Raw genomic sequence first — 144179 nt, 5'->3', positions numbered from 1 at the left:
TTAATGTACTGATGATGGCGCATGCATCACATTCATTTGGATACTGAAACAGCATGAGGTACAAAACTACGCCCAGCAAATCCCATGAGAAAGGCGGTCTCTCAGCATCACTGTCTGACATAAAAGAGGTAATGTGCAAACCAAGGCTTGTAAGGGTTAAACTATGAGCCAAAACAAAATGCTTTTTCATGTGAAGCAGCAAGAGAAAAGGCTTCTGGAGACGGCAAGATTCATCCCAGGAAAATCTCTAGGAATGGACTGTGGAGGCGTCAAAGGCGTGGGGGAAATGATCTTGTACAAAAAGGAAGGGATTTTAAATTCCAATGAGCCCCAGTGGATGACAAATGGCCTTCTTGGAGGAAATCATAAAGTATTGTTCGTTGTACAGGAAAGCATTTTCCTCTGAGGCTTCCCCATAGGATGTGAGTAATGCCACGAAGTTTGCAAGTTCAATGAAGGAAAAGCTCCTGGACCCGTCAGCAATGATGCCATCACCTGTATTTAGATGTCTCCCAGGGCACTTACTAGGTTCCAATATTCAGAAAGGGTTCTCTTTCTTTTCCTTGGACTTCGCATCTCAGGTTGGCCCATCAGTCTTGACCATGATACGACCCAACTGGAAAATCATGGTAGTTCATAAAGAAAGTTTATGGCTATCATTTCCTGATTAAACTCATGCACAGCGATGATAACAATTCAGTTGCAGCTTTCCAAACCATAGGCAGATGCTATCTTTAATGGATTTGGGCTCTAAAAACACACAAAGATGGAACAAAGAAGGATGCGTGCGCACACGCACACATATGCCATTGTCACTTCTCTTGCATTCTCTGTAATAAGTCTGGGTCTAAAGGTGAACATTATTTTCTTCCAGCTGATCAGATCTGGGTGAGGCGGCTTTTATTTGGCTCTTATCAGGAATTCCCTTCTGTTGTGCAGCTTCCGTTCTTGACAAGGATAGCCTCCAGGCTTACAGATTTTGGATCATAATTGGCTGAAGGGATTTATTTCTTTGTTTCCAGCGGAATATGGAGTGGGAAAATATCCACTTATCAATGTGAAGTTGGAGGCTTACATGGCCGGCATCCATAATTTTTGTGGGTTTTTCGGATTATGTGGCCATCTTCTAGAAGAGTCTATTCCTGACATTTCGCCAGCATCTGTGGTTGGCATCTTCAGAGAGAGCTTCTCTGAAGATGCCAGCCACAGATACTGGCGGGAATAAACTCTTCTAAAACATGACCACATAGCCTGAAAAACCCACAAAACACTATCCACTAATCATCCAAACATCCTCAGAAATGCTATGCTTAAGCGATCAGTGGATTATATATCTTGGGAAGGGTGTAGCAACACAATTGTCATGGTGGGAACAGTGACAAAAATTGAGGGGCCGAAGGATTGGGGCATCCGTCACTGTAAAAGATGGAAACCTCTCCATTGTTGTTGTGTGCCTTCAAGTCATTTCCATCTTATAGTGATCCTAAGACAAACCCATCACTGGGTTTCATTGGCAAGATTTGTTCAGAGGGGGGCTGCCTTTACGCTCCTCTAAGGCTGAGAGTGTGTGACTTTCCTCCCATCGGTTGCTTGTTGGGGGCAATTAGCTTACATTTTGTAAAGCGCTTAGGGAGTGTTTAATTGCACCAATAAGTGGTATAGAAATTGCTATTTCTACTTGCTATTGCTGTTGCTATAGTCACTAGCAGCATAAAAAAGAGGGTGGGAGAGGGAGAATAAATAAATAAATATGGCAGTACGTTTAAGTACCATTATTATTATTATTATTATTATTATTATTATTACCTGAGCTTTTGTGGATACAAACCCACTCCTTCAGATGCAGTAGTTCTCATAATACAGGTAGTCTTAAAAGCAAAGAGCTACCCAGGAACAGTCTGAGTGTGTCCTTGCAGAACAGTCTCCATCAATCCCATGGAGGGCTATATCAATTTTTCAGGAGAGGTGACTGGAATACTGAAATGGTGGTCTGGATCATGAATTTTAAGCAGCCTTTGCAGCAATCCTTGGAGAGGGGCTGCAATCTGTATCCAAGAAAAAAAAACTGTGAAGTATACCTATTTGTTGTGAAATCTCTGGGGAAAGAAAGCGGTTGTTTCAACTCCTGTTTCAAAGTCATCTTCTACTTGCAAACAATGCTTCATAACTGCAGCATCCCTTTCCACAACATCATAAAAGCAAAAAGAGCCAACCCCAAATGATCCGATCTAATCAATCATTCCGTCTCATTTTTGTTCGTTTTTATGATCTTTAGACTTCAAGACGCTCTGATATTTGCACCAATATATTCAAAGGCAAATGCTGGAACATGTGACTCATCAAAGGGAGAAATTCAAAGACCACCAAAATAAAAAAAAAGGCAATGTGAAGTATTTCAAATGAAGACAGAGAGAGAAGAAGACCATTTTTGTGAAATCTTACCTGCCTTGGTTCTCTCTGTGACATCCATACTTTTTTAAAAGCCCAGGGAAACCTGTAAAGATACATAAAACAGAAAAGGTTAAAAAGGAATTAATGTGAGAAATGAATGGAGCAGAGAGAGAAGAGGTCTGAGAACATTATGACACAAGCCCCATTCTTGCAGAAATCGTGTCGGTTTTTTAAACAATGGAAACATACCAGTTTCAGAGCAGCCATTATTGCACATCTTTGCAATTCTGCAACTGGGGCTGCCGCCGCCATTGCGCTCTCTTCCAGACTCCCCTTTAAACCCACCTCTTTATCTTATGCCCTACCCAACATGCCTTTCAATATTTTTTATTTCATTTGCACTTTTTCATGCAGTTTTGGAGTTCAGCTAATGTGATTTAAGTTTTTTCAAAAGAAAAGAAATAGAAAAAAAATTAAGGATAGTGAGGGGGAGAGGGAACAAGGGAAGAGATGGGGATGCTGAGACTATGCGACTGCCAATATTGCGACACAGACAGCAATGTTTTGCACCTGGGGACTAGTGTGACTGAGAGCTCATTGATGGGTTTCCCCATCAGTGAAAAGGGATGCCCTAACCATGCTTCAGTGACATAGCAGCTACGGAGGCATCGTCTTGCTATAAGTATTGCCAAAGCTGCTTTTTCCTAACTCTAACCATCATTTCAAAGCCAAGTGTAGTAATATCCTGAGAAGAAATGTAATGGAAATGCAAAAGATGTTGGTGTGGTGATAGGTATTGGGATGAAACCTCTCCCCATCTTGGCCCCACAGCTCCTGGAGGTCTCTCATTCATAAGGCTGTCATAAGTCAAAGTTGACTTGACAGCAAGAAACCATCTCCTTTTCTTGGAACGTCTAAACTGTATTTCCAAACCCACATGTTTCCTATGCATGTTGATTTCACTGTGCCCTTTAGTTTACGCTTGCAATCCTTGTCCCAAATTGCAACTTAGCTTTAAATACAAATCACAGCTTCTCCCTGCTTACCTGATCCTCCATTCCTCTTCTATCTGTTTTCCCTCTCTCTATTTCATATTGAAACAAGACCCAAAATCACTGGGTGGCTTCATAAGGACCAAGTACAATTCCACAACTGTAGGCAAGCTTGTGAGTCATCCAGAGCTCTTCATCGTTGGGCTGAGTATTCAAGCACTTCTTTTCCTCATGGGAACTTTTTACAGATACATACTCTCAGATCTAAAATCAACAGGATCTCACCTCTCCTTCCTGCCATGTTTTTTTAATAATTGACTTGGAACTCGGTTTTAAAGGACTTTCCCAGCTAATGGTCATGGATCTGACTTTACTGGCTATTGCAGGATTATGAGGTTCCTTCTGGGTCAAGTGGATGATCCCAAAATAAAAGGAAGGAAGATCTGTTATAGCCATGCTGGAAATTCTCCAGAACTAACCCTGGGAAAGATTCTTCAGATTCCTGGGTGGGAAAACTTGCATGGATAAACCTTTCTTGTCTTTCCGTTACTTGCTTGTTCTTCATCCCTTCATTACAGACATTCCCTTTTGCTATGACTCTGCTGAATTACCATAAAGCCCATGGGCTAAAACACGGCATTTTAAAGGAAATTCTTTAGTTAAGGAATCCTAAATATCCTGAAGAAAACAAGTGAACCCCTATATTGTACCTTGAAGAATGTCTTCTTATAGGACCTGGTTAAGGTAATAGAATCATAGAATCATAGAATCATAGAGTTGGAAGAGACCGCAAGGGCATCCAGTCCAACCCCCTGCCATGCAGGAAATCCAGATCAAAGCATCCCCGACAGATGGCCATCCAGCCTCCATTTGAAGACCTCCAAGGAGGAAGACTCCACTACACTCCTAGGAAGTGTGTTCCACTGTCGAACAGTGATGGGGTGCTGGAGCAAACAGGGCCCCCTTAGTTGTGCATGCGCATGTTATTCTAGAATGAATTTATAAGTTTAATGTTGCATGTATGCATTTTATTATTGTTTTATTATTGTAAATGTTTTACTGTTGTAGCCCACCTTGATCCATTGGAGAGGTGGGATAAAAATAAAAATTATTATTATTATTATTATTATTATTATTATTATCATTATCATTATCATTATCATTATTATTATTAGAAACAATGGCCCATGAATTAAATAATATAATAGACATCAATACAAACACCTTCATATGTGAAATCATTTTCAGCTTTGTAGCTTCAAAGGAAGGCAAAATCAAACCCCCTTGGTAAAAATCTTGCCAAGAAAACCCCATGAGACATCACAAGTCACCTTATGGTCACCACAAGTCAGCAGTGGCTTGAAGGCACACAACAACAACCTCGATAGGTTATGGTTAGTGCTATCAACTCGACTTCGGCTCATGGTGACCCTATGAATGAGAGAGAGATCCAAGAGCCCCGGACATCAGCTGTCTTACTCAGGTCCTGCAAACTCTGGGCAGCCATGGCTTCCTTGATTGAATCACTCTACCCATTGTGTGGCATCACTTGGGTTGGTGTCACCTAGTGCAGTAACTCATGGTGTCAGCCCCATGGATCTCCTTGAATAGGAGTTTAGATGGGGAGAAGAGCCTCACCATGGGGGACCTTGGCATCATTAGGTGGATGCAGGGGATGCGGACTGCACCAAGTGACACCCTAAGGAGCGGTGACTCCACTGAACTTCCAACATCTATATTTTGGTGAAATCAGGCTGTGGCATTCGTTTGTTTCTGTTTAAAAGGCTTTAAGAGACAGTGGGAGTGGGGTGAAGCTCAGTGAGAGGAGAAAGGAGAGCCCCCCAAAAAATTTCAAATTTCAAAATTTCAAATTTTGTTTAAAATGAAATTTTGACATTTTAAATTTCTTTTTAGGTTTCCTTTTTTTAAATCACATTTTAACCAAATCTTCACTATGTATATATAAATATAAATGCATTTAGATTGTGTGCATGATATTGTAATTCGAAGGTATAATTTTAACTTGGCTAGTTGTTTATGTCATGACTACCAGCACTGCATTCAGTGGTATATGGGAATTACAACTTATGAGTAACATTGGAGCAAAAAAAGCGCTGCTAATGATTATGTATGGTGTGAAATGGGAGGAATTCAAGGGGAAGGTGGCACCGTGAGTTACCGCACCTATCTCTTAGGTTTTGGACTTGAAATCCCAGGGCCTGAGATAGTCCTGACCTGGCAAGCCATTGTTCAGCTAGAGTAATCTCTTCAACCTTGGGCTTTCTTCAGCCGAAGGGATTCCAGGTCAGATTCAAAGGCTTCGCCAGCCTGCCTTGAGCCAGACATGATGCTTTTCATTTTTGAATTAAGCGCTGGGACAAATTCCAAGGGAAATATATCCCGGTGTTTCCTCTGCTCTCATTATTCTTGAGCTCGGCTTTGTTTTTGAAACATCCCTTATTGACTGAAACGCAGCCTGTGAATGTTTGAAAGAAATCCAGATAAAAGTGTTGTCTCATTTGCTCCGGTTTCCTTTTTTTCCAAATCCTACATCTCAATATGGCAGCTTCTGAAATCCTGAAAGTAAAAAGATGTGCACTAATGCTTCTTTGTGACCTCTTTAATGGAGGGTTTTGTGCAACGTCACATGATATCATTTTGCGTAATTACATGATTTTTCTGGTATATTCATGGGATCACAATATCCATATGAGACCCTATGATCAAGAGACCTCCAAGTCATCCATCTGTAACGGATTTAGTCAAGGAAGCCAGGGCTGCCCTGAGTTTGCAAGACCTGAGTTGGATTGTTGATGGCAGGAGGGCTCTTATCCATAAAGTCAAAGATGGCTAGACAGCAATTAACAACAACTAGCTCACACTCATATCCTACATACTTCCCCCCTCTTCCCCTTTTTATCTTTCTCTTTTCCCCACTCCTTGTATTCATATTCTTAAGATAAAATAGATTCCAAGCGGTGTCTGAGCCAGGTCCCTGAGGAGAGGAACCTCAGCGGCACTGTTTGATCAGGCCTTGATCCATGTCTGGTGCCCGCCGGAGCAACCAGCGGGGGGTCATGGATCATGCAGTCCTCTGATTGACAGTGACGTCCCATCCTCTTGCCATCCTGGGTCCTGACATCCCCCCATTCCTGAAAGACATGGCCTCCCAAACCCAGCCAGCCACACGGGCCTCCCACCTGACATATGCCCCAGGAGGATGGACTTGATTGCCAGCTTGCTTTACTGTGATTAATTAGTTCATTAGCACAAGAAGGGGCATCATCGGCAGCTGCTCTCTTGCCCCCAGCCTTACTTTCTGACACCGCTTGGCTGGCTTGCATAAGCTGGGCCTTTGTAGGGAAGCAGTGTTTCACTCGTCCCTCTGGACCCAGGGACAATGGAGGCTTTTTGGATCATAGTTGTAATACAGGAGGGAGTGAACGCAAGAGGCTCCCTTCTCCAAGACCCGTGGAGCTTAAAAACAGAGGTTTAGGCGCTCCTTTTGGCTGTTGTATATGCCATCCCCAAAAGGCAGGATCAGTTCCCTGCTCTCCTGACTTGAATGTTTCCCCAGTGCCAACACAATGACCTAGTGCATATCTGTGTAAAGCTTTAATCTAAAATCCAAAATATTGCAAGAACTCACATTTCTTTTGACCAATTTGGAAGAGCCCTCCCACAAAACAGAGAAGTAATTCCAGAGTCTTGGCTTTTTAAGACATGGAACTGGTGCTAAACACACTCTTAAGATCACCATCCTTCAGGGTCCCTCTCTTTCTGCCCCCCTTACCCTCCTCCGTCCCATATGTTGAGCCCTGGCAGGAGAAGCACACAGGCTTTGTGAGACGTTGTTTATTCAGGAGGGAATGAATGACAGGCAGGACCATTTGTGTGAACAGATGCTGCCGGCTGCTCTGGAAACTAAAACGGGTGCGTGCTGTAGTCAAGAGACATTGCCAACGGGCAGCTGGTTACCCAGGGGCATCACATGCTGCTTATGGGATAGAAAAGAGATTAATCAACATGGCAAGATATCATAACTGAGGAAAAGCGGAAGATCACAGGTTAGATATGCCCACATCAGTTGTTTTTCATGAGGTGTGGCTCCTAAGATAACATTGTTTTAGTTCTGTTTTGGTTCAGAGACAATATGACATGCTGCTTAGAGTATCCAACTAGAATTGAGAACACTTAGGGCATGTCTCTTGTTGTCTGACTTCGAGAGGTTTCTGACTTCTGGCAATGCTAAGATGACCCTATCAAGGGGTTTTCTTACAACCCTTTTTCAGAGGGGGTTTGCCATTGCCATCCTTTGAAGCTGAGAGAGTACGACTTTCCCATTCAAACCCCGGTCTCCAGAGTCATAGTCGAACACTCAAACCAGTATATCACACTGCTTTCACAAAGGGCATGTCTACATGGGTTTCCATCTAAACTCACCCTGACCTGTCTCCACACCGCAGGGCCAAATCTCCCATTTGAGTGTGGATGGTCTTCACACAGGAAGGCCAGTTCCACACCAAATTTGCCCCCCCAGAGGAAGGCAATGTCAACCCATCTCACAAGAAATCTTGCCAAGCAAACCCCGTGAGAGGTTTGGCTTAGGATAGCCATAAGTCAACCACTCATCATCCTTGTAAAAGGACTAGGGCCAACCTCTTGTGACATCTTAAGTAGTTTCTTGCAGGTCACCAGTTTTGGCCCTGAAATTTCTGGTCTATCACTGGGATAGTCCTGACTTGGCAGTCCCATACTGTCCAGCATTCACAGACATAAACTGGCTCACATGTGGCCAAGCAGATTGCAAAGGTAATCGATGAGGAAGGGCACACAATCTAGGCCGCCACAGATTACTTTTGCGTGAGCCTCCTGGGAAGGAAAAGATTCCATCTCCTCCTCTCTTCTTGTCTTCTGGTAATGGAGAGCAAAGTACTTTTGCATTTTGGAGCTCAGTTTGCAGCCACTGAAGTAAGCTAGAGGGGGAAAGTAGGAGAAGGAAAAAGAAACTGGGATGTTTGAAAAAGTGGGATGGCAAATGGGATTAATGGGAAACTGTTCCAGGGAAATCTGGAAAAGTGGGCGCATACGCCACCCAACACTTGAAACAACAGGATCCTGCAGAACCTATCCTTGCAGAATCTGGAAGCCTATGCCAGACCTGGCTGCTTTGTCAATCTATTTTACTCTGACCACACAATAATACCTTCCTTCCAACCAATCTGTCTCCGCAGCCCCCTTAATTCATCGCTCTGGGGAAATGCTTAAAGTTCAGCCTTGTTTCAGAGCTTCCCACCAGGAAGGTGGGTCTGGCAAGTTCAAACAGCACATTTATTGTCCCACACCCCTCATTTAGAGAAGGTGGGGTGTGAGGAAGGAAGGATGGTTACTGTATATCGCTGCAAGGTGAGCCAGCTTTCGAAAGGTGACAACCTTGTGCTAACTGAACCTGAAAATCCAGGTGTGTTTTATTTTAAACTCGGTCCTTCCCTCTTCCTCCTCCTCCTCTTCCACTACTCTGTTTTTTTCCTTCTTCCTTTCTCAGGCTCAGTTTCTCCCACCATTTCTCTCCTGCTGTATGAAAATAGCTATTTTAGCCATATTTTATTCTTTGCAAAGAAATCAACAAGGAAGAAGGGGAGATGGAGAAAATATAACCTCACAGTAGCATGCGAGAAATCTTTATGTCTGTATTAATGGCTGTCTAGTTGGCTTCAATTTAACACTGACCATATGAATGAGAAAACATATCCAGGGTAACCATGTTGGCTGTATAGCAAAGTACAATAACATCCCAAATCCACAAGGCAACAATACCTTTACTGGACCAACCAAACTGCACAAAATACTGTAAGCTTTCAAAACTCCGCTGGCTTCTTCATCAGGCACAGGTGTTAAAAATCATATAGGAGAATTACAATGTCAGTACAGTCCTGCATTTTGACAAGATGCTGTTGGTGTTATTCTGTATTAAGATGGACTAAGATGGTTAATTTTGGATTTTGTTGTATTTTGTTGCACGGCCAACACAGCTACTCCTGAATATATTTCCTAGGTTTTTATAATCTCTTTCCCCCAGCCGTAAAAATACAACAGATTGGTTGTAATTCCTTTTTAAAATAAGAATGGTGTAACTAAATCATGTCATTCCTTTTGTGGTATAACTAGGTTTTAGTTACTTTTTGCAACGTTCTGCACATCTGTGGTCTTTTGGAGGAGAAATATTACATGGCTAAAGTACAATCCTATATGCTCTGTCGGTTTCCATTTTTGTTGGCTTTCTTTTTAAAAACAAAAATGGTTGGGTGCCACCCTTGTGCAATGCTGGGATTCTTACATTTGTGCAAAGAACAAACTTTTTAAAAAGTTTTAGGAGAAAACAACTAGCAGGCAGGTGAAATAACCTGGCTTCTCATCAAAGTGGTCCAGATTTCAGCAAAGTAAACTATGCAGATATACAGGCTGTCAAATGAGTAAAACACGAATAAAGAGGCGCAAAGAAAATAGACAGCAAGGGTGTTTACACTAAAGCTTCCTTCAAAGCTTTCCGAGTTTACCAAGTGTTTAAGGAGAGGCACGAAAAAATTCACCTTGATTTTCTTCCAACTGCTGTAAACAGTCGCCTAAAAACAGGTGTCATTTTCCAAGCGCAGATGGGCAAGGAGAGTGAAAAGTGCCATTTTAATCTCAGGTTTTGTCCACATCTCTGCAAAAGCCTGGTAACACCATGGAAACCAGATGTTATCCAAACCCAGCCAGATGTCTCCTCTCTCTTCACATTCTTCCCACACGGTGCATGTGTTTTAAACAGCCTTAATACAGAGTGTGGGAGCAAGAGGGGGGAAAACATACTGTATAGTGTTTTCCCCAAAAAAAGAAATAATAAACACAATCATGCCTTCTGATCCTATATCCTCCAATGCTTCACAGATGAAAACTGGGGCACATGTAGCCAAGCAATATCAGAGTAGCAAATACAGTTAATGAGGAGGACCAGACAAGGGAAAAGAGGCTGCAGCAGTTTGCTTTCACCTGAGCTGACTGGGAAGGACAAGATTTTGCTCTCTCCTCTGATTTCCCTTCTTCTGATTTAACTCATACTTTTGGACTTTGAACTCAGTTTGCAGCAACTGAATTAAGCTGAAGGCAAAGGGAGGAAATGGAAGTGGGAGAAAGAAACTGGGACATTTTAGAAGCACATGAAAAGTGGGACGACAGAGGATTCATCAGGACTGTCCCTCCCAAATTGGGATAGTTCAAACATATGTGATCCCCAATAGGTTTGTATTGAACCTAAGACAGGATATACTTTTGCTGTGTGTGGCATAGGGTTTTGAGTGTTGGACTATGTCTCTGGAGACCAGGGTTCGAATCCCTGCTTGGGCATGAAACCCACTAGGTGACCTTGGGCAAGTCACACTTTCTCAGCCTCAGGCAATGACAAACCACCTCTGAATAAATGCTGCCAAGAAAACCCCATAATAGGTGGCTTTAGGGTAGCCATAAGTCAGAAACAACTTCAAGGCACAAAAGCAACAGCAACAACATCAACAAAGGTAGAGCTACAGCCAGGAGCATTGCCTAAACATTTATAACACTACAGCTTTTTATACTTCTTTTGCAGCTATACAACATTAGAAGCTGTGCCAACATTTTTGTTTTCATGCTGCTCCCCTACCGGTTGCAAAAATGTAGTTTCGTGTGGTTGGGAGGAATTTGGGAAGGGGCTTTCCTCCAAATAATTCTTCACCATCCCATTACAGGTTGATTCTCCTTTATCCAAAATACCTGGAACCAGATGTGTTTTGGATTTTAATAGATTTTGGAATATTTACATATACACAAGGAGATATTCTGGAGATAGTGCCCAAGTCTAAACATGAAATTCATTTATGTTTCATATGCACCTTATAAACTTACCCTGAAGGTCATTTTATATATAATGTTTTAAATCATTTTGTGCATGAAACAAACTTTGTGTACTCTGAACCATCAGAAAGCAAAGGTGTCCCTATCTCCGCCACGCATGTGAACAATTTTGGATTTGGGGGTATTTCAGATTTTGGAATTCCAGATCAGGGAGACTCAACAAGTACATTTCGTCTTCTTCTCACCTTCTGCTTATAGACTGGAGTTACATGCATTCTTATGTGCGATGTTAACGTTTTGTTTTTTGACAAATACGCCGGCCAAGATTTTAAAACATCTGAGCCAAACTTACCCAGAGTTTAGGTCTGTGCGGATCAAGGCCTGTCTCCTTTATTTAAACTTGTTAAGCCTTACAATAACAATGCATGTTTTTCAAAAGAGTTGGCTCTCGGATACATTGAGGCACTGTGAACACTCCTTTGTTATTCTTCTTATGTGCCTTCAAGTTGACTGTGACTTACTGTGGGTTTTTCTTGACAATATTTCTTCAGAGGTTTCTTCTTTGACATTGCCTTCCTCTGAGGCTGAGAGAGTATGACTTTGCCCAAGCTTACCCAGTGTGTTGTTGTTGTTGTTGTTGTTGTTATGTTTATTTATATCCCGCCTTCCTCCCAGTACAAGGACCCAAGGCGGCTTACAAATCTAAAAGCAGTCCAAGTTAAAAGGCAAAATACAAGTTTAAAAAACAATTAAATAGTTCAAACAATTAAAAACATTGCATTATTAAAATTTAAAGTTTAAAACTCTTTAAAAGAAAATATTACTATTAATAATGTTTCCATGGCTAAGCAGAGATTTGAAACTCCATCTCCCGACCCAGAGTCCTCATCCAACATTCAGACTACTACTCCACTCTAGCTCTAAAGAACTGAGATTTGCAGGACCTGATATGATCAATGGAGGACATCTTGGTTGCATATATACATGTTGAAAGGGAACCCTGAAAGTGAAGTATGAGAGACACAGAGATACAACTGACAGAGCATACATTCAAATAGCACTATAATATATTATATACCATGATGCACTGATTAGGACATCATGCCTTCTACTCTGATCGGAGCATGAACACTGGGACAAGCCAAAGGGAAACTGGTGGCAAAAATCCTGACAAACTGCACTCTTCTAGGGAGCCTTGCCTTGAGCTGTTTTAAATCCTTGCACTCCAAACTTTTCTCTTTCCATTTTTGACTCCAATTAGGAAAACAGAAAGAGTGTACAGGTTCAGATAGCAACATCAACTGCTGGGGCTAAAGGAAGAAAGAAGCGACGAGAATAAATCCAGTAGCTAAGCATTTGCTACTCTTTCATGAGACTCGGGACTGGGTTTTTATCCAAAAGGTTGTCACCGCCAAAGATCAGATTACCAAAAGGTCAGTTGGTGCAATTGCTGGGGGGGGGGGGGGGGGGGTCCTTGTTGACACTGCTAGATTAATCCCAGTTAAGGGATGAAAACAGAATCAGATCTAGCTCTTTGCAATGTACAGTATGTATGTATTGCATTATTAATTGCCTTTCTACACCACTCTGCCAGAATGGCTCACCCATGTGCCCTAAAGTGATCCCTGTTTTTGGAACCACTACGCTTTAATACAGCCTTACTTGTCCCATTGTATCAACCGCAGTGCGGTTGAGTAGCCACTTGCAGAACCAGGAGGCTATGACTGATGGGACTTAGGTTTGGTTTGGCAAGGCAAATCTTTATGATCCACTACCCAGGATGTCCAGATACCCTTCAGTATCAGTTTCACTTTTTCTTGAGTTGTGCAGTGATGGCAAGTGTGGACAAATAAAAACCAACCACCTATTTCTCCATAGCCTTCCTTCCTCTGCGACAACTTCACGCATCACATTTTCCCTCCTTTAACTATTACCTATGCCACTGTTTGTTCAAGGATGTTAATATTCAACTATTGTGTCCTCGCGTGCGAGGATTAATTATTTCCATGGCTTTCTCTCCACTGCAGAGATAATGAAAATTTCTACACAGGTTTTTTTGCTTAATATTCAATATATCCCAAAGCGTTGGTAGGCATCATGCTGAACTGAAAAACACACAAAGGTTTTTGTGTGAAAATTGTGGGCTTTTGGGCAAAATGCCCCCAAACAAAAAAGCTTACCTTCAAAACAGCCACATTTGCTTTTTGTGCAAGACTGCTGTTTTCTATGCAAAATGAAAGAGAGCTTGCAGGACAAAATCTTGCACAACAAAAATCTTGCACAACCCAAATCTCAACAAAACCATGTGGCTAATTCTTTGCAGCCCTAGGCCTTGTCTGCACTAGCCAGGATACTTCAGGGGCGGCCCAGAATATCCTGGTCCCATAGCTACCCTGTTCTGCCCCCATTACCCTAGTCTCTATTTCTGCATGGCGGTGGCTATCTGTATGGCTATTCCACTGGACAGCCTCACACATTTATGCCATTGTGGGTCACTCACTTCTGTGGTCTGAACAAGTCACTCAGTGAGAATCAGCAATGGAAGGTCAGAAGCAACCATCTCATCTGTCAGCTGTGATAACTAGACAGTTATGAAAGAGGACAGGAAGAGAATTAATTCATTTGAGATGTAGTGCTGGAGAAGATTGCTGAGGATATCATGGACAGCCAAAAATGACAAACAAATGGGTCTTAGAGCAGATCAAGCCAGAAATCTCTCTGGAAGACAAAATGACTAAACTGAGGCTGGCATACTTTGACCACATCAGGAGAAGGCACAGTTCATTGGAAAAAACAATAATGTTAGGAAAAGTGGAGGGAAGCGGAAAGAGAGGAACACCGCATGCAAGATGGATGGACTCTGTTAAGGAGGCCATAGGTAGCAATTTGCAGGAACTGAACAGAGAAGTAGAGGACAGGGAGTCTTGGAGATGGCTCATCTACAGGGTCACTATGGGACAAGATCAACTTGAGAGTGTGAAGTCAAAGGCTTTCATGGCCAGCATCCATAGTTTTTTGTGGTTTTTTCGGGCTATGTGACCATGTTCTAGAAGAGTTTATTTCTGATGTTTTTTCTGGCATCTGTGGCTGGCATCCTCAGAGAAACAGATGATTTCTCTGAAGATGCCCACCACAGATGCTGCTAAAACATCAGGAATAAACTCTTCTAGAGCACGGCCACATAGCCTGAAAAACCCACAAAAAACTATAAACTTGAGGGTGGTTAACAACAACAAACAACCTTGTTATGCTCCACTTCTGGTGTGGGATATGCTGGACATGGTCCAGACTGGCTGCACCAGAACTAAGGCTTGGGTTATGCATCATCCAAATAGGATGATGCCAGAAATTAGGGGGAGACAACAGGCCATTTGACCTGTTTCCATGATCCTAACTATTGTTTACAACCTCCACCATCTCACCTGCCAGACTGCCCTTCCAGTCCTATAGAAACCATCCCCAATTGGCTTTTCCAGACAGACACACCTTTCCTAGTCTCAACCTTGGGAAGACTGGCTGTCCTCCAAAGATGCCGATCTGGATTGAACTTTTGATCCCCAGTTGTCTGAAAGGGAATGAAACTGGCTGATCTTCTTCGGACCCTTAATCAGCTGTTTGTTTTGACAGCAAATTGCTGGGCTTAAGTCAATGACACCAAAAAATGTTATTTATTTATTTTAAGGCAAGAGATAAAGGCAACAGAGACACAGAATAAAGGTCACTCTGTCAGGTTTACTTTTTTTTTTCCCTTGTACTGTGTGGAAAACTTCGTAGCGTCAGACTTTGGTGAGCCTGTAAGATCTGCAATCCATTGGACCTGTTACTGTCATCATAAAATCTGTTTTGGGCTATAATTAGATTACAACATGAACCGGTGGATTCCAATCACAAGAAAAGAAATTCCGCCTAAACATTAGGAAAAACTTTTCTATTGTAAGAGCAGTTCCTCGGTGGAAGACATTGCCTTGGAGGGCGATGGACTACTCTTCTTTGGAGGTCTTTGAACAGAGATTGGAAGGCCATATTTCTTTACTTATGTCTTCCTCCATCCCAATTCTGATTTCATAATTTGATTATGATAGAAGAGGGAGAGGTACCAGGGTTGCCAGGTCTGACACTTCTCAAGCCCTCTGTTTCACAGCCCAAATCTGAGATGGAGGGATATGACACATTATGCATCATCCACACTTGTTCAGCGCATGCAATTTAGATAATACAGACAATGGCTGCAGTCCAACATTCCTCAGCTTCGTGTAAATGTCTGCATGGGGAGATAACACCATCATCTCTGACCACTGCCGATGCTGGTCATGAGCTGCAAACTAAGAGATAGGGAGGGCTTTTCACCACAGTGCAAAAAGGATGCTATTGATCATATGGATAAGGCCGCATACAGGGTTGACTTTGCCTTGTATAATTTCCAGTGACCAGTACCATCTTCATTCACACGTGACTCCAACAAAGCCTCATACAACAAAGTTGCACCACTCTTTTGTGGCTGCACTGTCCTTTCATGGTTTGCTGTCTCAGGGCAATATCACAACTTGCAAAACCTGTACTTGATGCAATGGTCCATGCCGTTCTCCCCTCTATCTGCCTTGCACTGCAGGCTGCGAGAATCATGCTGCAGTCAGCCGAGCAATAAATAACCATCTGAGTGACACAGAACTCTTCTTCAAGAAAAGAGAAGGAGCCAATCCATTATGGGAAGCAGGGTTGGAGTTGCTTGGGGAATCATTTTTAAATCCTGGCATTCTGCGGCAATAACGTGACCACCTCTGCATCCATTTGTACCAAGAGGTATCTGGACTGCTGTCATCACCTGGCAGTGTTGTGCTAGGCTGGTTCATTCATCCTCTTGCCTTTGGCAAGGAAATCTCAGAAGGCTCCTGCATTCCTAGAACAGCACTTTGCATTAAAAATATTGCTTTTCCCTTCCATCCATGGGTTTCCGTTAAATACCTTCCCTTCTCCTTGTTGGGGGGGTGGGGAGAAACCAGTTGCTGCTGGCTTGGACTCCACTTTCTACTTCTGCAGCAGTCTCTCTCTCTCTCTCTCTCTCTCTCTCTCTCTCTCTCTCCCAAAGGAACATTCTGGTGCCCAGAATCTTATCTCACCCCAATGATGCCATTTTAAGAAGCTAATCTCATTTGCAGGGGGAAATTAATCATTTCTGATGAATCATCTGAACTTAGTCCACTCCAAAGAGACCGGCAGCGGACAGCCTGGTGACGCTTCAGAAAAAAGAAGGGATGGCAAGCATGGGGTCCCTGAAGCCTTTTTTCTGGGGCCCTCGAAGCTTTTCAATTGCCTCTTTTCTGCTCAGAAAAGGAGCTGAATTCCCTCTTTTAGAAGCTTCCAAGAGTGGCAATGTCATTGTTAATAATTTAATTGTATTTTATTGTGGGTGGGAAGGTTGGGAGGTTTTGGGATACAATGGACAATGAGACATTTATTGTATGCTTATTGTATTTTAGGGATGTTTCATTGTTAGCTGCTTCGATCTTTTTGGAGACATGGGATACAAATAAATATCATCATCATCATCATCATCATCATCATCATCATCATCATCATCATCTTCCAGCTGTCCCAGTTTTGGCAAAGACATTCCTTATTAATCCTCTGTCACCCCAATTTTTCAACTGCTGTTAAAAGATCTCAGTTTCTCTCTCCTCTTTTCATTCCCTCCATTTCCCCCAGCATACATAAATTGCTGCAAAATGAGTTCAAAGTGCAATAGTAGTTTGCCTTCAATTAATACATCAAGAAGGAGAGAAGCGGGCAGAATCATGCCCTTCCCAGTGGGCTCAGGCCAAAGCAAACTGCTGCAGTGTCTCCTCCTAGCTTGTGTTTTCATCCTCATTAATAAATTCTTGCCTTTTTAACCATACTGTGATTTGGCTTGGCCTATTAAGCCCCTCGTTTTCATCTCTGATGGATTGGAAGTGTGCAGTTTTTAAAATCAGCTGCAGGACTCCCTTTCGCTGTTTCCCACCACACAATACCTGTTCTCCAAAAGCAAAAGTGGACTTCAGTACTTTCTGGTGTTTGTATGTGGCCTTCAAAGGATCTCAGTGGGTGAAGAACAGACCCCAGACCTGCTACCATTGCCCATCCCAGAACGACAAGGAACACACGTCCCACTGAAACCTGCTCTTTGGCTTGGAGGATGATTAAAAGTGACCTTTGCATGTCTGGAGCAGGACTTTCATTGTAAGGTGCAGCTAAAGTCTCTAGAGGATCTAGAGGTGACCTCCAAAGAAGGCTTATCTGCTCTTTCGTCTCAGGTATTTGGGGAGCTGACTCACATGCATTCGCAAGAGACGAGACAGAGGTGTCAGTTTTGCAAGGCCAATCCTCAGCGGATCTTTTGGCTTAGCAAAACCAGCTCCCCTTTTGTTTCTACAAGAGTCCATTCTGCAATAAATAGCCAGCTGGTCAAATAAGTCGGGAAGGCCTTTGATTAGCTCCGGCTGTATCGCAGAAATAATCCGGTTTGACCCCACTTTAACTGCCATGGCTCAATGATATGGGATTCTAGGAACGGTAGTTTGTTGTGGCACCAGAATTAACGCAGTTTGACACCACTTTAATTACCATATAGCTCAATGCTGTCATATTCTGGGATTTGTAGTTTTGAGAGCTATTTAGCCTTCTCTCTCAAAGAGAGAGGCAAACTAGCTTACACTGCTCAGAGACTGAAGCAGTATAGAAATGTTAATGCTATTGCTATAAACTACAACAAATGACAGTTCCCAGAATTCCAGAGCATTGAGCCATGGCAGTTAAAGTGGGGTCAAACCAGATTATTTCTACAGTGCAGAAGCCACCAAGTGCCCTTCACTTACTTTGAGTAATATACATCTAAGTGTATTATGCAACCTGCTGTGGATTTTCACACATTTGTATCAATGCTTAATTATCTTCACATCCCTGAGCAAATTTGTATCTATTCCTGACTTATGGCAACCCAATCCTGGGGTTTTCTTGGCAAGGTTTGTTCAGAGGTTTGCCATTACCTCCCCCTGAGGCTGAGAGATTGTGACTTGCTCAAGGTCATCCATCCAGAGTCGTAGCCCAATGTTCAAACCACTATGCAACACTGGCTCTTAAAATAGGATGTTACTTGCAAACTATTTCTGCAGCCATCAGGGCAAGAAACTTGATTTTTTTAAATTTTGCAAAAATGCTGAACAGTGCATTGCAGATCTCCATGTTTTCCTGTGTGCAGAATATACACAGGCCTTGCTACGATGTCACTGTGACACTATGGGACCTTACAGCCCTGCAAATGCCATGGCGTGGGTCGATGAATTTCGTCATGAGCGTGCAACCCTACATTCACAAGGACCCTCTTGTCTTCTCTCTCCTTCTCATCTCCCAGAGGGGATCTTTCTGGGTTTGGCACTGCCTGGGCACAATAGCTCAGCGGTAAGAGAGAGGGAAACTTTGCATGGTGCCTTCCTTCACCTTCCAGTGTGAAATCAGGCATGGCACGAAATGCTTCCCTCCCCACACATAGCCAGCCCTAGTCCCCGCAGCTGTTAGGTCAAGCATAACAAGGGAAAGTTGTTATTTGTCCCATATAGCTATGGTGGGGGAGGTTTGGAAGAGCGGAGCAGCAACGGCTGGTGTTTCTGATGGGGGCTGTGAGACTTAAGACAAGGCTCCCACTGTCCAGGGTTGAGCATCTCAGGGGCCGCCTCTTCAGCCAGGCTTTGAAAACCCAGCTCATTCCATGCCTAGCGTGGGTGGGATTGTCCTACATCCATTTCATGGATTAAAACTGGGACATGAGTGGCCAGGGAACCTCGGAGTGAGGCCCAAATGGAAAAAAGATATTAAGGGAAAAGAACACACAAACTAGGAGAGACTGCAGTGGTTTGCTTTTGCCTTGGCTTGCTGGGAAATGGTGGACCCCATGTTTTCCTTGCCTCCCGAATGAGTAAATTGACTGATGGTGGTGGTGCATGCCTTTGTTTCCAACTTACGGAGACCCTAAGGTGAACCTATCATAGGGTTTCCTTGGCAAGAAGGAGGTTTGCCATTGCCTTCCCCTGAGGCTGAGAGTGTGTGACTTGCCCAAGGTCACTCATTGGGTTTCATGGATGAGCTGGAACTTGAACCCTGGTCTCCAGAGTCCTAGTCCAATACTCAAACCGCTACATCACATTGGCTCTACCATTACTAACAATCCATAAAATGCATTAGATTCCAATGTAATTTATGTTGCAGTATAGCTAGTATATGAACTGGGCGTTTGTTTGGTGCAGAACATTTACTGGATGTGGTTTGGTTTCCCTTTTGTTGTTGTTGATAATAATAATAATAATAATAATAATAATAAATGAAACCCAACTCTGGTCATAGCTTTTCCCATGTGCCACGTGCATTGAATGAACTTTGCTGGAAAAGCTGGTTATATTAGTTGGGTGATAATCTGCTCTAAGATTTATTCTGAACTTTAAAGTTGCTGATGTTCAGCCAAGGTACTGAACTTATTTGGGGAGTAGTTTCTTGAAATTTCTTTCAAGATGTTGACACTGTGTTGATAATGTCTTGTTGGCTCTCCGTACATGTTCATTCCTGTCTGCTTTCCCCCTTTACCCATCATGTGTCAGTACATTGGAGGTTAAAGCCAGCTAAATGGGTATTTATCTCCAATTAACAGACCGGGTAAACAGGCTGGCATGAGATAACTGCCTAGTGATATTTACCGGATAAAGTGTTTTTCTTGCTTGGTGTTCAATAGTGCAAGGAAAGTCCTGTTCAAGGAACAACAACAACAACCAGGAGCTCGACTCGCAGAAAGAGAACAGGAGAAGCAAAATAACATTATCTCCCTCTGCGGATACTGTCTGCAAGGAAAATATTCCATGTGCATATGTAATGTCAGGCCATCTCTCTGCTACGTGGGCATTAGAGAGCAAGGAGGGAGCTAAATGAAACAAATTGAATGTTCCAGCGTCCAGGCCAGCATTTCCTCTGGAGTTACAAAAGCTTTTTTATGATGCTGAAGAATAAATGTGATGGTGTCTCATAAGTGTGTTTCATCAGGTCCTGGGAGAGGAGGAGAATAGACAAGGTTAGATGACAGAGGATAGGGGGCCCTGGAGCCTTTCCAAAAATGGGACCCCCTTTTGCACAGGTGGAAAGCGGCAGCACAGAAAAGAAAACATAAGATCTAGTGAAATCAGTATAAGAACCCATTTCTATCTGCGCACCTTCAGTCCACCTAACCTGCTCTTTTTGCTCACTTGCTTTAAGAATACACAAAATAGTTATATCAGAGGCACTGAGAGATTCAAAAAGGGGATGAAGAGGAAAGGGAACAAAACAACCCCGCTTTCCTCCGCCTTCAGCATCAGACCCTTAGCCTGCAAAGCTATGTTGCATTGTGTGTGTGTTGCATGCCTTTAAGTTGAGATGCTACGATGAACCTATTGTGGGATTTTCTTGGCAAGATTTGTTTGGAGGAGGTTTGCCATTGCTGTCCCCAGAGGCTGAGAGAGTGTGACTTGCCCAATGTCACCCAGTGGGTTTCGCAGCAAAGCAGGGAATCAAATCCTGATCTCCAGAGTGGCACTCCAACACTCAAACTACTATGCCATGCTGGTGTCCATTATATAAAATGGCAAAAGCAAGGTTTGCTGATTGGAGTATGTATGTATGTATGTATGTATGTATGTATGTTGTGGATGGTTGAATCTGTGGATAAATAAATTCTACTGTATTAAAGTCTTATAATTTTGCTATGTGAAAGAGGCCCTGGAGTTCTCTGAATACTTTCAAGAAAATCGAAGTTGCATCAAGGCTAAAAAAAACTTGAGCTGAAAACCAGGTAACCTGGTTCTTAGTATGAATCCATCATGAGCTACTGGAACAAATGTTTTGTGAATGCATGAAGAGCACATTTGTTCCTGCCATGCCATGCCATGCCAGCATACTTTCTTGGAAAAATTAGGAAAAATCCCATACTGTTCCCTCCAAAGATATCTCAGAACACCTTAAAGGCACATTTTTCTTGGCATACCTTTTCAAATACAGCAGCGTCCGTCATCAAATGCCACCTGAAATGTGCTGCGGTGCACTAAAAGCTTATGCCAAATAAAATTTAATTAAGTTTTTAACGGCTTTTGTTGTTTTTGCTGCAACAGCTACTTCCCTGGAAATCTGTATAATAGGCTCTGGGTGTTTTGGGGACCTCTGGAAGAAAGCTGTGGTCAAGAAAAAGCAGGTTGCCGATTTGCACAGAACTGACCTCTCCCGCACAAGGACTTCAGATAAAGTCTGGAGATAAAATAAAGACTCCAGACTTTATTTTGAACACATGGAGGTCTTGTCGTGCATAATCCATCCCCCTCCCACCCCTCTGCGTGCTCATAAAATGTCTGAGAAGGGCTTATTTAGGATTGTTGTTGTTGTTATTGTGTGCCTTCAAGTCGTTTTCGACTTACGGTGACCCTAAGGCAACCTATTCTGGGTTGTTGTTGGTTTTTTTTGGGGGGGGGGGGGTCAAGGTTCAGAGGTTTGATATTACCTTTCTCTGAGGCTGAGAGAGTGTGACTTGCCCCAAGGTCACCCAGTGGGTTTCATGGCTGAGCAGGGATTTGAACTCTGGTCTCCAGAGTCACAGTCTAACATTTAAACCATTACACCACGCTGGCTCATGCTGGTCTTTAGACTATTTAAGGTTTTTCTCTGTATTGGGATTAAATGGGATACAAATGAATAAACAGTGATCCTACATGTGTCTTTTGCCTTCTTAATGGGCATGCTTTTAACGCTCCTGTTGGTTTAAGTCTATTTAAACCTTTGCACAATGTGTGCTTATGGATCCATCTGTATCAACTTTGTTGGTCACCTTGAGTCCCAGGGTTGGAGAAAAGCAAAGTAAAGTGGGAAGTCAAACAATAAAGTCATAAACAACAACAGCAACAACAAACAAAGAGTTGAGAGTGGAATTCACTATCTTCCAAGCCGGCCGGACAGTAAAAGGTCAGCCAGAATAACCCCACCTTGGTCTCTTTCGCATGATCTGGGATTCCCTGAAGCATTTTGCAGTGTGAGAGGTCAAGCCAGAAAACTGTAGGTCGATTTTTACACATTTGCAAACAGGGGAAGGTGCAACGTCTCTGGAATATAAACCAGAGACATGCAGAGAGTTGGAGAAGCAGCGGACATAAAACTCACAAGGGCCAACTGAAACAAACAGCAATAACAATACAATAAAAAGTAGGAGAGCTGGGTTTGATTCCAACCCCACCATGAAGCCCACTGGTGACCTTGGGCAAGTCACACTCTCTCAGCCTCAGGGGAAGGCAATAACAAACCTCCTCTGTACAAACCTTGCCATGAACAGCTCTTAGGATGCCATAAATCGGAAATTATTTGGAGGCACACAACAAACAACAAAAACAGCAGGCATGGTATAGCGGTTCAAGGATCAGAGTATGTCTGCGTCTGCACTGCAGTACTGATGCAGTTTGACACCACTTTCACTATCATGGCCAGGGTGACCAGATGTCCTAACCGCAAAGGAGGGCGAGGCACTGTAGAACGTGAGACACTGAAGAAAAATGTAGGACGTGACCAAATAAAAGCTTTTAAAAAGTCTAATATGAATATAAATTCATGTTTCAGAGCCTTGCTCCAAATGGAAGGCATTTTGGACTTTCTCCAGGACAGAAGGATGAAAAGTAGGACACATCCTGGAAAAGCAGGTCATCTGGTCACTTTGGCCGTGCCTCCATCCTATCCTGGGATCTGCAGTTTGTTGTGGCACCAGAGCTCTCCAGCATTTATGTTGTTGTGTAGCTCCAAGCTGACCCTAAAAACCTGCGAGGGCCACTGGCATAGTGGTCTGAGCGTTGGACTACGAGATCAGGGTTCGAATCACCGCTTGGCCATGAAAACCCACTGGGTGACCTTGGGCAAGTCACAGTCTCTCAGCCTTAGAGGATGGCAAGGGCAAAACCCCTCTGAAGAAACTTGCAAGGAAAACCCCGACAGGGTTGTCATAAGCTGGGAATGAAAGCAACAAGGAGAACCCATCATGGGGTTTTCCTGGCAGATTTGTTCAGAAGAGGCTTGCCATTGCCTTCCTTGGAGGCTGAGAGAGTGTGGCTTGCCCAAGGTCACCCAGTGGGTTTCATGGCTGTGCTGGGAACCAAACTCTGGTCTCCGGAGTCACAGTCCAACGCTAAAACCACTAAACCATGGTGGCTCTCTCTTAGCCATGTTTATTATTCTGTGCAGATAAAGTGAAGAGGGGGAAAAAACCAAAGAAATCTGAATTAAAGAGAAGGCAAACCTCTCTAGTGGAAGATATAATCAACATCAATGCAAACAGATAATTTAATAGAAGTAATTTGTTTTTTAAAGTAAGAGTACTGACAGTGCAGTGGTTTGTACAAGTGTATGCTTTGAGGAGTGGATAAAAGGAAGCTGTCTCAGAATATGACTTGCTGTATTTGTTTGTATTATTATATGGTATGTTTTGCCAAAAAAAACCAAAACCCAAAAAGTGGGTCAGTGTGGCATAATGGTTTGAGTGGGACTCTGGAGACCAGGGTTCAAATCCATGCTTCATCCATAAAAACCCACTGGGTGACCTTGGGCCAGTCACACACTCTCAGCCTCAGGAGAAAACACCTCTGAACAAACCTTGCCAAGAGAAAACCCCAGGATAGGTTCAACTTAGGGTTGTTACAAGTCGGAAACAACTGGAAGGCTGAGGACAACAACTGTAAAAAATGAATAAATATATTTAAATATATATATTTAAAAAGAGAAACAATAAAATAAACAAAGAAAAGGCAAGTCTCTAAAACCCTTGACCAAAAGCTTAGCCAAAATGGTTACAAAAATTACACAAAGACACACATGCAAAAGAGAGAGATTTGGGTTTTCTTTCCTTCCCTCTTTCTTTCTCCTTTGGCTTTGCAGCCACTTGAAGACCAAGCAGTCTAGCCTTGGGGTGCCTTGGTTGCAATGGTGGGGGTCTCCACGGTGTGCCCCAACTCAGTAAAAAGTGGGGGGGTCTCTCTTTGGATGCACAGCCCTCTTCTTTTGAAAGCAATCCCTCCATGATCCCTCCTTCCTTGGAGTATGGCACACACAGGGAGGAACTGGTTGCAAAAGAAAGAAATTTGAATTATTTTCTTTCTTTTCTTTTCTTTTCTTTTCTTTTCTTTCTCCTTCTGCTTTGCAGTCATTTGAAGACCAAGCAGTCCAGCCTTGGGGTCCCTTGCAATGGTGGGGGTCTCCATGGGGTGCTCCCAACCCAGTAAAGGGTGTGAATGGGGGGTCTCCCTTTGGATGCACAGCCCTCTATCTTTTGCAAGCAATGCCTTTAGGGACCTGTAGCCCTCCTTCCTTGGGGTCTGGCTTTGCAATGCCTGGGAGGGGGACTGGGGCTTTCCTAGGGGGCTCAGCCTTCCCTCTCCACCCCCTCCTTGCAATGCCCTCCCCCTCCCTCTGACGTCACCCTTGGGGGGGTTTCTCCCTCCTCTCAGCCTCCTCTGCCTCTAGTTGGATTTGGAGCTGAGAGACTCACTAGGAACAATGGGTTTCCCTCGCCTGCTGCTCGCCCTGGGCTGCCTTTTGCTGACCATCCTTTGCATCCAAGGTGAGGACCACTTGGGAGGGAGGCATGCAAGACCCCCCCCCCAGACCTACCTCCCCATTGCAAAAAGGGAGGCTGGGTTTTGCAAACCCAGGACCCCTTTCACCTTTTAAAGAAGGCTTCCAACGCCTTCTTCATTTTCCAAAACTCATTCCTTCCAAAACTCCTTTCCCCCCCTTCCTTTGTATTCCTTCCTTTGCATTTCCTAGGTGCCTTTCTTTCTCATACTGGGCAGTTTTCTTCTTTGCCCACCTCTCCAAATCTGCAAGGTTTTTTTTTTAATAAGGATTCCTAGAGTGGGAGGGTCTTGGAAGAATGTCTTTGTATGTTTGCATTTTGTTTTGTTTGTTTAAAAACACAAAATGTTTTGCATTTTTGTTTTGTAAAATGCTTTGATGTTTGCATTTCCCTCCCCTGAGTTTTCAGAGGTTGCAACCTGCGCAGGCAGATCCTCCTCCTTGTTGCAGAAGGGGATTTGGAAAGTGGGGTTGGGTCGGTGGGCTTTTGTTTAAGGAGGAGAGCTGGTATGTTTGCAGGCAGCCCAGATTTATTTCTATTCGCAAAATCACACACCCACTTTTATCCCCTCCTTCTCACACTACTCTAGTGTATAGTAGCTACTGTAAGGCTTTTGCAACTGGTGGGAAAGGAAAAAGAACGAAAAGGAGGCTGTTTGGAGAGGGTGGCTGTGCGCAAAGGAAGCTAAGCAGGTTGGGGAGCTTTGGTGGAGGGTGGCTGGGTCAGATCTGTCTTAAAAATGAAAATTTGAAGACCTCAGAGTATATTACACTATCTATCCAAGACTACACACACAATGGTGGAGGGTGGGTCAGCCCTGTCCTTTTAAAAATGAAAATTTGGACACCTTAGAGTAGGTTACACTTGCTTTGCAAGACTACAAATGGTGGGTGTGGGTCACACATTTTGGAGACCTTGGGAGTATCTTTGCAAAAAGACACACTCTGCTTCTGTCTCTCCTCATTGGTTTGTTTTCTGTAATATTGGAGGGATCCAAACTGACTCCCCTCTTTTGTAAAGGGTGATGTATTTATTTATTCTTGTTGGAAAAAGAATATATATTGAGGTTGGGTGGGAGAAGCAATCCATTTTGTGTTTTAGGAAAGGGGTACCCACCCAAGGCCCCCAATTCTCAGGCATCTGTGATGTTTATTCTGGAATAGAGGTAAAACCTAGTGGAGAATTGGGGTGCACTGGTGCCTTTTGCTATATTAAAGTACTGTATATTAAAATGCACATTTTTTCCAGGGGTGTATTTTTGAATCCTTATAAACAGATTTGGGATCCCTCCATGTATCCTGCCTTCACCTTAAAAGTAGACCTTGCAGAAACCAAGGAGCTAATAATATATCCCATGATGATTCTTTTGAGAGTAGACCCATTGAACCAAAGGGATTTACACAAATGTTGACTTGCCTCTTGATTTCCAGTATTTATCCCCTTTAAAGGGCAAGTGTTTCAGGGTTAAAACAGACAATAAAAGAGTAACTAAAAAGGATCCACAAATAAAAGAAAGAAAAGCCACAATGGGTTGAGTAGGTCAAAAGGAATGGGCTTAAGGCTTAAGTTTTCTTATTATGACAACCATGATCATCTGGGGCTACAATGAAAACGCACACAAATACACATACACACCTTCTTGCCAATGGGGCTGAATCAGACTAAGCCACCCATCCCATGCCTGAAGTCTTTATGGGGTTATTTCTTGCAAATTTGCAAGAGAAAATATGGGTGAAATGGGGATTCCTGTAATTTTGCACAATTTGTACAAACAAAAAGATGTGTGTAGTTGTAATGGGCAGAGTTCTTGGAAATGAGTGCCCACCCTTCAAAACGGGAAAGAAAGGGGGACCCTCTGCACCCTACTTTAGCTGGTTTGGGGGCAGCCAACTTGGATTGGGGTATTAGAGGGATATATCTTGGTTTGTTGATGGCTGGTTGCTTGCAAATCCCTTTTGTGTTGACAGGTGGATGGGTTTTTGCCTCCCCTCCCCGCACACTGAAATGAGGACAGTGGGGTTTCAGGTCACACAAACACCCACACACACACTTCTGTCTGGAACAGGACACATTGTCTGAGATGGAGATGAAGGAGTGCACAGAGGTTTCGATGACTGTGTTCTGGGTTGGGCACTGAACAATGAGAAACTGTGGATACAGGAATGGTGCTTTGCAGTCCACTGAGGGTACCTTTGCTGCCACCACCTTGAGACAAAAAGCGTTTTCCTACCTGGTGCTGCCCAATTGTCCATTATGTTTGAAGGGATCCTGAAGGTCATCTATCTCATCCCTATTTGCTCCCTTCTTGTAGTGTCTTGATTGGTCCTAATAAAGGTGTTTTCCCCAAATTGCGAACGGTGCCATGCGCATGGACCAACAGGTCAATTTTTCATCAAAGCTTGATCATGGACTTTCCTTTTTTAAAACTGCAACATTCAGAATCCTCTAGGTAGCATGGCTGTTCCCAGAATCCCCCAGCCAACCTGGCTGTTCCCAGAACACTTTTCCTATTATTACTATTATTATTAGAGTTTTATTTATACTGTATAGCACCGTTGAGTTTTACAAGATAAAACCTACAATCTGAAATCACAAAGCATGCAAATTTTAAAAATGGACAATTACACAAATTAACATCAAGTAGCTCTAGAACATATAAACGATGGAGTGCCAATATACCATGGAACCGTCTTATCCACTGGGGTTTGGTTCCAGGATCCCCCATAGATAACAAAATCAAGTCCCATTAAATATAATGGTAGAACAAAATGGTCTCCCTTATATAAAATGGAAAATCAAGGTTTGCTATTTGGAATTTATAGTTTTTTTTTGGAATATTTTCAATCCGTGGATGCTTGAATCTGTGTCTAAAAAATCCGTGGATAAGGAGGGTCCACTGTACTCTCAATCTGACCTGTCCTAGCTCTGATGTTTGCATGTGTATGCGTTTTCTTTTAATTTTTCACTCTAATCTGTTGTGGTTGTTGTGTGCCTTCAAGTTGTTTCTGATTTATGATGACCCTTCCATGGGGTTTCCTTGGAAGAATTTGTCCAGAGTAGGTTTGCCTTTGGTTCCCTCTGAGGCTGAGTGTGACTTGTCTAAGATTGCACATTTCCATGGCAGAGCAGGGATTTGAACCCTGGTCTCCTAGAGTCCTGGTCCAATACTCAAAGCACTGCACCATGCTGGCTCTTAACAAATGTTTTTCTTGGCACATGGTAGGGCAGAAAGCCTAGATTCGTAGAAACCTGTTGTTGGAGGGGATCCTAGAGCTCATCTAGTGCATCCCTTACAATGCAGCCTCTGACTACGTCACACCTGGCAGGTGGCCATCCATCTCACCATCTGCCCAGGAAGATCATCCCACCTGCCGCTGTTAGGAAGTTGGTCCCACGTTTCAGCCAAAATTTGCTTCCTTGCAATTTCTGTCCTTTGTTGTGTGTTTCCCTTCTGTTTAGCAAACCATCTCCTGTTTTGTATCCCTGCATCATGTTATTTTGAGTAAAGTGAAATGTTTTGTCGATAAGAGGGGACGCCTGTTTTCATTGGTTTATTTATTGCAGATTAAAATATTCATAACCTGCCATTTGTGCCAAAGCTCTCTGGGGAGGCGCTCAAACAAGATGCATTTTTTAAAAAGTCAGAATATTTAAAATAAAATTTTAAAAAAGCACTGATAAAATAACAGTACGATCAGCAGCACTTCCTTCTGCCGAAATCCTAGTAAAGAAGCTTTGAGGACATCTCAGGTCCCAGTAATACTTTAGGTTTCCTCTTTGAATTCTGCTGATAGAGAATCATTGTTCGGGGGCCACCATGAAAAAGACCCTGTTCCAGATAAACCCCTTCCCTAAGTATATTGCAAGAAGAAAAGATCGTAGGTCCAAGGGCAAAAAAGGTGGCACCCAGACCTGCCTCCGTTGCCCACTTTTTGTTGTTGTGTGCTTTCAAGTCCTTTCCGACTTCACAACAACTTTAAGGCTAACCTGTCATGGAGTTTGCTTGGCAGGTTTCTTCAGAGGGGGTTTGCCATTGCCATCCTCTAAGGCTGAGACTGTGTGACTTGCTCAGGGTCACCCAGTGGGTTTCCATGACCAAGCCAGGATTCGAACCCTGGTCTTCAGAGTCGTAGTCCAATGCTGAAACTGCTACATCACACTTGCTCCACCATTGCCCACACCTGACTTAAAATATGGGGAGGTGGGTAGGAGAAGAGGTTCTCTTCATTCCTACAGGTTGATCGCCAGGTTGTATTGTGACTTTTTTGGTGTAATAGACTTACAGAATCGTAAGTTCTTAAGAGTTGGAAGGGGCCAGAGAGGTCATCTTGTTCAAACCCCTGCCACAAAGTAAAGCACTTCTATCCAACTTTGGTTAAAAGACCTCCGGAGAATGAGAGTCCACCACCCTCCAAGGTACAAGTTGAGGCTTTTTTATTCCAAAATCTGGACTACTCCAAAATGGTCCACGTGGGAGGCTGAGATAGTGACCCTTTTGCTTTCTGATAGTTTAGTGTACACAAACCTGGTTTCATACACAAAATTATTTAAAATATTATCCATAAAGTTGCCTCAGGCTATCTATATAAGATGTATTTGTTGCTGTCGTTGTGTGCCTTCAAGTTGTTTCTGACTTACCTATCACGGGTTTTTCTTGGCAAGCTTTGCAAAACGTACATGAATTTCATGTTTAGTCTTGGGTCCCATCTCCAAGATATCTTATTGTGTATATGTAAATATTTCAAAATCTGGAGTGGGGTGGGGAATGCAAAACACATCTGGCCCCAAGCATTTTGGGTAAGAGAGGCTCAACAAGTCTAATCCACTCTCCCACAGATTTTAAAGTCAGTTCTTCCTAATGTTTAGGTGGAATCTAAATTGTAATTTGGATGCATTGGTTTGTGTTCTAGCCTCTGGAGCAGCAGAAAACACACTCACTCCATCTTCTATAAGATGTCTCTTCAAATATTTAAAGGTAGCCATCCTTCCACCTTTCAGTTTCGCTTCTCCAAGGTAAATATCCCCAGCTCCCCTGGTTGTTCTTCATAAGGCTTGGTTTCTAAGCTTTGGGCTGCACCGCACTGCAGAAATAATCCAGTTTGACACCACTTTAACTGCCATAGCTCAGTGCTATGGAATTCTTGGAACTGTAGCTTTGCAAGGCATTTAGTCTTCTCTGTTAGAGAGCTCTGGTGCCACAAGAAACTACAAATCCCAGTATCCCATAGCATTGAGGCAGCATGGTAGTTAAAGTGGTGTCAGACTGGATTATTACTGCAATGTGGATGCAGTCTTGGCTTATCGATGTTTACTTCTCAATGCCCAGAACTGGACACAGGATTCCAGGTGAGCACTGACCAAAGCAGAATTGAGCGGCATTACTACTACTTTCCTCCTCAATCTGGATACAGTACTCTGGTTGATGGAAGCCTTTTGCAAGGTTGCTTTATCAGCAATGGAAGAAACCTCAGGTTGACCCTTGGAAACCTTCCCTGGGGAGATAGCTCCATGAGTCATGCTTCCGTTTTGCATGGCGAAAGAAACACCCGGGTTCAGATCCCAGCACTTCCAGTTTGAAAAAAAACAGGTAAGAGGTGACAGGGCTTTTGCTCCAGATCTTGGAGAAGTTCAGTTTTTGGACTACGGCTCATTCAACCAGTATGACCAGTGGCCTTGCTGGCTGAGGGTATTTTGAAAATAGGATTTTCTCCCCCGACTCTTGTTCTCTCCGCCTGAGCCTCTGTAGCCAATATTGGGCTGGTTGGACAGTGAGCGATATGATTGTCTATAGGGCAGTTTCTTGCAAATGCAGCCGAAGAACCACAATGTGGAAATTTCCAGGTTTACAAGTGGAATAAACAGGTCTTTGAAATGGTGCTTTGTCTTATATTTTCTCATTTGGAGAGTCTGTTGGGTTGAAACCTGTGCAAATGGTCAGGCGAGGCCATTATGAGTTTGGGGAGGATTTGAACTCGTGTCCTTTTATCCGCTGCAACACGCCACCTCTATTATTATTCTCATCACCACCATCATCATTGTTTATATCCTGCCTTTTCCCTAAGGCTGTGACTCAAGGTGGCTTACATGTCGAAAAGATTACTATTTAAAACATACAAAAACTGTACAGCAAAGTATTAATCAATAAATCATAAAGAAATCAACCAATTGAGCTATTAACCACGTTATTAACTGATGACCCTCAGGGACTGGGCAGGCTCATACCGAGAGAGATTTACAGTCAGACCTCCTTATCCACAGGTTCTTGATCCATGGACTCAACCATCCATGTCTTGAAAAATACTTTAAAATACATAAATTCCAAAACGCAAACCTTGGTTTTGCCATTTTATATAAGGGACACCATTTTGTTACACTACTGTATATAATGAGCATCCATGAATACTAAGGGTCTACTGTATTTGCTTTTATTTATTCATTGCACTTATAGCCTGCTTTTCTCCCCAAAACCCCATTATAACCAGAATTGCATCCAGAAACAGACTGGCATCCTTTAACCTCCAGTTGCATCAGCTTCCTTGATTTCATGTATGGAGTTTGGAAAAGTTAACCTTTTTAATCAAAGCTCCCAGAACCCCCCAGCCACCTTGGCTGGCTGGGGGATTCTGGGAGTTGGAGTCCAAAATATATTCCCCCACCTCCAGTGTTTAGCCTCATTGATACTTTGCACGCTAAATTGTCCTGAGTTCAGTTATCCTATCCTATCCTATCCTCCAGTTGCATCAGCTTCCTATATTTCATGAATGGAGTTTGAGAAAGTTAATCTTTTGTATTGCACTTCCCAGAATACCCCAGCTGGCTGGGGGATTCTGGAAGTTGTAGTCCATTCCCCCTCCCCATGCTAGACTATCCTGAGTTCAATTTTCCTGTCCTATCCCAACCTCTAGTTGCACCAGCATCCTTTATTTCATATATGGAGTTAGGAAAAATTAAACTTTTTGATTGCAGCTTCCAGAATCCCCCAACCACCTCGAGATTTCTTTTTCCTTCCAGCTTTGCATGCCAAAATGTCCTGGGTTCAGTTTTCCAATCCTGGCGCATCTGACTGGCATTTCCCAACCTTGGCACGCCTCTCTTTCGGGACCAAATCTGATCCAGACTATGCATCTATTCTGCCCTACCTTCTGCAATAAATAAATAAGAAAGTCTGTGTGCATTTTTAATGCACACCTTTTGAGTTGCAGAACAATAACCTTTTGCAGCTGGGAAGAATTTGCAGTCCTCTATGGCAGCTGCAATCTGGTCATCTCAGAAGCTGTAAAATTCCCCTTGCAAAATATTCTCTGAACTCCTGCATGAACTTTCCTCTTCTCCCCACTGCCCTTTACACCCCTAAATGGGAAAGGCCTGCTCCTGAGAATTCCCTACCTTGGCAAAGCTTCTGTGCTTCTTTGGGAACTTAGTGCAAATGCAAATAGATGAGGGGGTGGGTGGATGTTTCGGTGTACATTATGCACAGGGTAGGGCACATTCCTAGCATTGAAGATTGTTAGGCTATTGGGCCGGCCAGACTCCTGAGACCCCTCCAGCCTTGCATACATTTCATTCATTTTAGAGCTGGAGGAAGAAGAATCTTAAAACATCAAATTCATGTTGACTTTATCTGTCCAAATCAACCTCTTTGCTAACTGGAGTGTTTGGGTGATCCAGGTTTTAACTCCCCACTGAAGCTCACTGTGTGACCTTGGACTAGTAGTCATTCTTTCTCCATCTGCCTGGCCTACCTCCTAGGGTCGTTGTGAAGACGACACCACAGCTTTCAACTCACTGGAGGAAAGGAGTTTGATAGGCGTTTTGTATAAATGCTGAGAGTTTAGAGGGCATCATGGAGCGTCTGGGGGCTGCTCCATATCTCACCTACCCCAGACACTGGATTTTAGGAGAAATGGCTGGCAAATTAAAACTAAGTGCAGAGATGTGTTTTATGTTTTAGCCAAGAATTGCACTCACTGGAGGCTTCTGGAGACACAGACCTTCGTTTTTGTGTGTTTCTACCCTCGAGTCACCTGTCAACTTATGGCAACCCATGAATCTCATAAAGTTTTCTTGGGCCAGTGATTCCCAAACTTTGGTCCTGTTGGTGTTTTGGACTTTAGCTCCCAGAATTCGTGACTTTTGGCCAAGTTGGCTGGAGCATCTGTGAAGTGAAGTCCAAAGTGCCTGGAGCACTGAAGTTTGGGAACCAATGTCTTGGCAGTTGTCAGTTCCTTCCTCTGAAATACAGCCTTGGTATTCTTTGGTGGTCTACCATCCAAGTGCTAACTAGACCTGACCCTACTTAGCTTCCAAGATCAGTCAGGATCTGGTGCCTTCAGGGCATATAAGCCTTCATTCTCCATTTTTACCCTCTCTCCCAATTTAATGATGGAGACCTGGGGGATTCCCAGTGGCAAGGCTCCAGGGGCCACAAGAATAGCTTTGCTGGGCTGAATGTGATCCACTTAGTTCCTACCCCTGGTTTTTAGAACTGAGCATCCTGGGAAAAGCTACTGAACCTGATCCATAGGATACCAACTCATGTTTGCAATACCGAAGTCATTGCAGAGGTTGAAACACACTCCTACCCTTTGCCTTTTTGACCTTTTGTGTGCAATCGTGAGGATGTGAAACTTTGGTTTTTCTTATTTTTGAAAAAAAAAAGCCACATACAGTGGGCCCTTGGTATCCGCTGTTGTGTGGTTTTAGAAACCCCTGTGGGTACCAAAATCCATGGGTGCTCAAGTCCCATTAACACCAGTGACATAGTAAAATGATGTCCTTTATATAAAATGGCAAAATCAAGGTTTGCTTTTGGAATTTACATACTTTTAAAATATTTTCCAAGCTGTGGGAAGTTGAATCCGTGGATAAAGAATGTGTGGATATAGAGGGCTGACTGTAGTTGCACAATTCGGAGTGACGTGGGGGGATGTTTGGCAATGAACTGGCAGCCTTTGTTTTGCAATGCAGTGCAGTGCAGTCCCTGGCAGTGTGTTATCCCTTCTTCCCTCCCCAAAACCATCCTTATTTGAAATGCTTCTGCCTCCAAATCAACAGGAGGAGGTTAAAATTTTGAATATTCTGTCCAAGGAGAGCCAGGAATGTTAAAGACACTATTTTTGAGAATGCAAAAAGCAGGACTCTTTGGTATGATCATAAATTTTTGCACCAACTCTCCCAACAAACTCTCACTGCCGTTTCCCAGCAAAGAACCCCTTCCAGGGTTTATTTGGAGGGAGGCGTTGAGAATATTACAAACACGTCGTCGGATGAATGAAACTATTGTTCCTCCTAGCCAGAGGCCTATAGGTATACCTCAGTTAACATTTCCTGGGCGTTACTTCTTTTTAAGAGAAAAGTTTGGACCCAGCGGCAGAAATAGCATGGAAAGAATAGCGATAAGATTCCTGCACCCCAAAAATGAAGTTCAGTTTCACATCTTTCAGGAAACCTTTTCTTCAGATCTAATACAGGTTGAGTCTCCCTTATCTGGAATTCTGAAATATTCAAAAATTATCCGCATGGATGATCCAGAATTGCACAGGTCTAGGTCCGCCAGCATGATTCTGTAGTATACTTCCACTGGCGGTTGACCATAGAATTGCACTGGAGGACCTAGAGAGGTGTTCTGTGTAGGCAATTCTAGGTCGTCCAGTGCAATTCTTTGGTATGCTTCCACTGGACATTTACCATAGAGCTGTCTTGAAAGACGTAGATATTCCCAGAGAGGTGTTCTCTCTATGCAATTCTAGGTCCTCCAGTGCGATTCCAAGGTATACTTCTGTAAGCAGTCATCTGTTTCAGTAGGGTTTACTATCACCCATGTTTTTGCAATTCCTCGTTAAGTCCAGGAATGTATCCCCCGTGGATATGGGGTTCTTACTGTATTTCTAAGCAGTCAGCTAAAGGTTTAAGTTATTGCAATGCTAGAAATCTGGGGGCTGAAGGAAAAGTTCAGGAGAAGGGGCAGAATTCTTTTTTGGGGTGAAACACCCTCATTTTGCCCTCCAACCATAGCTATACCCATGGAGACTCCATAACTGTCTTATTTACCCAAACTCAGGGTCAGTAAGCTACAAATGCAGAAGGGGAAGAGGACTTGGATCCACTTGGCTTACAAGGAGCAGGAAAACATTAAGGTTTTATAGCAGACTATATTATTATTGTACTTGATTTATATAGTGCTGTAGATTTACACAGCGCTGTGCATACAGTGTATGGACAAACACAGCCTCCCACACAAGGCTTGTAGATGATGTTGACTCAGTAGACTTTTCATTTAACTTAGTGAGCAACTAGTACAGTGTGCCCGCGTCATACACGGTTTTCAGCATATGCTGAAAGCCGCACAGGGAGGTAGGGGCGGCACATCCCATAGGGACAAATGGGGCACGTGTGCACCGCGCCACTGCGTGCACGAAACCCATTCATTTAAATAGGGCTCGAGCATAGGCGGTATTTGTTTTACGCAGGGGAGTCTGGAATGGATCCCCGCGTAAACAAAGGGCGAGAACTGTACTTTCATACAACCTGCATATAAGATATATATAGTCCATGAGCACAGTGTCCTCTCCTTCAGTCTTAGTTACAACATAAATCGGATGTAGTCCTTGTTGCTTTACAGCATACCTTCATAAATGAAAGTTTCAAACAACAGAGTCTTCTTGCATTCCTTCCAGCAATACCTTCCTCCAGCATTCCTCACTGCTGAGCTTTGCTACTTATACATTCCTTCAGCTCTGCACCTTGTACTCTTGTGCTACTCCCCCTACACTGGGTTTGATACATCCCTTTTTTATAGCTGTTTCATGATGTCTCAGCTTTTTGCTCCAATTAACTTAAATCACCTGTTTGTTTCACTTTGTTTTCTGCTTTCTACTCCCTTTTCAGAAAAACCCAATTATTCAGTTGTATTGTTTTGCTATTACTAACAGAAAATGCTCTTCAAGCTACAATATAGGGTTTTAGTAGCTTTCTTCAAGATACTTAGGGTGTCATTCACACATTGAGGATTGTTTGCGTGACTATGTGAATCATCTCACTCACACATTCCAGGTTTGTTGTGCAAACTATGGAACCGCATCGATGCGCATCTCTGCAAGTTTGGATGCTCACACGCGCAAGCGTTCGAATTAAGATGGAGTCGACGATGGGAATGCATTCAGTTATTGAGTGCATTGGGGACGCGTTTGAACAACGAAGATTCAACCCGGGCTTATCCTGGATTATTTTCACAGTGTGAATAACCCCACAGATTCCTTTATTTGCAAAGGATTTCCTAAAAACTGCAGGTTTCAGCTCACAGGCCTTATGGTAACGCAGAGTGTGGGACTTGCCCAAGGCCACTTAATGGTTTTCCATGGCCAAGTGGGCCAAAGTCATAGTCCAGCACTCAAACCTGTGCAGCCCTCTAGCTCTCCAAAGCAATAATATAACCTGTTTATGCCTTCCTCCTGATCCCCATCCTACCAGCACTGATTTTTATATTGCAGACTCCCCAGCGGCTGTGCCTTTCTGCTCAGCGGAGCATTGTGCACGAAAATTGTATGTTATAAATAATCCTTGTAACAGCAAACGGTGGAGTGGCCGTGCTATATATAAATATTCATAGAGACACTGTGCACTACCCATTCTTAATCAAGTCTCCAGGGAGAACATCGTAGCTTTTCCCTTCTATGGACTTTTCCCCCCTCTCCAAAGGGACTTCTCTATCCTTTCCTTTTTTATCCCCTTCCAGATGCTGTTTTTCACCCTTCTGGCACGCGTATTTTTCTGGGCTTTTTCCCATCCACTTTTCAGCTCTCGCCCCACCCTCTGCCTCTTTGCAATCCTGCCTTCTTCCCTTTGTAAAAGAGAATTGTACTGTATTCCCCAACTGATCCAGGCTAAAAGTGTCCTGTGAGTTTTTGTTTTGCTGTCCCTTGCCCAAGCTGGACCAGAGCTTTTCTCCATCTTGGGGATGGGGCCCTTCCCTTTGGATGCTTTTATTTCTCCATTTAGGTCCTTGGAGAGGGCTGGAGGAGCGGAACAACGCACGCTTGGCCGGCTGGCGGGAGGTTTCCCATCCTGACTCCTTCTGAGAAGGCTAAATATGGTGAACTGAAGCCGGGCACCCGTAACAACGTGCCCCTCTCTGTATGAGTCAGACTGCATGCGTCGCCCAAAACGGCGGCCTCTTTGCACAGATGCAACAGAGAAAGTTGTGCATGTCCAGACCCTCTGGAAATCATTTGGAAGAATGATGGACAGAGTGAACAGATGCCCTGACTGCAAAGACGGACAAGCACTGCAAAATGTAGAACTTGCAAGGAAAAACGTTGGCCATTACCAAATGTGAAAAACACTCCTATAAATCCATGCTTCTTAATCAGTGGCAAAATGGAAGATGCTTTGCAATTCCTTCTGGATAGAAGGGTGAAATGTAGCTGTGTCGGAAGTGCAAAGATTAATGATAGCAGATCAGTCTAGCACAATTAGAATAGATAGTAGAATATATAGAAATGTAGTATTACATTGCACTACGAAATCTTTGAAAGGTTTGAGTTTAGCGAAAGAAAGTACAACTCTGGTTATTAGAAGGAAAGTATGATTTTGTTTTACAGTAAGCCCATTTGTTCAATTATGAACTAAAGTTTAAGGTTAGATTTGTGGATGGTAGGGGAAATGAAATGAAGTGTAACAAAGATTGTGTAACAGAAACCAATGTTTATGTAGAACCGGTTTTAATAAAAAAAAGTTTGCTTTTTGAAAGAAAGCAATGTAGGGTTATGTCCTGGAAAAGGAGGATACCTGCTCACTTGGCTGATGGGAGAATCTTGGAAAACCAAGGGCCATGCACCTTGTTATCTTTTTGGCATGTGCCAGAACCGGAATTGCAGCTACTACTTTTGGTCTCGTGACAGAAGTATGGGAGGAGTATAGATGTGCAATTGTGGCAGCTGGAGATTTAACCACTTTTTAAAAGTTTGCTTCTGTTTATAGGGGTGAAAATCACTGCCCAAGCATGCAAGAAGGAATAATTACTGTTGTTTTCTCCTTGCTGGAGGAGAAAAATGAATATTTTCTGCAGTATCCGCCCTGTCTTTGAAAATCCTGAAGTGTCACAGGCTTTAAAATACTCCTCATTCCAATTGAATTGACTGCGATACAGCCAAATGTAGGAATTTAGGCTTTTTGCAGGGAATCGGGTGCAAAAAATGCCAAAAAGACAAAAAAGGATTTGCATTTTTTTACTGTGAAGATGCGCATGATTGAATGTGTGGCTGTCCATGGATTGGCATGGATGGGAAGGCATTTTAGGGTGCATCTATGCTGTAGAAATAATGCAGTTTGGCACCACTTTGAAATATAGCCTACTGCACCTGGTATTCCTACATCTGCCATCCAAATATTATCCAGGGCTGAACATACTTAGCTTCCAAGATCAGGTGGGAGTCTGGTGCCTTTAAGGTATTTAGAAAAGCATTGTTGCTGTTGTATGCCTTCAAGTTGTTTCTGACTTAAGGCAAACCTATCAAGGAGTATTCTCGGCAAGATTTGTTCAGAGGAGGTTTGCCATGGCCTGCCACTGAGGCTGAGAGAGTGTGACTTGCCCAAGGTCACCCGTTAGGTTTGCATGGCCAAGCCAGGATTCGAACCCTAGTCTCAGAGTCTTAGTCCAATGCTCAAACCACTATGTCAAGCTGTCTGTCTTAGGAAAATATACAGTGAAGGAAAGAACTTGCTGCACAAAAGCAAACTTTATCCCGGGAGATTTGTCTTTATAATCCTTCCTTGGAAAAGCCAAAAGCAAACACCATCCTCACCTCTAAGAATTGTTTTAATAAAACTTGAATTCAGTTTACAGAACACTATATTTAACTCAGTGCTGAAAAAAGCGTACGGAAAGTCAAACTGTCGTGGAGTTTAACATTTATGACATTTGTAGCCCTAAACCAGGGGCCCATTCCCTCGACACAATTATATCGCTATTATTTTAATATTTATCTGCCATGGCAGCATCCTACGGAAAAACATTGACAGTCCTGGCATAACAATTGTCTGAGACTCACAATTATATAGCAGAATATGTATAACGCTACTCTGTAATCGTATTAGTAGTGTGATGGTCAGTCTAAATTCCAGTTGTATATAATGAGACATATTAGTAACAGAGGTGCAATAAGACATACAGAAAAAGTGTCAATGTTATGACAAACCTCTGTAAAGGGTCAATATACAAATAGTGCTGGTACCCAATTAATATGCAATGTGCGAAATTCAAAAGCTTATTTTTCACCAGCCCAGGTTTACCTGCCAAAGAAATTTTAGCAACAAAGGGACTGTTTTTTGATAGCTGTCAAACTCTTGAGACTTGTCACCTGGGGAAGACTGGGTTGCAAATGCTGAACAGATGGGGCCCTTTTTGCAAGGGAAGCGAATTGACGAAAACTGCAGAAAACCGCAGACGGTTCCTGTTCCAAACCTGGCACTGCCTCCATCTCCAAAAGACCCCAGATTTTCCTTTTAACAAGTATTTTCTTCTACTGGTAGTAGTTCCATCGGGATTTTTTCCAACATGTTCTCTCTCTTTCCTGTTCGGTTTGCGCTGCAGTTGCTTTCCAGAAAGAAAAGAAAACAGATTATTTTCTGCTGCTGTTTTTTCTGTGCATAATATAGTACAGGGTGAGCATAGATTGGCTCCTGACATTTGAGACACCCAGCTGCCCAGAAAGACGTCAGGGGTGGCACTTTATTTTGGAAAGAAACCTCCTTTTTCAAATCTGCAAGTGGACTTCTGCTTATAAAAAGCATGCTTTGTCATTTTGGGCAGCTCCTGAAGGGTCCCATGAGCAGAAACCCCTGAGTCCTGAATGCATCAGATCTGCCAACCTCAATATACCACTGGTTAATGTTCAGAGAACTTTCTAATCATGGATTGTACTTAGTTTGTGAAGAGATTTCCCATTATTCCCATTGTATAGATTGGGAAAACAGAGGATGGGCATAGTGACTTTTGCCCAAGGTTGCATGCAGGGTGCTAAAGTTGAAGAAGGATTTCTGGCTGCTGAAGCATATCAAGAATAGTTCTCTCATAGGAGTTTATCACACAGAGTTTATCCTGTCAATATCCTGGAAAAATCACGTAACTATGCAAAACAATTTCACACAATGTTGCAAAAACCCACCCATTAAAGTGGTCACAAAGAAGCATTAACACACATCTTTTTACTTTTGGAATTTCAGTGACAGTGCATTTCCGATATCACTTTATTTGCGCAATTGTGTGTGATAAGCATTCGCGCAATTACTCACCATTTCTGCTTTATTTGCGGGATGCTTTAAATGCGCTTTAATCTCTCTTTAATGTCGAAATTAGCCCCAGTGTGATAAATTCCATAGAGTTGACTTACCTGTTGATGTGCTCTTTTATTCAGCTAAATTATGGTTCCTGTTCATACAACTACTTAATGTTGTGGTAGTGATGTTGTTTTGTGCCTTCACATCCTTTCTGACTTAATGGTGACAATAAGGCGAACCTGTCCTGGGGTTTTCTTTGCTGTATTTGTTCACAGGAGGTTTGCCATTGCCTTCCCTGAGGCTGAGAGAGTGTGACTTGCCCAAGGACACCCAGTGGGTTTCCATGTCCAAGCAGGGAATCGAACCCTGGTCTCCAGAGTTGTAGTCCAGCACCAAACCCTTGCACCTAACTGGCTCTGTACCGACAAACATATGGCTCAAACTTGTGCATTCCTCCAGAAGAGCAATTGTTAAAGCAAGGCTAAAAAATTGAACATTTCACAGTGAAATTTTAACGTTCTCCAATCCCAGTTCTTATTTCTACTGTCCAGGCCTTAAATCCTCTTCTTTGGGGATCTTCTGCTATTACGCTCCTTCCCGAATGATTTGATTCAGCTACTTTTGACAGAAATCCCTGAAAACAGCTAAAGCATGAGCAGCCAATTTGGGATAAGAGGCTGGTTTTGTATTTCTGTGCTGGGCTACTTTATTCACTTATCTATTTTCCCCTGCCTGCTTTGGTTTTATTTAATTACCTAAGAGTCTAATGAGTATTAAGGATTCTTTTTCTAGTAACAGAGATGTCTGGATACCCAGATTTTGAGAGAGCAGCAGAAATCTTGAAGGGTGGACTTTGGAGCTAACAAAGGAAATGAATTCCACAAAATCCTTGCAGTGACCACTACTCAGTTTTCTTGTACAAAAACTCTAGGTTTGTTCAGTTGCTGATGTTGTGTTTAGTTTGTGCTTTTTTGCAAAGATTGATACCCATTATATCCTAAACAGAGCTTGGAAAAGTTACTTTGGGGTGAGGCAGGACTATCACTCCCAGGTTCTTCTAGCCAGAGTTCTGGGCATTGTAGTCTAGAAAACAAACTTCCCTGAGTTCTGATCCTTAGAATATTGCAAACAAAGTACAGTCTGTCTTAGGATCAGAGCTTAGAAAAGCTCAGGTCTGTCTTCAGCTGGTGCTGGTTGATAGGTTGAACAATTGATGGAGACTGTATGGCCCAATGGTTAAAGTGCTGGAAAGGGGTTTGAAAATTGCAGTCCTCCCTGAAACCAGCGTCCTCTATTCCCACATAGAATGCACAAGGGATGGATCTCATTGTTGACATTTTACAGGCCTTCTCTCCAAATGTCTCCTATGTGGCGTGTGAAATGTTTAGGTGACAGGTTAATAGAAGAGGTCACCCCAGGTCCTGTGCCTCAGCGGACGATCACAGTTCCTTCTGCACCTCATCCCTTCCTTCCTTGAGGCAGAGAGCTTGGTGGGCGTTTGGAAACGGGAGAGAGATTTTTCATGGAGAATGGACGCTCTGTTCCCAGCTGGTCTTTTTCTGCATCCTTTTTGCCCTGTCTTGGAAAAGTTCCCCGAAGCTCCTCAGGACCTTCTGTGCCTTCAATAAACCCATTGTGTTGGTGGAACCAACCCCTTGCCTTCTCAAAATGAGGAGGGCAGACGCCTCTGAACTTGGGTCCAAGCTTTGGGTCTACCATGCAAGCCCTGTGGGGTTGAGCAAGTGAAGTCCCTCCCAGTGCTAAAGAGGGAACGGTGCCCCCAGTCCAGCGTTTCCAATACTAGAAATACACACAAGGGGCAAACGGGCCTTTTATGCATTCATCCTCCCTTGCTTTTTCGGACCGAGGGACTGCCGGTGAACCTGGCCCCTTGCATTTTGCCAACTGGCACCTCTCCCCTCCACGTGCCCACTCCTCTTTTCCTGAGAGCGTTGGCAACAGCAGCTGTGACGTGTTGGCCACAAGTTGTGTGCCAACCTCGGGGACAGCGGCTGATGAACAAAAGGCACGCTTTTCTGACTTGTGCCGAATGGCGCATGCTGGGCATTCCTGGGCGATGAGCTCACCAGACTTGCAGGAAATCATGGGTGCCAAAGGAAGATGGAGGGGGGCGAATTGGCGACCTGGTATTCTGACATCAAACTTGGCTGGCATGAGTGTGTTGATCCCTGTCCTCCAGGCGGCAATGAGTGAGGCTTAGCAAATAGAGATGAGGCGTCTGGCGTCTAGAAACCTGGCATGACAAAGCGTTCTGTAAAGGTACAGTTTGGGCCTTTGCAAGTTTAAATTTGATCCAACAAAGAAAACACTTCTGCTTGCTTTGGCCCCTTTTCAACCTGTGCGACCAAAATGTTTCAGCCAGTTGGGAATAAAGTCTGTATCTACTGTACCTTTCCTTGCACTGCAGATTGGTTGCAGTTTCTTTTTCAACCCCACAAAGGGACCTGCAGACTTCACACTAGATCAGAGATGGGCAGTGGCATGGGTAGCGCATGCCAATTATCCCACATCATACCCAAAGGCTACATCCCCACCCGCCTACCCAAATACAACTACTGTTCTGTTGTTCTCAAAATGTCAGCAGAAGTTAAGCTTTCTGATCGCCATTTTGAGAGTGACTCTAAAGCAAAACAGCCATTGGGGTTTTATACAGGTATTTCTAGGTATCGGGGGCTTTCTGTGTGGTTGTGCAGGTGAAAAGCTTGATCATTTAAAAAAAATTGAGGTGGGGCTTTGGAGGACTTTTGGGGCTTCACAGTCCACAAAACAGGTCCTGAAGGGCCGCATACAGCCCTTGGGCCATATAGGGTAAGAGAGTTTTGAGTTTCCAATGGGATGAGGTTATAGTTTCAAAATGGAGAATCAGAATTTACCGCCAGTCCTACTTCCAGCAAGTCTATGTATGGGCTGTTACGGTCTAATCCACTGGTCCCCAAACTTTGGTCCTCTAGATGTTTGAACTTCAGCTCTTAGAGGTCCCAGCCAACTTGGCCAACAATCCAGAATTGTGGGAGATAGAGTCCAAAACATCTGGAGGACCAAACCAGTGTTTCCCATACTTTGGGTCTCCAGATGTTTTGGACCATATATCGCAGAATTCCTGGTTGTTGGCCAAGTTGACTGGGGCCTATGGGAACTGAAGTTCAAACATCTGGAGGATCAAAATTTGGGGACCATTGGTCTAATCTAATGAGCCTAATGGAAGAGTCTTCAGACCTTTCCTCCTGGAGACACCAGCTGAGATTGGCAAGTCCTAGCCCCAAAACAAGTTCAGCACATTGGACACCTCCTTTAAAGTTCACATTACAACACAGTGGGCCTTCCACCTTTGTGGGATGCATCGAAATGCAGCTCTCTACTGAATTTACCAACACACACACACTCACACACACACACACACACACACACACAGTGTGTAGACTTTGAGATGACCCACAGGGACTTGGAAAGTGATTTCTTGGAAATCTGGGGGTTCTGTCTCATCCTGTAATATATGCAATTCTTGTATGAGGCTCCTTGACCTTGTGACTGGAATAGATTTTGCTGCGGTGGAGGGTTTATAATGGTCTTATGGTTAAATGTAGGGGATATTGATCCAGCATTACAGTAATGGGATTGTGGGAGCAATTCAGAAAGTGAGGGCTTCATCATTCTCTCCATGAGGAGACAAGGCCCTTTATCCCTGCCGGATCTGAGTGCATTAAGGCTTCCTTGTAGCCAACCTGTGCTTCAACTGGCTTCCGGCTCAGCGAAAAGGTTTTCTGCCTTTTCCAACCCATTGCTTAGTTGGTCACTAATGGTAGAAACTTCCTTTGTTCTTATCAGAGCTTGGAAATAGTACTTTTTGGACTGCAATTCCCATCATCTTCTCAAATAGTCTTATTGGTGGGAGTTGTAATCGAAAAACAGTTAACCTTTCCAAGCTCTGGTTGATTGTGGGTTAGTCTCTGGTCTTTTTCAAACTATCTTTGCCCAGAACATTGGGTCAATTTTGGCAATCTTAGAGTCCAATTTACTGCCCTTAGGATCCCCTCCAAACTATCCCCCCCCAAAAGGGGGAGAGAACTCTGACCTTGCCCTATTAAATGAACTCTACAAGGTTTCAATTTAAAAGTGATGGGTTCAAGACCAAATAACGTCAACACAAGCAAACTCTGCCATTGCAAGGAATTCCAGATTAATATAGCTTGCATCTCTCCTCCAGGAATGGCAATCCAGCTTACTAAAAAGTCCTAGTGCTCTCCCTGCACTATCAAAAGCATTCTGTTTTTCAAAAGTAGATGGTAGCTTTTTGGAAAAGGGAAACTGCAGTCCAGAAGAGATAGCATATTTTATTTATTTTCTAGTGCTGCATCTCCCCCTCTCCGCTATAGCACTGACATGTTTGTAGCCTTCACCTGTCATCTCTGTTTGCTAAGCAATAATTTCTGTTGGCACACTACTACAAGTGTGAGGCCGTTTTTTCCCCTGGCTCCAAAGCTTCTGGTCTTTGGTTACTCATTTCTGCTGCCAAAATCTGTTGCATCAACTCAAAAGCAGTTTCCTGCTTTGAATGGATTAGGTTTTCATTCCGTAACAGTTACCCTGGATAATACTCATTATGGTCATACTTTTTGCATTTCACTTTGCCCATCCTAACAGGTGCATAGATATCTGCCAGCCTAAGCATCTGATAATACATCTTTCTAAGTTTGTATCAAATAAAAATGGTGAATCAGGGTGTTGTAGTGGTTAGAGTGCTGTTTTTTTTTAATGTGTGATTGGATATAAAATGTGCAATTTGGGGGGAAATCTGTGCAGGACCAAAGTTTTAAAATGATAATATCGCATTGGGAAAATGGGAGGAAAACTTGACCCATTGGTTGGCATGCGCTATGCACCCAAAGTGATTTTTTTGGAACAGTGTGTTCCAAAATCAAACTGATAGTGGGATAAGCGGAGCTGAGCATTTGGGAACATTGCACATCTTATTGTAGATTAAAATGTGCACAATAGGCTGAGAATATGCATTGCCTTTGCACACTGCTCATTGTGTCTACATTAATGGATTATCAGACATGCACAGTCACCATTAATTCACAGATTGCATGTTGCATTGTGTTGGTAATGTAGTTGTTTGAGCGTTGGATTGCGACTCTAGAGACCAGGGTTCAAATCACTGCTTGTGCACACTGGGTCACCTTGGGCAAGTCACTCTCTCTCAGCATCAGGGGAAGCCAATGGCAAATCCCCTGTGAACAAATTTGGCCAAGAAAACCCCATGATAGGTTTGCCTTAGGGTTGCCATAAGTCAAAAGTGACATGGAGGGACACAATAACACCAGTGTAAGTCGCTTAGGCTATTGTAAAGCCATGTTGGTCTTGACTGTTGTCTACTAAGCATTGAAATGACAACTTTAATCAAGTAATCTTGATGAAAACAAGTGAACCTCAGTTCTTGTGGCTTCAACTCAACTCTCCCTTGTGGTGAATCTGTCCTATGGTTTTCTTGGAAGGATTTAGCCAGTGGAGGCTTGCCGTTGCCTTCCTTTAAGCCCGAGTCCTAATCGAACACTTAAACTGCTATACTGCTACAATGGGTTTCCTTCTAGTTTTGAGGAGATATTGGTTATGCCAGTCCAGATTTGATGAGCAGAAGAAATTATTCTTGCATTGGTGTTAAGTTTCACTTGAGTTGGGATTTACATTGATGCCAGACCCATTCAATTGTTCTGTGAGTTAATGAATGAAGGCAGATTCTTAAATCAGTGGTTAAGAAAAGATTTGTCACCTGTGGAGGAACTGCAACCAATAATGGGATACGAGCCAAGAGTAAAGCATGCTTTTGTGTGCAGCTTGGCTTTTTCCTTTTCATTGTGTCATTGGAACACCTGTTTTAAAAATACCCTGTTGTTGTGTTAGACTGAGATGAGGCAGATCCTGGCTCATTTCCCCATTTAGCCATGAGACTTACTGGATGATCTTGAATGTCTTGCTCCTTTCCTCGCTCTTTGTTAGCTTCACCTACCTTACAAAGTTGTTGGAAGGCAGAAAGGAGATGCTACCTTGAGCACAGGGAGACATCAGATCCCATCTGATCTTGTAAGCTAAGCAGGGATGGGCCCAGTTAGTATTTGGAAGAGAGACCGCCATGAAATACCTGGTGCTGTTGTTGTGTGCCTTCGTTTCCGACTTACGGTGACCCTAAGGCAAACCTTTCTTGGGGTTTGTTCAGAGGAGACTTTCCATTGGCTTCTCTTGAGGCTGAGAGAGTGTCACTTGCCCAAGGTCACCCAGTGGGTTTCATGGCTGAGCTGGGAATTGAACCCGGGTCTCCAGAGTTGTAGTACAACACTCAAACCACTTTGCCATGCTGGTGCTCTCCCCAGGTAGTCTAGGTACAAGTATATCTCAGTTAGACCAAAACAATGGAAAGAATAAGTATAGGTTCCTACACTGCTAACAAAGGCTACTGCAGAAATAATCCAATTTACTGCCATGATTCAATGCTAGGGAATTCTGGGCACTGTAGTTTTGTGAGACATTTAGACATCACTGTCAGAGAGTGCTGGTGCCACAATGTACTATAGTTCCCAGGAGTCAACCACATTGAACCATGGCAGTTAAAATGGTGTCAAACTGGATTATTTTCTGCAGTGCAGATGCAGCCAAAGAAGAGCTGAACATGTTTCAGCAAACTTTTTATTTGAAACGAACAATATGCATTATGTGAAATGAAATGGCGAGGTCACAAGTAAACGAAAACATATGTAACCTTTTAGAGACCACATGAAGGCTTCTTCCAAATGTTTATGCCACCCTCAGCTGGAAGACTTTTTCTTTCACTTTTCATAAGATTTCCACATTGGTGACCATGCTTGCAGATCTAAAAACTAGGCTTTGTCAAATGGAGCTTTGCTGTTAGGGGCTTTATTAACTAAAGTATACCTGTCTGTTTCAGAGGAAGGCAATGACAAACCTTTAAGTATTCCTTGGATAAGAAAACCTGTGAAATTCACGGGGTTGCCTTAAGTGTGCAAGTGACTCAAAAGTACACACAGACTGCTGGGAATACCTGGAACAAGTAGTCTCAAAGGTGCCACTGGATTCTTCATTGTTATTTGTGCTGACCAACACATCTCCCACCTTGGAAATGTTTAAATAAAAATGCTTTAGTAGATGGTGCCAGTCCAAAGTGTGTGGTGCCAGTTCTCTGTACTGCACACTGCTCTCTTGACATGCTGCCACTTTCATCCTTTATTCCATTTAATCAAATCTGCAATGAATACTTTGAAGTGAGCTCTCCCTCTTCAGCTGATACAGCAAGAAAAGACACACTTTATCCTATCAGGATAGTCCTCCTCCTATAACCTTGGGGAAGAGGGGCAAGTGTCCTTCAGGAACAGTCAGCAGGATCCCATATGGCCTTTGTTGTTGTTGTTGTTGTTGTTGTGTGCCTTCAAGTCATTTCCAACTTACGGTGACCCTATCATGGCGTTTTCTTGGCAAGATTTGTTCAGAGGAGCTTTGCCATTGCCTTCCTTTGTGGCTGAGAGAGTGTGACTTGCCCAAGGTCACCCAGTGGGTTTCATGGTCGAGCAAGGAATTGAACCCTGGTCTTCGGAGTCACCATCCAACACTTAACTACTATGCCCCACTGGCAATAGTTATGAATGCATAAGTATAGGTTGCATATTAACCACCCAACAGGGTTTTGGCCCATATTTCGTCTGTGCATCTTTTCTCTGCAGATTGAAATGGAGGAGACCATAGACAGGGCAGTGGCCTTCTTCTGGGCTCCACCTGCTCATCCTTTTTTAAACGCTGCAGTATGTTTTATCCATCTACATTTTGGCCTCTGGTCCATGGAGCCGAATCTTAGTGCCAGATCAATTGAAACCCATTAACTTCTTTTCTGGAGTCCAGCCAAAGACTCCATTACTTTAAGCCAGGAAGAAGCCCAACCGCTGGCTTACCTGTGAGCTTCCGTTCATTCCTCTGTTACTCCTCAGAGATGTTTTGAGGATATATAGAAGGGGGCTGCAGGGGATGGGGTGGGTTATGGGGGGGCAGGGAGTACCTGGACTGTCAATTCAGCATGCTTTGTTTTTTTGGGAGGGGGTTGCCAATAATAGCTTGTTTCAACCCAGCCACTTAAGTGAGCTTGGCTTTTGGTCTCTGCCTTTGTGATACGGAAGCAGAGAATGTAAAAAGCTTGTGAGCTATTAGTAGCAGGTGGTGTTTTGCAGCTTGGATGTGCTCAGATGACACGACACACACACACACACACACATATCAAATTTTTCTTGGTCTCTGTGTGATCGCCTTAAGGTCAGGTTCCTAGAGTTGCTCATTGTGTGTCTTGGTAGGTAGGCAGCTACCATTGGATTTCTGCACTTTTGCAAAGGGTTGAACTAGATGTGATTCCTTTCAGCTCCACAGTGCTATGCTTCTATGAGCTTAAGATGATTCCTTTGTATGGATGAGATAAGGAATCTTCATTCCTTTGCTGCCATGCTCTCCATGATGCCTGTCTCGAGAAACATTACCTCCATCTTAGGCAGAAACAGCACAGGTCTTCTTACTCCAATCCTCAGTAATCTACTGAGTGTGGATAAATCAAATAATATCACCAGAAGTAACACAGGATTATCTCTTAGGGTAAAGAGGAGGGTGTCTAATACCACCAGCTCAATGCACATGTAATGCCATGTCCATCCAGGCTTCCTTTGATGATTCTGTCTGGACATCTCAAGTCCCAGCAGATGTTCACCAAAAATGTCATGCCCTCCAGACAGCTTATTCAGCTCAAGTCTGGCATCCTCCTAAGGAGAGCTGTGACATTGGCTGCAGTCCTTTTGCTGACTTAATTGGCGTAAATACCTTTGGTTACACTTTCTAGGAGGTTGTGTAATGGTGGGATGCTCAGAGTTGTGCAAGGAAGGTCAGCATTACACAACAGGCAAGGATGAGACGTTGCTGCCCATTGCGTGATCAGAGTCATAGCCATGTTAGTCTGTTTCAGTATTATAAGTTGAGTCTCTGTTGTCACGAATTCCAAAATATCCCAAAACCAAACCTTTCTTTGTGGGTGGCTGAGAAAGTGATGCCTTTCCTTTCTGATGGCTCAGCGTACACAAACTTTGTTTCATGCACAAAATTGTTAAAAATGCTATCTAAAAATGCATAATTCACTGTTGAAATTTCAGGTTAACCCTACATTAGCCGACCAAGCTTTTTCATACAGCCATAAAACAATCCAATTGCACATTCAAACATAATTAAAATGGGAGAGTTAATTTGCAGTGCATTGCCCCCAGTAAATTGGTAATAAAATATACAAAATAAGACTGAGATAATGAGGTTTCTTGGAGATGTAACTTACGTCTGAACACAAAATTCATTAATATTTCATATGGACTTATACACAGAATCTGAAGGTCATTGTATATAGTATTTTAAATAATTTTGTGCATGAAGCAAAGTTTGTGTATACTGGTGTGTTGCTATCTCAGCTACCCACGAAAAAAGTTTTGGTTTTTGGAATATTTTGGAATTCCGGGTAACAGAGACTCAACCTATAATACTGAAACAGAGCAAAATGGCTATGACTTTGATCACACAATGGACAACATTGCTTGTTGTGTAATGCTGATCGAACCCCAATTTCCAGAGTGTTGAGTGTGGACACACAGTGATGCAATTGGGTACAACTCCAGCCTGGCTATGGTGATGTCAATTGAAGATGTGCAACCATTGAGTAGGATCTCGGCACTGTTCCCTGAACAGTTGTGATGTGAAGAATGGCAGGGACAGGAGACTGGGGCAAGGGGAAGGACAAGGAGAAAAGGGGGTAATTGGAGAGGTCTGGGAGGTTTGCCCATTGCCTTTATTGAATAATTCATCCCTTGTACTCCATGCCTAATCCCTGGCTGCCCACCTGTTCTCTTGCAAACAGCATCTGGGAAGTCAGTTCAATGGCTGCAGCCAATATCCTCCTCTTGTGATTGATGGGAACAGCAGCCCCTTCGTGGTGTTTCTGTGCGTCTTGAAGGAAGCACAGCTGCTATCTGTTCCTGCCCCCCCTCCCCAAAAAAAGAATAGAAACTCGGGGCCAAATTTTGGGATGAAGCCAATTAAGTGACTCATTGCTAATAGGAAAGGCTTTCACACAGCTCTGGCCGTATTTATGCCACATGGAAAAAGCAAGTGAGAAGGCACGTTTTTACTCACACAATGATTCATCGGGGGAAAAAGTGGAATCCAGTTTTGGGGTTGCATGAGGTTCTTCCGCCCATAGAGATGTGGAAGATATAGTATAGGAGGACAGGTTGAGTCTCCCTTGTCTGAAATGCTTAGGACCAGAGGTGTTTTGGATTTTGGGGTTTTGGGGTTTTTTTGGAATACAGTCAGCCCTCCATTTTCATGGGGGATCTGTTCTAGCCCCCTTTCCCTGGAAAAAAACGAGACTCCAATATTCAAGTCCCATAGGCATGAATGGGGAGCATGACCGCATGTGGGGTGTGTGCCACGGTGGCACATCCCATTGAAAATATTCAAGACCGCGGACCTCAAATCCGCGAGAACAGAGGGGCGACTGTACTTGTATTTTCATATATGTACATAATGAGATATCTTGGAGATGGGACCTAAGTCTAACCACAAATCTCATGTATGTTTCATATACGCCAGTGGTTCCCAAGCATTGCTTCTCCAGGTGTTTTGGACTTCAACTCCGAGAAGCCCCAGCCAGCTTGATCAACTGTCAGGAATTCTGGAAGCTGGAGTCCAAAACATCTGGAGGACAAAAGTTTGGGAATCACTAATATACACCTTATACACATAGCCTGATGGTAATGTGATGCTATATTTTCAATAATTTTGTGTAGGAAAGTTTTAAGTACATGAAAGCAAAAGTGTCATTGCCTCAGCCGCCCATGTGGACAGTGTTGGATTTTGGAGTTCCAGAGAAGAGAGACTCAACCTGTATTGCTAATATTCAACCACTGGGAATCGGAAACCTTTGCTGACTACTGCAAGTCACTTATATATATGTCTGTATAATGACAAACATTTATATAGGTATATGCATATGCATATATGGGCTATCTGAGTCCACGAAATGATGGTATCAGTCACAGCTATTGGTTCCTGTAAAATATATATATATATATATATATATATATATATATATATATATATATATAAAATATTATATTCCTGAATCTTCGTTTGCAAAGAAAAGCCCCATATATATATATATATCCTAATATACGCACACATATATATATCCCACCAGTGATTATTAGGGGAGAATTCGAGAAATTGGAATGATCGATGAAATGGATTTGTTCAACAGATCACTGGTCTATTTTACAAGAATTTAAGATTTTGCTTCCTCCTTTTCACCTTTCACTCACCTGATAAGGAGAATATTCACAGGGCATGGGTGGAAAGGAAGAAAGAAGGTATTATTATTATTATTATTATTATTATTATTATTATTATCCCACCCGTTCCCCAAAACTGGGACTCGGTGGCTCACAATAGGATAGATACCTTTCTCGAAAACCAGATCACTAGCCTTGCTGCTTCTCCTCACCTCTGCCATGTGTGTCTGTTTTAGGAGCCCATGGGAAAGTGGACGTCTTTACCCCGGACGTGGTGGAGGCAGAGATTGGGAAAACCGCGATCATCAAATGCCGTTTCTCCGCCCCAGAGAACAGCAGCTACTTTTACATCCACTGGTACTCGGTGAGTTGGAAATGGGGGTTTGGGGGTTTGTTACTCAGTTAAAAAGACAGAAAAGACACATTTTAGCAGGGCTTGATTCCTTCTGCTATCTTTGGCTGCATCTGCACTGCAGAAATAATGCAGTTTGACACCACTTTAACTGCCGTGGCTCCATACTATGGAACTCTAGGGCTTGTAGACTGAGCTCTCTGACAGGGAAGGCTAAAGATCTCACAAATGCCAGATTTCCATAGCATTGAGCCATGGCAGTTAAAGCGGTGTCAAACTGCATTATCCCTGCAGTGCAGATTAGATCTAGGAAGGTTCTCTGTTGGCATTTCATGTGCTATTTGTGTCCATGAAAATGATGGGATCAGTCACAGCCATTGGTTCCTGTATAATTTATATTTATATATGTATATATGCATATGTATATCTCATATATATATATATACACATATATATGTCTATAGTTTCAGAATAATTTTAAAGGTTGCAAATTGTTCTGTGAGTACTAGATGGCAATGTGCTAAAAAGTTATGATACTTCAGCGTTGAAGAATGTTGTTTTGCTTTAATATTTTGTTTTTAAAGATTATTAGAACTAATATTTTAGTTCTAATATTTGTTTTTTAAAAACCTGGATTAACTGAATCAGGACTTAGCCAGTGTTAATACATGTTTCTGGCTGAGAAAGTCTAATACTGCCTCCACGTGGCAACCCATTGCCTTAACAGTCACTCTGGAAGGGGGAAAAACACCTTGTTGCAGCTCAGTTTTGCTTTAAAGAAATCCCACTAAAGCAAATGTTGGTTTGCGGGAATGCAGAAAATTGTAGGTGGTCCATCCACTTCAAAGACTCAGTGGTACTCATTGAATGCGTTAACTGTATGTTGCATTTTAAGTAATGTTCCTAAACTATTGACACTCTCCTCTCTCTCTCTTTCTCTCTCCATATATATATGGAATTTTAATTTATATACATATATATGTTGCATTTTAAGTAATTTTCCTTAACTATTGACGCACACACACATACAGTTCATATATATATATTGGAAAGTGTGTGTGGTGTGTGTGTGCGTGCGAGTAGTTAAGGAAAATTACTTAAAATGCTATATTTAATTTATATACATACATACATACGTATGTTGCATTGTAAGTATTTTTCCTTAACTATTGACTTACACGCACTATATATATATATATATATATATATATATATATATATATGGAAAGTGTGTGGGTGTGTGTCAGTAGTTAAGGAAAATTACTTAAAATGCAACATATATTAACTGCATTTTCCAGAACAGATGGCTCAGGGTAACCTATAACAATCACAACAGACATAATATTAACAGTACAAGCGTGTGCCTGTCTACTTAGAGGCAAGTCTTGTCAAGTCGGACTTAATCCTTAGCGGAGGGAATGGAATTACAGCCTTTAAGGAATCTAGACTTCTTTGATGGTTGGAAAAAGACACCCAAGTCAGAGGTAGGAAACATTGTGGTGGGTTTTTGGATCACAACTCCCAGAATCCCAACATGTTGGTGGGGGATTCTGGGACTTCTAGCCCCAAAAAGGCTACGTTTCCTAGTTCTGATCAAACCCTTCTCTCTGCCCTCAAGTTCTTTTTGCAGCAATAATAGCCTTTTATTACACTCCACAGACCGTTAAGTGATACATTAAATGCATAAGCATATTAAAACAGCTCTATAAAGCATACGCTTGATGACACGTAATACATTTATAAATATATTAATTGTTAAAAAACACCACGATGATAAAAAAACAAAGAGAATATTTGTATGGATTCTTAAAATATGTATGCATAAAGTTTAATACCACTTTTGTTATTATCACATGGACCAAACTCATGCATAATATAAAATGTAGGATATGAATTAGCGTCTATAAAAACATCAGAGTGTTAAAAGCCGAGTCCATCCAGTTCTTGTGATACAGGTGCTGAATATCTCCCTTGACGCTGAGTTGGCATCTATGGCTGAAGTGGGCAGATCCAGACAGAGGCCAGAGATCTGGCCGATTTATTTGCCGATCCCTGCTCTGGCCCTTGTTGTGTCACCATATTTGCTATCTTTTTTTGTTTGTTTGTTTCCTGGTATCCCAGATGGAGAAAAACGCACGGACGCTGATCATCTCCATGATCCAAGATGCGGAGCAAAACAAGGACCCTAAATTCAAGGACCGGTTGAGCATCACCCCCAATTTTTCCCTCAAAATCAGCGACGTGGTCTTGCAGGATGCCAAGGTTTATGTGTGCCAAGTGGGGTTAGGCAGCTTGGGCACCGGCGAGAATCGGACGGAGCTGCGCGTCTCCAGTGAGTAGTATTGGGGCCGCCATCGCGTTCACCCTCCCCAACTACACTTCTCAGTCCTTGGAGACTTTAAGATGATTTCTGCCTTCGGTTGAGTTGTATTTAAATAGGCGTTCCAATAGGCATTTCTTAAGTTGCTTGCTAACTCTTTCACCAATCCAAAGTTTCTGTCAAGCAAGTAATGCCACAGCCCCCCTTTTGAATGTAACTACAGTTAATTACTTGTAAAGATTGTGAGCTGGATTGAGTGTACTATAGCATCACAGGCGATGGGAGCAGGAGGCATGTAGTTATGGGAGGAGAATGCATTGCCCCAATGCAATGTCTGCCCAGTGTGTGTCATTCCTGATGTGCATTGATCCCAGTGTGCATTGATTATTTTGCTGGCTTCCCATGTTGTAGCATCAGAGCAGCCCCTTGTTTGTTGGTTTCTTTCTTGAATTTATATCTTGCCTTTCTCCTGAGATGGAATCCAAGGCAGCTGAATATAGAAGCTGCAAAAGTGCTCCTGGTTCTGTTTCCCACAGATTTAAGTACCGTAAACTTGCGGAGGGGAATTTTGGCTGAAGAGCTTACTGCCACAGAAGGAGACATTCACCACCAGTGCAGTCCAACTTATGGTTGTCTTCTCCTTTTCTGCTTCACCTCTAACCCTGGCCTTGCTATTTTCCAATTCCAGAAGCTCCGGAAACTCCTGTGATCCAGAAGACAGATGGAGGCATTATGGCATCCGATTTCGAGAATGACGAGGTAAGAGCCGTGCCAGTTGCTTGTATGGCTGCGTGTTGTGGCATCAGCATTAGGGCCTCGCAAGGCTATGTGTATATCTAGCATAGGATTGTCAGGCTGAGAACGAGATGCGGATCTCATAGCTATGATGGTTCAAAGACCACCATAGTTCATAGAACCATAGATGGTTCAAAGGGTCAAGAAGAGGAACCATAGATAGTTTCCAGGCTAGGTACAAAGTGTTGATTATTACCTTGAATGCCTACATGGTTTGGATGGTTAGCCAGGATTAGTTGCCAACTGTCACCCAGAGGATGTTTTCTTCAGCCGCCCCGAGAATATGGAGTGAAGATATTCGGCCATTGAATATGCTGTAAGAATTCAAAATAACATTAAAGACCAGTCTCTTCCAGCAGACTTACCCAGATGGCTTTTAAACTGTGAATTTTAAATGGTGAATTTTAAACGTGGATTGTTTTAATATGTGTATATCTTGGCCTTTTAAATTGTACGTGTGTCCTTTTAAACTGACATGTATTTTGATTGATGTGTTTTCAACTGATGTGGTGTGTCTCTTCCATGCCTCGGTCCATAGGGAGAGGCGGATAAGAAATAAATATTATTATTATACCTAACTACACTTAACTAAACTACCTTAACATTATACTCATCAGCGGCAGAACCTAAAGCTAAATCCCAGCTCCCAGTTATAAATATTAACAGTCGCAGTTAAAAGGCCAAAAACTGTTGGAAAGTTTTTGAAAAACCTAACAATAACAACAGGCAGCATTGCCAAAATATTAGGCTTAACTATTGCTTTTTGAAATATTTCAATAAAAAGTGCATATTTTTTTAATGAAATGTGCATTACTAATTTTACCAGTGAAAATCCTGGAATTTTTATTGGATGAGTTATCAAGCATGAACTGTGCAAACTATATAGATAATAGGATGGAACAGTTCACATGAGAATGACCGGTTGCACATTTGTGTGAATGCTATTCATTGAAATACCTGCAAACCCTTTATATTGGAATTTGAATCCCAGACTATTATGTTAATAGTGAGACTGTAAACCCCTAAGTTTATGCCGTGTCTTGAGTTTGTTGGTCTAATTCTCAGATTGCAAAGTGTATCAGCCGTAATGGCTTCCCAGCCTCAACCATCACATGGTACAAGGATGAAGAACATCTGACAGAAAATGGACAAGGTAAGCCTCTATTAGCAGTGGTTCCCAAACTTTGGTCCTCCAAGGTGTTTTGGACTTCAACTCCCATAAGCCCTAGCCAGCTTCGTCAACAGTCCTGGGAGCAGAAGTCCAAAACATCTGGAGGACTAAAGTTTGGGAACCACTGCTCTATAACAAGGGCATTCAAGCACCATACCTGCCATTTGTGGTGGCCATCCAAGTGATCATTTGGGTGGCAGTAGTGGAGATGCCTTCCAACTCCCAATGCATAGTCTGGAGAAGGCGGTTGTACAAGGAGCTATCAAGGAGCTCTTAGTGCAATAATTAAAAAAGAACTCATGAGTGAACTCAAAACCCATACATTGAGTTTACAATCCTGGGAGGCAGGGGAGCATTGGGTTTGTAAATTGGAAACTACACATTTGGATGCCATGAACCTTAACAAGAACTAGTGTGGTACAGTGATTTGAATTTTGGACTAGAACATAGGGAAACTAAAGTTCGAATCCCCACTCATCCATGAGTTAATAAGTCTCAGTCTCAGAGGAAGGCTTACACAATTCCCCTCTGAATAAATTCTGTCAAGGAAACCCCGTGATATGTTCACTTTGTTGTTGTTGTGTGCCTGCAAGTCAATTGCAACTTGCAGCAACCCTTTCATGGGGTTTTCTTGGCAAGATTTGTTGAGAGGAGGTTTGCCATTGCCATCCCCTGAGGCTGAGAGCATGTGGCTTGCTCAAGGTTACGCAGTGGGTTTCATGGCCGAGCGGAGAATCAAACCCTAGCCTCCAGAGTTGTAGTCCTAACATATAAACCGCTTTGTAACGCTGGCTCACCAGGTGCACCGTAGAGTTGTGGAAATGGCAAGGAGGCATGCAACAACAGCACGAGAACTAGGTGATTTTTTGAGAAGTCTTACGTTTGGCACTTTTTTCGGGGGGCGGAGGGGCTTTCACAAGATGCAGTGTTTGTTTCTTCCTGGAATCAATCATATACAGATATCCTCTCTCTCTCTCGCATGCTTTCTCCCCATTAGACATTGACATCCATATTGCGCACATCAAGGAAAGCAGTGGATTGATCACTGTCCAGAGCACCCTTTTGGCACAAGTGACCAAAGAAGACCGCAAGGCTCACTTCCACTGCCAAGTGAATTACAGCCTGGCAGGGATTAATAAGACTTCCAAGTCTGAAAGCTTCCAAATCAATGTTTACTGTAAGTCTGGGACATGAAAGGGAAGGAGAGGTGGCAGGGTTATGCACTTGGTTTGAGTCAGGAGGTCCAGATGGGGAGATAACAGAGAAAAGGACTGCTAGGGGAGGTGTATGTAGACAAAAAGTGAGACACCAGCCTCTTCCAAAGACCATAAGATGAGTGGGTTATAATAGTGTAACATGCTTATATTCAAAGACATAGGCATCTATATATAGCAGTGCAATATTCTTATATTATACCATGCGTATGTTCAAAGACTTAGCCGTGTTAGTCTAGAAAGTCAGTATGCAAAGAGATTCCACCTAAACATTAGGAAGAACTTTTTTAAAACGTTTAAATGGTGTTCAGCAATGGAATTCTTCATCTCCATCTTTCAAGGTTGAGAGCTTGAATGGGCGTCTTTCCGGAATGCATGGCAGGGGCTTGTAAAAGATGGCCTCTGTGGTCCCTTCTATCTGTTAACAATTCTAAGAAAAGGAGAGAAAAAAGATCTAGTGCCAAAGATCAGCCCTGGTTTTTGTGGGGGGATGGGGGTGAGGCAAAACTAACAGAGTTTCTATTTGCTCCACAGACCCCTCTGAGAACATCAGTCTTGTGATAGACACACAGAGCCCGATGGTGAAGGAAGGAGACAACGTGACGCTACGTTGCGAAGCTGATGGCAACCCAGCACCTGAGTACACCTTCACCAAAATGAAAGTGAGTATGTGGGGCATCAGAGGTTGCATTAGGCAGAAGAAATTGTGGAAGCTGGAAACACATTCAGGGATGGCAAGGCAATCTCTCGCCTACAGTTTTCTGTTTTCTGCTTCTTGGACCCTTGGAAGTGGCAGAGAGTGCCCCTCAAAAACCCAAAAGTGGTTAGGAAAATTTCATCTGGGTTTTAGTAATGAGCATTTGATAATGACAAACAGTGCAGCGGAAGCTTGTAACCTATTTAAAAAGTGAATTGCTGGTTTGGGGGCTTCCAAAAGAAGCAATCCATACTTTTCTTTTGGTAACAAAAGGAGGATTCAGGGTGTGTGTGTGCAGTTGAAGCCACAAAAAGATGTGGCTTTAGGGCAGGGGTGAGCAAAGTTGTGGCCCGTGAACAACATGTTCTCTCTTCTAGGCATAATAGGACCCAGGAAGGCTAAAATATGTGAAAATGCCCCCCTTGTCCTGTTAAAGAGCATTTAGATGCTTTTTTTTTTACTATTTTTGCAGAAGTGGGTGAGGTTGCAGCCTCCAAGATCTCCTGAGGGACTAATGTGGCCCCATATCCTTCCACAGTTGCACACCCTTTCGCAACATACACTAAATCTTGTTCTAAAAATAAGATCTAGAACCTTGTTTCTGTCCCCAAGGAAAAGCTTTCAGAATTCTGCCAAACATCCCAGGCAAATGTCTCCCTTCCGCTCTTTGTGGTTTGATATATGTTACCAATCATGAGATATGAGACTTAAACCAGAGCAGAATTTGAGCCTTGCAGGTGGCATTCATGCTCCCGATGATTACAAACCTTTTCCTCCTTTCTATCTCTTGTACACTGGAGGAGGGGAATGAAGAGGATCTCCCAGATGTTTTGGGTGGAAAGTTATCCTTTCACGACATCAACAGGAACGACAGCGGCATCTACGTGTGCAAAGCCTTTGACTTGCAGATCTTAAGAGAGCTGAATGCTACCGCGAACCTGTTTGTGAACTGTGAGTTGCATTTGTGGCAGATGCAGATATATTTTCTTATATCTTCTGGTGGATCACTGACTGAACTCAGGGTATGGCTAAAGTTTTGCCCTCCAGATGTTGTAGAACTGCAGTTCCTAATATGCCTTGCACGATAGTGGGATTGTATGTGTATGAGGTCCTTCTGTTCAAGGAAAAATTGTTATTTTTACTGGGACCAGATTCACTGTAGCCCTGAGGATCACACTGTCACCAGCCACACAGCCAGCAAATACATCATTTTGCAAGGACCACAGTCCTGTTGCCATGAGGACCCGCAAGGTGTCTTGTTTCTTATCTCCACAGCAATTACCTTATATATATGTAGTACATTTGCTCCTGGGGCAGATACTTGACTTGAAAGATTTTAATCAAGCTGAAGTGCAGAGAAAATAATTTTGAATGTCTCTCCCCCCCCCCCCTTCCGCAATTCTTGGGGAATAAAGAGTCCAAACCATGGAGTAATACTAGGTAAGGCTCAAACCAGTTTGTTGTTATTATTTCTTGTTTCTGTAAATCACATAAATGGGTCATTCTGCACATAAACAGAGATCCCTGGAAGCTTCTGGAGTTGTATTTTGGTGGGAACCCTGCTCTCTTATCCTCATGGATATGTATTCCTGCAGAAACCCAGTTCCTTTTCATCTGCCATTGCAGGCTTCCCTTTGGCGGACTTGGGACTAGGTATTGGTGGAAACATATTGATCATAACCATGCAGGTGAGGCAGTGAGATTATCGCTAAAATGCAATTCTAGAAATTTTCAAGGATCTGCACAAAGGTACAGAATGACTCTTGGGTGAGTGGGCACACAGATGACAACTGCCAAGAACTACAGTAAAGTACAATAACTTTTAGTATTCACAAAACAGTGATACCTTTACTGCACCAACCAAAACTGCATTTAAACATTGCAAACTTTTGAAGATCCACTGGCTTCTTCATCAGGCAAAAGGTGTTAAAAATCATACAGGAGGGGAGAAAATGACAATGTTAGTCACAGCCCTGCATTTTGTCAATATCTTGTTGGTGTTATTCAGAGTGAAGACGTTATGGAGGGATATCAATGCAGGTAGGGCACTCCTCCTTCTGGCCATGGAGGTAACCAGTTCTTCCCAAAGATGGGAGTGATGGGGTGGGATCTTATTCACCCTGCCACCATTTCTTCCCTCTAGACCTCGATGTGCCCACAATTGCGGTCGCCATCTTAAAGCAGCGCAAACACCAGTGGGAAAGAGAACTCGCCCGGCTCAAACACCTCTTGGAAGGGGACAGTGTGTTTCTTACCTGTAGCGCAACAGGTTCCCGGCCTTTGGAGTTCCAGTGGGAAAAGGTATCCTTGCTTCTAAGGCTGTTCCTGAGTGATTTTGGGTACTTCCAACAGAGGCCTCGGAGAGCTGCTGACAAAGGGGCATTGTATATGGAAAGACCATTCCCACTCCATCTGAAGTATAAGAGTGCATCCATTTTGCTAGCTGGTTCCAGCACAGATAGGCCAAGGCATCCTGTGTCTATTATCGTTATCATTATGTGTAAGCTACTCTGAGAGCCTTTTGGATAAATAGCAGAGAATAAATATTCTAAATAAACAAACAAATAAATAAATGCATTTTTATTTATTTATATCAAAAGGGGACACAAAGTGGCTTACAAATTTTTAAAAATACAATTAAAAACATACAGAAGTGGGCATTAAAATGAAATGAAACTACTGTAGTATGATATTAGAACACATGTTATTAAAAGCAGAAGATGCCATTTAAAGGATAAAAGCACTTGAAAACAGTACATTAAAACAGAGTGCTAAAAACACATTAAAACGATAAGTGAAATAAATATTGCTGCTGCTGCTGTTGGAATTAAATCCTGCCAGCTCTCCTTTTGACTGCCCCTTTGCTCCTGAGAAGTTCCATCTACTCCTTTTCATTTCTTACCCATCCTCACCTTTCTTCCCAGAAAGGGAAGCTGATTGCAAAGGGGGAGCAGCTCAACTTGACCAGCGTCACCTACACAGCTACAGGGGATTATACCTGCCGGGTAACCATGCCGGACATCCCTGACCTCTTCCGCTCCAAATCGATTCCCATGGCTGTTCACGGTAAGCGTTGAACCGATGGGACTGCTCTCCCAACCCCTTTTCCCTTCTCATTCAGGGGAATGGGGCAGCCCTAGCATTCACCCACCTCTTCCTCTTACAGCAATACCGCAGCTGGCGCAACTAGAAGACCTCTTGTTTGTGAAGGAAGGTGAGCTGCTGAACTTGACGTGCAGCGCGTTTTCCTTAAGCAAGACCAACATGATATGGAGCACGAAAAACTTAACGGTAAGTGGTATCCTTTTACAGGGACTGATGCAGCTTTGGACCAGGAGGAAATCCCAAAATGCTTCCAAATAATAATAACAGCAGCATTAGCCAGCCTTGCAGGAGTCGTGTAATAATTTCTCAACAAGTCCTATATAAGTTTGGCTGTTACCCTTGTCATCACTGTGTACTAACAATTCTTTTCATTGCATCTCTGAAAATGAACTATCATCACATGCTCCCCCTTTTTTGGTGGGTGTTAGTGATAAATTTACAATCACGTTTACAGTGTGGTATAGTGGTTTGAGTGTTGGACATGGATTCTGGAAGACCAGGGTTCAAATCCCCTGCACCGTTTTGGAAATCCACAGGCTGACTTTGGCCAAGTCTCACACTCTCTTGAGTTTCAGAGGAAAGCAGTAGCAGACTGACTCTGAATAATAAACTTTGTCATGAAAACCTAAGATATGGTTGCTCTAAATCGGAGTTAACATGAAGGCACACAGAGACAAAAACCTACAGAATGGCTAGTTGGTTCTCTTTTCTCTTTGCTTATGTCCTTTTGAATCTCCCCTTGAGAAAGTTAAGAGGTGATATGATAGTCCTTTTTAAACATTTGAAAGGGTATCCTATTGAGGATGGAGGAAGCTTGTTTTCTTCTGCTCCAGAGAATAGGACACGGAGCAATGGATTTGAACTACAAGTAAAAAGTTTCCACCTAAACCTTAGGAGGAACTTTCTGACAGTAAGAGCTGTTTGACAGTGAAATACATTGCCTTGGAGAGTAATGGAGTCTCCTTCTTTGGAGGTTTTTAAAGAGAGGCTGGATGGTCATCTGTCGGAGATGCTTTGATTGTGAGTTCCTGCATGGCAGGTTGGAGTGGACAGCCCCAGGGGTCTCTTCCAACTCTGTGATTCTAAGACAGTATGGTTTTCTCTTTTCCCTCCTGCAGAGTGAAACAGTTTCACAGAATCACCAGCACAAGAGTGTGCTCTCGATCTACGTCACCAAGGCACTTCTGGAATCGGGAATCAATTGCACTGCTGTAAACAGGATTGGCAGAGCTGAGCATCAATTCAGGCTGGAGCTGAGTAAGCTTTATTTTTCTTTTATTTTTTTGGCCTGAGAACATGGAATAATAAATGAGGAGGGGGAGGGGGCTGCCAAGACATCACAGCCTGGGGATGTTCAGCCTGAAGAAGAGAAGGTTAAGAGGTGATATGATAGCCCTGTTTAAATACTTGAAGGGATGTCATATTAAGGAGGGAGCAAGCTTGTTTTCTGCTGCTCCAGAGACTAGGACCTGGAGCAGTGAACGCAAGCTCCAGGAACAGAGATTCCACCTCAACATTAAGGGCTGTTCGACAGTGGTACAAACTCTCTCGAAGTGTGGTGGTGTCTCCTTGCTTAGAGGTCTTCAGACAGAGGCTGGATGGCCATGTGTCGGGGATGCTTTTAGATTTCCTGCATGGCAGGGGGTTGGACTAGATGGCCCTTGTGGTCTCTTCCAATTCTATGATTCTATTATTCTTTCATTGGCCAAGCTTTCCATCAGAAACCCCTGTGCCAAAAATGTGTTGTGGTGGGCCTTCAGATCATTTACAGGTTATGATGACTGTAAGGCGAGAACCCATCATAGGCTTTTCTTTGGGTGTCAAGGTTAGGGTGTAATCAAACTACAGAGTCTTCCCATTCATCCATCTCTATCTTTCTCTCAGGGCCAGAAGTGGCAGAACCTGATAACAGGACTGGTAAGTTACTCCACACATTTCCTATTTATGAAACCCTCAATTAATGGCACTGATATTCCAAGTGCTAACTAGAGGAGAGGAGTTTTTTGGGTTAAGGAGGTAGCCAGATTGGTATTGGATGGCATTGTTGTCTCTGGGCATGACGAGACATGTATTTTCTAGTGCTCAGGAAGGATGCACCTCATCAGTATCTGAGACAACCACCGGAAATGGACACACACCCCTCGGTGTATGACAGTTTTGAGTTCTGTTGTGGAAAGAAAGCAGGAACTACATAGAAATAACTAAAATATACTAGGGGAGGATTGGGTCAGGTACCGTTGTTATGTGCCTTCAAGTCGACTCTTACAGAGACCCTGTCCTAGAGTTTTCTTGGCCAAATTTATTCAGGGGCCTTTTTCTTTGGCTGAGAGAATGCTTTGCTGAGCAGGGATTCAAACTCTAGTCTCCCAAAGTGCTAGTCCAATACTCAAACCACAATATCACATACACACACTCTCTGTCATTAGAATGGGTCAGGTTATACCTTCCCATCCCCTTTCTCCAAATTTGGTGTCAAACGAGAACAAGAGACCCCTCTCCAGATAAGCAGACAAGGAGCATCATCCTCTTTCTTTCCTTCCCCACTGCAAATATAATAGATGCCAAGGCAGAAGAGTTAACAGTTGTCCATCTCCTGGCTCTTAAGGACTTAGAGTCTGGCTGGGCAGGTGGGAGTGTGTTTTTAGCAGATCCCCTTCCCATCTTACCTTTTCCTGTACATCTTGGCCCAGAACATCCAAGTTGTGTTTCCATTATTGCTGAAGGCAACAAACGATTTGGCCAAGCCAGCGCAGTGCCGTTTCTTTGGCTCATAGAGTGTCATGGATTCATATAGCATCCAAAGTTTCAGGAAGGAGGATAAAACATCACATCATGAGGGATGTTGATGAGAGGCAATGACACTCAGCGCCCCAAGTCCAAGAAGGGCCGTGGGAGGGCGGTCATAGTCAAAACCTTGCACAGTGTGGCCCACCCGCAGTTTCCACAATGTTCTCTGCTAAACACTTCCACCGACTGTTCTCCTCCTGTTTCCCCACTCCAATTTGCCAGAGAACGCAACTTCTGGAAGGGCGGAGGAAGGGGGAGCCGGAAGCAGCCTGGAGACAGGTATTAGTTTCACTTCTTCTGGGGCAGCCTCCATGATGAGGTGGTAGACTGCCACCAAACTGAAGGTCTTGCTCCCTGCATGCTCTTCCTGCCTTTTGGTTGTCCGGTGTATGAGTAAAACATCAAGAACCAAAAGTAGCCAGGGTCATGTGTTTGCTTTTGAAAAAGGATTGCACCCAAACATTCTCTGTTTTGCACCTAGCAAAGCTATAACAGATATGGTAAATAATCCCGTGTGGCTCTTACTTTGCATCGTGGTTTTTTTTGGCCCCCTTTCCTCTCCCGCTTTTGGAGATTGTGATAGCTATGTGTTACCTTCAGGATTCAGAGGCAGTATGTCTCTGAATATCCAGTTGCTGGAGAACATGGGTGGGAAAAGCTTACTGCCTTATGTGTTCTGCCTGTGCAATGGAGTGGCCATGGGGGAAAATAAGATGTTGCATGAATTAGACCTTTTGTATAATCCCACCATAATGGTTAAAAGTCTGTTTAAAGCTAGGAAAGCTGTTGCATTGACTTGAGCGTTGGTATGCTGCCCAAGAGGCTGTTGGCCTGAAGATTACTCCTAAGTAGACATAGGTAAAGTTGAGTTGTCACACTGAGGCTTACTTATGAGTAAAAATGGGTAGACTTAACCTGTGCTTTGTATCCCTAGCAAGATAATGTCCACATTGGTAAGAATTGCATCTAAGCCTGTTGCCTTTGCCTTGCTCTTAGCTCCATCCATTGCTAGAATGTGGTTCTCAAATTTAAGCCCAGCCCCAAGCTGAGAAAGGTTGCTGTTTTAAATGCTCTGCGCATGTGTGTGTGCATGTTTAGAGAGTTTCCTTTGACTGGTCACTTTGGAATAGGATTGGGAGAGCTGGCAAATACTTGGTGTGAACCTTGAAAGGTGATTGTTTATGTATTTTTATGAAATAGAAATTCCATAGATGCAGGTACTACATTGTAATTTTTATTTTAGTACTGACGGTTGCTCCCTGTGAAGAACTGAATCCAGAACCTAATCTGCCACTGATAATATAGTTGCCATATTAAAATGTTTTGAAAAGTCTGCTGATTAACTGAGAGGGGCACTGGTTTAGTCAATTAACTGATGAATTTAGAAAATAGGATTTGAGTTGCCTCTCTCAGCCTTCGGACGCATAAAGGTCCTGCAAGAGGGGCATATGCCACAAAGCTTGGACAAGGAACATTTCTAGGAGTTGCCTCCAGCTTTTGACATCTGCTACTCCAGAGACAGAGGGAGACTGGTGGGCTGAGAAAGGATCAAGTAATACGCTTAAGCTTCCACTCACCTGGCGGATAAGGCTCTCGAGCTGTCAGTGGCCACAAGTCACAATGGCCATATGTTTCCTCCAGTGTTGGAGGTTATGTGGTTCTTAATTTCACTTGCCACCATGGGAGGAGAAACCATCATGTCTTGCTTCTAGGCTTCAGACAGACATCCTTGGTCTAGCCACTGTAGGACAAGCCTTTAGTTTGACCCAACACAACCTAGGTACCTGCAAAGCCATCACTGCCCAGGGAGCCATTGCTGGTCTATCCCAGTGCAGCTTAAGTTGACAGGAAGCCATTACTGTCCCAGAAGCTGAGTTGCCCCATCGTTCTACATACTTAGCCTTAATGTTGCCTCCATTCTCCACCTGCTGCACTCCAGATGTTTTCTCTACTCCCACTTCGCCAAGAAATGACTCTTCAGGGTTTGGGTACAACCAGACAACCCCTTACCAAATTCCTGGAGAGATGGAGGAAGGTACAGTTGAGAGGAACCCAGAGAAAGGTATCCATTTGACTTGCAAGACAGCTGCTCTCACTGGCGTGGGGCAGCCCTCCTCTGCCAAAGGGTCTTCCCATCCAATTGGATCAATGCTTGCTCTTGCTGCCTGTTTGTGTATTGCAGACCAGTCCAGACTGGGAGGCAATAGCCGGGGCTTTGTATGAAATGATAGCAAGGATTGCCTTATTTTGCTCCAAGGTAATGCTGATCTTGCCATTAAGAACTATGGTCAGAGTCTTGTCGGTGCATTATGCCAGTATTTTTCCCCCCAGAGTTGTGCAGCATTGGCAAGGGAAGGCAGATAAAATCTGCCCAGTCGTTCCAGTTTCTCCAGCCATGGCACCCACAGACTTTTCCCTCCTGTTGAGACCGTCAACTCCACTGTAGTGCACCGGCACAATTGTGGCCTGTAGCAGCTGTGTCTAAGCGTCTATTGTTTTGCAATATTTTGTTTTGCTAGGCTAAGGAAACAGTAAGGCTGTGGCCTCTCTGGCAAATTTTGTTCAGCTCCTAAGTATTCAGCAGCCCTGGACTAGACACTCCAGAGTCATGGGGGGCTAGGAGCTTGCTCCTTCAGAATAAACAGAAGCTGAATTTGCATTCCCTGTTTTGTGGCTTTTTTGCACTCCAAGAAAATAACTGTATATGGTTTGCCCCCAAATGCCCCCTAGATGATTTGTGTGTCAACGGGAGTATTTTTTGCCATATTTTATGAGGCACCGCAGCCATTTTTGGCCCAGAAGAGGCCATATTTCTTTTAGGAACAGGGAATGATCAAGATTCATTTCTGTTTCAGAAAAAGGCCTTTCCTGGGCCTAAAGTGACCAGGGGAGATGGCAGCTCAAATGTCTCCCCCCCCCCCCCAATATCCAGAGGGCATTTGGAGGCATCTTAAAAAAATAATAATTAAAAATTGGTCCTTGGGTGCTGCCTGCATCCACCCCTGTGTTACACTATTACTGTTGCTCCACAACCCAAGCAACTGCTTCTGGTGGCTTTGGCATTTGAGTAGGTGCTTAATTTCCAAGGTTTTTAGAAACCCTTTCTCTCTCTTCCTCCCAATGGCGTCTGGACTGGAAGAGCTCATTGTGATTGCACAGGTGTGAGCGTTTCGGAGCCGGCGACTAAACAACCTCCAGCGCATAAATGAACTAAAATACAGGTCACTGGAGAAATTCTTTGTGGCCTTCCACCTATGCTCAGGGACCGTTTTTAAAATGTATTTATTTAACTTTAGCCTGCGGGGCTCAGTTCCCCTGGCCAAACATTGGGAGGAAGCCAGAGCAACATTGAAGGCTGTTTTTACTAGCTTGGGTGGATGATTTTCTTTATGTATCTGTCTGCATACCCACCCGCCCTCCTTCTCCATGCCCATAGGTCCGACAAAACAGGAGAGCAAAGGGGTCATCATTGTGGCCGTGGTGATCTGCATCATGGCGATTTCTATCCTGGGTGCCGTCCTTTACTTCCTGCACAAGAAAGGGAAGCTTCCCTGCGGACGCTCTGGAAAACAAGAGATGTAAGTAATTGATCTTCTCTTCCCTTCCCACTCCTCTATTGCTTCTCATTCATCCGCCAAAGGCCACGCTTCCCTTTCTCATCACAGCAAGCGGTTTGCTTCTCCTGATGGGAGGACTGGGGTGGGGGGCTTGGTTGCTTCTGTCCATCCATCCACTAGGGCCAACTGCATGCCACCTTGGGTTCAACAGCATGGTGGAGGGAAATGGCTCCACTTGGAAACCAGGGCTTGAGAGCAAGCACAGCTAAAGACAAGCTGAAGGTGATAGGATACATTCCCTGTGGTGTGTGCAGTGGAGTCATAGAAATCTATAGAAACCAGCAAAGGCATGGCCAGAATCCTAGAGTTGGAAGAAACCCATCCAGTCCAATCCTCTTCTGCCATGCAGCAAGATACAACCCAAGCCCTCTTTGTGACAGTTGGCCATCCAACTTCTGTTTAAAGATGTCCAAAGGAGGAGACTCAACAACAGTGGGTTGAATCCACATTTAAGCATGGCCCTTTCTCTTCCAGCTGCAAATGGTTCTCAGGCAGTTTAAGGGAGCTGTCTGAATGAGTTATATCCCCCCCGAAATCAGGCAGATGCCACCAACAGAAGACAGAGGAGTGGAGACATGGTTGTATTGTTTTTTGTGGGTTTTTTTGGCTATGTGGCCATGTTATAGAAGATTTTCCCCCTGCTGTTTTGCCAGCCACAGATGCTGGTGAAACGTCAGGAAAAAGCTCTTCTAGAACACGGCCACATATCCCGAAAAACCCACAAAAAACTATGGATGCCAGCCATGAAAGCCTTTGACTTCCCAATGGCTGTATTGCTTTTTACTTTACCTGCAGTCTGTTGTGCCCATTGTAACTATCAACCCGAGGTAGTGCCCAGCTGAGCCTCAGGCATCCCTTGGAGGGGGGGGCATCATTGGAAGCATGAAAAATATTGTAGTTTACTGTTTAGCTTTGCTTTGAGAGGACTGCTCCACACTACCATCTCAGAAGACAGCAAGGGAAATATGGACAAGGATACCCCCCCCCCCCCCAAACTGTCCTTCTTTTGCATTCTCTCCCCGTCTTCTGTTTTTCGCCCTCCCTTCACCTGCCTCTTTACCACCCTAAGAGGCTGGTTTGGATGCTCTCTCAACCCTCTTGTGCCCTCCCTCCTCCCTAGCACAAGGCCTGAAGCGCATAAAGACGAGATTGTAGTTGAAGTTAAGTCAGATAAACTTCCGGAAGAGGCGGGGCTTCTGCAGGGCGCCAACGGTGAGAAGCGATCAGCAAATGACCAGGTAGGCCCCCCCCCAGCAGAGGTGAGACACTGGCTTGCCCAAGAGGATCCAGCTTATTTTGGGGAACGGGATGGTGGCAGTGGGGTGTTTTCATGCAGTATTCTCCCTCTCCAAACCCTGGGATCGAAACCCATTTTCACTAACCCTTTCTATCCATTCCAAACGCAAAAAGCCATAAGCAATACTGATGTTTGTGACCATTTGATACCCATAGTCTGGACTGTCACACCTGCCCTACTTCTCCCCCCCAAATATCTCTGGTCTCAGATAAGAGACCTCCAGTTCTCCCTTTGCCTTAACCACCAAGACCTCGATGACCACTCAGGTTTTCCTTTGCAATGCCCCTGAAGAATAGGTGCCATGGGAGGTGGGAAAGCTCAGCATTTCATGCTGCCCAGGTATCCAAAGTGTACAGGGCATTTAGTTCTTGGCTTTGACCCATAATACAAGCGGGTCTCTTGATGTTTCTGTGGCCCATTCTTGCTAAAGGCAAATGTCAGTGAACATCTGTCTGCCCAAACAGCCCTTCACCCTATGGGATGCAGGGCCATTGCCCCACAAAGCGCTATGTCTCCTAGCAGGCCCCATGCCATCGACTCACCAAATAGCTTCCTGGGCTCCCTTTGGACACTGCTTTGCATGCATGCACCACATTCCCCTCCTTGGTTTCTCATTCCCTTGCTGTTAAAAGGGGCTTTACATATGCTGACTGTCCCCATCTCCTCCTAAGCAAGGATCAGCTCAGTCTCTGGGACCAAGCTGGAGCAACCTAGTCCCAAAGTAAGAAATTGGTCAGCATGCGCTTTGCTCAGCTGCTAAGCTTATCATTTTTAGAGATAGCCATTTTGCAAATGACTACTGTACTCTACCTTGACTGCTTTCTATACTACTAACCTGCAGAAATACTTGAGAATGACCACTGCTTAAAGGGGATGGGTGAGTGAGTGGTGGGATTTCTTTGTGTGCACTGTTGAGTATTTTTTTTTTTTTACTATCCTTACACTGGGTTTCTTTTCTTGCAAGGGAGAGAAATACATCGATCTGAGGAACTGAGGAGTGTTACCCGTGCATCTTTTTCGGAGGGTTTCTTCTGTCTTCTCCCAAACGCTTCCTTTCCCCCTTGCTCCCATTGCCAAACTCACAGCCAACGAATGCACATGACCAAATGCAAAGGACCCATCACAGTCCGTCCTAAGGATTTTGAAGGACAAAAAGACTATCTGAAAGAGACTGGCATTCCTTTCTTCTTGAAGACCAAAAGGGGGGGAAAAAAAGAGGAAATACTGTTTTTGAAAGTTATTGTTTAAAAGCATCTGCATTAAGGAGCTGCCTGGGCTGGGAAATCACTCTCTGCCATACATGTTCTAAATTCGTCATGTTTTAGGAGAAAGGAGAAGAAATCTTCCTCCTAACTTATTTCACCAAATGTTGTACCATACATGTACTAAGCTGCTTCAGTTGAATTTTTTAGTTCTTGGCTTGGTTAGAAGTTTGGGTTCTTGGTTAGGAGAAAGAAATATTTTTCTCCTAACATCTTTCTCTAAACATATCATTTTTCTTACAAAGCACTTGCCAAGCAGGACTGGTCAAAGTTAAACAATTCTATTTTTCCATTAAGAGTCTGTCCAAACCTAGGACAATGATAGCCAGAAGAACCAACGTTGGGAGGATTGGAGAAAAGCTCAAGGCGACTTTGGTTTTTACAGAGACTGGCTCTAAACTGTAGAAAAGATTGAAAGCCAGATTGCTCCCTGAACTGTTTCTATTTATCACAGACAAAGTCCTGAGGATGTACAGCTGAAAAGGCTTTGGACCTGAAGCATGGATGGGAAACCACAAAGTGAAGGATGGTAGGATGGTCAGGTCATTGGGGCATAATTTCCAAATAAAGTCATACAATGATTCTGTGCAGGGAAAGGTGCTCTCAGCACTTCAGATGTTAGGATAGCAACAAGGCACCCCCGCTCTTTTTGGGAGGGGTATGTACAAATTGTATAGTCCATTGTGTTTTGATCTGCCGACTTACGTTATACCTCCCCCTTCCTACAAAATCCACAACCCCTTGCTCCTAAAATAGATTACTTAAGCAACGCACTTGGCTGTCTTAGGAGAAAGGCCCCTCTAATCCAGCTTCACTGGAAGATGGAGTGGAAGCAGATGCCTTCTATTTTTCTTTCATTGTGCAGCCTCTGCAAATACACTGAGGACAAGTGGAGACTTGCCTGTTCCAAAACAGTAACGTCAGGATGCTTCCTTTGCCAACCTGGCCACATGGCTGAAGCCAAACCCTTCTGCTTCAGTTCCCCGGTCCCTAGATTTGAAAGGGGCAACAGAGAGAAAAATACTGTAGACCACCTGCTTCTGTACAGCATGATTCCCTATGAGGTTTGGAGTCCCAGTTCCCTCCCATCAGATGTGAACAGTGTCCAACTCAAAAAGAGTTACAATTTTTTGCTTTAGACACTCGTTTTCTGGGTGGTTAAAAGGGGCAAACTTGTTAACCAAAAACGGGGGAGAGACGGGAGTGTTGCGCTTCACCTTGCAAGCCAGAAAATTATCCAAAACGAAGCTTTTGTTATATATATTTTTGTTGATGATGTGTGTGTAAATTTAAGAATGTTTGAGTTGCAGGGTTTTTATATATATTATATATATGAAAAATAAAATTAAAAATCTGCAAGTTGGCTTTTTACAAATAGGGAGAGGAGAAAATAGAATTGCAACAAAGCGCTGCAGACGAGTGTGATTTTTAAATCCCTCACATTTAATGGTAAAGGAGTGATTGGTTTCCCTTGGGAAATTCACATTGAATGCTTCTTGATGATGTTCATTTCCTACACTTTGGAATCCATACATTGTCACGTTCACAAGGGGATTTGGGGTGGGGTGCAGACATTTGAGGCAGGAGCATAGTCTTACTCATATTCTGTCCTTTTCCTAATACTGGGAGCTCAAGGGAACTTGTGTGAATGTGCCTGCAAGTCACCTGTCGACTTATGGCAACACCATTAATTTCATAAGGTTTTCTTGGGCAAGGAATACTCAGAGGTGGTTTTGCCACTGTCTTCCTTTGAAATGGAGCCTACAGCCAAGTACTAGAGAGGGCCGATCCTCAGTTTCCAAGATCAGATGGGTTCTCCAGCTCCAGACACCTCCAGTTCAGCCATGCAGGCTTGCTAAGACCTTTGAGGGCCAGCAGGGTGGTGCCCATCAGACCTGGGAGCCAAGATTTCCACATCCTTCCATTTATCTGCTGTGAGAACAGTCTGGCACATATACTGTGCCCCATTTTGCATTCTGGAATTTGTGTGCATTGGGAATTGGGGAGGGTTGCACAACCACACATCCTCCTCTCTGCCTATTATAGCTGGTGGCAGAGTCCATAGAGGCAACGGCTTCCTGAGAGACAAGTGCTCAGAGCCAACTTGTATGGAAGCTCCTTACTGGTTATGATGGGTGGACTGCTGGGGGCACTTGAAGTCATGCTTTCCTTGGCTTGCTCCCATTACCGCCTCCCCTCACCTGGGCATTGCTGTTACAAGGCAACGGATTGGAGGGATTTTCCCTCATCCAGCTGCTCCCCCTTTCTCCATGGTCACATCATGGTCTTGTCTAGTCTCCTTTCTACCCATGATGAAGAATATGGGAGAATTCGAGAGGGAAGAGTAATCTCCAGCCAGACAACCATCCCTTCAATCTGGGCATGTTTGCACATGGCTGCAGCACGCTGGCTGAATTCCTTCCTTGACTCTTGGGTGGTAGCTATGGTGGGGGTGAAGAAATGAAGACAATAGAAATACAGAGACGGCAGAGGATGATATTATAGGAGAGCTTTTAAAAGTATATAGGTGAGAGCAAGTTGAAAGGATCAGAACTGGAGAGGAAAGAAAGTTCTGGAGCGGGAAGGTCCAGAGTGAAGAACAAAGGAAAAAAACAGAGTGTGACAGGAATAAGGCTGATCTTGCAAAGTTGATCCCCACAGCAGAGACGCCAAAAGGTCTACCTTTTTCCTACCTGTTGGAATGAGTTGGAGGAGCAACACATGCAAAGGATGTTTCTATTTCAGGTTCTGGCAAAGAAGTTCAGTTTCAGGGAAGCCACAACTGACACAACACAACCAATATGCTACAACAAAGAAATTTATTTAAAAATAAAACTTTTGTTTTTTGTTTTTCCTTTTATCGACACACATCGAATACCATAAATCTTCCCATCTCCCCCCTCCCCCCCAGAGCTCTTTAGTGGGCAGCTTACAAGAATGAAAAATAGAAAATAAATAACATTAGTATAACCTCTAAAACATTAACAATGCATTTGCAGAACAAAATGAAGACCAAACGAACCTTAAAGCTCGGCTACTCTGTAAGAATATTTACCTTCTGTCCTTATTCTTTACAGGTCTGAAAGGATTAAATACTGCTAATATATATTTATTTATATTAATGACATTATAACTTTTAAAATAGTGAAAATCTGAATTTTTTTAACACTGATATTAAAATTGGTTCTCAACCTTCAAGAGAAATAAAGCTACTTATTAACCCCTCTCCCACCCAACAAAGGTCATTTGTAAATTTAGCATTTCAGTCTTCACATTCCCCCCACTTGCAGTTTTGACTCATGAGGACAGCAGTTCTCCATCAGTGGGCTAAACTGGTGAATTATACCGCTCCAGAATTGGCCATAGGAAGGGTGACATAAAGCCACACAACATGCTCATTCCGCAAAGGCAGCTGCAGCGCTAAGAGTCCGGGAGGCAGAGTGTTTGCAAACAGAGAACCTCTGGAAACCAAATAGGCACGAACACTGAATGCTCAGGGATAAAATCCACAGGAATTTTGTCTTGGGTGCACATGGACAGAGAGAGAAAAATGAATGGGAGTTTCAACATTATGTTGCACAAGAAAAGATCCTGGTGGACCATGTTCAGTCCCTCCAGTGTTTTGGAAATGGAGGCCCCACCAAGGAGATTGCTCCCAAATGTTCCAGGAGGTGCAGCTGGACCTTGCTTTCAGTCAGATGTGACGTAAGTCTGCATTCTTTTAAGGAGGAAAAAGGAAGACAGGGCAGCTTCGTTTTCTTTCTTGATGACCCACACCATCATGTATGTTTTAAAAATTCCTGCATCAGAGTTGTTCCCCCTTTAAGTCACACTTAGGGTAGCAGTCAACACCAACCATGCATGGTTAGTATGGGGCTTAAGGTAGGAAAGCTTGTCAGGCTGCGCTGCCACATGCCACCACGCTCAATTTGAGGGAGGGTCTTCTTTCAAGCCATTGTATACAAAGAGCAGCTCCTCAGCTTTCCCTGGTCAAGTTTTCCATCTGTCTCTTTTCTTTTAAAGCCTGGCGATACAGCATTTTTCCTATTCAAAGGCACTATACATTTGGCTTTAAAGTAAAAACAAAGTCCACCTTAGAGTAAGAGACATGGATGGGGTGGGGAAATTGAAAAGCAGCAGGGGTTACACCTTGGGAAGCTACACCTTGGGAAGCATTTCTGCGCTGCCTCCCTTGTGCTTGCAAACGAAGACATTCATGTGGTTTGAGGAGAAAAGAGCCACTTAAAAAAAGTTTCCTGGTATAAATTTAAGACACAAGAAGTGGATAGAAAGGACACATGCAGAAGAGTCCAGTCAGCTACACATGCTACAATGCTGAACCATGTATATCTAATCTGTGGAATGGTCCCGATAGGCAGAAGTCTTCCCAAAAAGAAGGGCTGACCCTCTTGGGAGTCTTACAAATGCCCCATCCACAGAGACAAATTATTGGTGCTGCTACTCCTGTTTTGGCAAAGGGAGGGCAACGCTTGGGCCAGCTGGGAATTAAGGCCAGTTTCCGGCGAATTCCCCAGTGCTTCCTAAACTCACAGCTTCTTCCACCAGTGGAAAAGCCCAGCTTCGCAAAGAACCTGCTCTTAGCAAACCGATCCTCCATTCAATGTACAGTCAGCAGGAGTTTTAGGGAGAAACAGCACAAAAGATAGAAGCATCCAAGACCACAACAACTTTTCACACTTAGAAGAAAAGCAGAGGCCACTTGATTCTTAAGAAACTACCAAGTTACAATTCTTTTTACCCTGTGGCTGCTTGTAAGAGAACAGAGAGGCTTCGTTTAGTGCTTCTAAATGCTACCTGGATCTCAACAAACCAAACCAAAAACAAACACTCTCTAACATGCACTATGATTGAAGTCTGTGAGGTTAAAAATCTTCACAGTGTTTCATATGAAAGCAGCAAGATTAGACTGTTGTTGCCACTGAGTGTACAGCGCATGGAACATCAGGCAGCACCTTCACTGGGCCACAAAAAGTTACACAAGGGCCACTGTTGGCCAAATCAGTAACTCAGCTTTACCCACATTGTAGGAAACAGCCAATTTATTCCAGTGGCTCCCAATCTTCAAGCTTTCCCATGTAAGCATCATTGCTGGAGCTGAAAAGCAATCTGCTACCATTGGGTGCCTGCACAAATATCCTCTGCAATTATTTCCCAGGGATCCAAGCGCTTATGGACTATCATAATCATGGTTACCCACATAGAGTGAAACACAATCCATACAAGCAGTTTTCCTCTGGCCCCGTCTTTCAGTGGAAAAGACTTCATTACTTTATCTGGAGCAGAAAAACCAGTGTCTATTCAAGCAGGCAACTGCAGGGAGGAAAAAATTAAACAGGTAATGTATTTCAAGATATACATCTTCGTGTCATGGCTAATACTGCAAATGCATAGACTGCAGTAAAGGCTTGGTGAGTGGGTTTTTAAAAAGGAAGTCTTCTGAATGCAAGCTGCCTGCTCGATTGTGGTTGTCAAAACCCCAATACATCTTTTTCTAGCACTGCCATCAAGCTGCCACAATCCTCAAGCAAGAGTGCCTTTCACTCCTTTCAAATACAGCAATGATGGTTATTTTTATTTTTTTAAAAAAATCATAACAATTTTCTTGTCACCTGGAAAAAGGTCTGAGCTTCCTCCCATCTCTAATGGAGCAAGAAAGGAGAAAAAGATCCCTGTTTTTCACAATGTTTTGGGAACGGCTCAGAGTTGAATTTTCACTGCCGAGCTATTAAGAGATTTCCATGTAGGCTAAACACACTTTACTACATCAGTGCATAAGAGACCCTGCATATGGTTCACTCCCACTGAAAGGAAGCTCGCTAATCAGAGGATGGAATGGCTGTGATGCCCATGAGACCTCTAGATGCCCCAAAAATGGCATATTGTGTCAACCAGCAATAGCATAAGGAGTGTTGTCAGACACTGATCAGGCTCCACTCCACAATAGTCCTGCTTCACATCAGAACACTTCAGAGTATAATGCTCGGGGCTAGAAAACTAAGCAGCTTCTGAGCCTCGCCGGCATAGGTGAGAAGTCCAGCACCCACTGCCTTAAAATCCAGTGTGTGGCAAGCAACGCTGGAAACAAGAGATGCCTGACTCGGCACAGCAAGAAGGTGGAAATGACTATGAACATAGAAGGGAGCAAGGAAGATGAACAAGAGAAGATATTATAACAGGAGGGAGCTACTGAAATCTCTTGCTTTCTTTACAACTTGTACCCAGTTGCAGAAGGTCTCAAAAGCGAGCCAAAACATACAGCAGCAAAGAGGCCCAAATCTAGTACCCTGAACCCCACGAGGGCACACCATGAGCAATATGGAGATGCCATTGAACATACTGGCATCCAGTTTGAATTCACAGCACAAGACATATATCCCAGCCCACCCTCCCCAGTCCACCAGACACAGGAGCCCAGACATATCTATCGAAAAGCAACACATCCATTCTCTCAAAACTAGAAAGTGCAGGGATCAGGGGCACAAACTGGGGAGACTCCAGAGAAGACACACAAGACTGTCGAGGACACACCTATCCGCTCCATTTCACGCCACTCGCTTTGAAACCTGGAATCGCATAAAACCCTGATGACCAATGCTCTGTCGAGGCAGGCCTGACTTCTCAGGAAGTCTCTTGAGGAGCCTATTAACTCCTCTAGGTAGAAGCTGGGCAGGAAACTGCCCAGGCAGGGTGATGCACAGGGGTGTCCCAGGCAGAGCTAAGGGATGTGCTATGTGGCCACATGGGCAGGGGACGAAATGGAGACAAATTCCCGGAGGATATTTTTGGCCATGTCAATATTGTTATGGGCAATGACAAGCGCTTTCTGGATGTCCTGATATGAGTAGCCTTGGCTCATGAGGTTCTCAATCTCACTGGACAGCTGTGGGGAGGCAGCAGAGACCGGCCCTGCTCCACTGCCTTGCAAGCAGCTGCCTGCTTTCCGTTCAGAGTTAATCCTCCGAGGCAAGGGCTTGGGGGGCCTCTCAGGAACTTGGGAACCATCAGAAAAACCTGGAAGATAAAGAAAGGTAGGAGTGAGAGGAAGAGGAACAAATCTCTGAACAGACAGGAAACCATGTCCAGGAAAGATCACTCTACTTTGGGATGGCAATTTTTCACAACTGAACTCCAGTTAATATTAATCAAAGTGGGAAAGGTCCAGAGGATACACCTGGAGAACTATGGAGAGTGTGCTGGTCACTGGATTACCAAAAGCTACCCCCCAAAACAGCACTAACTGCTTTTTTGGAACTTTTTTTATGGTTCAGGAAGGTGCTACGAGAATCATTCTGCTTCATAAGACCACAGAGCAAAGTGTGTGCACCACTTCCTGAAGAAAAAAGTAGTAACATGAAGAGAAGAGAGGAATCTGCTGTAATGTTGGTAGCACTAGGGCTGCATTTACACTACAGAATTAATGCAGCTTTGACACTGCTTTAATTGCCATGTCTTAATGCTGTGGACTGTGGGATTTGTAGTTTTGTGAGATATTTAGCCTTCTCTATCAGAGAGCTCTGGTGGCACAACAAACTGCAAATCCCAGCATTCCACAGGATGGAGCCATGGCAGTTAAAGTGGTGTCAAACTACATTAATTCTGCAGTGTGACAGAAGCTTGAGTCTTCAGTAGTAGGTAACAGTGGGAGCAGCATAGTGACAAACATGCAGCCTACATACTGCCCACTTCTGAAATAAAAGCAACACTGTTGGAAGGAGTTGCATACTCACACATTTCAGACAATAGCTGAAATATTTAGGGAGCCATTCACCCTGTTAATCCACTACTGGTCTTCTCTTGGCCCATAAGGCAGCGCAGAAATGTCTAGCTGTGTGGTTTTAAGCTGGTTAAAATGCAAATATTGGCATGCTGGTGTGAAGCAGAAGTAGCGGTCACACTATAGAGCTTCTGAGAAATGCACATGAAAGTGCAGGAAAAAGGAACAGCTGAAAACCAGACTGCCTGCCAGTTCCTTGTTTCCCTTATAAACTAAGAAAGTGTGTATGAGAATGCTTCACAGAACACACTCCAGAGTAGAAAGGGATAAGGACACAATCTATTACATTAAGAGATGAATGAAAGAACTATTAGTTCAGAATCCATTGTAAACCCCCTTTAGCAAAAGGATGTAAACAGGTAGCTACACTACATGCCCCCAGCCCTAGAATATTTATGGGTCATGGAGCTATCCAATGGAGAAATAAGGGGCTGGTTCATAAAAGCAATTACCACTTGTCACATTGCAAAACAGCAAGGGGTGGGTTTAGGTACCTGTTAGAACATCCCCATCCAGAGAGGCACGACTGAAGGCAGAGGCAGCATTGGAGATATCAGAGAGGGTACGGCGAGCCATGGTCATGTGGATAGCTGGTCTAGGCACATCATAACCATCCTCTTCATTCTCCGACTCCTCAGGACCATTAGTGGCATTGGAAGCCATGCTATCAATCCCCTCTTAGATGGAAAAAAAATAACAAAGAGGACCGCACCATTAGCTACGATGACTAATGGCTCTAGATCCTGCTACCACTTTCATAGGGTTGTTAAAAAAAAGGACTTTGAGAACCCAAACTTTAAACCAGCTGGAAAGAGATGGACGGCACAGCAAGTAAGCAAAAGCCTTCCATTTGGTTCACTAGTCTCAAAGGGGGACAATAACAAGAGAGAAGTATAGAATCCCCCTTTAATGAAAGAGAAAAGCCACATGCCATTCTTACTACATTAGAGCAGTGAGTAACATTTTTACATTACCTATCCCTCCTCTGCCCTATATTCAAATCTCTTTTATCAAACTGACAAGAAGTTTATGTAACCAGGAAAACACTTGGGAAGCCTGACAACCTATTGAGTGAACACTCATTATATATTTCCCTTTGCTATATATACTGGAGTGATTAGCACACAGAACATAACAGTTCAGTCAATAAGCAAAATGTTTTGGTTTCTGCCCTCTTCGGTGGTTTAAAATAAAAGTAAGCTTATAGCTAAGGAGGCATCTTCAAAAATTAAATACTAAACATTAAACAATCCCCTTGCTATACATGTCATCAAATTGATTCCATACAGAGTTTGCTTTTTTAGTGTTAAGGAGTAACACCGAGAAGTTCCTACATTCAAGTATATTCATAGTGGAAATGTGAGGACTGACAAGGATTACAAGCAAAAAGAAAGAAAAGGGGGGGGCATAACATTATATTAAAATATTACGTTCTAAACACTCATTTAAGTCCACAGGAGACATGGTTCAGTCTGGGAATGCAAAACAGCTTGCTTCTTAAAAGAAACCTTTGGTCCATCTTGTTCCTTTGCTTTAAAGTTACAACAGTACTGGCATGGCCATGTTCCACAAAGTGACTACATAAAAAGCACTCACCATATTCAGGCAATGCTTCCCCAGATACTCTGCCTGTTACGGGGTTTTTGAGTCTTACCCTTATGTATCTTCCTACACTGACATGCAATGGTATAAACTGCCTTTTTGTTGCTTCAGGGGATAACCATTTGGTCTGGAGTCTCAAACCAAACTGATAAAGACTAAGAGCCCTCCCCCCGACCACCATCTTGAGGGGGAGAGACGAGGCCTGGCCTGGAAAGACTAAGAGCCCTCCCCCCGACCACCATCTTGAGGGGGAGAGAGGCCTTGCAATTTTTTGTATTGTATTGCAATTTTTATTGTACACCGCTATGATCATTGCGGAATAGCGGTCTATAAATAAAATGTATTATTATTATTATTATTATTATTACCCATTATTTTTGAGTAGATACCGCTGTACTTCAGGCAATATTTTTGGTTTGCTTGTATGTGACCAGAGACTTGCTTATCACACTCTAAAGCTTTTTGTGCAAAATGTTGATGTCCATAAATACTCTTCTGCAAATAGTAGCATGGATTAAACCATGGCTACATATCAGTATGCAGTCTGCTGCTTTATTCTTGGGGAACAGTCTGTTTGCAGTTTTCCTACTGACTCATGTAGTCACAGATCTACCCCTGTGGTATAAATGAGTCTTCTTCAAAGAGGCCCTCTCCCAAATGAAATCCTCAGAATCTGAACAGAAACTGAATCTGGAGCAGTTCAAAGGTTCCTTCAGGTTTTTCCCCAGAGTCCTAGTCCAACTCTCCATGGACTACAATGCACACAATTAGTTACCTGAGTCAGGATGGCTGCTGTAAAGTAAGAATAAATGGTTGGAGCTTTCTGGATCATTTGACATGACAATGTGTGGATTTTAAAGGAGGTGTTAGAGGGAGAGGAACATCCTCAAGAAGGAACACAACCCAATGCTGTACACCAAAAATTTATTTTGGTACATCACACACCACCAAATCTGATACCTGGTTCCCAGTCCTGCTCCAACATTCAAACCAATATACCATGCTGTCTCTTGGGCCTTCTCTAGATGACATTAACAATAGGACTCAAGCCCCTTTGACCACTTCATTCACATAAACCAAATAAATAAAAATCCCACAGGCCAAGCTTGGTAGAATCCTTGTCTGTAGCTTCCCTTCTGTTAATTCTATGAAGCCGCCTCTCAGGAAACTTACCAGGAATGCTGGCAGCCTCAGAGCCAGAAGGTGCTGCCTGCGAGTGGATGTTGAACATTGCTTCATAGGTGCACCCATCTATCTCCTGGTCACACTCCAACACCCTGAGCAAAGAAAAAGTGGGGGAAAGGGGTATTTGCTTCAGATGTTCAGCTGGATATGTGCAGCAGAAGCAGATAGCAGGCATTCTTGTGCTCATGGACAAATTGGAGAAGTATGCTAGCCACATGCTGTCTGCAGCTTAGTAAAATGGTTCCTTTTTCATTATGCATTCTTCTTGTAAACCACCTTGCATCCCAGTTTCAGGGAACAGATGAGATATAAATAAAGTGATTGACTGATTGATTGACTGGCTGAAATCTTTTTCTATATGACATTTCTGTGAACTCTCTGAGCAACTCTTCCCACCAACACCCTCCCACTATTAAAAAAATAATAATAATCCCAACTCTTTTGCATGCAACTACTCTCGAGGGGCTGTGGGAATATTTTCATCATGCTTTTAAGCTGTGTGTGTGTGGGTGTGGGTGTGGTGTACCTTCAAGTCATTTGCAACTTATGGTGACTCTAAGACAAACCTGGAGTTTTCCTGGCAAGGTTTGTTCAGAGGTTTGCATTGCCTTTCCTGGATGCTGAGAGCACACGACTTGCCTAATACATCCAGTGGGTTTCATGGCCGAGCTAGGAATCAAACCCTGGCCTCCAGGGTCACAGTCCAACACAAAAACCACTACACAAAACTGGCTCTCACATTTAGGCTACCCTAGGCTTTTTTCAAAGTTTTTTTTAAAAAATGCCCTTTTCTGGGCCTAAAATGATGGTGTGTGTGTGTGTGTGTGTTATAGAATGTAGTGAAAATATCCCCTATGTCCCCTAAAGGGAATTTTGGGACAAAAGGGGGGAGGCAGGGTTTACATGTGACCCATGGGCTTCTCTTTGCCAAACCCTGCTCTGTTAAGACAGATGCAGATGTACCAAATACCATCTGTACATGGAGCGAACTACCAGAGACCTGCATACATACTTCAGGAACCACAAGTCTGCCCTCCTGATCAGGAAGCTGGAGCAACCAATGGCCAGACATTTTATCTCAAGAACATCATGGCTTCTCTGGTTTGTCTCTGCTTGGAACTGAGGCGCAACCTCATTCAAGCACTTTGGGCAAAAGGAAAACATTTTGGGTCCATAGAATGCCACTTGGTCTAAGCCTAGAGAATAATACTTCATCCGCTTAAGAATGTTAACGATGGGAGCATCCTAAACAAGTTCACTTTATTTTAACCAACTGAGGAAGGCAGAAGTTGAAACATATTGCATATTAATTCAACTACTGTATCAAGTTCTGGTTGTTAATCGTTCTAATAAATATACATTTTACTAATGAACTGCATCCGTCTGGAATCCAGAACAAACTTTTGAGAAATTACTGATATTTTAATTAAAAAATAACACTTCATATCATTTTTTAAAATGATGTCAGCAAGCTGTGATTTTGGTATGTTCACCCTCATGTGATGAGGAGGACTGGCAACCAGAGAAAATGTTGAACATTCACCTTATCCAGGACTGGTAAGCCTGTTTTCACAACCTATGGTCATATTCAAAACAGTGACTGTACAAAGGTGGTTCAGAGTGCCTTGCCTGCACCAGACACACGAAGCCTCAGCTTATGTAACAGTTGGAAAAAGCATCTTCCCAAAAGTAGCAAGAGCTCTTATGGAGCTGTCTTTCAAAGTCTGGGCTCAAATAGTTTTACATGCTTTTTCAGATGAATTCTGAAGCCACTTGTTTTTGCTCTCAAGGGTTCCTGTGCACTCTGAGCCCTTGGAATATGTAAAGACAAACAAAGCAAAAGAAAAACATGGCAGCGGAACTGACACAGTCATGCCAATACAGAGCTACCATTCTGTCCTAAATGGGTCTCGCCTTACCGTGAACTCTGGCTCATTTCCAAAGGCAATTTGGCCTCAGGCTTTTGTCCAGCAGAGGCAGGCGGCACAAGGGGCAGGGAGGATGGTGACATGTATTCTGTGTCTTCATCATTTTCAGAGTGCTCTCCGGGTGTTAGCTTTGGCCCATGCGACGGTCTGGGGATAAGAGGGAAGAGAAAGAAGCTTCAGAGTCAAAGCCTAAAGGGTAATGAAGACAAAAAGGACAGCTCTTTAAGAACAACATTTCAAAGCAAATGAGTATAAACCTTCTGATTCATCGGCTGGAACTCAGGAATGCTAAGAACTGCTGCTTGTAAGGGAAAGTATACTTTCGTTACCAATAAAAGTATTGCCAGGTTTTCAAAATAAGGGACAGTCAAAATTCATGGCAAACAAGGTTAACAATCAAAAAGCAGCTATTAACAAAGTATTGATTTCAGTCCACTTAGTCATATGTTTCTCTGTAGTTAACATATTATCCGCATTCATAAATTACATTTTTACCTTTATGAACAGCTGGCACCGAAAGTACAGAATTTCTAGGCATCTTGTTCACTCTATGTAAAAGGAAAAGCTTTCCAACTCTCATATAGGGGAGATTCCTTACAATAAAGGACACCTGGCTATTCTAGTCAGAAACCTTACTTCACAGAGTGAATCTACCTACATCTTCCAGGAAACAAAGGGCCTGAACCACTGTGCACAGAAGAGATGCCCCTTCAGCTTGGCTGACCTTTGATGTGTTGCATCATTATGATTCATGATGCTTCCTTTCCTCTCCCCACACCTCACCCCGATGGTTTAATAAACGGACAGCTCTATAATTCTTCAACACATATAACACATTGTCTTTGCACTCAATGTCATACAATTTTAAATTTACAAAAAATCCACAACCCAGCCACATATGATTAGCTCAGTGTAAAATACGCTGCTCTGTTCCAGGCACTTTAGCATGCCAGTGCTGTATCCCAGAGCACAGAGAAAGCACATGCTTGAACTACCACACACAGGAGACCTGCTCCCGAAACAGGAAAGCATCTACAGAACTATAGCCACTGGTAATGGACTGTGATAGTCAACCCTTCACTGGCTGTATTGCTGAGAAATGTTATCTGCAAAGGCTCCTCGAAGAAACATACCTTACAGCAAGAGAGTAGATGGCATTGGCAGAAGAAGAAGGTTTTATTTTAGAGTGTTCGCTGTCCAAGCCAGTTGGGAGCCCACCGGGTTGGTTCTGCAAGAAAACATGATGTTAAACACCATCATCAGCAGGTGATTTGAGAAAGAGAAAAATAGACATTCTCACTAGGTGCACATATATTTCCTTCTAAAAAGGAACCTCTAGGCATCACTTACTACCCATTCCAAAGAAGTGTAAGAGACCTGACTGACACTGGATGTACTTGTTTTGCATTCTCTGATCGGCTACTGTTTGAAAATATACTTTGAACATATGACCAAGCAGATATGGGGCAAATATATTCTATATGTAAATATTTAATCTCCAGAGAACCTTTTCTCTTGGTTGACACAATAAAGTTACTTGGGATGTACACAGCTAAGAACCTGGCTCAGTGAGACTGCGACTAGATGAATGTTCAAGATTTGGAAGTTAAAGCCTTTTATTCATATGAACAATTACTGACTCAACAATACTGTAATGACACCTCATCACTCTTTCAAAACTTCTGGCTTCAGATTGCCGGGGTTAAACTGATATCAACAGCAGCATAAGGCTTGTGCTGGAAATGGAAAGAATACGTGGGTGGCTGTGTATTTCCAGAAGTAAAAGTACTTGCCACACTCCTTTCTAAGCCACTTCTTCAAAATTCCACTAACCTTCCTGCTATTAACCTGAGAGGGGTTACAGGACATGAATCAAACCATTTACTGTACAATGCTGTGAGCCAGTTCATTGTACTTGTTTTGTTATTTATTGCTATTGTTAATCGCTATCTTATTTTATTGTTATTGTTTAATGCAGTGCTATGTTACATTTGTTTTTTAATTCATGTTCATTGTTATTGACATGTATTATCCCCTCTGTTGTAAGCTGCCCGGATTCCCAGTGGTTGGGCAGCATATAAATAAATCCTATTATTATTATTATTATTATTATTATTATTATTATTATTACTACTACTACTACTACTACTACTTCTATCCAATATCGGTGGCTGCTTCCAGGTTCTAGAATTCCCTTCCCAGAAAGGTTGAACTACCACACTCCTTACTATCCTTTCTTAGGCAGGTGATACCTTTTTGTTCCAGCAGTCCTTTGAGAGCTGATTGCTCAGGTGGAAAAGGGATTTTCATGTGCCTTAGAATCAAAGAGTTGGAAGAGACCACAAGGGCCATCCAGTCCAACCCCCTGCCATGCAGGAAATCACAATCAAAGCATCCCCGACAGATGGCCATCCAGCCTCTGTTTGAAGACCTCTAAAGAAAGAGACTCCACTACTCTCTGAGGGAGTTTGTTCCACTGTCGAACAGCCCTTACTGTCAGGAAGTTCATCTTAATGTTGAGGTGGAATTCTTTTTAGCATTATGGCTTTAACCACTTTAAATTTTATTGACAGTTTATTTGAATTTTAATAATAATAACAATAATAATAATAATAGTTTTCATTTATATTTCCCACCTCTCCCATGGATCGTGGCGGGATTACATCAGTAAAATAATACAATACAAATACAAAATATAATCAATAAAATAGTAATACTGAAATGCAAGCATTCCTATTAGTTCTATAAAATGGCAAAGTCATCGGATAATCAAACAATCGTAGTCAGGAGTGGCGCATTTTAATTTTTGTATGACATATACTTTTTAGCTATCTCTGCTTAAACTTTGTACATGCACTGAATCCCAAGAATGGGGAGAAATGTTGGATACAATAAACAGGGGTTCCCAACCTATGCTTCAAGGAGCGCTTAGGGCTCCACGTGCACTTCCCAGGTGTTCTGTGGCCGCTCCAGGAAAATGAAAGAAATAAAAATTGAATTAAATTAAAGAATAAGAATATATTCATACACACACACACACTCCTTAAGGGATCCGCCATAGAAATAAGAGCTCCACGAGTCAAAAAGGCTGGGAACCTCTGCAATAACACACAGACTTTTAGGACGATGCAGACATACATGAGTGCACAAAGAACAGACCCTTTTGGTATAAGGGATGCTTACCACTGTGGTGTCCAGGCTCAGGGTACTTCCATGCCGGTAGGCTTCTCCTCTGGTATCCATTTGAGAAGGCAGCGAGAATGGAAGGGAGTGTCGGTTTGTCAGGTCTCTACTTGCCCAAGGCTCACCAGGGCTTAATGCCACAGCTGGAGCCTTGGGGATTGGCCGTGTTGGCCAAACTTCTCCCTGACGGTTACATGGCACAGGGGGTAACTTGTCTCTAGTAGGACAATCTCCTGGCGTGCAAGGCAAGGGTCGTCTCTGAGGACGAGTATCTGTCCCAACAGGATGTGGCCTGTCTGGAGGCGGTGGAGGAGGAAGGTCTCGATGCGTTGGTGGGATCGGCAGAGGTTTATCTTTGTGAAGGGAGCCGGGTGCAGCCTACAGAGCAAGAAAATGTCAAACCTTTCAAGCAACACCTAGCCTTGAGATCAGGATACTGGCATCTTACAAGAATCTGATACTCTGTAGTTTCAAGAGGAATCAAGACAGAGGAAGCCGAGAAATGGAGCCTCTGAGGGCCAGCACAGCACAACTGAAGGCTTGTATTAAGCAAGGCTATTCCCATCAGCACAGCTGCAGGTCTGAGTGGTACTCTGGCTGAAAATCAAACATCAATCAAGATGGCAGTCTGGTGGCTAGGATAGCCATTGTTTAGCCTGATAAATAATTTGGCTCTAAGTAAATGCGCAAGCAAAACAGTGAAAGACCAGAGTGTTTCCATACCGCTCAGCAAACTGGGATCTTTTTGGAGGAAAGGAAAACACCATACTCGAAATGGCTAAATCCCCACTTTCATCACAATATAGGAGATAGGAAGACAAGCAATTGTACCTTAGAGCTGGTCCCAGGGCTTGAAGCTCCAGGAGGATTCGACACACGTTGCTGCAAAAGATCTAATCGTGGGGGCACTGGGGGGAGTGATGCCTGTGGAGCCACTGAAAATGGAGAAGGAGGGCGTTCTACCTGCAAAGAAGCAAAATGTTCTGTTTGAAAGTTGTTGTTTTTTTACCCATTTTAAGCTCCCAACAATAATAAGAGGTGATTCACAGGAAACTCAAATCAAATATTAGTTGTCTGTATATGATTGCATAACAGTTTTAATGGAGGCCAAGTCCAACAGTGATCTCATTCTCCAAGTGCTGGTCCTTACGTATCCAACATAGCACCATCTTGCATGAGAGGCAGCTATTAGGTTTGTGGGAGGAATCCCAAGGATTCCAGAAGTAAAAGAAAATCTTTAGAGCAAGAGATCAATCGAGAGAACCAAAAGTGGCCCAATGTAGACTGAGCACATTCAATGGCTGTGGAATGCCGATTTACTGCTGAAAGGAGTAAAATCAGGAAAGTGTGGAGGAAGATTGGAATGGAGTGTGGCTATATTTCAGAGGAAGGGACTGGCAATACTACCCCTAAGTATGCCTTGCCTAAGAAAACCCTATGAAATTCATGGGATTGCCATATGTCAACAGAAGACTTGAAGGCAGATACACACACAGAGTTGGACATAGCTGTCACTCTGAAAAGAAGCACTCCACAGGAATGGGACAGGGCCCATCTCTTTTTTTCCTCCTGCACAGGTACCTCAGAGTGATATTTTAATCCAACATTTGACATTTGGATGTAACCAAGAAGTAGTTGTTGTTAGCTGCTTTTAAGTCAATCTCAACTTACAGCAACCTTGTGAATGAGACTTCTCCGGGTCCTACTATCCTCTACCTCCCTGCCGGCTCAGGCTCATGATTTCCCTGACTAAGTCTATCCATCTGGCATGTGGTCTTCCTCTCTTTCTACTTCACTTCCCCCAGCATCACTGTCTTTTCTAATGAATTTAACCACTCTGGCTTCCAGGGAGAGTTCGTAGAATGGCGTTAAGGAAGCTAGAGCACATATAATTCTTGATAGAAGACCACCAGATCCTGGAGCATGGTCTCAAGGCCCAGGAAACTGCAGCCTTGAAAGTTTGGGGCTGACTAGATAGGTCACCAGGGAGCTGCACATAGAATCCTGACCTCCAAGAAAGCTCTAAAAAGAGTACCTTTGCACCAACCAGTTCTTTCATCATGAAGAATGTCTCATCAGCTCGGTCATCATCGTCGTCTTCATAGTTGGGGGAGGGGGCACCTTCGGCACCTTGCCGTAGCAGTCCTCCCCCACCTCTGGGATCAAATGGGTCAACGACAATGGGTTCTGTGCCTTTAATTTCACAGCGACAGAATGGACAACCCTGTCCTTCTGATTCCTGCAGCAAAAAAAACAAGAAGGGAGACTAGTCACAAAATCACAGAGAGACCTTGATTATCATGGTGAACCTTGATGCTAAGAACATCCTGATATCCAGTGTAGCAGAAAGGAAAATCATAGTACCTCACAGTCTCAGTATTGTCACTGGAATTATAATCTGATAAAATGGAACATTATGCAGATTATGACTATCTTAGCAGCCATCATGGGACCATACAAAAGAAAGCTCATGATACATGTTATCCCCTTTCAGCCAGACATACTGTCTGGTGATTCCTCAAGAAGAACAGGCAGAGACAGGAATTCCTAATGGTTGCAGCACAGAACACTAATAGCAGAGGGCCAAGACCACAGGCAACTTTGCTCTAATCTAGATTGAAACAGACAAACCCCTTGTCTTGGGTCTCACTCAACAGAGACTCAGCTGTTCACACAGGTCATCTGCCACAATTTGCAACTCATTTACAGCACAATCCTGCAAATCCCACAGCTTTGGTGCATAAATGTATGCTACTGCTTATTTACATGAAAGACAACTTGGCATTAAGACGATACCGTACACACAAGTGATTCCTCAAGAACAACAAGCACAGGCAGGGATTCCGAATGGTTGTAGCAAGGAACACTGACAGCAGATGGCCAAGACCACAGGCAACTTTGTTCTGGATGGAAACAGACACCATACCTGCCAGGAAGTGAGACATGAAGTGCACATCAGGTGGCCGCAGGGTTCTATTTTCACATCTTTGTCGTTTTCTGCACAAATTTTACATAATTGGAAGGTGGAACCCATTTCACAGTACAATTCATATTGTTCCTAAGAGGTGGAGAGGAGGAGGGGGGAGAAAGAAAGGCAGACGTTATTGTGTGTAATAATTATGTCCTTTACAATAACTGCCAGACAACCAATCCCAAGTATGTTGTATGCGTTCAAGTCAACTGACTTATGGCAACTGTAGGGTGGCTCTGACTCTCAAATTAACAACAAATAGTATTTTTGTCCTTTACTTCACCCACAATTGTAGTCACCCTGGGTTTGAACAGTTCAGCCTCAATACTGGCTACTAACAAGGTTGAAGTCTGCATGAACTAAAAAAGAATATATGTGGGACCACCAATTGTCCCCTGGCAGGCCTAATGGTGCTACAATGCAATGTGGCATGAGCATTATCTGCTACAGGCCCAGAGAAAAGCTGTGGACCAAGGTGACAACATTGGGAGAGGAAACAGTTTGTAGTTTTTGCTTACCTGTGTCACTTTGATGTGGTCCTGTGGTGTGGGCTCACACAGACCGGTCAAGTCAGGATTCTGATTCCGGCCATCAGGATATAAATAACTACATGCGAAAACACAAAATGGTTCAGCAGATATGAACTGTACAAGAGTTGGAATAAGCTGAAAACAACAGAGTCTCAACAAAGTGCACTAGCCAGGAGAAAGATGCAACACTAGAGCAGTGATTCTAAACCTTGGCCTTCCAGATGTTTTTCACTTTCAGATGCTTTTTCATGTTTTCACCTCCCAGAATTCCTGACTGTTGCTAAGCTTGCTAGCGCTTCTGGGAATTGAAGTCCAGAACAGTTGGAGACCAAAGTTTAGGAATCACTGCACTAGAAGGAGAAGTCTCAAAATGAAGAATACTTAGTCTTTCAAGGTCTCCCTATCTGCTAACATAAATGTGGTGGGGAACTGACATGCGTCTCAAGTCTCCTCATGGCTATAATTCCAGCCACACTTTAACCACCTATGAAATATTGCAAGTATGTTGTACTTCTGCTTCCCCCCCCCCCCACCCCCCTCAGCACAACAACTGAGTGAAGATCCTGGAAGCTGAAAGAAGAAACTGAGTTGACTGTATTTGTATTAAAGGTTTGCAAAACTAGACTCAAATCCTATGATCTGTTACAATACCCAAGTGCCTAAGTTGGAAGTACGTATTTCCAAGTCTAAATGTCATGTAGTTACATGATTGACAGAATACGTAAAACAATTTTTAAGCAGTCCAGGACAGGAGATCTTTAAAAAAAATACTACATCTTCAAGATAAAGGTAATAAATTGATCTACTTTTTCCATGTTCCAGTGACAGAAGATACAGGGCCTAGGCGGTACAGCATAAAACCTTTGTCTGAAGGGCATAGAGAGAACTGTCCTTTCCCTGTAACTCTAGGAGAAATTAGAATACCAGGCCTGATGAATCAAGGATCCAATTTTACTGAGGGAAAGAAATGCATTTCTGTCTCCCACCCTGACAGACCAAAATCTGAGGAGAATGGGGGAAATGGTTTCAGCCCACTTCAGTCATCTTTTCACTGACTCAGTAATCAGAATAAGCAAGACTCAGGACACACTGCATGGAGGAATTACTTACAAGCCTTCCCTGAAGCCATCAATCAGTGCTTGAAAAAGAGGCTTGTTGTGGGGAATTGTTTGGAGAATATTTCCATCTGCAGTGACATAACCGATCGCCCACTGACCAAGTCGCGTACAGCTCAGACGGAAAATATAACTGGAAACAAAAACACAGTTTGCATAGGTAGGATAAATTTGCTCAGTTAATTACATATGGATAAAGATTTTTCTTTAAGATGGAACAAATGAACACATTTTTTCTTGTTAAGCATTCCACTTCAGTTACAGCTCCAAACTAAAGCAAGAAATCTTCAGCCAGGTACAAAGGATTCAAATACCTGAAAAGCGCTTTCAAATCACTGCAAGGCTGCTCGTCATTTCCTTAATGTTGTGAATTAGCTTTAAATTACAGGAACTTTCCATTTCTGAACAGAAGCATTTCAGCAATGAAAAGCAAATGAACCCGTTGCCAGACAAAAAAGCAGTTCTAAGGTTTTAGGGCTGGCCAAAGTGGTTTAGATTTCCAACTGGGTCCAAATTACTACCTGAAGTCAGGCGATTTTTTCTGTATGTCCTGAAGATTAGACACTTTTCACTCACCAATCTTCAAAGCCAAAGTCTACTTTGTAATATAGATTTAGCTATTTATTAGATTTATCCCATTTTTAATCCCAAAATGGGATTAAAAGTGGCTTGCAATAAATTTAAATTTAAAAAGATCCAGTTAAAACATTAATTTATTGCAGTGGTAAGGCTTGCTAACAGCATATGACTTAAACATGCTCCCAGCAACATTCCAACTCAGCCTGTGCACTATGTGATGCTTTGATGGTACATCTCAGACTGAACCTGCATCCCTAGTTACCTGGCCCCACTGCCACTTTCCTGTAAAGCCACTTTTCAGTGACAGAGATATAAGTCCCACTCTAATCCACCTCATCCCAAAAATCAGAAAAGAGGGGTTTCGCCAATTCTTTTTTTCTGCTGCCCTCCTGTTTTCTTACAGTTAAAGCTTATGAATACACACAGGTTCAGTCTGATGCCTAACCCAATACTTCTTGCCTTAAGCTTAGATCTCTAGCAGTAACAACACAGTGCATTCTGATGCTGTGAGTGATATCAGATTTTCTTTGAGAGAGTGCTGTGTATGAGACAATATGGAAGCAAGAGGCTTTAGAAAAGGATCTGCCTTCACACACTCACCTGCCAGGCTTGTGAATGAATTTCTGAAGTCGTGCTTTGACCTCATCATATGTCAGGAATGCCATGTAACCAGGGTGAGTCACTGCAAGGCTATTCCAGTTCCTGAGCAAAGATGACCATGGCTGAAGAAAAAGAACACTATTAAATAAAACTGTACTTAGTCATTTCAACAGCAAAAGCAGCCCTCCTATCATGTCCTCTTCCACCATCGGACAATGCAAACAGCATTCATATCAGACTAGGCTTTCTCTGCTATTTCACATGCAGCGACATTCCATGTACATTTACTGGTGAGTCACACACTCTCAACCCCAGAAAACCCCATGAAAGGGTCACCTTAGGGTTGCCATAAACAACTGCCCTTTCAGACTAGCATTTAAAGCTTACTACTCCAAATAAGTCTATAATGACAGTGGATGGCTAAAAGATGGCAGTTGACGTTTTAGAGAGGAAAAACATTTGAAGACTGGACAAGTAAAGGCAAAGGTAGTCCCTTGACATGAATGTCATAACCGAGTGAACAAAGGATATAATTTTAAAAAAAGGATAAATGACATAAAAGTACTACTAAATTAATAAATGACTTCAGTGTTTGAGCAAGCCATGACTTCTTCTTCCTTACCTGAAACAGACGAGTGAAGATATCGAATTCAAATACAGAAATGTAATCGTTGCATGTCAAGTCAATAGTTGATTTAAGTGCCATTGCCTCTAACCCTGAACTTATGGGATGCACTTCATGTAAGGCTTGACGGAAGGTCTTCCACGGGACAATGGTTCTGACAGTGGGAGAAAAAAGTAGCCCTAAGAAAACTTATCTTCTGCCATGCTTCAGAGTTATTATTCAATGTTAAATTCATATGGATAACAACATCTCTGACTCCGAATCTGTTCAACAGCTGGTTCAATTGGCTACTGAAATATCAGGATCTATATCTGTAAAGCAGCAAGGTAAAGGGATATGGCACAGTCTTTGTATAAACAAGGTTGTCTTGTGTCTAAATTCAATACTTTCAGAAATTAAGCTTGTGGCAACTTAACTGCTGGAAGTAAACAGATGACCACCCACTCACCCATCTTACAAAGGGTACCAGTGAAGGTTTTGACAACCAGCACTCCCCAGTACCATCTTATAGATTTCCAATAAATATTTTATCAACAGAAACTCCATTAGAAAGGGACATATGATTCTGCCCCCCAAATATACCTAAATCAATCGGTATAGACCAGGGATGGTGAACCTTTTAGAGGCCGAGTGCCCAAACTGTTACCCAAAACCCACTTATTTATTGCAAAGTGCCATGTCCCTCTGGCTTTCTAGTAGCAAACTCTGGCAAACTGTGCTGGGGCGATGGCACATGTGCCCACAGAGAGGGCTCTGAGTGCTACCTTTGGCAAGCATGCCATAGGTTTGCCATCACTGGTATAGACAATCATGTACTGTAGTTACGACAATCTAGCTCCCTGAAATTTATTACCCCCTTTTTGTCTGCCACACATACAACAAGACTGATCTAGGTGCACCATAATCTACAGAACTGATACAGTGGCACAAAATACCTGGTTTATTCATCTAGTAATGTAACTGGACTAGCCCCTTTTGCTGCTACTTGTCATTGTCTTTGCTCAATCAAAAACCACAGAAAACTGACATGAATCTAGTCCTACCCACATCTTTTGGCACTGGTGAGGAGGCATAAGCTGGTGGTTGCGACAGTGGAACGTAGGCGGAGAATACTCCATCTGTTTACCACTCCCTTACATCCTCCCCTTATGGGCTTCCCTCTCACATGCTTCACACATGCTAATGACTGTTGCAAGGTGTTCTCAGCAGCTAAAGTTCACTTGTAAGCTCCCTTCACCAAAAGGTTTTCAGGCTGAAGTATTATTTTGGAAAGAGTACTTACTTTTCCCCAAAAGCTTTTCTCCAGAACTCTGCTGCATCTGCCTTTGTGATTCGGAAGGTGTCTCCCTGGAAGAGTCCGCTTGGGAAAATGCCTTTCAGTTCTGCTAACATATGGCTGAAGATCAGGGACAGTTTTGTAAGGTTGCGCCTGCAAGATTGCAAAAACAGATCTGCTGTGAAATGTGAAACAAGCAGCCTGAGGGAGCGAGAAAAGCAGGAAGTCACATTTTGGATCACTTTTCCAAACAGCAATACATCAGTTGCCATGCACTCTTGAACCACAGCATTCTGAAGGCTTGGTTTCATCTGACAACTCTTTTGAACAAGTATTTCACAAACTGCTAGATATGTTATGGAAAGGTCTAAAACTAATTCAAATTTATGTAGGAATACAAGGCCCAAGTCTCTGTGCAATGTTTTCTTATTTGGTTATCTTTCACATACATTTCAGCTGCCCCGAATAATCCCAGACTCAGGGAAGGTTTGCATATCGTTTGTAAAATAGCCATAATTTATCAGGGAATTATAGTGTGTTATTTTTCAGTGATTTGGCTAAGTACAAGATAAAGTTCAAGGTTTCACAGAAGGAAAAATGGAACACTCCCTGTTCCATTCCCCAAATTGAAAAATGGTACAAGAAAAAGACATGAGCATCTATGGTGAGAAGGGCGAAGGCCTGTCCAAATTGTAAACAGGGAGATGAATGGACTGACAGGACAGAATGCATATGTGGCCCACAAAAAGTCTTGCCTTCAAGCTCTCAGGAGCCATTTGCCTTCCAAGCCAAGCCTAGTATTTTGCCAGGTGATTCCCTTTTCAAAGAAACATCAGTATATTTTTATATCCCTGTCTTGTCACCTGAATGCACAAAGCCGCCCACGAACAGCAACAGTTGCTGCCTACTACATATGCAGTTTCGCTTTCACAGGACTCCTCCAACCAGAAAGGACACTTTTGAACAGCACAGATAATATTTCTGAACAAGAAAAGCAAGAATTCAGGCTCCAGAGGGGACAGTTATTACATAGGTGAGATAACAACCAAGAGACCAGAGTCTCACTTCCCACCAATATGCTCAGCAACTGCTCTAAGAAGCCAGCTCCTGCCCTGTCTTGTCACTACTCTTCAATGCTCACAACCTGCCTAATCTTTAGTGCCAGACTACAACTCACATCTAATCACACCAAACAGGGGCATTTTGTCGTTTTTTTACCCTAACATCTTAAACTTTTTTCCCTATCTTTCTCAGTACTAAGAAGTGAGAAGAGGTCAATTAAGTAGCTGTTCAGTGTGGTTATCAATTCATGTTACAAGGCTGCTAGGAATGTACTGGCTTGCTTTACACTCACATTTGGAAAGAAGGGAGAAGAGAGAAAGAATTCTCCAACTTATATGGCCAAATTCCCAAAATATCCTCTCTCACGCCTACACACTTGCTATTCAACTCGCACGCCTTTCTCTGATGAAGCCACAAAAGGGATTCATAGCACAGAATACAAGGGTTTATGAAACCATTTAACACTCATTTAACACTGTGGGGTTTGCCTGTGCAATGCTCAGGGACCTCTTTTTGTTTCATTATAATAAAATAAAAAAGCTCGTGCTCACATTTTAAGGGCTAAACATAAGAAAACCCGTGGTGCTCTAGGCCTCTGCTTCTTGAAAGAGTTCACACACTACAACTGTTGTAGTGCTACCCAACTGGTTTAACTGAGCTGCACAGAAAACCCGGGGAGCACACCCAATTCCAAACTTCACCACAATGTACAGATAATGTTGTTTATTGCCAGGGGCCAGGCTATGCTCATTTGGTGAAATGAGGCCGTGGCCTGAGGTAGCAGAGTGCCACCGGCAACAAACTGTGCCACCTACCTTCTAGGAGTTGCCAAGCCAGAGCAGCCTTGTTTTCCACAACTGGCAAGGTTTTAAATGCCAGCAATGGAAGGAGGACTCCTCAGAACCAGGTGTGTTTGCTTGGCTAGCTATATGGAAAAGATCGAGACAGAAGGCATGGGGGGCATTGGTGGGAGATGGTGAAGAGAGGAAGTGAGGCAAAGATGGTGGAACCAGCATTCCTTCTATCTCGGGCACTAGACCACTCTTTGTTCTTGATTTCACCACAACAGGGAGCGTTTGTCAAGTTCGAACAGTGAAGCAACCTTAGAAAAACAGTGTGTGTACAACACATTAGCAGCATTTGGACATGCTGCAGAAAATCAACAAAGTGATGGTTGTTTTCTCAACAAAATCAGTACTTAATATACAACATCTGTCTGTAATTTTGGCTCCTACATTTTACAAATATTAAGAATACTTAGATCCCCCATTTTGCCTTCAAGACCCCCAAAATGGCTAGCTCAACATAAAAATCCAACAGTAAGTGCATAAAAGCAAATTTTTAAGCAAATATCTGGGGAGATGTTCTTACAACAATGAGGAATCAGGGTTTGAAAAACTCGAATAAGACATTTCTGTATCTTTGGTGTAAAATCAGACCAAGTTATTTTACTCACTAGCAGTTTCTTTGGTGCCTGAATAGGCTGTTACCTGATATCAGATATGGCCTGACATCTTGCCTCAATGGACTTTACTGACGGAAAGTGTTTTTCCCCCCAGGAAACTGAAGCACTTATAAGTGAACAACATGGTTAGCCAAGCTTATGTTTAAACAGTTGCTTTCAGATGCTTTAGCAGCACAATTTTAAACATTGTTTGCAAGTATAAACAAGGGCATAGCATTATAATGTATGCTAGCCTGGGGGGAAACTGAAACCTTGAATGACAATTTTATAAGCCTGTGGCTCACAGGGAGGGCAGGAACACATTAAACCATTCACGCCTGGAAATCCAGAACACACCTGGCAATGAACATGGATGAGGACTGTTACTCAACTGAGAATGCAGTCTGTTTGAACACAAATACAACCACAGTGCACTTGTACAAGGCGAGTTTAGTGTAAAGGCAAACACTGTTTACTTTCTTTCTAGTTATCAGGTTGATAAATGGGATGGAGACTGGCCATACCAGTCTACTTAAAAGCAGCCACATCACAGTTGTCTTGTCAAGAGGAGATCAAAACAGCTATCAGCAAAACAACAGCATGTCGACAAGAACCTGGACTTGCTGGGAGCATCTAGTCAATCACCATTTGATCTTGCAATTTGTGACAGATCAAGCACAATGCAGCAAGCACCAGCAAAAGCAGAGGGTTCTCAAACTGAATTTCTGCTTTTCTAAGAGATTGATACCCAAACTCCAGGTATAAAGTCTTTGCCTGCCTTACCTTTCAACTGTCTCCATAAGCCTAGCTATTGACCCCCTTTGCTTCTTCCATATTCAGCACTTCAATAACTTCTGCAAGACATCTTTCTTTTGCTTTCTGAGTCACGCAATGAGCACAGCCCATATTCACCCATTTGACTCCCTATTATGTGTCTTATTCATTGCTCATTGCCAACCTCAGATCTATCTCACACCTGGAGTGACTCCAACAGCATTTTGTTAGACCTTTGGGCAAGGCTTCAACATTTATAGCCTGCTCATCACTGAACAAAGGGCTGGCATCAGAAATACTTAGTATTCAGTGCTTTTAATTATAAATTTAAGTTTTAAAAGGCATATGTCACTTTTTACTGCATTGTTTTCACTAACGTAATTTATGTGCCTTCAAGGTGTCTGCTGACTACAAACGTAATGTCACTGATAAACAATATTGTTTCAGGGTGTGGAAATGACATTACAATGATTGTAAACCTTGTACAGTGGTCCCTTGATATCTGCTGGGGTTTGGTTCCAGGACCCCTAGGGATACACCAAATCCATGGATGCTCAAATCCCACTATCTACAATGGCATAATAAAATGGTGTCCCTTACATAAAATGGCAAAATCAAGGTTTGCTTTTTGGAATTTATAGATTTTTTGGTAATATTTTCAAGCTGTGGGTGGTTGAATCTATGCATAAGGAATCCGTGGATATGGAGGGCCAACTATAATGTCATTTCACTACTCCTAAACAATTTGTACTTATCTAAAAGGGTAAGCAAAGTGAGGCCAGTGGACCCCATTTTGGTGGCCCCTGAAGCAGTTACTACTAAATATTTTTCTGTCACCCATAGTGTGCCATGTGCTTTGTGACTTCATCCGTAGCTCCAACATAATACTTCTTTATCACATTTTGGAGCAACAACGAATAAAGGTCTCTGTCTTGAAATCTTGTCTAAGTTAGACATATGCCAAATATTCCCGTCCAACCCAAAGCAATGCTTTGGAAACCGGAAAGAATGTTTGTCCTTCGCTTCCTGGTCTCATTTGCTGATATTCCTTCACTACTTGCTTTGGTTTCTGTGCCATTTTCTCCCTTCGAATTACGAGATCTCCTTCGGGAACTAATCACATGAGCATTCTCGGTCAATCAGGGTTCTCGTTATGAAGCGTGTAGCCAATCAGTTTTGGCTATGTGATGACATCACTGACAACTAATTAAGAATCGAGAGGCCAATACTTTCTGAATTCACACTCTTTCCAGCCACTGATAAAATCACTCAAGCATAGCATTGAACTCCCTGATACATTATCGTTCATGAGTACCAGTTTTCCCCTTTAGCTCTAGTGCAATGATTCCCAAATTATGGTCCTCCAGGTATTTTGGACTTCAACTCCCAGCAGCCCTAGCCAGCTTGGGCCAGCAGTTGGGAATTCTGGGAGCTGAAGTCCAAAACATCTACACCAATGGTTCTCAACCTGTGGGTCATGAGCCCTTTGGTCTTAGGAATAATTTTATGGTTGGGGGTCACCACAACATGAAGAACTGTATTAAACTGTATTAGGATGGTTGAGAACCACCAATCTAGACAATCGAAGTTTGAGAACCGCTGTTCTAGCATGAAGTGAAGTTAAATGCTTGTACTGCAACCACTCACTCACAAACCACACGGTTGTGGGTTCAATCCCAGCCAGGGATTCGGGGACAACTCAGCCTTGCATCCTTCCGTAGGTCACTAAAACGAATCCCCACCTTGTTGGGGGAAATTGGCTTACACATTGTAAACCGCTTAGGGAGTGCTTCAGTGCACTGATAAGCAATATAGAAATGTACTTGCTACTGCTATTGAGTTTGTTAAATATTTTTTAAAAAGGGAAGCAGGCAAGGGATGCTCAGGTTGAGTGCTTTCCATTGTAGTTTTACAGTGTCCATTTTCACAAAATGCAAGTCTTCTGAAGACAGAGAAATTTGATCAGATCAGATAAGCCCCACGAGGTCCATTTATAAAGACACTGAACTGATACTGTCTACAGCTCTAGCGCACTCCTTTGTGCTGTGGCTGTACTACTTCCTTCCCCTCTTCATTTCTGTTTTGGCTTTGTTCGCCTTGCAGGAAGTCAACAGGTCAACCAAGAACTCCTCGTCCGACTGAAATCCTCCACTGCAGCCTCGAAATGGGCCCCCACTTCCCTTAGTTCAGCTTTCTGTTGCTGTTCCCCTCTGACCTGTAGCAGGCTGTTCCTTTCCGGTTTCCTGTTTGCCGGATAAAAAAACATTCTTCCACTGCAAGAGTCTGTCTTGCAGAACTCAGTCACATTTTAACCCCTGGTGTTTTTCTTTGCGCCAGTCAAGTTTGCCTTTGGTCCCACCAAATTGGACAATTCCACACACTCAGATGGTACCTTCAGCACTTTGCAAAACTGCTCTTCCGGGTGGAAAAGAACGTCCCTAGACAAAAAATTATCTCACTCTCACAGCCAACACCGAGTTGGTATTGCTGATATTTAGCAGAGAGAGTGTTCCTGATATAGTTGATACTGCTGTGGTCAGCAAAAGGTTGGCTCTGCTAGCTAGAAAGCATCAAATTAAAAGCAAAAAACAGACCTTGAATCTGAGTCTCTACATTGAGAGAAAGGCGGGATATAAGCAAATAAAATAAAAAAGAATAATAATTTATCACAGGACACAGTATTCAAAGAGCCAGCAGGATGTAGTGGTTTGAGCATTGGACTTACAACTCTGGTCTGAATCCCTGGCCATTGGGTGACTGGGCAAGCTGCATTCTCTCAACCTAAAAGGAAGGCTAAGGCAAACCCCGCTATGAACAAATGTTGCAAAGAAAGCTTTGTGATAGTTTCGCTTTAGGGTCACTGTAAGTTGGAAATGACTTGAAGGTACACAACAACAATAACAAAAAAGCATTAGAAGTGAAGTCGAAGGCTTTCATGGCCAGCATCCATAGGTGTTTGTGGGTTTTTCAGGCTATGTGGCCATGGTCTAGAAGAGTTTGTTTCTGACATTTTGCCGGCATCTTCAGAGAAAGTCCTAGAGGTTCAGAAGTACAGGAACTCTAGGAAATTTCGCCATGGTCAGCAAATGGCCAAATGTGAACGTCCTGCATATTTTTCTACATATTTATGTCCCCTTCAGTGCAGAAGTTTGCAAAAGAAACTAAGGGCTTGTTTGCTTTTGTTGCAACGTTGGTAAAGCTCCCAATTTAATTCTTCTCGGTACAGAATATTTGAAGCAAGCAGCATATATACTCCAAAGCAATGCATCACCCAAATAATTAGTCCCAAATAAAGTTCTTTACTTGCTACAATCCTCCTTAATTCAATCTTATGAAGCTTATTCAATTTGTGGTGGTCAGAATCTAAGCATGAAGAGAGGAGTCAATATACTTTACACATTTAAGAATCACTCCAGCAGGAAGCTCATTTTACATATAGCAATATTCACCCTAACATTAGAATTAACCACGTAAATATTGCTCCGGTCTTAGCCCTAAAATAATGCCAGTGCAACATTGTATAATTAAAGAAAATTGAGCCAAAATCAAAATGTTGATATAATAAAGAGCCACCTGTGACAGACCGATCTCATATTTATAAAGCCTGAAGGAAAAAGGTCACAGTACAGTAGACATCCATTTACTTTGCCCAAACGGAAGGAAGAAATCCCCCCAAAATGTCTAATTGTCTATAAATACTCATTTAACGAATGAGGATTTAAAGGCACAAGAGACTCGTGGAAATACAAATATCCTCTTTAAAAAACATAATAACCCCGCTTCCTTATTTACATTCTGCGAGGAAGCCTGAAATTCTACCTGGGGACAGCTTGTATAAACACGTTTGTCTCTTCCAGCGCTGTTTATTCAAAACGTCCAACATCAAGATGGATGAGGAGAAACTAGAATGTTACTTCCACGGAAAGGTAGTGCGTGTTTTCACTACTGCTCCGTTATAAATGTTAAACACACACACATCGCTTCTCTCAAGTAATCCAGATGTTTTGGCTCAGGGTCAAGTTTTTTGCAGTTCATACAGCTGATGAAGGGGGACACAAAAACTTTACACATTCAAGCTAACTTTTATTTTCCCAAATCAGGAAAACAGAACACCTTTTTAAAAACACTATGGCCTGTTACAGACTGCCAAAATAAAGCTGCTTGGGGTCTCTTTGGAGGTATGCTATTTAAATGATGCATGGGTCCTAAGAGTCCGGAGGTTGCGCCAAAGCCACACTCCATTCCTAAGCACTGGAGTGCAGCTTTGGTGCAGCTTCCAGATTCTTAGGATGCATGCATCATTTAAACAGCATACCTCCAAAGAGACCCGAAGCAGCTTTATTTTGGCAGTTTGTAACAGGCCTGAGTTTGTAAGGCCCAGGATTTCTCAATGACCTTCCCAAGTCTGCTAGGATCAGTAAAGGAGAAGAGTTGTATCCCATGGCCATCCCTACTTTACGGTCCACATACACACACGCAACAATTGATAGGAGATGGTATGGCGTGACTACTTTGGTAGGAGATAGGTTAAAGTTAACAAGGAATTGTAATCTAATAAAATGTGTGTGCACAGTAGAATCCAATTTTCACACAGTTTAAGAGCAGTGGATTAAAAAGACCTCAAATGGTAAAATGCATCTCGGCTTCTACTGCACAATATCGTAATCTTGAATTTTACATCTAAACAAAGATGTTTATCTCCCATTGCTACTATAATCTATCATCGACCCAGCGGAAAGGAGGTGGGCGGCAGAGCTCCAATCATTTCTCAAACTCTTAGGTGCCAGAATAGTATTTCAGTACCAACACTAAGATCTCAGTGCAGATTTGGCAGGGCCACTACTTCTAACTATCAACATCTAATATATACAGGGGGGGGGGGGGAATTATAGTTGGCTCTCCACATTTGCAGCTTTGACTTTTGCGGATTTGATTATTTGCGGTTTTGATTAATATCTTCTCTCTAGGAATCTCTAGGTCCTCTAGCTCAAATCTGACACAAGTTGACCATAGAGTTGGGCTGGAGAACCTAGGAGTTCCTAAGGGAAACACTTCCCTAGGCATTTGTAGGTCCTTCAGCAGGATTCTATGATCCAACATCTGGCAGAGCTGCACTGGAGATTTCTAGAGAGGTGTTCCCTCAAGTCAAAAGAATTGTGATTTTTTATGGGTTTTCCACATTCATGAGAGTCCTTCACCCCTAACCCCAGTGAATGTGGACAAGTAGTACAGTCATATTTCTGCAGATCTAAGTACCCAAGGCAAGGCAGACTGACTTGTCCACAATAACCTAGGTGAAAACCAGGTAACTCAAATTCAAACATTTCCAGCTTTCAACTCTGTGTTCTTCCCAGCATGGCAACTCCTGGCTGAGTCTAAACAAGGGCATGCATGAAAAGCAAAGATCACACTCTTAAACACTTTAAAAATGAGGGGTGCACAATTAATGCTATATATTAATGAACTTTCTGAGTACTATGAACAAAAAAAGTGTGCACCTCAAGATAAGGCGTGCTATTACTGCATCCTTTTGGGGTGCAGTAAACAGTGCCAGCATGTGATATTTTCTCAGAGTATCATGTGTTTGTCTGCTGAAATAACAAGTCAAGATAAGCTGGAACAGTAAACATGCTCCCAAATTTTAGGCCAAGGAAGCTAGCCAAGCCAGAAAAATTAGATTATATGGATATTAGATGTCTTGACAAAAGAACATTTGATTCACTGCATTCTTCTCCCCAAGTGTTCACTAAAGGAACATAACTCGCTTGACTGCAGAAGTCAATATGCCACTTCACTGAAGGAAAGATACAGGATTATCTCCCAAATCTCCTAACTTATAAAAGGAGGAAATTTCAACCTATTTCATACTTCCATTAATACTTATACACAGAGGGAAGCTTAGTGCCTGAGATGAAGAGACACAGGCCACAAGGAAAACGTTACATCAGTGCTCTGACAAGTATTCAGTCTCCTTCTTGGGATGAATGTAATGTTCTTTAACTCATCTGTAAGGTCTTGCATGGCTTAGATCAAACATACCTTAGAGACCATCTTCTCCCAGCATAATCTTGTATCTTTCATTCTATTCTGAGACGTGGAGATGGTGGTGTTTCAATAACTCACCCTGAACAGAATGGGTTAGGTTAGCCTCTAAAAGTATTATCTGTATTCTCACAAAAGAACCTCATATGCTACCTGAAGGCCGTATGTTTTCCACCTCTGATTTAATACATCATATTCTACTGAGGCAGATATATGGCTGAACAGCATTCCTGTAATAGCAGAATATTGCATGCAAGCAACAACTGTCCTGCTGATATCAGTTTGACTCTTGACTCTTGCAAATAAGTGCTGAATAGACATACTTAAACATCCCATGTTGACATTTATAAGCTTCTTGCAGCTTCGCAGGCTACTTCACAGAGTAATCAGTTTTCAAAAATAGATACACAGCAGAACTACTTTCGACTAAACTTTCAACACAGGAAGTGAATGAAATTCCACTCCACTCATACCGACAGCACCATAAGTCACCTTTTTCCAAAGACGGACAAAGCAAATGATACACAGAACCATTGTTTCTCACTTCTTAGAATTACCTAGAATAGATAGTCACATAATATTTGAGAGATATCCCATTATAGTGTCCACATTATGCAAGGCTGTAGCGTCTGCTAGTGTTACACTGATTTTGAGGACTAGCTCAGCAAGGCACCAATATGAAACAAGAACCCAACCCAACAATGACACACAGTGAAACCACTATCAAAAGTAAATGTTGAGCTTGAACGAAGATTGCCTTCTGTCATGTTTACCTAAGAGTCTACAAGGAGGACCATTCACCAGCCATTTCCCCTTGGTACTTTAAACTTTGAATCCTTGATTGCTTGGTTCTGGTAGTTAATGGTTTGGTTACAATTACTATACAGATATACCTCAGTTTATGAAGTAGGTATGTTCCTGGGCATTACTTCAACAGAAAATTTAGTACCAGAAGCAGAAATAAAATGGAAAGAAGAGGGATAAGTTCATCCATCCCAAAAAAGAAGAGCCTGACACTAGCTCTCTGGGGAATATCTAGTATGTTTTAAAGATTTAAAAGGAAAGCTGGGACCTCTAGCATTTGTAACAGAAACTAGTATCCCATCTTTGCTTAAACATTACAAACAAAACTAAAGCACATTTCCTTCAAGAAAATGACTCTCTTTAAGGCAGCAAACAGTTCACGTTCGTATGTAGCAACCTAGCATTCAAAAGCTCTCTTTTTTTAATGGCCAGCTTTTGAATTTTCTCTTAAGATACTCTAATTGAAATGCAGAAGTAGGCTCCACAAGTTTTCTACATTCTGAAGTGCAAGTTTAATGTGAAGGAAGCAACAGGGAACTCTTTCACACCATGCTTTGATAAGCTGCCTTAACAATGAGTTCTAGTCTTTTCCTGGCCCAGCTCCCCACTTTGAAATTACACAAAATTATCAGTTTAGAATTTTGTTTCTGTATCTCAGGAGTACTATTGCTTCAAGAGCAGTTTAAAAATAATAATAATTAAAATACTAACCCTCTATGCAATATCTGCTTCCTTCCTAGGTCTGGCTATATGCATTTCAGAGGCTGTGCACATTTCATACCCAGAAAGATACAGTACTTAATATCTTGCAGCTTTTCCTGTATGGATTTGTTCCTCTGTTGCCCTCGAGCCAATGACTAATAAGAAAACTTGCTGAGACAGCAGTCCCAGGGCTCTCACTGTGAGAAGAGACAACAAATGTTCCAGGCTGAACACCTTAAGTGCCAAACACTCCAGCAACCCTTCCACATAGTCCAGGTCATCTTCATTTCCACAAGCAGGGAGAAATGCTTGATTTAAGACTTCCACGACAGCACATCCTTATGGAAGGATGTTAAAGTACTTAACATATCACACTTGATTTCCCTTTTGTCACAGTCAGATTATAGTGTCAAGGGCTACCCTTCTTCTGTCACTCTGGGAGAATGAGATTTATTAAAATGCAGAACTCATCTTTTCAATTTGGTAATGCGCAAGGAGGCTCACAACTATGACGGCTGCTGCCGAGGTTAGTGGATTGAACTGTCTTTCAGAACTGCTGGTGGGGGCTGTTAATTCATGAGACACATTAGCTACTTCTTATATATTGCAGTGGTTCCCAACATTTGGCCCTTCATTTGTTTTGGACCTCAGGTCCCAGCATCCCTGGCCAACTTGGCCAAGAGTCAGATATCATGGGAGTTGAAGTCCAAATAATCTGGAGGACCAAAGGTTGGGAACCACTGCTCTAGTCAATCCTAAATATGTTCCTATTAAGCATCTTCTTAAATCTTATCTCCTCCGATCTTATCAGTGTCTCAGTCCTTGGGTTAGTAAGGAAGTCTGAGTGCCAAGGATATGGGGAAACACTCAATGCGCAGGTGGCTAACGCTCACAAGTATAAATAATTTGATCTCACACAGCCATCACAAACATCCCACTCCACCCCAATCCCCCTCCTGTGCTGTTCAAAGAGGCAAATGGTACTTAACCCAAAGCCACATCTCTCAGAGGCTGCAGCTTCATAACAACGTGGACTTGAAACAGATGCAGAAATGGGAGCAGCTTCAGATGACAACCTCAAAGGCCTCTGAGCAAAACTGACATGTGGGGCAGAGGGGCGGGGGAGTGGGTAAGGTATCACAACTTCAATATGAGCCAACCGCCAGTTTCATCACATCAAGATACAGAAACTGCTGGGGAGTCCAGAAACAAAAACCAATCCCTTGATTTTGTAGCACACCGGAGAGCAGCACCCAAATTTATCCTCAAGAGGGGACTGCTTTCTGAACACTGAACATTACACAGTAAATGCTCATGGCACCCATCTCCAAAAAAATCCCACACAAGACAAAACAGTATTCTTACCATTCCCATTCATTAAACAATACTGAACACAAAGAATTAACCAGCAAATGCACATGGCAAAATTTGTATATATTTTTGGACAAACAAAATAAAATGCTGACCTAGTCAGAATAGTTTAGCATGCATAATTCTATCTCGATTCTCCTGCTGTTCAGACATTGTCTGCATTGTCTTTCTTGAAGAAGAGTAGAGGAGACAGATAGATTATTTGCCCATCCTTGGTAGAAAAAAGTCAAGTACGAGAATTGTGAAATAATAGATGCTGTTGCGCCTACATATCCTGGCAGAACGTTGATGATAGCTAGCTCTGGCTCACCATCATGCAACATTTGAAGAGCAACGGCTATTCTCACTCTGGATAAAGGAAAAGTGCAAAATTGGCTAGGCTAGGACTGATGGGCACTACAATCCAACAATATCTGGAGAATCACATATTCCCCATCTCTCCAATGGAAAAATATTTAGTTTCTCGAGATTCTTTATCAGGGCCTAAGTGATATCAGGAGTGTTAACTGAGGCGGGATACATACGGGCAAAAAGGGGTGTATTCATGACGTCATGAAGGTAGAGCCTTCAGACAGGCCTTACCTGAATGCCGCCATGAACACGCCCCCCGCACGCCCCAAGCCGGAAGAAGCGGCATTAAAAAGGTGCTGCTTTTCTCCGCTTCTTTTCCGTTTGATGCGCAGCTGCGCAGCTCCGTCTGTAAGCTGCTGCACCGGTACGTCAGAATCGCTACGCCGCTAATTTAAGTTGCCCATTTAAAAGCTCCGTGTCTGCTGCGTCGCATAATGAGTCGGGGTCCTGGAACATGCGCAGTTTGCAGTCAAGCTTTAATTGCAGCGTCAGCTGCCATGCAGGTGTGGAAGCTGCAGCACAGCTGCAGCGCATTTTTAGACTCGTAACCCTAACCCTAACCCTAACCCTAGAGCAACATGTACGCATGCGCTGCTTGGAAAGTTTGGACTTTAAAGTGAACCCCTACACACATTCCTGTGCCATTTTCACCTAACAATAAAATAACCCTAAAACTTTAAATATTTACATATGTACAAGGGAGGTGATGGGGGATGGCAGGGGGACAGCGGTGGCAGGGGCGACAGCTGTGGCTGCGCATTGCAGATTCAGCAGGAGCGCGGGGACCAAAGGAGAGGAGGCATCTATGATGCTGGTGACACTGGCAAAGTGCAAGCGGACAAGGATGCCAACACCAGCTGATCACCAGCTGGCAGGAGACCACCATTGTTCTTGGGCAGAGCGGGGGGAAAAGTTTTAAAGGGGCTTGGGCACTTTAAATATGCCCATAGGCTTTCTGCCGCCGCTGCTTAGCGCTGCAGCTGCGCAGCTGCGCATCCGCCAGCCGGCAAAGGAAAAAAAAAGCCCCGTTTTTGGCCGCCCGTGAGGAAGCTGCCTCTCTCTTTGCAGCGTCCTCCGAGGCGGCGGTTTGGAAACTCCGGGTCTGAAACGGCCCCAAGTGAGGCGTCTTCACTGCCCCCCATGTGGAAGCCCCATCTCCTGAGCCACGCCCCCGGGGCGGGTGGTCTGGAGGCTCCGTATTCAGCAGAATACACCTCCAAGACGTCTTCTCCTGCCCGTCTGTATCCCGCCTATGTCTTTGTAACACCATTCACAGAAGCAGATTCAACTGTTAGTGCTAAATAACTATCCATCAGATTTACATAAGTGCTGGCTTACCATGCTCTCGTGTATTCAATAGCTCTAGTCTGACTGAGACTAATAATAATAACAGTCAGAGGAACACTATTAAGTAACTAGGAGTATATAAGAACCCAAGAACCATTGCAACAATGAACTTTGCAGGAGTGATTCTCACTTCCCTTGAATATTTTAAGATGCTACAATCAAATTCCAATACAGAACTCAATTACCTGGGCTGAGAATTTTCCTCATACATTCTCTCTTTTCCTTCTTTAAAGAGGCTGATGGTCTGTTTTGTCTTTTTCATCAGATTTTCCATGAACACCCTGAAATATTCATTTTCTCCCAGAGTCTCCATCTTCCCTTCATAGCGTGACAAGATGGTCCGCAGATGCTGGTAAGTGTCAGGAAGCAGGTCTAGAATGTAGGGGGGACTGTTTTTCAGGGCCAGCTTGGGGTTCTGACACAAGCGCACAACCTAGAAAAAGAATAAGAGAATTTAATAAGAACTGAATAGAAGCCTCTAACCGAAGTATAGATTAACAATCAAGATTTCAAAACAGTCCACTGAATTCCAAGAAACGCATTATCAGAACTAGCGACTGGAACCCACAAGATAATTCACAAAGTCTACAGCTACAGAAAGTTACATTCAGAACATTTAATATGTTAATCCTGAAACAGGAAATATTTTTCTAAGCAGCCAAATTGTTGTAATGCAAATTTCCCTAACATCAAAGCCACTGAGCCACATCTGACAATGCTATCATTCAGCTAAGTTCTGTAGCCTGTTTTCATTTCTGAAATAGTGACAAAAATGGAAAAAAGGAAGGAACCACATGTTGTCTTGCTCATTTGGACTTGCTCAAGCTGATGAGTGTGCAAATTATTGTACCATACTCTGCCAAGGTTCCCTGGCTGATCCAGTTACTTATATTGATAATGAATATAAGGAGCAGAGGTAGAAGCTACTACAGATGCCAGATACTGTCAGGCTTGTCAAACTCACCTGTTAAGTGCAGATACCACTCCGGATCCATGGTCTTGTGGGAAATAACAGATCAATTATTCATATGAAGTCAGCTCTAGAAGAGTGACTTGTGCTTTCTTCAGACACATTCAAAACACAGCAATATTTTGTTCAGATATTGAAAAATGCATGTTAGAGTCTGTGCAGCAATAGCAGTAACATGTACATTTCTATACCACTTAATGATGAACTCAGCACTCTCTAAGCAGTTTACAATCTGTAAGCCAATTGGCCCCAACAAACAAGCTGAGGACTCATTTTACCGACCTACACAAGGATGGAAGACTGAGTCAGCCAACCTTGGAGTCCTGGGATCGAATTCACAACTTTGTGGCTGCAGAACTGGCATTTTAACCACTGTGCCACGTCTTGCACCAAATACTCTCCCAAATTCTTCATCTCCCGTGACTAAAGGATTTACCATGTACTGGAATACCTCCTCGGAGGACTTTGTCTGGAACATAGTAATTTAAGGAATCTATCCAATGCCACCGGTAGTGGCTCCCAGAATAATAAATTACTTCAGTTGGAAATTACTGGTTGTTCAACAGAAACAGCAGTTAACTACACTGAACCAGCATAATATATATGTATCAATGATTTTAACTCATTCTAACTATAACCATGGCCAAATTTTAACATCTGTATTTAACAACTGATGCTCAGTTGAGGAAAACCTCTCTATCCCTTCGCCATTCACCTCCTTATGCTGTAGCCCATAATTCCCATCCCTCTTGGAGCTTCCAGAAGCAGAGGTCAGCCACTATTTCTCTTCCCTGCATGCGCTGCTGGGTATAATCTGATACTGAACACCAACCAGAGATTAATTTAATCTGCAATCTCCATCTTCAGACTGAGTCTACCTGCAGCTCTCACAGTCACACAATCTGACCTAAATCTGAGACTTCTCTTCTCTGATTACCAAATTTATGATAAAGCATTGAAGACAATTATGTGGAGTCAGAAAAGACCAGCAAGAGACCTTTGCAACATTTGGAGGTCTACTCATCAGTAGTATACTGTCAGAGAACATTTGAGTGTATAGTTCACCCCAAAGCAATTGTCAATTAAACTCCAGCACAAGGACACATGTTTCCCTCAGGCATCAGACATCAAAAACCTATAATCTGTAGGTTTCTAAAGTGTACTACAACATATACCACATTCCCACTTTGCAGCTAAAGCCAACGCTGAGGGATGATAGGAACCACAGGCCAACATAATCTGGACAGCTGTAAATTGCCCACTCCTACCTTCAATGTTAACCAGAGTCAGTTTATGGGACAAGCCAACTTCATAAACTATGGTTTGATGGTGGATTATTATTATTATTATTATTATAAACCTTTATTTATGAAGCGCTGTAAATTTACACAGCGCTGTACATGCAATCTTTTTAGCTAGACGGATTATGTCTATTAATCATAACCAAGATCAACCAGTTTATCTGGATTCAATAAGGTTATCTCAAAAAAGAAGTAAAAGCTTCCAAACTCTTCATTGTAGATTAATTTTGAATTTTGTAACTGATTGTTTTAATTTGTTGGTGGTGGAGGGTTGGGAATTAAATTATTTTGATCATGTTATGTTTTGTATTTCATTTCCTCTTACTGTAACCCGCCTCAATCCATAGGGAGAGGCAGGATGATGATGATGATGATGATGATGATGATGATGATGATGATGATGATGATGATTATTTCCAGACTGGGCCAGAGTGGCTGACTTGATCCTCCAGTGAAGAAACAAAAATATTCATCTTTTATTTAGTTCTTTTCGTGTGCACTTGCAGAACACCGGCAGTGCCAAAAATAATGTTCACAGCTCTGAGAAATCAGCAGTGTACCAGAAAATTAGCACACACTGCACTCATTCTCCCTCTTTGGCTCCTTAACAGACTACTGATAAAGGACAATGACTTCAAAAGAGAGCACAGACTTCGCATCAAGTGTGGACGTATTTACTGTATTAATCATGTCACATCTTCCATCCTGATTACTGATGTAGTTTAGAATGGCTTCAACTTTTTTCATCCCCAAATGTTCAATGCAGAGCTTTAATTAAAGCTTGATAACAAGTTGGCAGGATGATCCTGACACCCCTATGTTTACAATGGGAACACTTTGGAAAAAATAGAATAAAACCTTCTTAAATTTTTTATTAGCTTGAAACATACTGATTATTTTATACGTACACAAAGGCAACCTACATTTTAAGTTCCTACTGAATAGGTTATGGAAACTGAAAAGAAAAGAGGAAACAGTAAAACTGACTTCATGTCAGATGTCCAAAGCAGAAAACAGTCAAGATGAAAATGTGTCACCTGGTTCTTCCTTCATTTTTACATGACCATAAAGAAGTTAATGGTTCATAAGAAGCAATTAGCAAAATAACTACAGGAATTCATATATGAACCATAATGTAAGGCCGGTGGCCTACTTTTAACATATAGCAGAAAAAATGCAAGAACTTTTCGCAACTCTCAAGTCAGAAGAAAGGCAGAACAAAATACTATAAATGAATATATAACTTATCTGGTATGGCACAGATTCGTGTAATCAAATACATTAAATGAACTGAAATGGTGAACCTTCTTGACTAGGCTTTTTCATCTCTCACACCCACCTTACCTACAGCTTTCTCTGTCCAATTCCATTCATATAATGTGAGCGATTACTATGGATAGTCAGAAGGCAATGGCAAATGTCCTCTGAACAAATCTTGCCAAGAAAGCCCTGTGACAAGGACCACGATAAGTTGCAAACAACTTGAAGGCACACAACAACAAAACATAATAAACTGGCTAGTATCCTAATAGCTAAAAGTGTCTATCTTCCTCAATTACTACCCAGCTCCTGTTTTTTACATATTATCTATATGACAGGAGACAAAGTAACTCAGAATTTTATCTTCAATAAGAGAAAACATTACGTTTTTCCAGAATATGCATGTTAGCTTGTGATGTGTATTTGTGTTACCTGGATGTACCCTAAAAAGATATTTCAAATGCCAGCGTAAAAGCTTGTCACACAACCATATTGTGCAAGTGCAGAGATCAGTTCTATAGTGCAGCTTGTTAAATGATGTCTCTACATTTTCCATCTCATTCAGTTTCAAAACCTCCCAAGAACATCAAGTTCCTCAAATGCAGTGTTAACTTCTGCTTAGCTCTACTGCAATTCGTATGTCAACACCTAATTATCAAATGCATTATGTAGTTAAAATATATCACCTCCAGTCAAAAATAATGAAAAATGTATTGTCGCTGTGCATGTTATGCCATTAAAAGCCTGTGCTTTAATTGCTACGCGCAACAAGAGTAAATGGCTGGCATGAAGAAGCCAAGGAAAACAGTTCCCCTTCCATGATCTTACAAAAATGCATCGGGTGTTTACAGACCAAATTAAGATAATGATTTAAAAAAAATACTCCAACCCTGCAGAGATAAAGTGCAACAAGTCTCTATCAACACAGAACTTCAAATATGAGAAGTGCCATACCACAAGCAGCCTGACCCATGTCAATACTATGTCAGTACTACAGATGAGAAAAACCAACACCAAAAAGCCTCTAATGCACTGACCCAAATGCAAAGACCACCGTTTTCAAGTTTGGTGCTTCTAAAAGCTCTGCACTGTAATCTCCACCGTTCTTGACCAATGACAATGTTGACAATGACAATGTGGTGCAAAACACAAATGGGAAATGTGACCATCCTTCTCATATATTGCTGCTCAATAAGGTGGCTTCAGGTCAGATTCCAGTCTCTGTCGTGATTTTTCACAAGGAATCTTGGGAACAGTAGTTCTGGAAGGAGATCAATGATTTCTAAACAAACTGCACTTAATCTCATAGAACTACACTTCCCAGGCTTTCCTTGAAGCCACAACAGCTGAACTGGATGAAAACCAGACTTAAGTTTATTTATGGCACAAACATCGGCTCCACGTCTCTGTTCCCCTTTTGAAGTTTACTTCTTAAGAGCTGGGGATCCCAGAGCCCACAAAAATGTGTTTCTTTAGCACATGAAATGTTTAAATGTCTGCCCATTGTGCTTGTGGATATAACCCTGAAACTTTCCAGCAATATGCCATATTTGGGGTTAACAACATCATCTCTTGGTCATCTCAGCTTGATGGAAAAAAACTCAGCTCGCAAAAGGAATTGTCTGTCTGCCAGTCACACTTCCCATTTTTATTAAGCAATGCAAAGCAGCTGTGGCGACAATCATTCTCACTGTTAAAGAAACTAGTCTAGGTCAGCAAAGATGGCCGTGCATGAAAATACCATCAGAAAATGTTATTTACACATGCATGAATGCAAATGGGTCTGCATCCAATATTTGTGCACATCCATGCTGTGCAGCTACATACAACAGCTACCACTTTTATTCCTTTTCTCCACTAGAGATTATGGGAGCTGTAGTCCAGAACATCTGGAGGAAGAAGGTTCCTCAGCCCCAAGGTAAGGAGTCAATCAACTGACATCCACAGAAGTTCAGCATCTAAAGTGTTCAGTGCTTAAGTGCAAGACCAATTTGTTCAGTCTTCACCCAGTACACTTGTAGGGTCACCGCATAGCATGAGCTTCCAAATACATTTATTTTGCACTGATATTCCCACCTCTCACCAATACAAATTATCAAGAAATATATACAGTCGACCCTCTGTTTTCGCAGAGGATCCGTATTCAAGCCCCATTGGCTTGAATATAGGCATGCAACTGTGGGAGTCCATGCGCCTCAGGGACACATCCCATTATTTCCCCCTGCGTTCATCCCTCACACATAAGCGAGGGATGCGGTTTCCAAAACCACGAGAACGGAGTGAGGACTGTATTGCTAAATTCAGCTACAGCAGTGGTCCTCAGGCTTTACATCATTCAAATTAGGACATATTTATTTAAGAGTAAATTCAATACTTAACCAGGCACATGTGTAAATTTTACATATAAAAAAGGTTTTGGAAGCAGAGGAGGGCCACCTTACCATTTGAGAACCACTGATCTATAGTCCAATAGGATAGATGTTTGCTTTTCCCAGTGACTTGTCCAGTCAAACAGGCAGTGAAACCAATGTTTGCTATAGTCTAAGAATATTTGAAAGAATGTCGTATCATTTCCACAAGGAAGGGCCCTGGTGAATGAGACCAACAACCTCTCCAGACCAGCATGCTGTTTGCTGCAGCAGTCTTTAAGAAACACAACCATGGGGGCAACAGCTCTCCTTTACTTTTATTTTATAGCAACTGGTATTGAGATGACTACTACTGGTGACTGTGGCAGGAGCATCTAGCCACTATGATAATTAGTAGACACTGAAAGGCTTACCCTACCTGAATTTGTCTCATCTTCGTCATTTAAACACCTATTAAAAATTTCAAGCACTGCACAGTCCCAGCTGACACAACCACGCCTAATAAACAAAGCGATGCAAAAGGAGACAAGGAGAAAGGAAGCAAATTCAGGAAGTGGGAGCATGGTGTGGAGTATGTGTGTGGTGCGTGCGTTTGTGTGAAGCTCCCTGCAGCTGTTCCTTCCTTGGCCAAGGGATAGGGGCCTGGCCGTAGCGTCCCATACAAGGATTCTCAACCTGAAAGGCAGAGACTGGAATCTCCCAGTGGGCCTAATCCCATTTTAAAGCCATCTATGTTGGTGGCCATGACCTCCACACCCTACAGCAGTGTGTTCCATCAATTAGCTATGTACTTGGTGACAAAATGCTTCTTTTCGTCTGTCTTAAATCTTCCATCAGTTTCACTGGTTGATCCCATGCTCAAGTTCTGAGAGGAAGAAGAAAAAACGTCTACATTCTCCACACTATATATAGTGGGCCCTCCACATTTGCTGGGGTTAGAGGTGAATGCGGAAAAACCGCAAATAAAAAAACACTATTCTTTTTACCAAAGAGAACACCTCTCTAGGAATCTCCAGGTCCTCCAGCACAACTCTTTGGTCAACATCTGCCAGATGTTGGATGATAGAATCATGCTGGAGGACCTACAAATGCCCAGAGAAGTGTTTTCTCTAGGAACTTCTAGGTTCTCCACCACAACTGTCAGTTACTGGCAGATGTTGATGCTGGAGGACCTAGAGATTCCTAAAGAGAACATATTATTCTAAACTGCAAATAATCAAATCCGCAAAGGTCAAATCTGCAAATGCGGAGGTTCAGCTATATTCTTGTATTCCCCCCTTTACTCACTAGATACTCTAGTCTCTCTGGCTTTTCTTTGCGAAGGAAGATTCAGGAAGGACTAATTCCACGCTTTCTCCAAGCGTGTTGATGACTAAAAAGGCCGATCCGAGATAAAGATACTCTAGTAGCTTAGTGACATTGATATCTGATTGTCTAAGTCTTGGGCAACTTACTAACATGTAAGCAAGCGCTGTTTCCTGACCCATTAAAACGAAAGCAACATCACTTTTATCACCCATCTCGATTTGCTTAAGCTGGTATACAACATTCATCCTTTTCAAAAATGATTAAATATTTAATCTTACTTTAATCGCTATTCTCTATCTATCAGCATAGATGTCAATTTATCATCTTAGCTACTCTAGAATACTAATTCTGACAGGAGTGATTACCTGACAACCAATAAACTGACTTATTATCCAAGGAAACTCAAGAAATCAGGCATTTGCCTAAATCCTATAAAACCTAAAGAATCTCTTAAAAGCCACCAGCTTCATTTAATCAAATTCATTTCATTGCACATTTGCAAAGCAGGATTATGCAAGTTTCAAGCGTGCAAAGCTGCCATTTGTGTTCCTTGCTGCACTCAACCATAGTATCACTCCAAACATCTTCCAGCAAGTTTAAGCTTCACAGCGCCCTTATTATGCTGCTCCTTGTCACCTTCTGTGAACCCAACTCCAAACAGTCTTCTCCAAAAGTTTCTCACCATTTAACTTTGTTCCATGGCTAATAAGGCCAGCAATTAAAGTCACAGTACAGTGAACTCTGTGCTATTGATGCAAATCTCTTGATCAGAGAATTTAACAAAGGTATAAACTATAGAAATGGAGAACCAGGCTGTGAGCTACCTTCACCAAGTCAATCACCTTGAAACTAAATAATCTAACCTCCTCTCTTTGCTTCTCAGTCTCCATACTTACTTTCCTCTGCAGACTAGGTTGAGGAAAGGCCTGGTGTGGAGAGACAATCACGCTCATTTGTTTTGTCCCAAGGAGATGCAGATCGCTGAGCTGATGCATATCGGGTTTGTTGTTCCCATTAAGTTTTGGGTTTGCAAATCTCTTCCAAGGCATTTTAAATCTTGTCTTATTCACACATGCCATCGTTTCAGGTTAAAACAAAGCTGCCTCCCTTCCTTTGACAATGCAGAGCAATCTGAATCGATTCAGAAGTGTATTCACACCGCCAACATAGCGGATCTTTCAGTAAAACTCAGGAAAAGACCCGGTATCAAATATCCCAGCTTAAGTGGGTAGCCCCCCCCCCCCCAGTGTATTGAGTGCATTCAGGATGTGTGTGAACACCAAGGATTCAATCCAGATTTGTCCCAGATTATTTCTGTAGTGTGAATGAGACCCTATCAAAACTCTCGCACCAGGCCCTTCCCCAACCTATTTTCCCATTTTAATATACAATGCTAAGCGCACCTTCCCAATAGCTTCCACCACCCAACCTCTATTTTTTTCCTCTAAGGCTTATATAGTTATAGGCAAGACATTCCCCGTATCTATCTATCCCAGTCCACCCCACTTCGGTTTCCCATTCTATACAAAAGAGGAATAGAAGACTTTTGAAGGGGGAGAGGCTGTGTGAGAAAAGCTGTGTGTGTGTTAAAATGAGTTTATGGTGTATTAAAAGAAAGCCAGCAAACTAGAGTTTGTGAGCTGGCAAATAAAGAGTGAAATAACAACCATATGATAAGCTGTATTTAGTAGAATTGCAATTGTTAAAGTCAGCCAGACCCAGTGCTTAACCACTACGCTCAATGTTAGAGCGAAGAGCCTAGAACGTAAGTGGAAACCGCATGCGCCTCCAGATGATGTTGGACCACAAGTCTCAGTGGCCCTAGGAAACACAAGCAATGCTTAAGAATACTGGGAGTCACAGTCCAATACCATCTTAGAAACCAAGGGTCCTGCACCTTTGGCCTAAAAACCTTATGCAGGACGTTGAGCAAGCAGATCCAGTGAGGACTCTGCTGGCAGCAATATCCAGTATGTGGGGATTTGAGATGGGTAGTGACTGTCACGAGTGCCATTGTGGTGTTGTGGTTTGAGTGGTAGACAATGACTTTGGAAACCAGGGCTTCAACACCAGCTTGACCCCGGAAAGCTACTGGGTGATCTTGGCCAAGTCACACTCTCTCAGCCTCAGAGAAAGGCAAAGGCAAACCCAGTGTATACTATACACATCAGTTAATTCGCCACTAATGCAAACACCAGAAAGCCAAGCACTCTGCTCCTTGCTATCAGAACTGCTCCTACATACATCAATTCATGCAGATATCTCCCTTTCAAAGGACAGCAATAAGATTCATTATAGAAGCTTTTACCCTCACAATGAATATTAAATAACTCTAGCCCAAATCCTCTTATTCATTGCACTTGTTAACAGCCCCAACTGAATTGTGAGACCATTCAACATTTGATTCAAGGTGGCTACTAGAGTCGGAAAAAGCATTACAGCATTGGCAATGCCATCTACTATTTATGGATTCTTTAATGCATGCTAGGCATTGTAAAGCTACCTAAGCAAGCTCAATTCAAGGCCCAATTCTTCCATGGGGAAAGAAGGGGGCACCTCTGTGATGAACCCAGCCTTGCCTGGAGAGTAATCCCCATCACCAAACCCAAAGGGTAAGTGGGGATGGTGGAAAGATCAACCATTTTGTGGGCCATCACAGCCCTGCCCCACTTGACAACCCACACCACAACCCCCAAGGCAAAACCCACTCTCCACAATGACTCCCAACTGTATTCCATTAGGATGACCCCCGCAACCTCTCCCTGAAGTGAAACCCCACCCCAGGATGACCCAAAGCATCACCCCAAAATGGCCTACCCAACCTCTCCTCAGAATGACATTTCCACTCTGTGTCTTCTCCCCCCACGAATGAAGCCTCCACTCCGGGGAGAGCCCTTCATCCCAGGATGGCCCCCAGCCCCACTCCAAAGTGACTCCCCCCCAAGCTGACCATCTCCCCCAAACAGAACTCCCACTCCAGGGTGACCCACCACTCTCACACCCCCAAATGACCCCCACCCCTGGAAGACCCCCCAAATATAACCTCACCCCCAAACGAAGCCCCCATCCTATGATGATGCCAGGATGGACCCCTGACCTCGCCCACAAAGGAAGCCCCTCATTCTGGAGCGACCCCTCCGCCCCATGACAGCCCCCCAGCCTCACCCCCCAAAATAAAGCCTCTGCTCCAAGATGATCTCCAGCCTCACCCCCCAAAAGGAACCCCCCCTAGATGACCCCCCCAGCCTCGCCCCAGACTGACCCCTAGTTGATCTCTATGACGACCCCTCAGCCTCACCCCCAAACCTAAGCCCCACCCTGAGCCCACCCTCAAAATGGACCCCTGCCAACCTCTCCTCCCCCAAATGAAGCCCTCTCTCCCATGACCCCCTCCAGCCTCGCCCCAAAACGAAGCCCCCCTAAACTTCACCCTCAAAATGCATCCCAGGATGACCCCCCTCAGCCCCAAAGGGACCCCCTAGATGTCTTCCCAGACGGACCCTCCTCTCCTCTTCTCTCCCCTGGCGACCCCTCAGCCTCACCCTCCAAAGGGACCCCCAAAGGCACCCCTCGCCCAGACTGACCCCCAGCCCACCGCCCTCCATGGCGACCCCAAAGGCGAAGCCCCGCCCTCAAAATGGAGCCCTGCCAGGGCGCCCTCCCCGGGCGACCGCGCCCCAGAGCCGCCCCCCGGCCATCGGGGATCCCTCGCTCGCTCTCCCGCACCTTGTCCATGAGCTTCCAGCACTTCTCGACCATCTTCTTGTCGACGGCGCCGGGCTGGTGGGGCCCGAGGTGGTGGTGATGGTGGTGGGGCTGGAAGGCGTCCTTCATGAGCCCGATCAGCCCCCCGGGGCCCTTCTTCAGCGGAGCCGACATCGGGGCCACGGAGAGACAGACCGAGGCGCGCAGGAGCAGGCGAAGGAGGCTCCTTCAGGCGCCGGGGACGCGCCCGACTGACGAAGAGAAAGGAAGCGAAGGAGGGGCACCGGAAGCGCCCTCCTCGCTCCCCTCGACCACGCCCGCTCTGATTGGCTCGGCCGCCACAGGCCTCCCGACACTCGCTTCTCTGATTGGCTCACCCTCCAAAAGGAGGCGGGACGAACAGGGCGGTTTAAAGAAGAGGAAAAAAGGGAGGGGGGAACTCCACGCGCAGCCTGCGCGTTCTGATTGGCCATCCGCTCTCCACAGCCTCCGCCCCCTTTTTAAAACTAAATCCTGATTGGTCCTTGGTTTCTAAAGCTCACCCCTTCGCTGTCTATTTCAGAAACGTGATTGGTCTAGAGGATTAAAGGGCGGGGCAAGGCCTTGAGGGGAAAAGGGGGCGCCGGGGACGGTTTTAAACGTCGTATAAGGGTTGTTTTTACCTCTCGTTTGTTCTCCATATAAGATAAGGCTGCTCTGAGTGGAGAGCGAGAGAAAAGCTGTCTCCTGTCGTGACGGAAAACGAAGCCCCGCCCATCCAAGGTTCATTAGCATAGCCCCGCCTCTCAAAGGGGCGGGCTTTGGTTTTTTAAAAGGCCTTTCGTTTGTTGTCCACGAGTGCGCATGCTCCGCGCGAGGGAGACGGGCGGAGCATGCGCAGTAGGGTGAAGTTGCACTCGCGGCGGCCATGTTGAGTGTGGGCAAAATGGCAGGAGTCTGGAAGGCATCCTTCAGATTCATTTATTCATCTTAATTATAGGGTTTATCTCCCAAAAATGGGATTCGAAAGGGTTTAAATGAAATAAAAAAATATAAAGCATTAATTTACCATTTTTAAATAATCAAATAATGCTAATATATATATATATATGTAATGTAATAATAAAACCCCCAAAAATGGTTTTAAGTTAATGGTGCTTTCACCTTAAGTTTTAATATTGTTTATTTATTTATGGTATTTTATGTTATATATAATATATATATATATATATATATTACATTACATATATATATATATATATATTTAATATATAACATAAAATACCATAAATAAATAAACAATATTAAAACTTAAGGTGAAAGCACCATTAACTTAAAACCATTTTTGGGGGTTTTATTATTTTTATTTATTGTTATTATTATTATTATTATTAACCTTTATTTATAAAGTGCTGTAAATTTACACAGCGCTGTACATACAACCTTTTTGTATCTATACATACTGAAGCCTTGTCCTTACACAGAGAGGCGAGAAATAAATAAATAAATACATTATTATTTATTTATTTATTTATTTATTTATTTTACCTGGCAGCCCTCCGCAATGAAAACAAGGTGACTGGGTATTGCAACTTCCCCAAAATCCATTGAAACCCCATTGTAACCTCAGAGGGAAAGTACTAACTCTGCCTCCAGGAAGCCCTCCGCCACAGAAGCCTCTGCCACAAGATGAAGAAGGAACGCAACCACGCTTCCGCCTTCTCCTGGAGCCACATCAAGGCATAATGCGCTTTGCGCAATGTCTTGGCTTTTTCCTCACACCCGCCATCATCACCGACCTTTGCTACTGTCTGCCATTACGCATACATGGTTTCCAAAGGGTTAGGAGTTTAAAAATGAAAATAAAAAATGAGAATAACCTTCACGTATAAGACCCTTTTCCACCGAAGGACGTCACGCTGGAACGTATGCGGTCAAAACGAACGATAAAACACGACAAATGGGTCATCAGTGGGATACCTATTGGAAGATAGGGACCCACATATTGCCAGGTCAATGGCCAATTTTCCGGTGGAGGCAACAAGATTGTGGCTTGAATTTTAATAACGATCCTGAAGTTTTATTGTAAATGCATGTTGTTTTCCTATGCCTCATAAAGGTTGACTGACCGACTATAAAATGCTGAAATACAGAAATGTTATACCATTTACACTCATCCCTCCATATTTGCAGCTTTGATATTTGCAGATTTGATTATTCATGGATTTGATTAATACGTTCTCTCTAGGAATATCTAGGTCCTCCAGAGCAACTCTATGGTCAACTGTAACTAAAAGTTGCACCAAAAGAGCTAGAGATTCCTAGAGAGAGTGCTCTACTAGGCCTTTGTAGCTAATCCATCGCATTTCTATGGTCAGTGTCTGTCGGAGTTGCACTGGAGGACCTAGAGATTCCTAGAGAGGCCTCCTCTCTGGTAAAAACATGGTGTTTTTGTTATTTGCGGTTTTTCCATATTCACAGGGGTCTTGTGCCCCTAACCCTAAATAATATGGAGGGACAAGTGTGTACTCATTACAAGTCGACTTCACGTATAAGTCGAGAGAAAGTTTTAGGGCCAAAATCATGGATTTTGATTTCTATACAGCATTACTATATTGACCCATATATATATTATAGGGCTTACTATATTGACCCATATATATATGGGTCAATATAGTAATGCTACATAGAAATCAATATATATATATATATATATATATATGTCAACCTAGGATTTTAGGATCAAATTCTGGATATAAGTTTTTTGACTTATAGTTGAGTACAGTCAGCCCTTTCCTTATGCGCAGGACCCCCCCCCCCCCCATGTAAGGGGAAAATCACATATGCTTTCGTGCCTATTGAAAACAATGGGGTGCGTGCACATGATGCGGTGTGCGTACCATGGGCACATGCGCTATTCATTTAATTTTAGTTAAGGGATGAGGGATGGAATTTTAGTTTGTATACGTTAAATACTGTTTAGGTATTTATTTGCTTATGTAAATCGTTTATGTATTATGTATTTTTCTGTAATTTTGTAAACAGCTTTGATTTTCTTGGAAAGGTGGTATATAAGTAAAATTATTATTATTATTATTATTATTATTATTATTTGCACCATAGCTTCAGGGCGAGCTGAAAGCTGCGTAAGGGAAGCCCGCGTATGGCACAGGCTGACTATATATACTGTACTGATATGCTAAAAACAACATTCACATCTGATGCTAACCATCACTGCCACTTTAGGTCCACTCAGCAACTTAAATCCGGCGAATCGAAGAGGGAAATCTTCAAAAAGCAGAAGCTCTGTCTTGTTGCAGATATCCAGGTCTGAATAAGCCAGATCAGGGACCTTGGCTGCTCAGCATTTTGGGTCCTGACCCGACAGAACCTATAAAGGCGAGTTGGAAAAGCTCTGATAGTACAGAGCTTGCAAAGGTTATCTTTTGGACTACAACTCTCCAGTCCTCCAGTCTGTGAAGGCCATGCTAACCAAGAGATTCCGACAGCTGCGGTCCTAATATAACTCTTCCAGTCTCTATCAGACAAGGTATTAGCAAGTGTCAAGCCACAGATCCAGCTCTTTTGCAAAAACTGACAATGTGTTCCTCCTTCGTCTCTAACCAGTTTTCAATCCATAAAAGGAGCTCTTCTTGTTTTTTCGCGTGACTGCTCAGCTTGCTCAGCAGTCTCCGGTGAGGAACTTGGTCAAAAGCCTTCTGGAAGTCCAAGTAAACAATGGCTCAGTCCTATATATATATTTTACACACACTGCGAGAAGAACTTTAAAAGGTTTGTGAGGCAGGGCTTAACTTTACAGAAGTCGTCTTCATTGTTTATTTTTTTCAGAATCAGAGGACAAACTGTTCCCTCGAACCACAAAGTCAAGGTAGCTATGATGGTGAAAGTTGCCCAGTTCGCGTCCAAAGCAGGAGTCCAAAACAATGGCAACACAACAGTAACAAAACCATCCGACACACCCCAACAGTTATATACGTCTTATGCATCTATATGCAGAGGTGTGAGCAACAGCAATAACAAGTTACCTGTTTTCATCAATATAGCGAGTGACAGCAGCAAGTTATTTTTAAAACCCTGTAACAAATAATGAGTTATTTTCAGAAAGTAACTTTCCTCAGCTCTGGGTGCTTATGACATTTGTGGATGTGGATATGCAAAGAATATTTAAGGCAAACGTTGAGTGGAGGTAACATATCCAGGAGTAGCCGGGTTGGCCATATCGCAAAATACAGTATCATCCAAAATCCACAACACAGCGATATCTGTGTTGGGACAACCAAAATGCACAATATACATGTTGCAAGCCTTCGACGCTATACATTGCATGGAGATGTTGGGTTCATTCTGGGAGCATCTGTGAAACAGGATGCTGCTTAACCCCACCTTTTTGGGGAGGAAAAAGTTTTACATTATTAGTCTGAAGACTTCTTTCCTCTGGACGCAACTTCACAGGCCTCCTTTCGCAGACCTGGGTTGCTGGTTTGTTTGGTTTGGTTGCTGTGGCAGCTAATGTGTGCCTATTGCCTAGCAACCCAAGGGGACCTGGTTTGCTCCGGCCCGGATAGGCTTCCCGAAATCCAGGCGTCTCTTCCCCCATTCCTTGCAAATTGGCTGCTTTGAATGACACACCTGCAAAAGAGCGTTCTGGATAACTTGCAGCAACCTGCAAAGGCTTTGCTTTCAGGTACTTCTTCTCACAACTTATTCTTGCACCATTATGATGTGCATAACAAAAACAACCTCCCTCTGCTCCCTTAAGAGTTTGCAAAGGGATACCTGTTTAATAAGTACCCATTTAATTAATACCAGTAATGGGTTATTGTTATTCTTTTGTGTGCCTTCAAGTCATTTCTGACTTATGGTGATCTTAATCTTAAGGCAACCCTATCATGTGGTTTTCTTGACAAATTTCTTCAGAAGGGGGTTGCCATTGCCATTCTCTGAGGTTGAGAGTGTTTGACTTGTTTATGGGTTTCCATGGCTGAACTGGATTTGAACTCTGATCTCCAGAGTTGTAGTCCAACACTCAAACCACTATGCTGCATTGGATGCAAATGTTGCAAATAGGGTCGCCAGACTGAAAACTGGAGAGGGCTCCTGTACTTTTAATGGTTGTTCAAAAGAGGGAATTTCACACAACCAAGCACCAGTTGCTGAAATTTCCTTTCCTTAAAACTACGGGAGCTGTTTCCAGTTTTTACTTGGGCAATCCTAGTTGCAGTGGTGGGTTTGGTCTCCTCAGAAAGCAAGACAACCCCAAATACTGTAATGCTTTGGTTAAGCTGTCCAGTCCTTTTTTCCTCCTCTCCGTTTCCTTTCTCATTTGCAGGCAACAGGGGAAGGTCGGGAAATGGCTCCCACCAAGAAAGGAAAGGGGAAGAAGGCAGGGAAAACAAAGAAGAAGACTGTGCCAGGTAAGACGCAATGATGGGGGTGATTCTGACAGCCTCAGATTTGCAGAGTCCTACCTTAGTGTTCTTTGCATCTCAGTCCTATGTCACAGTCTACATTTTGTAATTTTATGAATCTGTAGCTACATTGCAGAAATACAACAAACCTTGTTCTGGTGTTCCTTCGAGTCATTTTTTACTTATGGCATTCCTAAGGCACTTCCTATCACAGGGTTTTCTTCAGAGGAGGTTTCCCTCTGCCTTCCTCTGAGACACTGTGACTTGCCCAATATCACCCAATGGTTTCCATGGCAGAGTGGAGATTCAAACCTAGCCTCTATATTCATAATCCAACACTTAAACCTCTACACTACACTGGCATCGGGCACTTCTCTTGTGCTATGGGCACTCTTATTGTCCCCAGCACTTCCTAGCAATATGTAATAATGCACATTGGTGCCCAGTGCATCAGTCACCCACCTTACTACCACTGAGTAAGAGTCACCCTTCCATTTGTAATGTCACGGCAGCTCGCAAAAGATGTTGCAGAAGTACTCGATTCGATTTGGTGCCCATATAAAGGCCATCAGAATGCCAGCCCTAGTTTATATGTGGTCACTTAACTCCCCCGGAAATCCATCCCACCTCTGAATCGTGTAGTTGTTCAAAGGGTGATAGCTGGTAACTTGTCAAGGCCTTTCCTCTTTCTTACTGACTTAACACTTGGTATGTGTTTTCATTTCCTTCCAGATGAGGAAAAATACAAGAAGTCAGAGCTGGAAGTGGACACTCTTAAACAGTACCTTGGTGAGGAAACTTTTTCAGTATCATGCATAGATGTTGCAAAGTGGAGGAAAGCTGACATTTTCGTAATCCTAGTAAGAACACTGTACAAAAACCTATGCCTACTGAGTGCAAAGAATTTGCTGGAGGTAGGGAGGACTTTTTTGCAAAAGACTTTCAAGAGTTGACATTCTTCCATTTCCCCACCATCTCTTTCCTCTTCTCCATCAACCTATCCAAGCATTTTCTTGAAAATGTGAAAATGCCAAATACCGCAGAGTACAATTGAAAGCATTGTCTTGAATATAAAGAAGCCTCACATATTCATGTAGGCACGATATTCCTTGTAGGTGAAGATGATTTCCACATTTTTTCTCATTCCAACAGCCAAAGAATTCTGTGTAAATCTAAAAGTTTGCATGCATTTGCATGAACTCAGGATGCTCCATTAAAAGACATACCCTTTAGCTACTTTGCATCAAAGATGCAGAAAGAATAATATAGATCAAGGAACTGAGGAAAATGGCAAGAAAAGAGATTAATGCTCTAACTGAATATATGCCAGTATGTGCTGTATGTGTAGAGTAAGAGTGGTGTAGTGGTCTGAGTGCTGGATGAAGATTGGGAGACCGTGGTTTAAATTTGTGCTCATAGAAACCCATTGGATGACCTTGGGCATCCCCAGTCTTTCAGCCATGCGGAACCTCCTTTGAGTAAATCTTGCCAAGAAAATCCCAACTTAAGAGTCTCCTGGAGTCAGAAAGAGTTTGAAGGCACAGGACAAAAACTGTCATGTGTTTCCTTCTGGCTTGCAGTTCTCCGGCGGGATATAGCCAGGCAGGCAATGGCTGATAGTGAAGGACTGAAGCAGAAGCTGGTCGATTTGGAGAAGGAACTGGAGGAAGCACGAGGTGACAAAAAGGATATTTTTGAAGGTGCATTGATGTCTTTTTTCCCTTTAAAAAAATACAAAACCCGTGTTCTGTCACTGGCTAACTGCCCTGAGCTTGGAAAATTTGCTTTTTGGGACTACAGCATCCACAACCCTGGCTGACACATTCTCTCTAGGATCTATAATCCCCCCCAAAAAAGCAACTTTGCCATGCTCCATAGCTGCAAGGCCAGTCCGCACCATTTAGTGAAGTGCAGCATAGGCAGAGTTGTGCAAGTGGAACTGTTGCATATGAAGGTTGTCCATTAAAGCACCCAGAGCGCTGTGCGAATGCCGATTGCCTCTGCACATTGCCTTGCCAGCAGATATTAATGCTATGATGAAGCAGTGTGAGATCCCATATACAGAAAGTATTCCATAATATATTCATGATGCAATAACTGGTCCTTAAAATGTTGCAAGACTTTTTTCCCCAGTAGTAGACCTAGTCAAGAATGCTGTCTTACTAGAAATTAGGACATGACCTAGGTTCCTACCACAGCCGACAGTGTGATCTGTTATTCCACGTATTCTGATCCATGTTTGTCCCCTTTTTTCCAATCCCTCATTATTTCTCCCCCGACTGGCACAAGGGTTATTGTAATTTCCTCAGGGCAGGGACCAGTCTCTTCAGCTTCTCTTACCTTGCCAAGCACTACAGACAGTTGTTTTTATAAAAAATAATTCTTGGTCCAGGGTAGGGATGGTGGATGAAGATGCCTATTTCTCTTCTCAGTCTCCTTATTCCATGTTCCACCTTGTGTTTCCAGAGATGGTCCGCAAGTACCAGCAGCTTCAGCGCCAAGCTGATACTCGGGCACAATGGCTAGAAGACGAGAGGAAGAACTTGCAGGAAAAGCTTGGTATGGCATACATGTTCTCTCCTTTGGAGATGGTCCCAATTGGCATGGGATGGGGTAGCAATGCTTACCTGTTACTGGTCTTCCATCTAAGGGCTATGAGGAAATAATAACTGAGCCCTTCCTTTACAAAGCATATTATTATTATTATTATTATTATTATTATTATTATTATTTATTAACCTATATTTATAAAGCGCTGTAAATTTTTGGAGGGACGTGGAATCTTCAGATCCATACTTTAGCCTCATAATATAGTCTAGTGAGTATTTTTATCAATATGCAAGTTTCCAATAAATTGTCAATAACAATAAAATAAAAATGTATTCCAATGACAGAATATGTAGTAGCTGGTTGCAGAACTTGGAATAAAGTGTGTGTGTATATAAGGAATAAGGAGGGAATTAATCGTAGTTCTCCAGACCTGAGATAGCAAATTGGTTTTGTTCAATGCAGGGTTGGTAGCAAACATAGCTCTCCAAATGCTACTGAATTCACATAGGTCTTTGCTATTGGCTATTTGGCTAAGATTCATGTGAACGCCAGACCCAAGAATATCTGGAGGGATGATTGAGCAAGACGTTGTCTACACCAGCTCTAATCCACTAAAAGTAAAATACACAAATAAGAAAATTTCTTTGTCAGTTTATGGTGATCCTATGGATGATAGTAACAATAACATTGGAAGAATTAAGACATAGCCCTGTTAGTCTGTAATATCAGTATGTAGAGAGATCTTGTAGCACCTTTGAGACTAAGTGAAAGAAAGAATTGGGAGCATGAGCTTTCCAAGACTTAAGTCTGCTTCCTCCAAATGCATCTGAGGAAATAGACTTAAGTCTATGAAAGTGCTTGCTGCCAACTTCTTTCTTTCAGTTAGTCTCAAAGGTGCTACAATAAAATTGGGAGTAATCCCACCAGAATATACACTCCCCCTTGTGGAAACTAAAATCTACTACAGGTTGAAGCTTTGCTGCATTTAAAGGCAGTAGAACAACAACAACAACAAGATGGGTAGGTATTCAAAATATACCAGGTGGTAAAGAAAGAGATAGAAATGACTGAACCCTATCCTAAATAAACTAAAAACAGAAACCACACATTTTGTAATAAAAAGAACATGTATTATTTAGAGAGAAACAGTGTCATGCCATCACAATTTTAAGGATGAGGCTAGCAGCATCTTTGAATATACAGTAAAACTTATGTCTGTGTTACAAATACTGAACTCTTCAACATAACATTACACAGCACAGACACACACACCTTGTCCTCCTCTCATAAAGATGATACATCAATCTCAGTGATATCTGTAGCATGCACAGGAACTTTGTTGTCTTGTTGACTTTCTTGTATGCAAAGCTTCATATTACACGCTCCCTGGCATATTTCCTAGTCCATTTTTTTCCTGCAGTGTCTTGACCTGCTACCTTCTCTCTTATCATCTGCTCAGCTTTTGTTCCCGCACTGCCTTGACTTTCTCTTACTCCACGCTTTCTCTCCCTCCTACATTTTCTACTTGGCAGCTGCCTGTCAGGAAGAGATGCGGCAAAGTCAGCAAGACAAAGCCAGGATGCTGGAAGAAAAGGACAAGGCCATTGCGGAGATGCAGCACAAGATTGACGAGATGGAGACGGACTATGACAAAATCCTCCATGTGAGTTGGGTGGCTGGATGGCACAGCCCAGGCTGTCTTAGGGTCAGTGAATGTGCCATTGTCAAAACCGCAGGAAGAATCAATAAAGTATTTTATTCCCACCATTGTTTAGCTCTAGGATGTACTAAAATACTCAAGGCCTCCTCTCAAAAAATGGAGACAGTCAGGTCGCTCCAGCCCAGTGTTTTCCTCTTTGCTATCAATAAAACCGACCAGTTTTATTTTGCATTCTTGTGCCCAAAGAAGTGCTGTGAAGTAGAGGTCAAAGCCTTCCTTCCACCATTCTGAATGTTATGTCTCCCAAGATCTTAAAAGCAGACCTTCTTAAAAGGCAGTTTCACTTCAGTTCTTTTTTAAAATATTTATTTTTTGGCAGTTGTTCTGAAGTAGTTGTTCATTTCTCTTAGCATTCTCGCTCTGCAGCCTCAGAACTGGCAGATCTTTCCATTTTAGCTCTCCTTTGACCTTACAGTGTCACACTGTAAGGTACATAAGTTGAATAAGGCCGCTGAATAGAATAGATTCAATCAACCGATTGGAAAAAGACATTTATATTAATAAAGCATGAGCTGTTTTGGCTTCCATTTTCCATGGTGCTGTGGTTTGATGGAATGGGGGGAATAACACACCATCCAAGGGCAGTTGTAGAATTCCCAGGATCTAAGCATGAAATTTGAGGCAGTGTTTGAGCACTGGATTTCAACTCTTGAGATCAGGGTTCGAATTCCTGCTCGACCATGGAAACCCAAAGGATGACTTTGGGCAAGTCAACTGCTTCAGAGGAAGGCATAGGCAAATCTTGTCAAGAAACCCCTATGATAGGTTCACGTTAGGTCCCCATACATTGGAAACAACTTGAAGGAACAATACAAAAAAGCACAATATTCAGAAAATGATGCTAGAAGCAAAAGTGGTCATGTTGTCTCAGCTAATGCCTTAGTCAAGATATTAAATCTGTAGAGGCAGAGGTTTTTGCTTTTCTCAAGCATAGTCAACTCACGGAGTTACTCTGCTGGGAATATGGTTGTGTTGGAAAGGCTGCCTCTCTCAGAAATGTTTTGCTAGAGGTTGTTCCCAACCCTTTGGTGATGATGTATGCATACACGCAGAGACCATTCCTACTACCTGTTGCTTCTTCTGTCCTCAGGCTAGCCTGGACCATGTGTTGTCCAAGATGCTGACTACCAAGCTCAGCTGGGAGAAGGAGGCTACAGGCATCCACCTGGAGTATAAGGACCGGCTGAAGGAGTTTGGACTCAGGCCTTTGGAGATCTGAAGGGTTGCTCCCAACACACTTCTTATTCTCATCACAGTTTAACATTGCACCTGAAGCTGAGTTTGGGGATTGGGTCTTAAAACTCTCAGGGAGCAATAATATTAATTATAGAGCTTCTGAGGATGTGCAGAGTGGATTTCAATTATTTCCCTGACCATTGCATTCTGGCTGTCATCTGTCAATGTGGTGAAGAAGCTATTGGATCAGGAATTGAGAGATCCAAGTTCTGGTACCAATAATGAACTAGCGATGAACTACCTCACAGGGCTATTGTGGGGATAAAGACAGACAAGTCTACACATGACACTTTGAACTCATTGAAGGAAAGGCATGATATAAATGTAACTATTCCTTTTAGTACTATTATAAACATTAATTTGAATCAAATACGCTCCCGTAGGCACATTGGATTGAGGTCGAAGTTCCAGAATATACCACCCTGTTACGTTTCTCTTCTTAGTTGTGGTAATATTTCAAAATAGAAACAAATTTAACATATTCTAGTCCCTCTTCACCTCAGTGGCAAAGCTAAGGTCATCCTTGAGCTGCAAGACATCTTGCCTTTTGAATGTTGGAATCATACCCCAAAGTGAAAAGGATTGTCTCTTGGTGGCTTCAGAGAAGTCCTATAGATTTCAGCCATGATCACATGGGATCTCCTGTGCAGGAAATATTTTCAGAGGGCAGAGGTGATCCATAAGGCAGCAGTATGGTAGGCCAAGGAAAGAAAAAGCAGACTGTGGCCACAGATGTTAAATTTCACCATGAGCATCTGTGCATCAGCATTCCCTGCAGCCACTAATGCACAGCTAGAACTGAAAATTGCATTTTTGGCAACCATGACTGGGCAGCTTCTAGAATGCCTGGCTCAGTCCATCTTGGCCCTATGTGGGGATTAAAAAAAGAGAGAAATGTTATCAAGTTATGTCCCTAGTGTGAATGTAGCACAAACAAATGCAGAAAGGTAATGTCTCAGTCACAAATGCATAAACTAGAAATGTGGTGGGTGGGAGGTTTAAGATGGTCTTTTGTGGTTTAGACAGTTTTAAGGTAACGTTTAAGGTAGGCTTGAAAATAGCTACTCAACTATGGTGAGTAATGCATAACCTTCCAGGTGATCAGACACAGAAGCACATTGGAAGAGCTTGCTTGCTTTCTCAAGCGAGCAACGTGCCCTAAAATGACACTCGGGAGTCTGTTGTGGGCATGTGGAAAGTCTGAGCAGCTAGCATTCTTTGTAGGGTTATTGTAATATATTATATTATTATTATTATATACCCTCACTAGAGCCAGGGTAGAAGATAGTCTTCCAGCTATGCCTGTCTTCAAGATTAAAAAGGCTATAAAGGAGCTCAAGGAAGATATTCCACCACGCCTTTTCTTCTGAATTTTCTGCATTTCTTTTCAAAGCTGGCACACAAACATACCACAGGCACTGAGGCAAGAATTGTGTTGGTGCCAGCATGACAATGTAGACCTGTGTGCTAGTGGTGGAAAGCCAAGGGTGCAACAACCATGAAGGTAGGAAAGCACTGGCAAAATGGGATGCTTAGAACCAGGAGACTTTGCTGGCCTTTCCTCCTTACCACTTCATGATCCTGGAAAAATGGTGACCGCTAGGACAGTGCACCAATGGGATTCCTGATTCAAGACTGACTCATTTCCTTAAGCCAAGCATGTTCTTCAATGTTGTCCAAATAGCCTTGCTTAAGCTCTGTTTATTTTAGCACTACAGCAGTTTGCTGTTGCCTGAGCCTACTGGGGAGGCATGATTCTGCCTCTCCTTTCCCCATCCCTCACAGAATTGATTGAGTGCAAACTACTTTTGTACTTTGAACTCAGTTTTTATCAACTGAAGTAAGCAGAGGACAAAGGAGAAGGAGGAGAAAGAAACTGGGACATTTTTAAAGCAGATGAAGAAATGGGAAGACAAAGAGTTAATTTGGACCGTCTCTGCCATATCAGGACATTTGGAGAATATGCTGTTCCTGTAGCTATCCAAGAAGTAGATGCAGATTACCTCTTTTGTGAAAGCCCACGAATTTTCACCAGGCTGGTCTGGTGGCAGTTCATTCCCATGGGAGCCTGTGCTGGGATGACGAAGGCAGGCTGTCACGGGTGGGATCTTGCTTTCTTGAAGCAAGCTGGGAGGAGAAGAGGCATGAGCCAGGGTCCAACCTGCTGCTGGGTCCTTTTCATCGTAGAAAAGAAGAGGGGATACTCCAACCTGGGAGAGCAAAAAGAGACTCCAACCAACCAGTTTGGCACATGGTTTGTGAATCTGAGTCCCCTCCCTATATCAAAATCAGGGCTCTTTTGCATCCTTTTGTAGAATCGTGGGGAAAAACCAACTGAACTAGTTGTCCAATCAAGCAGAGACATTCCAGTCATCCACTCTGGCTATTTTCCCCATCCTGCCAAAGGATTTGGGGAATTGTAGTTTAGAAAAAGCAATGTGAATTCTCTGATTTTTCTCCACATATCACCATCCCAATCTGTAATATCCTTCCTAGAGAAAAAGAATAATATTAAGCCAGTTTGCTGGCAACAGAGTGTTGAAAAGTTAGTTTCTTTGGCTTGAATGCTGTTGGTTGTATCAAATAATGTAAACCCGTTGAGTTGATTGTTGACACATAGGTGAATCCCATTGATTTAATGGATATACTCTAGCTGGCTCTACCCACCGGATTTAGGTCTTTGTCAGCAATGCCAGGGGGATTCTAAGCATTACTCCAAAATGCAACTTTCTAAAACTCTGGTCTGTAGTAAAGGAATATATGACAATCCCACCCCAGTCGTATCTGTCTTGTACTCAGATGTGAACATCTCTTTCCAGCTTTTGCCAACCTTATGGTCTTTGGGTCAGAAGTTGGTATGTAGAAAAGGTGATCTTTTCATGTAGGATCCCACCCACTTCTTGACATTCCCCAATTCTCAAGCTGGTCCATACCGAATCGTAGAACTTGCTCCCTTCTGCATCAATGGCCAACAGAGTCACTCGACTGCTGTCGGCACGGATCCTCAGCACCACTTCTTGGTGGTCGAGATCTTCGGCACTCTCCCCATTCACTGCCAAGAGGCGGTCACCATCTTTCATCCCTGCCTTCTCAGCTGGCATCCCAGCATCCACCTCTCTCAAAAACTGGCCTGCAAGCCATGGGAAAGGAAAAACAGAGAGGGTAGTGTTATTTGAGAGGGCTTCAGACATGCTTTGTGTATGTGGCTGTGCTTTATGTCACCACAAGAAGCCTCCTATCCTAAGTGGATAAGGTAAGGGAACCTTTGCTGCTATAACTACAGGTCCCATTATCCCTTTCCACTGACTGTTTTGGCTGGGTCTTTTTCTGCCGGTGAAAGAAGGAAAAGATGGATCACCTCAGTGCCACTTCTGGAACAACACTACGCTATTGTTGTGTGCTTTCAGTTTCTTTGGAATTCAGTATGCATCTTCATAAGTGGACTTATTAACCTATATGTGTGGGAAACAGAATCGGGCAGTTTCACAATGTCCATCATCACCTAGAGGCTGCTGTGGAGTTACTACCTATGGGCATCCATTGCACAGTGGTGGGATGACTAATGGATCATTGCTCAATGGGCACCAATGGGCATTAGGGTGCTCCCCAATACACATCTGGACACTGGCTAGGAAATGTTGGAGCCCAACAGAAGTGCATGCATAACAGGTATGCCTGATGTGCACTGGAGCACTCTTGCTAATGCCCTGGCACACAACTTCACAATACACTAACTGGGTTTTGTTACCTCTCCACAATCCAGCTAAGGATTTGTAAAGTTACGCAAAGTAGTCTGTGGTGTAGAATTGCAGCCATTATTCATAATGTAGTGGTTTGGGTGTTGGATATGACTCTGGAGACCAGGGTTCAAATCCCTGCTTGGCCATGGAAACCCACAGGGCAATCTTAGGCAAGTCCCACACTCTCGGCCTCAGAGGAAAGCAGTGGCAACCCCCCTGAAGAAACTTTTCAAGAAAACCCTGATAGGGTCACCATAAGTCAGAAATGACTTGAAGGCACACAACAACAATTTTTTAGGGAAACGTTAATGCTGAAATGCATACTTTGACTCTTTTACAGGTTTCTCCCAGGACACAGAATGGCCCCATGATGACTTACCCCTCTTTCCAGAGCAACATTTTTCTTCTTTCAGCAAAAACCCGTAGCCATCCTGACTTCTCTCCATCTCCAGTTTCCTCACTTCGAATGGAACCAGGGAAGCATCAGCCATGGCAGCGGTGACTTTAATGCCCCGTTGGCGATAGAAATCCTCTGATTCAGCATCAATCACCAAAACTCCCATTGGGTTGCTGCTGTGTTTGAGCTGGAATCCAAATCAGACCCAAAGGGGAAGAGGAGGCAGATAGATTTTCAGTCTCTTTCGCACTACACACGTCACTCTGATACGACTTTAACAGCTGTGGCTATATCCTAAGGAATCCTGAGATTTGTAGTTTCATAAGATATTTAGAATTCTCTGTGGAGGGCTCTAGTGTCTCCCAAACTATACATCCCAAGGTTTCCATAAGATCATTAAACTGCTATCAAATGGTTATAATTATTCAGTGTGAAAGGAGACTTGATTTTGGAACCAACCAACAAAGGATAACAAAATATGTCATTTGACACTCGGCAAAGTGTAATAGGCCTCAAGAAAGTGCAGCATCAGCCAGGTACTCTGATTATCTTCTTTGGCATCTCACCTATGAAACCAACACCATTCATCCATGATGAAACCAAATCCTGAAAAAGTTCCTTTGCTGGAGTAGCAGCTAGCTAAATCACCCAGAATCGGTCACCACTGGCTATGTTGGGAGTACCCAACATCAGTGTTATACAGGACCACACTGCTGTGCAATCAATCATGTTAACATTTCACAGTTGCCTACTGTGCAAAGGTGTATCCATTCCCCATCCATCATGTGAAATGGAGGAACCTTGTAAAAAGTGCAACCACTTTCACAGAAGTAGCTGTGGTGTAACACTATTGTTGCACAATCTCCTAGAAGAAGGCCAGGCCATTTGCAGCACTCCAGATGCCAGTCCCCAACTCCCAGCAGTCCTAGCCACCATTGAAGGATGCTGGGACCTTCAATCTAGCAACACAGGGAAGGGCCACAAGATGCCCACCTCATCCCAAAAAGTACCATCTGCCCATGCAATAGTATATACGCCGGCGTCCACCTCCTTTGGGTTTCTGGCCTTATTAAAGAGGCTGAAAACCTGATGGTTAATCAACCAATGTTCCTCCAAAGGACTTGCAATATTAGGACCTTTTTGTTGAGTTGGGCAGAAGTCCAGCTCTCCACGCTAACCCCATTGAGCTCCAAAAGCCATGAGCCATCTGGGACTCCCGCCTTATCAGCCGGTCCATCCTTTGGCACCGAAAGTCGGAACGTGCCTTTCACACCTGCAAAGAAGAACACAATGGAAGGAGCAGCCCATACTTGAGAAAGAAGTTGGGCAGAGAATTTAAAATTCCTTGCCAAACTCTAGATCCCAGGACTTTGTATGATGGATCCATGGCAGTAAAAATGGTATCAAACTACTAGGGATGTGTAATGTAGGAACACTCTTCTACGTTTCAGACTTAAAGCCCTTTGCAGAGAACCCAGGGGGAGAGTATGCTAACGGAAAAGAACTCACACAGGAAACTAGCAAAGCCACAATTCCCAGGATTGCTGAACGGAAAGCCAGGAATATTGAGCAGTGGAAAACATCATAGACTTGGAACAATTACTGAGGAAGGTCAAGGAAGAAAGTGCAAAGGCAGGATTACTGCTGAACATAAAGAAAACAAAAATAATGACCACGGCGGACTGACACAAATTCAATCTAGACAATGAGGAAATCGAAATAGTTAAAGATTTCCCGTACCTTGGATCAAACACTGATCAGAATGGAGACTTCAGTCAAGAGATAAGAAGACTAGGAATGGAGAGGACAGCGATGAAAGAGCAAGATCTTAAAAAATCTTAAAAAGATCTTAAAGAGCAAAGATATACAATTGAGAAATAAAGTTAGACTCATCCAAGCCATTGTATTCCCCATCACCATGTACGGATGTAACAGCTGTTCAGTGGAGAAAGCGGATAAGAAGAAAATAAATTCATTTGAGATGTGATGCTGGAGAAGAGTGTTGAGGATACTGGGGATGGTCAAAAAAGCAAACAAATGGGCCCATGAACAGATCAAGCCTGAACTGTCCCTGGAAGTCAAGAAGACAAAACGGAGGCTATCAGACTTTGGCCATATCATGGGAAGGTATGACGACTCACTCGAAAAGACAATAATGCTGGGAAAGGTGAAGGGAAATAGAAAGAGAAGACTATACATCAGATGGATGGACTCTATTAAGGAAGTCATGGGTATGAATTTGCAGGACCTGAGCAGAGCAGTGGAGAACAGGATACATTTCAAATCAGAATCAGAGAAGCACAATAAATCATGTAAAAATTATGATTGCAAAAATTACGTGCCCCGCGCAACCATCCCTGATTTGCCCAACGTATTCTGGTGGCAGACTACTGGCTTTTCCCTTGGTGGGAAGCGTTTTGTTTTTCTGTGGGTGAGAAATGCGGGCTAACCTTCAGGAGCGGAAACAGTGAAGCCAAAGCCGCTTTGGGCCTTGGCGATGCAGCACAGCCGTGGCTGGTGGTGATGTGGCAGGAGCTGGGCTAAGTCCCGGCTAAGAGCTTTTGCCAGCTCATAGGCATTGCCATCCAAAACAGTGAGGGAAACTTGTTTTCCACTGCTCTTGATCTTCCAAACTACCTGTGAGAGAGAAAGAATAGAGAGAGAAACAGCATTGCAAGGAGGATGTTCTGTAACCTAGAGCTTGGGAAAGTTTCTTTCTCTGGATCTCAGCTCGAACAGTTCTCTAGTTAGTGTTGTAGTCCAACATTTTGTTTTTGTTGTTGTGTGCCTTCAAGTCATTTTTGACTCATGGGGTTTACTTGGCAAGATCTATTCAGAGGAGGTTTGCCATTGCCATCTTCTGAGGCTGACAGAGTGTGACTTGCCCAAGGTCACCCACTAGGTTTATATGGCCAAACTGGGATTTGAACCCTGGTCTCCAAAATCCTAGTCCAACACTCAAACCATTGCATCAGGCTGGCTTTTGAGTAGTATAATGACACTCTGATTGACAGACCCTCAAGCCTGACTTGGCCTGGGAACTGAGTGGATCTGGGGCCTGGCATCATTGCACCCACCCCTGTCTTAAAGGCTTACCCTAAAATGCTCCATGCCTTCAACATAGACCCCGTTCACCTCAAGGATTCGGTCACCATTCCTCAGTCCTCTCCGGTGGGCCAAGCCTCCTGGTGTCACCCGGCGCACAATGTGCCCACTCTCGCCCACTTCTTGGCGCAACCAGAATCCAAAGCTTTCGCCATCTTCTTTCTTCAGAAAGCAGAAACGGAGCTGAGACTCCTCCTCTGGCTCTGCAAAAGGCAAGATGGGAGATTCATCGAAGATGCCTTACCTTCCAATGGTCTGATCAGACCAGGGTGACCAGATATCCTCCTTTTCCAGGGTATGTCCAACATGTCAACCTTCTGTCCAGGAGGAATTCCAAAATGTCCTCCATGTTGAGCATGACTAAGAAGCATGAATTTACATTTATATTAGTGTTTTTAGCTTTTATCTGGTCACGTCTTCTGTTTTTCTTGAATGTTCTACATTTTGCAATGCCTTGTTCTCCTTTGCAGTTAGGACACCTGGTCACTCTGGATCAGACATGAGTCTAAGAAACCAGGTGAACTATCCTTCCCAAGAACAGTGACTCATTCAGCACCTCAACAAGCACCCGCCTCTCTGTCAATAGTTTTTTTGGGCTAACATAAAAAAAGGTTTAATACAAATGTGGTACACTAGTCCACAGCTTTGGAAATGCTGTTTTACTTAAGCCGGCCCTGATGTAGCCCAGGAAGGGAGGCAAGTCTGCATCTACACTGCAGAATTAATGCAGTCTGCCACCGCTTTAACTCTCATGGCTCAATGCTATGGAATTTGGGGATCTGTAGTTTTCTGATATTTTTAGCCTTCTTTCTCAAAGAGTTCTGGCACTGCAACAAGCTGCAGATCCCAGGATTCTATACCATGGAGCCATAGTAGTTAAAGTGGCATCAAACTGCATTAATTCTGCTGTGCAGACGCAGACCATGAGTAGAAGGATCAAGCTGGTGCAAGAAAACAAGGCAACCCTGGGCAAGAGGAGCATCTCAGCTAAACTCAGGTCCCTGATTTGAAAAAAGGAGCACCCCTCCCTCTTTGCAAAAACCATGCAAGAGAAACGTTTGGTCCTTCCTTGTCCATCCACACAGCTGCTACATCTCCCTATTACCTGCATCTTCCGCCAGCGATAGGACCGGGTTATCAATCCCGTCTTTGGGGTTAAATTCAAATTTCCTGTAATGCCAAGAAGAAAAGGAAAGGGTCACCTAAGCCTATGAGACTCTCAAAGCTTCTGCCACATTCTCACCCTGATTATCATCCGGAGGGAATCACTTTCAGAGTTTCCAATACCCATTTTAAGCATTGCATCCACAGGTTTAGAATGAAAAGACGTGATTAAATATCAACCCAACGTGCAAATGTGATTCCCTAAACTGGTCTCTCTGTGTGTATACTTGCACACACACTTTCTCTCCCCCCTTTTAAAATTAAACAATTCTTAAAAACAAAACAGATTTTAAAAAAAAGTCATATTATAACTCAGTTATTAAACATCTACTTATTTTATATTGATTATCCGTTACCTCTTTGTAAATTGTCTTCCAAGCTTAACTTTCAATGCTAACAATACTTAGTGCTGAAAAAACTAATTCTACCAAACTGTTCTTTAATTACCTTGACAATAACATAGCCTAATCCTACCTTATATACATGGATTAATAGTTATTATAGTTATGTATTATAATTATATATTATTATATACACATACACTTTCTGATACATAATGGAGGGGAAACCAAGGAGGAAAATGAAGACTATCACATCTATTCTTTTTCAGCATAGGAACAGTGTTTTCCTGATCTGTTATCTCACCAAGTCTTACTAACTGTAATGAAATGTTGGCTTGTTTTATGACCATTTTATTTCCCCGGTTTTATTTTATTCTAAGGGTTTTATTATTGCAGGATGGTAAACTGCTTTGGGATGTGACACAGAAATGTCTCCATAATTCGAGAAAATAATAGGCCATTTTTGGCACTTACACAGTTAACTCTGCGGTGTCCCGGAGTCCTGCAAAAAGAAAGAGAGATTTGTTATTATCACTTTCCTTTACCGGCGTGGAAGGGGAGAGACACTAGTGGGATTTGCTTGTGGGATTTCTGTCTTGTGTACCAAAATAACATGGCTGGATTAGGGAGGCAGCAAAATGGGAGCTAACCCAGAAACACTGGACAACTGGATCTCACACCATGTGTGTAACTCTTTGCAAAAGGCTTTGTTCATAAGACAACGAATTGCAGCCAAACAGGCGGCTTTGCTTTGGCCTTCCTCAAACATCTTGGGTTAATCCAGCACATTACATTTTCGGGCGGAGAATCTGGACAGATTAGAAACTTGCTGGTAAATCATTGCTGTGTCTGTACAGCTGCTGGTTCAAGTCCCTATTGAGGTATCCTTGCCAGAAGGGACTATAGATTGATATTCTTCAATTTTTCTAGTTGGTAAATCCTCTGCCTTCTTACTTTCTCAGTGGCTTTTAAAATGTCCTGGTTTCTCACTTCTCTTTCTCCTTTCCCCTTTGGATTTCTTCAACTGCTACTAAATCCAAAGAACGCTCATCAATGGCTCCTCTTCATTTCAGAGAGATGTATCTAGTGGGGTGTCAAGGCTTTTGTCCTGGGCCAGTATTTGTTCGACATCTTTGTAAAGGCATTGGATGATGGAATAAAGGGCCTGCTTATCAAATTTGCAGGTGACACTAACCTAGGAGGGGTAATCAATGCGCAACAGGAGAGGATCAGGATTCAAAGTCATATTAATAGATTGGAGAGCTGGGACAAAGCTAACAAAATGAACAGAGACGAATGGAAGATGATACAGTTAAATAATACTGCATACTATCACCCTATTTATTCAACCTGTATGCAAAAAATATCAAATGCAGAGTGGGTTTGGACTCAGAGGCAGGAGGAGTGAAGATCAGAGGAACATCAACAACCCAAGATATGCATAATTCTACTAGCAGAAAACAGCAAAGAGTGGATGGAAGTGTTAAGGGACATGATGACCCAGGCTGCTGGGTGCAGAGTCAATGCAGTTCAACAATGTTTTAGCTGTCCTGGCTCCATGCTATGGAATCCTGGGATTTGTACAGTAGTTTCTTTTAGCACCGGAGCTCTCTGACAGAGAAGGCTAAATGTCCCACAAAGCCCAGCTTTCCATAGCATTGCACCATGGCTGTTAAAGCACCGTCAAGCCGCATTAATTCTGCATTGTAGAAGAGGCTAATGTTTGCTTTATGCTAGTACTACTCAAAATGGTGGTCCATGGACAGGTGCCGGTCTCTGGAGAGCTTCCAAGACTGAAAGGATTGTAGTCAATGGGCACAAACATGGCACCAGTCTCTGGCACACTGGTAGGCAAAAATAACTAGTCCCCCATATCAGGGGGCTTAACAAGTTGTGCTTTATGCTGTTGTCTTCCCACACCCATATACAAAAGAGCATTGCTTGAAGATGGCAACCTACTTCTTCAGTGTCTTCACAACTTATTGCACCATACTGACATTGTATCAGCAGCCATAAAAAGCAATGTAAATGTTGCTCCGTGCCAAGTTGTCATAGGTGTTTCACTTTTCAAAAAAGTAATGGAAGAAATTACACTCTCTAATAAGGATGATCTAAACCACAGAAACAAGAGACTCGTTTCATGAAAACAGCCAAGAGAGCAAGGCTGATGATTTCATTCCTTTCAAATTCCAGTATTTGGATGACTGGCAAAGGTTAGACCAGTTGATGGGACGGTATTAGACTATATGACCTTTGGAATCCCTCCGAAGTCTACGCTTATCTTAGAACTGCAGCTGCAATTCCTGTTTACCAAATTTTTGGAACAACCATAGTCCAACTTCAACCTCCCTCCCTCAAACATCCCAACAAAATGCCTTGCTCATGGAATCCAAACATCTCCATTTGGGGCTGTCCCTAGGCACCCGTCTCGTATCCAGCTTACCTTCCTTCTCCTTCTTCATGGCTCCTTAAGTGTACGAAGTCCAAGGTTCAGCATGGAGTGGCAGCTTCACCTGGATACTCCGCCTTTTCCAAAGAGATCACGGAAGTTTAATCTTTAAACAGGGCAGGAGTCTTGAGAAGGCTTTCCTTCCCCCAATTGCAAGACATAAACAAGGAGAAGAAAGCCCAGCCCTTCTTTTACTGGCAGAGCAGGTACATTTTTAAGATGCAGCTGAATGCATTTTGCATAGTAGGAAAAGGAAAGCTGAAGTAGGTGTATTGCACAGTTGGCAATGGACTTCAATCAGAAAGGAGGTTATGTCTTAAAACAAACAGGTGAGAAAAAGGTAAACAAAGAGGTAATTAAAATTATCACTGATAACGTTCCATTTTCATAACTTTCTATTTATAGTATATTACGAGATCAATGACCAAACAGTCCCATCCGGGACCAAGGAGGAGACATGCATCTAGCTAAAATTTCCTAAGGAAGTAGATGTCTAGCTCTGTGGTTCCCGAACTCAGGTCCTCCAGGTGGTTTGGACATATGAATGAATGAAAACCACAGCAAGGGAATACATCAGACAAGGATTATCACATACTGGGAGGAATAATAATATTATACATTAATTTTTTTATCAATAATGCAAAATCTGGATACATTTAAAACTGCATAGTAGAAAACCATTCAAATAATAAAATCATTAAAATTAAGACACCATTCTGTGTCGGCAAACTATTGCACCAACGCAAAAACTCGCCACCTTGGCCGTAATCTCAGATCGCTAGTCAGCCAAAAGGTAATCAATATAAAATATGTCAGATTTTCCTGGTGTTTTCTGTAAAATTGGGACTATAAAACAGCGCTGAAGGTCCCGGTAAAAAGTACAATACAATAAGACATGCCCCATTGTTTCTACCTCCTGAAACCGACAAGGACAAAGGCATTTGATTATATCTTCCCATAAGTAAAGCTGATGGAAATACATTGCATTTAGCCAGAGTAAAGGCTTTGGACATAGTTTGTTGAAGTTCCTTCTTCCTCCTCCTGAATCTAAGCCTGCTCTTCATGTGATATTTTTTGTATATGAGTTGAACAAATAGGGTGATAAAATGCAGCCTTGCAAGACCCCTTTGCCAAATGGGAACCATCCTGTTTCTCCATATTCTGTTCTGTCAAGTTGCCTCTTGTCCTAAGTGCAGATTTCTCATCAAAATATATGTAATGGTAAAAAAACACTACTGAATGTAATGATGAAAAGTGGTACAGGTTGAGTATCCCTTCTCCAAAATTGTAAAGCCAAAAATGCTCCAAAATTGGTCACTTTTTATGGTGAACTGTGTGGTCACACAAAATAATCTGTGCTGCCAAGTGGATCCGGGAGAAGCATCTTCTCAGTACCAGCCTTTTGGGCAGTAGGAGAAAAAGCTTAAAATAAACCCTGCTTTGAAAGAGATAACCTTGTAAAAACAGCAGCTAGATGTCTAAAGAGAAGCATCAGGGCCTCTGATGAAGCAAACATCATTTTGGATCTACTAGCCAAACATGTAGCAAAAGAAGCCTCTGCGCATGTTCAGAGATTTCTACCTTTTGTTTTATTATTACACATTTATCCTGCATTTTTTGAATGGCAACGCAACCATCAAACGTGACAAATAAAATACATCTGAACAACGATACATTCTGAAGCTTGACCGTAATATCCAAAAATATTGGCTCTGGCGGGACAATATAGATCTTTTTCTCTGCAAAAGTTCAGACTTTTAATTTAAAAAGGAATACACAGCCCACCTCTCCATTTTAAGATCTGCCCCCGTAACATTCAGAGAAAGGTATAAAAATAATCACAAGACCCCGACAATACAACAGAATGGATTTGTAATGCAATTCAGGCTGCTTGAACGGTAATGGCATCTGGGAAGGCGGTGAGTTTTTGATCTAACTGTCTGACTGTCTGGCAACCAACAAGATAGTATTGGTATGTGCAAGCGTAAATGAGTGCCAGGAATTTCAGATGAAAAGTTCTGCAATCCTATTCATATTTGCGGGCGTATATGCCTTCAAATTGTGTATCGACTTAGGGCAACCCAGTGAGTTTCTTAGGATTTTCTTTGGCAAGGAATACTCAAGGGGAACTTTGCCTTACATGGGATTGAATCCTCCCGAACAATGGTGACACTTCTGGTTGAAGAATTTCAGAGCTCAGAACTCTGCCATGTTTGGAGCTGTATCCAAAAAAGTCAATTTTCTAACCTTTAGGATGCATATGATTGTGTGGCACAACTAGAGTGCCCTCTGCAGAGGCCTTGCAAGTCTTGGCATTGGCCAGCAAGATACTTCCAAGCAAGCAATTTACCATATAAATTCACTCGTGTATTAGTTGAACTCTTGTATAATTCAAGGACGGACTAAGCTTTCGTCTTTTGCCACTCTACTCCAAGAAGGAGATGGTTCCTTTTTATATGTATATGTAAAAGTTAAGGTACAGTACTTACATTGACCTGTGGATAAGTCGACCCAGTTTTTTTGGGTCCATTTTAAAACTAAAATTTCTAGACATATACAAGAGCATATACAGTATTTATTTATTGAATTTATACTCCACTTTTCTTTAGGGATGTCACCCAGGAGAAAAGCAAGGTATAAATCAGGAAGACATGAAGTCACCTCCTCTCTGATATTCTAAGATTTACTATTTCTGGACTTGGAGGCTTCACAGTATTTGCAGCAAAGAGCTATTTGCCACAGGTTTATCAAACCCTTCCTTTCCAAATGCCATCAAAGTTCAGAGCCATCCTTGTTTCCTCTTGTGGTGTTATATTCTGTCAGTTCACTATGAGTCTTGTAAAACAGTACTTTTTTTGTGGGTCTCCAGCTTGTGCTCTCTGGCAGACAGACTTTATATACACATACATATATGTTTAAAATATACTCTTCAATTTTCCCCCTCTCCAGGACAGTAAAAAGACAGTGCATAGGAAGTAGATGTGTTCAGCCAAAACATGGAGCTTTTAGCTTTGCAGAGGCACGAAATGGCAAAAGAAAAAAATCCACCCCATCAGCACTCCCTCCCCATTTATTACACTATTTATGTCTCCAAGGTTTGACGTGAACCCCAGTTTAGAAACCTGACCTGAGATGAACAGCCTAACCCCACATCACACTTGCCATTTATTCCTCTTTGTTTCTTCAAGAGAGTCCAAGAAATCGTTTGATGGAGGGCAGTGGGACAACATCTCTCCACCAAGAAGCAAATTCAGTGACATAAACACACCCATTTCTCCCTTTGTCCTCAGTTGTGGCTGCTGGAACCATCATGCCACAGTTGCAACTCTTTGGGAAAAATGAGGAAAATGGTATTGCACTTTTCGGAGAATTAAGGTGCAGCCTGTGAGGTATTTTTGTTTGGAATCGAGGGCAAGGGAGTGTAAAGAAAGCAGTGCAGCTTGGAGGTGGGAAAGGGAGAGAGGGTTGCAAAAATTCATTACGGAAACATAGACTCCGCAATCGCATTTCAATTTCGCTGGGACAAACTCTTATTCTGCCTTTCGGCTATTCCATCCTAAAGCTACCAAAGCTATGGTTTTTGAAACAGGCATCTCTCCAAACTTAAAACCAGCGCCTGACATTCATGATAGACAGGGATGCTGAGAATAATGACATACATCTACCTATTGGGCCACATATTTTTTT

The 144179-nt window shown here is 42.9% G+C and overlaps 4 protein-coding genes across 8 annotated transcripts; 2 read left to right on the top strand and 2 right to left on the bottom strand.

Annotated features, from left to right (window-relative positions):
• Positions 1-24803: 24803 nt before the first annotated feature.
• MCAM (melanoma cell adhesion molecule) lies at positions 24804-70143 on the top strand. Of its 4 annotated transcripts, none has more exons than XM_089537449.1 (17): positions 24804-24885; positions 51803-51930; positions 54040-54250; positions 54927-54997; positions 56099-56186; positions 57202-57381; positions 57953-58080; positions 58916-59066; positions 60259-60416; positions 61040-61181; positions 61282-61406; positions 62339-62477; positions 63105-63137; positions 64230-64286; positions 67444-67585; positions 68745-68862; positions 69886-70143. In XM_089537449.1, the coding sequence occupies exons 1-17, from the start codon at positions 24822-24824 to the stop codon at positions 69913-69915; spliced, it is 1965 nt and encodes a 654-aa protein (XP_089393575.1). In that variant the 5' UTR covers positions 24804-24821; the 3' UTR covers positions 69916-70143. The 4 variants fall into 4 exon arrangements, with proteins under 4 accessions (XP_089393575.1, XP_089393576.1, XP_089393577.1 ...); XM_089537452.1 differs by lacking the exon at positions 24804-24885 and adding an exon at positions 42439-42456; XM_089537450.1 differs by lacking the exon at positions 64230-64286.
• Positions 70144-72983: 2840 nt separating this feature from the next.
• CBL (Cbl proto-oncogene) lies at positions 72984-119195 on the bottom strand. Its single transcript, XM_089539155.1, has 16 exons — positions 118404-119195; positions 107655-107902; positions 93579-93725; positions 92294-92450; positions 91672-91793; positions 90488-90625; positions 89366-89453; positions 88803-88934; positions 87912-88115; positions 86708-86839; positions 85877-86254; positions 83827-83921; positions 82685-82840; positions 80754-80857; positions 78473-78655; positions 72984-77215 (listed from the first exon to the last, which is right to left on the bottom strand). Exons 1-16 carry the CDS (start codon positions 118554-118556, stop codon positions 76932-76934), a joined length of 2721 nt encoding a protein of 906 aa, XP_089395281.1. The 5' UTR covers positions 118557-119195; the 3' UTR covers positions 72984-76931.
• Positions 118909-129798, top strand: DRC12 (dynein regulatory complex subunit 12 homolog). 2 transcript variants are annotated; one of them, XM_089539157.1, is made up of 7 exons: positions 118909-119144; positions 123712-123796; positions 124523-124579; positions 125371-125490; positions 126257-126349; positions 127873-128003; positions 129151-129798. In XM_089539157.1, the coding sequence occupies exons 2-7, from the start codon at positions 123733-123735 to the stop codon at positions 129277-129279; spliced, it is 594 nt and encodes a 197-aa protein (XP_089395283.1). In that variant the 5' UTR covers positions 118909-119144; positions 123712-123732; the 3' UTR covers positions 129280-129798. The 2 variants fall into 2 exon arrangements, with proteins under 2 accessions (XP_089395283.1, XP_089395282.1); XM_089539156.1 differs by lacking the exon at positions 118909-119144 and adding an exon at positions 122978-123066 and having other exon boundaries at positions 129151-129796.
• Positions 129799-129855: 57 nt separating this feature from the next.
• On the bottom strand, positions 129856-136846 carry LOC149306955 (Na(+)/H(+) exchange regulatory cofactor NHE-RF4-like). Its single transcript, XM_089538234.1, has 7 exons — positions 136783-136846; positions 136530-136741; positions 135884-135973; positions 133416-133620; positions 132230-132426; positions 131300-131506; positions 129856-130163 (listed from the first exon to the last, which is right to left on the bottom strand). The coding sequence occupies exons 1-7, from the start codon at positions 136844-136846 to the stop codon at positions 130134-130136; spliced, it is 1005 nt and encodes a 334-aa protein (XP_089394360.1). The 3' UTR covers positions 129856-130133.
• Positions 136847-144179: the final 7333 nt, after the last annotated feature.

This window comes from Sceloporus occidentalis, unplaced genomic scaffold (genome assembly GCF_023333645.1).
Source record: "Sceloporus occidentalis isolate IW3139 unplaced genomic scaffold, rSceOcc1.0.p SCAF_9, whole genome shotgun sequence".
NCBI classification, from domain to species: domain Eukaryota; kingdom Metazoa; phylum Chordata; class Lepidosauria; order Squamata; family Phrynosomatidae; genus Sceloporus; species Sceloporus occidentalis.
Note: the sequence above shows the minus strand (reverse complement) of the source record. Positions and strands in the feature narration are given on the sequence as shown.

Coding starts and splice junctions, on each gene's coding strand:
- MCAM (XM_089537449.1), top strand. CDS start 24,822: ATGGGTTTCCCTCGCCTGCTGCTCGCCCTGGGCTGCCTTTTGCTGACC. Junction 60,417..61,039: donor TGGAGTTCCAGTGGGAAAAG/GTATCCTTGCTT, acceptor CTTTCTTCCCAG/AAAGGGAAGCTGATTGCAAA. Junction 63,138..64,229: donor AGAACCTGATAACAGGACTG/GTAAGTTACTCC, acceptor CCAATTTGCCAG/AGAACGCAACTTCTGGAAGG.
- CBL (XM_089539155.1), bottom strand. CDS start 118,556: ATGTCGGCTCCGCTGAAGAAGGGCCCCGGGGGGCTGATCGGGCTCATG. Junction 88,935..89,365: donor ACCACATCAAAGTGACACAG/GTAAGCAAAAAC, acceptor TCCACCTCTTAG/GAACAATATGAATTGTACTG. Junction 80,858..82,684: donor GAAATGAGCCAGAGTTCACG/GTAAGGCGAGAC, acceptor TTCTTTGCTCAG/GGTGTTGGAGTGTGACCAGG.
- DRC12 (XM_089539157.1), top strand. CDS start 123,733: ATGGCTCCCACCAAGAAAGGAAAGGGGAAGAAGGCAGGGAAAACAAAG. Junction 125,491..126,256: donor CAAAAAGGATATTTTTGAAG/GTGCATTGATGT, acceptor TTGTGTTTCCAG/AGATGGTCCGCAAGTACCAG. Junction 128,004..129,150: donor ACTATGACAAAATCCTCCAT/GTGAGTTGGGTG, acceptor TTCTGTCCTCAG/GCTAGCCTGGACCATGTGTT.
- LOC149306955 (XM_089538234.1), bottom strand. CDS start 136,846: ATGTTGGACATACCCTGGAAAAGGAGGATATCTGGTCACCCTGGTCTG. Junction 136,742..136,782: donor TCTGATCAGACCATTGGAAG/GTAAGGCATCTT, acceptor TGCCTTTTGCAG/AGCCAGAGGAGGAGTCTCAG. Junction 131,507..132,229: donor GGAGCAAGTTCTACGATTCG/GTATGGACCAGC, acceptor TTGCTCTCCCAG/GTTGGAGTATCCCCTCTTCT.